This window comes from Entelurus aequoreus, linkage group LG17 (genome assembly GCF_033978785.1).
Source record: "Entelurus aequoreus isolate RoL-2023_Sb linkage group LG17, RoL_Eaeq_v1.1, whole genome shotgun sequence".
NCBI classification, from domain to species: domain Eukaryota; kingdom Metazoa; phylum Chordata; class Actinopteri; order Syngnathiformes; family Syngnathidae; genus Entelurus; species Entelurus aequoreus.
In genome coordinates, this window is record NC_084747.1 from 28,739,902 (window position 1) to 28,884,080 (window position 144,179).

Below are 144,179 nucleotides of genomic sequence, written 5' to 3' on the forward strand. Positions count from 1 at the left end.
AACAAGAGAAGTATCCTACACTTCTCTTTTGTAAAGTAAATCTGAACAGCCGATATGGGCATCTACATCAACTATTTGATTTGCCTGAGAAGCTGGAGAGGACAAAAAAAAATTTTTTTACATTTTTTTTATTTGTGGCGGATTTAATTAATTCTTTCATGGCGGGCCGCCACAAATAAATGAATGTGTGGGAAACACTGCGTTATTTTGAAACACTAACATTTTGTTGGAATAGCACAACTCTGTGCATGTTGCCTTTTATACATTTCAGCCATTGTTACTGTTTTGTAAGTCTGCGTACATTAAGACAACTGGCTTTTGACAATATTCTGATTTTTCCTGTACTGCTATGTGTACTGTGAAACAAGCAATGTATACAGCTTAAAGGGGAAATGCACTTTTTGGGGTAATTATTTCCTATAATTCACAATCCTTATGAGAGACAACAGCACATATGTATTTTAGTAAGTAACCATCGAAAATGCGGCAACAATACTCTATTGACATTTTGTGACCAAAATATTCACCAAGAATTAGCAGACATTCGAGAGATTTGGTTCAACCGCCACCCGCCCGAATCTATTTAAAATCTAATTTTTTCGTCATGCATCCGCCCGACCCGCGGATTATCCGCGGACTCCGCGGTTGTGTCCGCAAACCGCGCATCTCTACCGTGTAGTTACATGTACATGGTTTAATAGTATTGTTGATCTTCTGTCTATCCTTCCAGTCAGGGATTTATTTATTTTGTTTCTATCTGCATTTGAGCCAGATGCTATCACGTTAGCTCCGTAGCTAAAGAGCTTCGCCGATGTATAGTCGTGGAGATAAAAGTCACTGTGAATGCCCATTTCGCGTTCTCGACTCTCATTTTCAAGAGGATATAGTATCCGAGGTGGTTTAAAATACAAATCCGTGATCCACAATAGAAAAAGGAGAGAGTGTGGAATCCAATGAGCCAGCTTGTACCTAAGTTACGGTCAGAGCGAAAAAAGATATGTTTTGCACTGCATTCTAGTCCGTCACTCTAACGTTCCTCATCCACGAATCTTTCATCCTCGCTCAAATTAATGGGGTAATCGTCGCTTTCTCGGTCCGAATCGCTCTAGCTGCGTTGAAAACAATAGGAAAATATGAGGAAGCGAACAACCTGTGACGTCACGCTACTTCCGGTAGGGGCAAGGCTTTTTTTAATCAGAGACCAAAAGTTGCAAACTTTATCGTCGTTGTTCTATACTAAATCCTTTCAGCAAAAATATGGCAATATCGCGAAATGATGAAGTATGACACATAGAATGGATCTGCTATCCCCGTTTAAATAAAAAAAATTCATTTCAGTAGGCCTTTAGTGGGCCTGTTGTGTTTGAGCGGGTTTGTACTGAAAATGTAATTTTGCTGTACTTTTTAAAAGGGAAGTGCACTTCTTTTTGGAATTTAGCCTATCGTTCACAATCATTATGAGGGACCACAAGACAAGATGTATTTTTTTTCAATGCATTCCAACTTGTAAATAAAAGTCTGCTTACAATGGAGTCAATAGGAAGTCCTCTATTCCCGTAAAGCCCTCTAAATAACCGCCCAAAATGCGCCAAAGATACTCTAATTGCATTTTGTGATCTAAATTTTAATTAAAAAGTATTAGAGATATTGTTATTATAAGCACTAACGCAAACAAACTATTTTAGCGGTGTATTATCACATACGCCAAAAGCTGGTGAGCTGCTTTCTCGCCTCGGAGGTCATTGAAGTTTATTCTAGACCATAAATAATGCCTCTCACCTTGATAGTAGAAGGATGAGGGCATAATCCGACAAGTGGGTAAACTTTGGCATCCAATTTAGACACGGAATTGGCGACAAAGACATAAAAAGATGCTTGGTTCCAATCCCTTTTTTCTCTGTAAGGATTATGAGTCATTTTTCACCTAAACGGTAATATATCAACATCCTATAAACCTAGAGTCTAGTGAGTGCAGACATTGTACAGTAAGTTTTATGATGTTTGTTGTCTTTCATGAAGTCGGCAGTGAGTAGTAGTAGACTAAGGAAAAAGCCAATGTAATGGTATGCTTAAAATGATCAATATACACAAATATTAAATGTTATGAATGTACTTGTTACTACATATCATACAATATATACTTACAGCGTGTATATAAAACCTTGATGGAAGAGTTCAAATGTTTTTTTTTAAGCATTTTATAGACAGAATAGAGCGACTCCCGCAGGCTCCATTGGAAGCGGATTTTGATCGCATTTATTTACTAGTTAGAATGCATTAAAAAAAAGAAAAATATAAGTGTTCTTGTCTTACATAAGGATTGTGAATTATTGGCAAAATTCCAAAAACAGTGCAGTTCCCCTTCAATTGGAAAGACAATAAAGTTTCATTCCATTCCAAGAACATGCATACACCCTATGCCATTGCATATTACACACTGCACATGCGTACACCAGGGGAAAGACATGAATTAAAAGACAAGCTAAAAAAAAAAATCACCATAATAAAAACAGTATAAAAAGTAACAATTAATGCACACCTTCATCTGCGCATGCGTATAAATCGAGGGAATGCGGAAATGTAAATGCGAAAATGAAGGACTCAAATGTCGGTTAGTTACACAAAAAAATGCAACACTTTTGTATTTTTGTTTGTTTGCGGTTAACATACATGTTAAATACAAACATAACATAATACATAAGTGTATGTTTATGTATATACTATATACAAATGTACAATTAGGTCAAGCGGGGTGAACGTGGCTTGATTTTATTTGGCCCCGAAAAACCCCCATCAACAATGGATAGAACTTAAGACATCATGTAATGAGAAAAAGAGTAAATGTCAATAATAATAATGAACAAAAACACAATGTTTTGTATTCAAACATATGAATATGTATAACGTTTATTTTGACTTTTTATGAGACTATTTCCTGACAAATTACACAGTGACCTGCCAGCATCTGCGGAACCCCATCACCGCCAGTAAATTGCTATGGAAGTAGAATTGTCTCACATCAACTTATATATATCAATATGATATTAATACATATGCATATATTAATAAATATACAAATACAAATACAAATGTGATATACAAATAAATAAATAATTTGTATAAATAAACACGTATTTGTAAATATATTTTTGAGATTTGAAAATATATACAAAAAAAATGTATAAATATAAAAATGTGACATACAAATAAATCAATAATTTGTATAAATAAACGTGTATTTGTAAATATATTTTTGAGATTTGAATATAAATATGCTTGATTTTGTATTTGTATTTGTATTGAATTTGCATATGTGGATCGCTTTTTTGCTTTTATGTCGATGAGACATTCCTCCCACAAACCAGATGCACAAATAAATGTGACCTACACACTCCCCTGAACAACAACATGTTTGGATGATACCACAAATGTGGGTATCAATTCGATACAAAGTAGTTACAGGATCATACATTGTTCATATACAAAGTCCTCATGTGTCCAGGGACGTATTTCCTGAGTTTATAAACATAATATACATTTTTTTTAAAAACGAAAGAAGATGTTGTGATGCCAAAAAATATCAACGTAATTAGAGATGTCCGATAATGGCTTTTTTGCCGATATCCGATATTCCGATATTGTCCAACTCTTAATTACCGATTCCGATATCAACCGATACCGATATATACAGTCGTGGAATTAACACATTATTATGCCTAATTTTGTTGTGATGCCCCGCTGGATGCATTAAACAATGTAACTTTACCATGAATTGATTAACGTGGTAAACAAGTTGAAAAACGTATTCGGGAGTTACCATTTAGTGGTCAATTGTACGGAATATGTACTGTACTGTGCAATCTACGAATACAAGTTTCAATCAATCAATCAAAAACAAGGTTTTCCAAAATAAGACAACAAATTCAATTCCAGTTATGGAAAAAAGTACCAAGTACCACTGTGGGTTCACAGTGTGGCGCATATTTGTAACAGTGTTAAAGTTGTTTATACGGCCACCCTCAGTGTGACCAGTATGGCTGTTGATCAAGGATGCCTTGCATTCACTTATGTGTGTGTAAAAGCCGCTTATATTATGTGACTGGGCCGGCGCGCTGTTGGTATGGAGGAAAAGCGGACGTGACGACAGGTTGTAGAGGACGCTAAAGGCAGTGCCTTTAAGGCACGCCCCCAATATTGTTGTCCGGGTGGAAATCGGGAGAAATTCGGGAGAATGGTTGCCCCAGGAGATTTTCGGGAGGGGCACTGAAATTCGTGAGTCTCTTGGGAAAATCGGGAGGGTTGGCGAGTATGCCCTACGTCCGTGTTTTACCGTACAGCTGCGTTTTAAAAAGTCATTAATTTTACTTTTTGAAACCGATAACGATAATTTCCGATATTACATTTTAAAGCATTTATCATCTCTAAACGTAATCATAGTATCAACTAGATACGCTACTGTATTTGATATCATTACAGTGGCTGGACCATTAGTATTAGTATTCATCCTTCATTAGTATCGCAGTACTATACTAATACCGGTATACCGTACAACCCTAGTGTGCAGTGAGTTGCACAAGTTCTCATTCATTAAAACTTCATTCATCAACAAAAAACAACTTCTACTGGACAGACACAAGGCGTCAAAAAAAAAAGAAAAAAAAAAGCATCTCCCGCTTCATGTTTATTCCCCTCCGTCGCCACACACTGGGAACGCAATCCCTCTTTCACAGCCGGCAATCATCAATCTCACCCTGTCTCCAGCGTGCAAACCTCCCATCAATGAGCAGCCCCCGTTTACAGCACTGTCCCCCTTTTGTGACGCTCGGCCATTAGGGGGCCGGGACAGAAGGAGGGAGAAAGCAAGCAGTAAAACAGTTTCCTCCCCGTTAATCACATTCGGGCCCCCACACAGGCCACTGGGGGCTGACCCCTGCCAGGCAATGACATAAACAGTGACAAACAAACACCCGGAGGATCGCCAGGGTTGTACATCCACAAGAAGGGACCGACGTGAGATAGTACCAATCAGAGTGTGCGCATTTCATGCCAGGTTTAGCTACTTTTGGGGGGGGGCAAACACAGGCTGCGGTGCTAGGGTTGATGGAACAATTCTCCCTTCTTTCGCACTGAGGAGGTTGAGTGAGAAGCAGGTGTAAGTGCTGAATGGGTACGCGAGCTGCTCCCTCCCTTCTTCCTCAGACGGGATTAAATAAACTGTGCCGAGGCTCCACTGACGAGGCAACAAAGGAGATTTGTGAGAGAAGATGACATCATGTCAAAACAATGAGACATAAGGTGGACACATCCAATAACTCAACTGGTGTACATCAAACGGCCTTGATATACAGTCGTGGTCAGAAGTTTACATACACTTGTAAAGGACATAATGTCATGGCTGTCTTGAGTTTCCAATAATTTCTACAACGCTTATTTTTTTGTGATAGAGTGATTGGAGCACATACTTGTTGGTCACAAAAAACATTCATGAAGTTTGGTGCTTATATGAATTTATTATGGGTCTACTGAAAATATGACCAAATCAGGTTTGTTACTGAATGTAAAAGTCTGCTACCAATGGAGTCAATGGTTGTCTCTCTATTCCACCGATAAAGTAGAGATCGACCGATTATTGGTGCCGATATTTGGCATTTTGGCATATGCAGTCATGGTCAAAAGTTTGCATACACTTGTAAAGAACATAATGTCATAGCTGGTTGTCATTTCTACAACTCTCATTTTTTTGTGACAGTGATTGGAGCACATACTTGTTGGTAACAAAAAAAACATTCATGAAGTTTGGTTCTTTTATGAATTTATTATGGGTCTACTGAAAATGTGACCAAATCTGCTGGATCAAAAGTACACATACAGCAATGTTAATATTTTCTTACATGTCCCTTGGCAAGTTTCACTGCAATACGGCGCTTTTGGTAGCCATCCACAAGCTTCTGGTTGAAATGTTAACCACTCCTCTTGACAAAATTGGTGCAGTTCAGCTAAATTTGTTGGTTTTCTGACATGGACTTGTTTCTTCAGTATTGTCCACACGCTTAAGTCAGGACTTTGGGAAGGCCATTCTAAAACCTTAATTCTAGCCTGATTTAGCCATTCCTTTACCACTTTTGACGTGTGTTTGGGGTCATTGTCCTGTTGGAACACCCAACTGCGCCCAAGACCCAACCTCCGGGCTGATAATTTTAGGTTGTCCTCAAGAATTTGGACGTAAACCTTCTTTTTCATTGTCCCAGCACCAGTTCCATTGGCAGAAAAACAGGCCCAGAGCATAATACTACCACCACCATGATTGACGGTAGGATGGTGTTCCTGGGATTAAAGGCCTCACCTTTCCTCCTCCAAATATATTGCTGGGTATTGTGGCCAAACAGCTCAATTTTTGTTTCATCTGACCACAGAACTTTCCTCCAGAAGGTCTTATCTTTGTCCATGTGATGTCAGATGAAACAAAAATTGAGCTGTTTGGCCACAAAACCCAGCAATATGTTTGTAGGAGAAAAGGTGAGGCCTTTAATCCCAGGAACACCATACTTACCGTCAAGCATGGTGGTGGTAGTATTATGCTCTGGGCCTGCTTTGCTGCCAATGGAACTGGTGCTTTACAAAGAGTAAATGGGGCAATAAAAAAGGAGGATTAGCTCCAAATTCTTCAGGACAACCTAAAATAATCAGCCCAGAGGTTGGGTCTTGGGGGCAGTTTGGTGTTCCAACAGGACAATGACCTCAAACACACGTCAAAAGTGGTAAAGGAAAGGCTAAATCAGGCTACAATTAAGGTTTTAGAATGGCCTTCCCAAAGTCCTGACTTAAATGTGTGGACAATGCTGAAGAAACAAGTCCATGTCAGAAAACCAACACATTTAGCTGAACTGCACCAATTTTGTCAAGAGGAGTGGTCAAAAATTCAACCAGAAGCTTGCCAGAAGCTTGTGGATGGCTACCGAAAGCGCCTTATTGCAGCGAAACTTGCCAAGGGACATGTGACCAAATATTAACATTGCTGTATGTATACTTTTGACCCAGCAGATTTGGTCACATTTTCAGTAGACCCATAATAAATTCATAAAAGAACCAAACTTCATGAATGTTTTTTGTGACCAACAAGTATGTGCTCCAATCACTCTATCACAAAAAAATAAGAGTTGTAGAAATTATTGGAAACTCAAGACAGCCATGACATTATGTTCTTTACAAGTGTAAGTAAACTTTTGACCGCGACTGTAGGTGTAAAACGCAGAATGCACATCAATGCGACTATTCACTCGGCTTGGGCCGATATTATTTTATTATTATTTATCGAATTAACCGGACGATAAATTAAAATGTAGTGGATACATTTTCCAGCCTTGATTATCGCCATATTTATGCAATTTTACGGATTACAAGAGCGGTCACTGTTTTGCACACAAACGGTCGTAATGGTAACCGCTTTAAAACTCCTGACGGTTAGTATTACCGTATTAAATCAAAATGATGGGAAAACTGTGATTGATAACCACACTTTCATCAAATTATGGAAACCAACTAGCGTTAGCACGCTAGCTAGATTAAATGCTAACATGTAAACAAGAGACATGAACGTATTTTACCGTTAAGAAACGTCATCCCCCAATCTAAATTTATACAAACACATTAATGTCTAAAGAACTGAGCTATAGTATTCAAATTAAACATAAAGGCCGTGCTGTTTTTTGCACATATTTATCAATATAAACTCCACAGTGTCCAGTTGAAACAGACGGATACTAGAGATGTGTCTTTCACAAACAAATCGAGGTTTTAGAACGACTGATAAGAACGGATTTGCAGTTGTTAACCGTTCCTACTGCTTTACCAACTGCTCAACCAACTGGACTGGAAAATGTATCAAAGAAAGTCATATATTTATATAAATATATTTTTATAATTTATGTTTATACTTTTCTATTTATTTTATATATTTATCTTATTTTGATTCACTTTTCTGTAATTACCCATTTTTATTATGTCCTAAATTTATTCTAGTTTTGTTTATACTTTTTATATCCATAAATACATTTTATTCTTACTTATTATTTGTGCATTTGACCCCTTTTGCTCCAATGCTCTTGTACTACAATCTTTTTAGGTGAGGGAAAATTCAAAATAGTGATATCACAGTAAAAGCACGAGAATATGGCACCACCAAAAACAGTGCCTACAATAAAATAAACAACATTATACAACACAGGCGTCTTCCAAGGCCTGTAATTGGAATGCGTACTCATTAATTTCAGAATACAGTAATTCCCAACAATAGTGTAATATTTGTATAAACTTCAATAATTGATCCACATCTTATTATATACAGTAACTGCTACTATTTATTGTTTACTTGATAAAAAGGACTATAATAACGAGACAGCTTTTCGAATGGCTCTTTCAAAGGAACGGCTCGTTCCCTTCCAAGAGCCATAAATCCCATCTCTAACGGACATGGACTCCATTCAACAGGAAGTGAACTCTCGTGACGTCACAATAGTTCGGAGAATGAACAGTGAAATAGTGAAATAACTGATCACGCAATTTACTTTTCTTTTTTTTTAAAACCTAAAGTGTTTACAAATTCAAATAGAAGAAGATAAACATATTTAAACATGCAAACATAATATGGCTCTTATGAATTTGATGTTTCCTCTGCCAAGAATGTATAGTATATTGTGTGGCCATTTATTTGAGTTATTATAAAATAAACATGATTAACAGATTTAAGCGCATGTATAATTACTTTTTGAGCACTTTAAACAATACCACAATAATAATGGGAACCGGGATAGTTTTGGCCACAATAACTTTTTTTAAAATTTTTGTTATTGTTTATTGATTGTTTTGGTTGTGTATATTTGAGTGTGCCCCACCCCGTCCTTAACAGAGACATAACCTATTGTATTGCTTTTGGTTGTGATTTTTATTCAAGACAGAGTATATATATATATATATATTATTTCATTATTTGTTTATTTTATTTGACTTGGTATTTAAAAGTTGACATTTCGATTACAATGTTAAAAGATACAATAAATACAAGTTGATTGCATTTGAAAGGGGACTGTATACTTGTATTATTACTGCGTGAATGCTCCAAAGAATTCACACATATGGCTTTCTACACCAAAATTCATCTATTATTATTATTCTTCTCCAGATTTTGGTGCGCTCTACCTTCCACATTTTTCATTTGATTCAAACCGTTCCAACTTCAAACTGTTCAGCCTGATCTGGAATCACAGGCTTTCTCTTGAAAATTTCCAAAAGTTTTCAGATTTCCCAGAATTCCAGGTTTTCCGGGACATTTTTCCCATTCAAAATTAATTGGTCATTTTTCAAACTTCCACCTTTTATACATTTTTCAACTGATTCAAACCATTCCACCTTCAACACATTCCACCATTCTGGAAATTCACACTACCCATATTCCAAGTTCAAAAGAATTCCAGGATTTTCCAGAATTCCTGGTTTTCCAGAGCCCTATTTCCACCCTTTTTTTCTGGCGACTACTCCTCCCACATTTTTCAACCCATTTCAACCGTTCCACCGTCAAAACATTCCAATTAATTAGGACAAAAAACGAAGTCGTTTTTTGAACTGGAAAATTTCCCGGTTTTCCCGAAATTCCATGAATTCCGTAATACCATTTCTCAATTCAACATGTTACTACTTCAACATTTCTCGACTGATTTGAAAAATTCCAAAACCAACCATTTCAACTCATTCCGACCATTCAAGTTTTTTGCCATTTTCCCAAAAAATTCCCGCTTTTCCCGAAATTCTTAAATTTTTGGAAACTCTCATTGAAATCAATGGGACATTTTTTAAAGTTCCACAACGCCCACATTTTTTCATCTGATTCAAACTGTTCCAACTTCAAAATATTCAGCCTGTTCAAAATTGTGTGCTGTACTTCAACAATTCTAAAAAAAATACAGGATTTCAGTTCAACTTCAGCATTGGAGCATTCACACGCAATTCCTTCAAAAATTGCCTTGTCTAGTTATGTATTATCATTACATCAGTGGTTAAAAAAATAATGGCAATAATTTGTAGGTCAATATAATTGCCTTACTATTCACTTCACAAGTGTGCCAAGATTACTTATAGGAGCACTATAAATTGGTCAAGAGGGGACTTCTTTTTTTTTTAGAGTGTCCCCCTCCGAGCTCTTTCCCCTTGTGTGGGGGATCCTTGTTTGATTTCCGTGGGCGAGAGAATGGCCACACAAAGAATAGCAATCACACTGGAGATCCTGCATGTAACCATGGAAGCTTTTGTCTCTGTCGTCAATGGGCTAGCCGGCCATTCATTGAATCAATATTTAGTTTTTATTAGAGAGGAGGGCACCAGGGCGAGAAATAAAATTAGCACCGTGCCACTTTTAATCGTTTTTCTTATAATGTTAAACAATGTGTCTGCTTGAGCCGGTGTTTTTCAACCACTGTGCCGCGGCACACTAGTGTGCCGTGAGATACAGTCTGGTGTGGCATGGGAGATTATGTAAATTCACTTAATTGGGTTAAAAATATTTTTTGCAAACCAGTAATTATAATCCGCAAATGTGCCGTTGTCGAGTGTCTGTGCTGTCTATAGCTCAGCAGAGTAACTGTGTAATACTCTTCCATATCAGTAGGTGGCAGCAGGTAGCTAATTGCTTTGTAGATGTTTGTCGTGATCCCAATATGCAGACGACAGCGGGAGGCAGCGTGAAGGTAAAGAGGTATCAAACGCTTAAACCAAAAACAAACAGAAGGCGAGTGCCGCTAAGAAAAGGCATTGAAGCTTAGGGATGGCTATGCAAAACGAAACTAAAACTGAACTGGCTGCAAAGTAAACAAAAACAGAATGCTGGACAACAGCAAAGACTTACAGCGTGTGGCGCAGGCGGCGTCCACAAAGTACATCCGTATATGACATGACAATCAATAATGTCCCCACAAAGAAGGATAGCTTCCGAACAACTTAAATAGTCTTGATTGCGAAAACAAAGCAGGTGCGGGGAATAGCGCTCAAGAAACACATGAAATTGTTACAGGAAAATAACAACAAAACAGGAAAAGCCACCAAAAATAGGAGTGCAAGACAAGAACTAAAACACTATGCACAGGAAAACACCAAAAAACTCCAAATAAGTCCGGGCGTGATGTGACAGGTGGTGACAGTACACCTACTTTGAGACAAGAGCTATAGTGATGCATGCTTGGTTATGGTTTGAATTCCTATCCAACAATTGCGAGAAATACTTTTTATTGTCAATTTCGGCTACTGAGTTTAAATTTTCAATGATTTCTGCTGGTTGTGTGCCTCCGGATTTTTTCAAGGAAAAAAATGTGCCTTGGCTCAGAAAAGGGTCAAAACACTGGTCTAGAGCTCGGCAGAGTAACCGTGTAATACTCTTCTATATCAGTAGGTGGCAGCAGGTAGCTAATTGCTTTGTAGATGTCGGGAACAAGGTTTGTCGTGATCACAATATGCGGGAGGCAGCGTGTAGGTAAAAAGGTATCTAACAATTAAACCAAAAACAAATAAAAGGCGAGTGCCGCTAAGAAAAGGCATTGAAGCTTAGGGATGGCTATGCAAAACGAAACTAAAACTGAACTGGCTGCAGAGTAAACAAAAACAGAATGCTGGACGACAGCAAAGACTTACAGCGTGTGGAGCAGACGGCGTCCACAAAGTACATCTGTACATGACATGACAATCATCAATGTCCCCGCAAAGAAGGATAGCGACAACTTAAATAGTATTGATTGCGAAAACAAAGCAGGTGCGGGGAATATCCAACACTTGCGAGAACAACTTTTTATTGTCAATATCGACTACTGAGTTTCATTTTTTTATGTTTTCTGCTGGTGGTGTGCCTCAGGATTTTTTCAATTAAAAAAATGTGCCTTGTCTCAATACAAATACTGACTTACGTGACTTGTGTGAGCCTATGGCTTTATACTTTGTTACATATTTATACATCAGACTGACCATACGTCCTCTTTTCCCCGGACATGTCCTCTTTTGCAGGGCTGTCCGGGCAGGGATTCTTAAATGCCTCAAATGTCCAGTATTTTGAGTTAGGGTTGCGTGTATATTCAATGTACGTCCAGGGTTAAGAAGGGGTTGAAAACAAAACAAATTGTGAAGGTGTGCGCACGCAGCAACATTCTTGAGGGAGGGGCAGAGACAGAGAGCGAGAGAGCGAGACAGTCCAGAGACAGACAGGACACAAGAGAGAAGCCGAAACGTAAATGCAACTTCACGGATGATTTGCAGGAAAAGCATCTGTGATTTTGTCCTGGCCGTGACACATGGAAAGCAGAATGCACTGTGTGCAAAGCAGGAACGTATATATCTGTGGCAAATAAAGGGGCCAACGATCTACAAGCCCACATCGACACTACAAAGCACAAAACAGCTGTGCAGGGCGAGAGTTCGTCTGCTGTTTTTTGTTTAAATTTAATTAACTTGTTTTGAGGCATTATTTATGTTTAGATTATATACAAGAGGTAATTTTGAATATTTCTACCTCTGCACTTTTTTCCAAAACTGTGAATGTTACAGAATATAAGTGTGACTTATTTTGTTATACTGTCAACCAGTGTTGGCTTTAACACACTTTTTGTGTCTTTTTAACGCATTGAAATCAGAAAGGACGCAGATTTTTTTGGATTTTTTTTTAACATTTGCGGCCAACAGCTAATGTTTTAAATAAACAAAAACATAACAAAAGTGAAATAAAAAAGCTTAAAGGTGAAATGTAATTTAGAAACAGTTGCAATGTTGACTAATAAAACAATGCTGTTTTTTTTCCTTTCAAATGGTCATTGCTCAAAATATAATATTGAATCAAAATCAATGTTATTATGAATTATTGACCTATCAAAGGCTCCGATTACGTTACATCAAATATTCCACTTTGAAAAATATTTTTGGTGGAAGATTTTGCATATTTAGTGTGTTTGCCATAAAAAACATAGTTTTGTTTGACACAAAAGGGCGGAAAACAAACACAAAAAAAACAACATAAAAAAACATTTTGAAATGAGGGATAGATCTGAAGTTGATGTAGACTCCAGTGATTTAAGCGTTAAATATAAAATGTATGTATGCCCTGGCACACCATTATCATCATTTCATGACCGAAGCAAAACACTTTTTACACTTTTATACTGAAATAAATACACCTACAACTTATTAAATAAAAACATAGAAAAAACTACCAGCATTGGTAGATGAAAGAATAAAGTGAATGAATGTTTATAACTGAATACATTTACATATGTATACACATTTGTTTTCTTTTGTATTATTTTTTTTTAATGAATTAAGTAACGTTTATGACAATTTTTTTCCAAAACACAATATAGAATGTGAGATATAACAGGACAATGCATACATTTGTCATTTGTTTTTTAAAACGCTTACAAAAAAGTAGGACCTCAAAAATTAACTGTGGCACCCCATTTTTATGACTTGATGGGGTCCCTGGGACCCCATTTTGAAAATTCCTAGCGCCAACACTGCTGTCAACAGAGGAGGAAAAAATGCTTTATTTAAATAGATATATTATTTATAAAGCAAGTTCGAGTATCATTGGCAAATTTTCACCTAGTCCCGGCCTTGGCACGCATATAAGTGTCCTCTTTTTGGAATTTTAGAATATGGTCAGCCTAATACAGGGGTGTCCAAACTTTTTCCACCGAGGGCCGCACACGGAAAAATTAAAGCATGTGGGGGCCATTTTGATATTTTTCATTTTCAAACCATAACAAAATATATGGATTTTTTATTTATTTTACCTTTAGGGGTCCCGGGGACCATAAAGGGTCTCAGTCATTAAAATGTTAAAAATAAGCCAGATTATTATTTTTTTTTAATTATTTAACGCTTACAGTAAATCTCTATATCAACTTCAAGTTGATATAAAGTAATACAAATTAAAAAAAATGTTTTATGGCTTTCTGTCAAAAACAACTTGGTTTTTTTTATAGTAAAACTGATATATGCAGTATTTGGTAAATAGAGCCCTAAAATATCAATAATGCAGGACAACATTGATTTTAATTATTTCATATTTTTGAGTAATCACAGTGAAAAGATAAATAAAAAAATCACTAAATATATTTGGGATCCAAAAGGTGCCCCACTCATTAAGTGATACATTTTTATTAGGTTTTTCTTTTACTTTCAACACTTAAGTTACAAGATCAACTTCAGATATATCTGTCGATTTTATGCTGGAACAATTATTTTGTTTGTTTTGTGCGCTTTTGTGAAAGAAAACGATGTTTTTATATGGCTACACAATATATGCAATGTTTACCGCATAAAACATTTTAAAGTGAAATATTTGAAGTAATTGGAGCCCTGAAAATAATTCATTATAACATGGACTTTTTGTCATTATTTTTTTTTGAGCAATGGCAAAAAAAGAAAAATAAAGACAAAAGAAAAAAAACAGCCTGCATGGCATGTCAACATTACAACTTTTTCTCATTAGATTTCACCTCATTCCACTTTTTTTAATGTTCTTTTTTTATTTTTACAATAGTATTTCCAGAATGTGTGGCGGGCCGGTAAACAATTAGCTGCGGGCCTCAAATGGCCCCCGGGCCACACTTTCGACACCCCTGGCCTAATATATATTGCATTCTACTTTAGTTACTTTATTGAGTTTAAACCCCCTGGCGCTGTTTTGTACTGTTTCTGTACTTGTTTTGATTATCATTATTTCTTGATTATATGTAAATGTTGCATATTGTAAACAAAGGTTTATAAAATTAGAAAGAAAAAAAAAACATGGAAGCGTTTGTCTCTGTCGTCAATGGGCTAGCCGGCCATTCATTGAATCAATATTTAGTTTTTTAGTCGAGAGGAGGTCATTGTGAAATAAAATGAGCACCGTGCCACTTTTAATCGTTTTCCTTATAATGTTAAACAATGTGTCTGCTTGAGCTGTCTGGCTTAATTGACTCCTTTGTATTAATCACCCACACATGCAACGCCACCTGGCTGGTGAGGTGCTATTACAATAAAAAAAATATATATATATTATTCCAACAACTTTTTCGTCTACTATAACGGAATAAAGCGTGGTGATACTTTACCTGACAACCTTCCCTGATGAGTCCCAAATCCAATAGAAAAAAAAATTATAGTGATATCCTTCGGTTTGAGGATAGCATGGATGATGCTCCGTCTCCCCGCGGATGGTGTTTAAAAGTCGGCTATCCCTTCAGACGAGGTAGTGGTGGGATCCAACTAACGGGACTCTAGCTGGTCCGGGGAAAAGTAACGGGTCCCTCCAGGCTGCTCCTCGCTCTCCTTGTGTTTGCCGGCCATGTGAGTCACTGTACCCGCCCCACAAGCACGCTGACCCGGTATGAAGATTAGCTAGTTGCTGCGCGGTGGCTGGAGCTAATGAGACAGTTTGTTAATCCCCAGTGTGTCCGTTTGGGAAAATGGGGGTTTTCTTGGGCGGCCAATGGCGCCACCGTGCGGGCCGAATGGATCCAGCAGCCTCTCTTTTTTTTCAGCACATTACCTTTTTTGGAAGAATCATTTTACGGCCAACAAGTTTTTTTTTATTTTTAGGTTTTTTTTATTGAACAACAAACATACATTTATAATTCACACAAAATTCAAGGCACTTTCAACATCAGGGAAAGAAAACAAAAGCAAATAATTCAATATAATAAATAGCAAATATGACAAAAAAAAAAGTCAAAAATGGCTACCTAAATCACTTTAAATGTTTTTAAGAAGGATATCAATTTAAGGGCTTTTGTACTCTTAATCATTCTCCAATATTTGATTAAGCCAATTAGAACATGTAGGCCAGTGGTGTCCAAAGTGTGGCCCGGGGGCCATTTGCAGGTCATTTTTTAACAGCCCCACGGCACATTTTAAAAATACGATTGAACATTTTTTAAAACATGATAAGTGGTATAAAAGAGCAAACAGGTGAAATGTAACAAGAAAATGTCGAAATGTTTACTCGAATAACGCAAAGCTGCCATGCAGGCTGTTTCTTTAAAAAATAATAATGAATAAAAATCAATTTCATTATGAATTATTGACCTATTCAAGGCTCCAATTACGTCACATCTGAGATATTTTTGGGGAAGATGTTGCATATTTTGTGTTTGCCATATAAAAAAACAGCTGTTTTTTTATAAAGAAGGGCCTAAAACGAACAAACGAAAAACATAAACAATAAAACGTATAATTGACGGATAGATCTGAAGTTGATCTCGAGATTATTGTGTTAAAAGTAAACAGTAAAAAAAAGAAATTTGAATTTATTTTTTAACACTATAATTATTTGGATTCCCAATAATTTTAGTGTGATTTGTTTTTAAGTGTCATTGCTCAAAGAATAATAATGAATTAAAATCAATGTTATGAGTTATTGACCTTTTTAAGGCTCCAATTATATAATCTCTAATATTCTACTTAAACATTTTATTGTGTGAAAATATTGCATATTTTGTATTTTTTCCATTAAAAAAACAGGGTTTTCTTTGACAAGAGCATACAACTTAAATCTTTAAAACCGTTATATTGACAGATAGACCTAATGTTGATCTAGATTTAAAACTTGAATAATAATAAAAATACTGAATAATGACACATTTAAAAAAAATGTTTGACCACAACCCTTTGGGGTCCCCGGGATCAAGCCTGACTGGAGGCCTAAATGTATATTTTTCATACATATATTGTATTGGTTTTTAAAATAAAAAATATCAAAATGGCCCCCGCTTGCTTTGATTTTACAGAATGCGGCCCTCAGTGGAAAAAGTTTGGACACCCCTGATGTAGGCCTTACTTTCATAAATCGACATTTATGTAGAAAATCTTTTGACAGGAGCATAATAATGTTGACAAACATTTCTTTGTTACAGTCGTTTACAAAAATACCAAATTTGATCTCTTCTATAGAGCAGTGTTTTCCAACCTTTTTTGAGCCATGACACATTTTTTTTAATAAAAGAAAATACGGAGGCACACCACCAGCAGAAAACGTTAAAAAATGAAACTCCGCCAGGTTGTTGTGCTTTATTTTGAGTTTGTTGTTTTCCTGTGTGTAGTGTTTTAGTTCCTGTCTTGCGCTGTTATTTTGGTAGCTTTCCCTGTTTTGTTGGTGTTTTCCTGTAGCAGTTTCACGCCTTCCTTTGAGCGCTATTGCCTGACTTGCTTTCTATTGACAAACAAGACTATTGCTTTGCTTCTTTGTGGAGACATTGTTGATTGTCATGTACGGATGTACTTTGTGGATGCAGTCTCTGCTCCACACGCTGTAAGTCTTTGCTGTCGTCCAGCATTCTGTTTGTTTCATTTGTAGCCAGTTCAGTTTTACTTACGTTTAGCATAGCCATCCCTATGCTTCATTGCCTTTTCGTTTTGTTCATTTTTGTTTTAAGCATCACATACCTTTTTACCTGCACGCCGTCTCCCGTTGTGCTCTGCATATTGGGATCACGACAAACCATCCTCGACGCGTTCTGACTTCTACAAAGCTGCTGCCACCTACTGATATGAAGTTTTACATGGTTACCCTGCCAAGCTCTATACAGTACAGACACTAGACAACGGCACATTGGCAGATTATAATTATTGATTTGCAAATTTTTTTTTACCAATTAGGTGAAGTTGCATTATCTCCCATGGCACACCAGACAATATCTACTATTGTGCCGCAGCACAGTGGTTGAAAAACACTGCTACATAGAATGGGGACATCTCCACCCCCTTGTTTCTCAGCCAATCTCAACTCCTCCCAAAACACATGTACACTCTCACATTCCACAGATGATTGACACCCTCTGCAGCTCCACAGATATAACCGCCATCAACCTCCATGTTAAATTTAAGTTTAAAAAAATATTTTGAAGGTTATATTCCATTAATAATTTAAAATTGTATTTGTTTAATTTTGGGAAAAATTGCATATGTGATATATCTTGTCCTTATTTTCCTTAGCTCAACTTTTGTAAACTTCTTCAGGATATATTGTCTATGAACTGTGCCCGGAAAATATTATTTCACTAAAACTGCCCTCATATACTTGTTGGAACATTTTTCATCACGGAAATGAACATCTTCAATATTAAGGTTTCTGTCACGTAAAGGTGGTGACGAACCCCAAGATGCAGAGACGGCAGGCTTGGTGCAGGAAAACATAATTTAATGTCCAAAATAAAGGTAAAACACAAACCAGGAACTAGGAGACAGGAAACAGGATACCAGGAACAGGAACCAGCAAACAGGAAACAGCAAACAGTCCACAGCATACAGCTTACAGATAGTAGCTACAACGACAATACTCCAGCACTTACTGGAGGGAAAGGCAGGTCTAAATAGCAGCCGGCTGATTGACACCAGGTGTGGCCAGGTGCCAATCAGCCGCAGCTGAGGGGAAACAGCGCTCAGGGAGACAAGCAGGAAACTGAACCAAAATAAGAGCACTGACAGGAAATAAAACGAACAGAGGAAAAACTAAAACATAACCAAACTGTCAGTGACAAACCTGACAGTTTCTCAGACAAGGGGTAGTATTTGAATATAAACATATTGAGTCACCGTAGATTTTAAGGATAGAGGTATTGCTTTGGTGATCTTTTTAAACAGATTTTTTGAACAACAACATTGATACTTTTCATACATGTTTTCATACGTAAACAAACTGCTGATGATAGTTTTTTGAACTGGAAAAATTCCCGGTTTTCCCGAAATTCTGTAAAACCATTTCTCAATTCAACATGTTACTACTTCAACATTTCTCTACCGATTTGGAAAAAGGTCAGTACCAACTCATTCAAGTTTTTTACCATTTTCAAAAAAAAATCCCGCTTTTCCAGAAATTCCAAATTTTTTCTGAAATTCCTATTGAAATGAATGTAACGTTTTTCTAAATTCCACCATTCCCACATTTTTCATCTGATTCAAACCGTTCCAACTCCAAAATATTCAGCCTGTTCAGGAATCGTGTGCTCTACTTCAACAATTCTAAATAAAAAATCCCGGATTTCCCATAATTCCTTTTTTTTTTGGTGCATTTTCCCCATTCAAAATGAATTGGCCATTTTTCAAACTTCCACAATTCCCACATTCAAACCATTCCACCTTTAACACATTCCACCATTCTGGAAATTCAAGCTACCCTTTTTTTTTTATTTAAAAAAATTCCAGATTTTCCAGAAACTCCCTAATACCATTTACTACTTCAACATTTCTTGCCCGATCCAAACAATTCCAACAACCAATTCAGCTCATTCAGGACATTCATGCTCTTAATCATTTTCAAAAAAAAATCCCCAAATTTCCAGGAAGTTCCAATTGTAATGAATGGGACATTTTTCCAGGTTGCACAATTCCCACATTTTTCAACCTATTCAAAGCATTCCAATATCAAGACATTCCACTCATCCAGGACATTCAAACTAACACTTATCCCAAGTTCCAAACCAAATTTTGGTTCTCCTGGAAATTCAAACTCTTCAACATTCAAACAAACCATTCCAACATTCAAACCGTTTCAGCGTTTCAAACGATTTCAACATTTAAGCGATTTCTACATTCCCCCTACAATGTAGGGGGAATGTAGAAATCGCTGAACTGAAATGCTAATGGAATGTAGGCCCTACAATCCATTAGCATTTCAGTTCAGCGTCAGCTCTTCAACATTCAAACCATTCCAACATTCAAACTATTCTTACATTCATACTACATTCTGTCAGCATTTCACTCCAACTTCAGTTGACAATGAAAACAAATTATTTCCCGAGCATAAACCGACCTCACGTTTTAATGTTCATCTCCCGCTTCTTCTTACGTTTTGACGAGAGCGACATCTCGCGAGATTCTGTACTTACGCGTCCAACGTCATGACGTCATCGCTATGTTGACGTGGCGTGAGCGGTGGTTAGCCCAAGGCTCGTAGCCAGCTAGCCAGCTAGCTAGCTAGGATGTGTCGAGGCGATGCTACACGACGGCGGAAAGGTGAGACCGAGGATTATCGTCGCCCGACGCAGCCATGGGCGTCATTGAGGGTAACTAGCTGATCGGTACACACCTTCGCAGGTAAGACGACTTGTTGTTGTACTCGTCGAAACATGTCACGGTAAAATACGCCGATAGAACACAAGCAGGTCAGCAGCGGTTCCAGACAGTAGACCTAGCGAGTTAGCATTAGCATCATTTGTGCTGATGTTGACGAGTTTGACAATTTATTTCAATACTGAACTGTCGTTGAAGGTATTTTACTTATTTTAGGTCATTTTACTTATCGCTGCGATACAACGCGTAAAACGAGAACAAGAAGTGAACATGTACATCCATTTTCCTACCGCTTGTCCCTTTGTCCTAGTAATAATTGCTATGAACTAGAAAAGGGGTATGATTGCGTCTTCTTACTCTTTTTCGGACCTCTGAGGAGAATTGAAAACATCAATCAAAGTTTATTTATATAGCCCTAAATCTGATCTCTCTCTCCCTCTCTATGTCCACTACTTGCTGTACATATCCTACCAAGTCAGTCCTACACTGTTCCAATGTCAATTTCTCTGATGATGCAATTGTTGATGACTGAAGTGTTGATATCAACCAAACCTAAACCCTCTCCACATCCCACACCCCGGATTGTAAATAATTCAATGTATATACTCTGATGATTATCTTGTGTGATGACTGTATTATGATGATAGTATATATCTGTATCATGAATCAATTTAAGTTGACCCCGACTTAAACAAGTTGAAAAACGTATTCGGGTGTTACCATTTAGTGGTCAATTGTACGGAATATGTACTGCACTGTGCAATCTACTAATAAAAGTTTCAATCAATCAATCATGAGTGTCTCAAAGGGCTGCACAAGCCACAACGACATCCTCGGCTCAGATCCCACATCAGGGCAAGAAAAAACTCAACCCAATGGGCTACAATGAGAAACCACATCTGTCAAGTATGTGGTGTATTATATTGCAATTGTTGACATGTGCGAAATAAGCCTAAAAGCAACCAACCAGGTGCATATTTGATGTTGTAAATACGCACGAGCATTGAGTAGCTTTTGCAAGTTTACATTCCTGGGCATGCCCTTTTACTTGATTAGTTTACCACCTTTTAATGACAGTGGTGCAACGTTTCTTTGTCTGAAGACAATTCAGATTATTAAAGTGATGCAACTGATTCACACTTGAAGTGCCTATCATATTTTAAGTACCGTATTTTTCGGATTATAAGTCATATAATCAGGCAGGAGACTACGGTCCATCCAGACCCACACCTCCCGCCACCTAAACAGTTTTTTCCCCTCGGCCGTCAGGCACATGAACAATAACTCCTAACAGTAGCTCCTTCGAATTCCTTCTAAGTATATAACAAGATCTTAGACTTAGACAAACTTTATTGATCCACAAGGGAAATTGTTCAACACAGTAGCTCAGTTACAATGATTGAAAGTGTAAGGATGGAAAGGACAATGCAGGTATAAATAGACTAAAATAGCTATAAAAAAAAATCTAACATATATATAAATATATACATATGTGTACAGAATAATTTATATACAGATATATTATATTATGTCTATAACATATATACAATATAAACCACTGACCATGTACAATATTACAGTATATACTGTATCTGATAGCTCAGTTACAGCTCTTATTACCAAATCTGTTTTATATGTGTTTTATGTTGCACGATTGCACCAAGAAAAATTTCTAGTTTGTGAACCCGTTCTCAAAAAATGGCAATAAAACTATTCTGATTTTCTGATAGTTTTTTTCATAGTGTGTGACTTAAACTCTGGAGCGACTTATGTGTGAAATTATTAACACATTACCGTAAAATATCAAATAATATTATTTATCTCATTCACGTAAGAGACTAGGCGTATATCAGCAATCGTCACACACACACGTCAACCAATAAAAATTTGGCGGGGGCGGGTCATGGCAGAAGTGCATTGTGGAAAAAAAAAGATGCTACCTGCTACTACTTCCGTACCTACGAAAATTGATCATTTCAACATTGGCGGTAACTTATAAAAACTGAGAAGGGCTGAACAAAAATGGCACCGAAAAGGAAATCATATACTGCAGGTTACAAGCTGGAAGTAGTGAAATACGCTGCAGAAAATGGCAATCGTCATATAACGTACACTTATTCAGCCTGTTCACTATTCTTTATTTATTTTAAATTGCCTTTCAAATGTCTATTCTTGGTGTTGGATTTTATCAAATAAATTTCCCCAAAAAGTGCGACTTATACTCTAGTGCGATTTATGTTTTTTTCCTTCTTTATTGTGCATTTTTGGCCGGTGCGATTTATACTCCAGAGCGATTTATAATCCAAAAAATACGGTAGTAATTTGAAGGCTGGTTATGCCCAGACGTCTCAATCGAGTTATGACGAATACGTGAACCTCCAAAGTCCACATGGCCTCACTGGATTGATAAGCACATGTTTACGTCATCAAAGTGCACATTGACATTTTAGGTTCATGTCCCTCATGAATCAATCAATCAATCAAAGTTTATTTATTTAGCCCTAAATCACAAGTGTCTCAAAGGGCTGCACAAGCCACAACGACATCCTTGGCTCAGATCCCACATCAGGGTAAGAAAAAAATTCAACCCAATGGGATATAATGAGAAACTTTGGAGGGGACCACAGATGTGGGGACCCCCCCTTGGGCGACCGGTGCAATGGACGTCGAGTGGATCTGGTTAATAATGTGAGAGTCCAGTCCATAGTGGATCTAACATAATAGTGAGGGGCCAGCAGGGGATCATCTTGAGTGGAGACAAGTCAGCAGCGCAGATAGACGTCCCCAACAGATGCACAGTTTATCCCGCCTTTGAACAGCTGGCGCAATCAGTGGTCACCTAATAATAACCTCTCCACGCAGAAGAGGGGGGCAGAGCAAAAAAGAGACGGCAGATCAACTGGTCTAAAAGGGGGGTCTATTTAAAGGCTAGTGTATACAAATTAGTTTTAAGATGGGACTTAAATGCTTCTACTGAGGTAGCATCTCTAACTGTTACCGGGAGGGCATTCCAGAGTACTGGAGCCCAAACAGAGAAAACGTTCTGGAGCCCAAACAGAGAAAACGTTGTATAGCCCGCAGACTTTTTTGGGCTCTGGGAATCACTAATAAGCCGGAATTCTTAGAACGCAGATTTCTTGCCGGGACATATGGTACAATACAATCAGCAAAATAAGATGGAGCTAGACCGCTTAGTATTTTATACGTAAGTAGTAAATCCTTAAAGTCGCATCTTAAGTGCACAGGAAGCCAGTGCAGGTGAGCCAGTATAGGCGTAATATGATCAAACTTTCTTGTTCTTGTCAAAAGTCTAGCTGCCGCATTTTGTACCAACTGTAATCTTTTAATGCTAGACAAGTGAACATATGTGTTAGTAATAATTGCTATAAACTAAAAAAGGGGTAGGATTGCGTCTTCCTACTCTTTTTTTGGACATGTAAGGAGAAATGAAAATATGTGGTGTATTATATTGCAATTGTTGACATGTGCGAAATAAACCTAAAAGCAACCAACCAGGTGTATATTTGATGTTGTAAATACGCACGAGCATCGAGTAGCTTTTGCAATTCTACATTCCTGGGCATGCCCTTTTAATTGATTTGTTTACAACCCTTTAATGACTCTGGCGCAACGTTTCTTTGTCTGAAGACAATTCAGATTATTAAAGTGATGCAACTAATTCACACTTCAGGTGCCTGGCATATTTTAAGTAGTACTTTGAAGGTTGGTTATGCCCATACATCTCAATCTAGTTCTGCAGAATCCTTGAACCTCCAAGGTCCACATGGCCTCACTGGATTGATAAGCACATGTGTTATGTCATCAGAGTGGACATTGACATTTTAGGTTCATGTCCCTCATGAAACCGTCTTGGTGTCATAGAAAATGTGCTCGTGCAATTGTGCAAAGCAATTTTGACATGATTATTATTTAGTGACAAACTAATGCCTCATGATCAGTGTTGGCGTTAACACACTTTGTGTCTGTTTACGCATTGAAATCAGAAAGGACGCACAATTCCTGAAGCCCGCGCTTATTTTTAATTTTTATTTTATTTTATCGATTATCGCTTTCCCCCTGTGTTTTGTTTTGTTTATATTTGCCAGGTCAAATTTCCATCCCCGTTTATTGCGTTTTTATTGGTTGTCTTCAAAGTAATTAACTTTCCGGTACAATTTGTTAAATTTTGATTCGCCGAAAATACTGCCTCAGTTTGCACTCGGACAACTTTACCGCGAGGGGCTGTCAAAAGAAAGACTTCATGGTAAACACTAAGGTGAGTGTGAAGTCAACCTTTTTAATTGCATCCTGTGCCATGTCTCCAGTAAATGACTTGTTTTAGTCTTTGTGAGTCCATGAAACTTCACTTTTATCTCCCGCTGAAGCGACATCGTTCGAGGATGGAGACAGTCTAGCTGTTAGCTTCAAGCTAACCAGCACCCGGCCAGACTCCTTCACCCCAAAAACATACTTTGTAGGTCAACAAACGGGGCAAATATGTGCCTTTTGAAGTGTTAATGTGCGAGGAGTGTTCAAATGGAGTCTTTTGGAGAAGTGGCTGACAAGTTAGCAAGTGTCGCTCGCATCGCTGACATCATCACCGTCATTGTTTACTGAAGCAGAGATGCTGACTGTGCGTTATGATAAACGCACGTGCGTCGCCAAGCTCTGCTTTTTATCGTTAGACTTATCAGATTACATTTTTTATTATCTATAGCAGGGGGGTCAAAAGTGTTTTAAAGGCCCACGGCACATTCTGAAAATACTATTAACATAAAGAAAAACACAACAAAAGTGCGATTAAAAAAAAGCTTACATGTGAAATGTAATTTAGAAAAAGTTGCAATGTTGACTAATAAAACAAAGCGGTTTTTTTTTTCTTTAAAATTGTCATTGCTCAAAACATAATATTGAATCAACATCAATGTTATGAAATATTGACCTACCCAAGGCTCCGATTACTTCACATCAAATATTCCACTTTGAAAAATATTTTTTGTGGCAGATTTTGCACATTTTGTGTGTTTGCCATAAAAAAAACGTTTTCTTTGACAAAAAAGGGCAGAAAACAAACAAACAAAAAAACATAATTTATAAAAAAACAACAACTTAGAATTGACGGATAGATCTGAAGTTGATGTAGACTCTAGAGTTTTAAGCGCTAAATAAATAATGTATGTACGTATGCCTTGGCACACCATTATCATATTTCATGACCGAAGCGAAACATTTTTTTGCACTTTTATACTGAAATAAATACACCTACAACTTATTAAATACAAATATAGAAAAAAATACCGTCAGCGGTAAAGTTTAGATCCATGAAGGAAAGAAGAAAGTGAATGAATGTTTATAACTGAATACATTTACATATGCATACATTTTTTTAATCTTTTGTATTATTTTTTTTAATGAATTAAGTAACGTGTATGACAACCTTTTTCCAAAACACAATATAATGTGAGATATAACAGGATAATGCATACATTTATCATTTGTTTTCTAAACGATTACATTAAAAGTAGGACCTCATTTTTATGACTAGAGGGCGCCATCAGTGTGATGATGTAGCACTAAACCAGGGGTCGGCAACCCGCGGCTCCGGAGCCGCATGCGGCTCCTTGACCACTCTGATGCGGCTCAGCTACATGCATGCCGACCCCCTCGATTTTCCCAGGAGACTTATGGATGTCAGTGTCTCTCATAGACTACTCCCAGGGAATAATAATCCTATTAACACTCTAATTACTATATAAAGGGCGTGCCCTAATTGCACTGCAGTAATTGTCCTCTAGAGCATTTACTTACAGCATGCCAGGCCAGCTACATGTTGTATGTTGTTATTACTTGCTCACACAGGAGACAGCAAAGCATAGTTACTCATCAGCCACACAGCTTACACTGACGGTAGCCGTATCAAACAACTTCAACATTGTTACGTTACAAATATGCGCCACACTGTGAACCCACACCAAAAAAGAATGAAAAACACATTTCTGGAGAACATCCCACTGTAACACAACATAAACACAACACAACCATTACCCAGAATCCCATGCAGTCCTAACTCTTCCGGTCTACATTATACACCCCGCTACCACCAAATCCCCCCACACATCAACCCCCCCCCCCTCTTCGTGGTTGGTTGAGCGGAAGAGTTAGGGCTGCATGGGATTCTGGGTATTGGTACCGTCAGTGTAAGATGTGTGGCTGCTGAGTTAGTAGCCTTGCTGTCTCTTACGTGAGCAAGCTAAAGCTGCATTCCACTTGTGGCCGAGCAGGTACACTGATTGGGCAGACTGTAGAGGGCGCCAAATGCAGTGTCATCACGCTCTGATATTCGGGAGTCTCCCGGGAAAAATGAGAGGGTTGGCAAGTGTGACGCAAGCGACATTCATCCAAAACTCGCGGGCTGCACTAACATCCAATTCCCACATTAAAGTGTGTGCCGGTGCGTGTGTCTGAGACCCCTGGTTAACATAGCACAAAGCATGTAAGCTTTGTATGCGGTGTTTTTCATTTTAAATTTTAAAAACATTTTTGTGGCTCCCATTACTTTCTTTAATGTGTGAAACTTGCCAAAATGGCTCTTTGAGTGGTAAAGGTTGCCGACCCCTGCACTAAACTGACAAAAAAGGAGTGGCTACCAAATGTAAAACATATTCATCGACTTTTTTCAAGCTGAACAATCATTGATGGGCATTTCCGCAAGGCTGCACTCTAAAACAGTGGTGTCAAACTCACTTTAGCTCAGGAGTCGCGTGGAGGAACATCTATTCCCACGTGGGTCGTACGGGTAAAATCATGGCATAAAAACTTAAAAGTACAACTACGACAACTTCGGTTTGTTTTCTTTGTTTTACTTCGGCCCAAAATGGAACAGGCACATTCTGAAAATGTACATCTCTTAATAAAACACTAAGTTCGTTGAACATTCTGATGAACAATTTAGTGCCGTTTCAACAACACAATGAATTTAGATTTAATCTCAGTGTATCTACAAAGCAATTAAGCTTTAAATCACAACCCATCTAGGATTGAACATGAAAAGAAAAAAAAGCATAAATAAAAACTATTTTATGCATCAACTATCTCATTTGTCATTTCCACATACCGTATTTTTCGGACTGTAAGTCACAGTTTTTTCATAGTTTGGCCGGGGGTGCGACTTATACTCAGGAGTGACTTATGTGTGAAATCATTAACACATTACCGTAAAATATCAAATAATATTATTTAGCTCATTCACATAAGAGACTAGACGTACAAGATTTCATCTGATTTAGCGATTAGGAGTGACAGATTGTTTGGTAAACGTATACCATGTTCTATATGTTATAGTTATTTGAATGACTCTTACCATATGTTACGTTAACATACCAGGCACGTTCTCAGTTGGTTATTTATGCGTCATATAACGTACACTTATTCAGCCTGTTGTTCACTATTCTTTATTTATTTTAAATTGCCTTTCAAATGTCTATTCTTGGTGTTGGGTTTTGTCAAATACATTTCCCCCAAAAATGCGACTTATACTCCAGTGCGACTTATATGTTTTTTTCCTTATTTATTATGCATTTTCGGCCGATTAGATTTATACTCCGGAGCGATTTATAGACCGAAAAATACGGTATTAATCCTGTGCTAACTCAACAAACCATACAAACTGAGGTTGAAACTATTCAAGAGGGTAAAGTTACTCCCTGCCTTTTAGGCATCACTGTGTATTGATAGAAAAATAAAAGGTGTGCAATGTGTGAACAATTTCAACAAACCAAAAATAAAAACGTACGACAGTATTGCAGTAAATCACACACTGTTCACTTTCTTCAAATATGCACAGAAGACACAAATTTTCATAGAACTATATCAATGTGCAGTGTCTCTTGCAGCATTTGAAGTGGGGTTACCAATTGTTTATTTTACTCCTCTTTGTTTTATATCGGGTAGAAGGGTAAGAGCTCCAGCCCCGCTTTACTGTGTACCTCTTGCTTGGTATACTTGCTCGCTACGGTATAAACCATTGCTTGCCTAACAGAATTGCTATTGCGACATCCAGTGGACACATTTAGAACAGCAGTTTAATTTAAAAATGCAGCTCAATTCTAAACACAAATTCATCTCGCAGGCTGGATTGAACCTGTCCAGGCCTGCTGGCCGCATGTTTGACATCCCTGCTCTAATACAAGTATTTCAATTTTACTGTTAACTAACCTGGCAGCCCAGTCGCCAAAAATTTACCGTAAAATCCTCAACGGTACCATTTTTTTCATTTACAGTAATGCACTGTAAAAACGGGGAATGTTGATTTTACGGTAAAAAAATGTAGCATTTCAGTTGCCAGAATTCTGCAGTGGTACTGTTTTTCAGTTTATAGTAATGTACTTTATGAAAATGCCCATAGACTTTACGGTAATAACTGGCAACTCAGTCACCAGAATTTCAACGTAAAATCACTGGTACAGTTTTTCAATTTGGTGTAAAAACCACTGTAGATTTAATGGTAAAATTCTGGTGACTGAGCTGCCAGTTTTTTTAATCATAAAATCTATATATCTAGTTACGTTTGATTTCAAGAACCCCTGCTCTACTGTAAAGTTGCGACTTTCTGACGCTCTTTATAGAAGGATAATCTTGGTCGCCATGCTTCGCTCACGTCCTATAATGAAGACCTAAACGCTTCGAAATTCAACATCTCTCGTATGTCTAATCGGTGTGGGTAAAGTTTGAAAGCGATGGAATGAAATACCTAAGAGGAGCTGGTTAGAGAACACCTGGAAATGGTGAAAATCTGCAGAAAATGACCTTTTTGAATGTTTTGAGGTTAAAATGTAACTTAAAGATGCAGTGTTGAATGTTAACTGAATTAGGCTTATATTTATATATGGCAGTATGGGGCCAAATTATTCACTGCTTGCGTTGTTGCATGGTTAAAATTGCTTTAATTTTCACTTTGGCCCTTGGAGGCACCCCTGCTAATGTTTTCCTGCCTCAATACAGAGGATGACTGGTCGGGGCCAGCACTACGGCTTCCAAGGGGCCACCATTGTTCAAGCCTCCAATGGTGGTCATGCCTACCTGTTTGGGACCAATAGTTCGGAGAACGAACAGTCGGAGGAGGATGGGGAAAGCTGTGACCTGCGGCCACGTAGCAGAGACCGGAACAAAAGGAGCGCGTCCAGGGAGAGGGTGGACGACATCGTCTACCTAAGCAGAGATGTCCAGGAGGGCGACACCCTAAACAGCATCGCCTTGCAGTACCATTGCTCGGTAAGTGTTCAAGACCTGTGTGACAGGGACTAGCAGAAAGGTGAGAGATTCTGAGGTCGCACAGTCGTTGTGTTGGAAGCAATTGTCACCAGCAAACAAGTGTTGGATCCCACTCGACGCCAACACATGCAATTATCTGATTACGTGCACACTAACACGACTCAGTCTTGTGTGAAAGGTGGGGCCACAGCTAGGGATGCTACCAAATCCTGCCGGTACTACCGGGCGCCTATTCACAGGGCTGCAGAAAAAATTTATTCACATCAGAATCGCCATTCTTATATAGCTTTTCTCACATGTACCCTGTTTTGAAAAAGTTTCATTGTAACTATTACACCAAATGATACAGTGCTAGAGTCAGTTTGAATCGATTATGAACCAAATCGTCACCTCAGGAATCGGAATCTGATCGAATCGTTAGGTGCCCAAAATACAACGGTGCCACCTTGCTCTTTGCCACTTGGCGATCACTCCAGCAGCACTGAGAGCGAACACAGTCAAAATTACTTCTGGGTTATGTTGCCATCTTCAATGCCAACAAAGCAATTAATTAAAAAAAACACTCCAACGTAAGTAAAGAAAGGCTTTACTTTTCCCAAAAATGTGCTAGCTTGATGCTAATAGACATTGGCTTTGCTATTGACATGATTAGCATTAGCAATTGTAACACCTCCAAATGTGTTATTAAAAACTACAACTAAGATACATGTTACAATTAGGGCTGCAATAACTAATCGATTAAATCGATTGTTAAAATAGTTGCCGATTAATTTAGTCATCGATTCGTTGGATCTATGCTATGCGCATGCGCAGAGTTTAAAAAAAAAAATTTGTTATACATTTTTTATTTTTTAAATAAACCTTTATTTATAAACTGCAACATTTACAAACAGCTGAGAAACAATAATCAAAATAAGTATGGTGCCAGTATGCTGTTTTTTTTCAATCAAATACTGGATAGGATAGAAATGTAGTTTGTCTCTTTTATCCGATTATTAATCGAAGCAATAATCGACAGATTAATCGATTATCAAATTAATCGTTAGTTGCAGCCCTAGTTACAATCAAATAGCTGGTGCGTAATAAGTACAATACTTACAGTATTAACACTTAAGGGCGCAACAAAAACACCATAAGGTATACACTACTGCTATCTAAGGTCTTGGACTTGTAACTGTAATTTTAACTTATTGTCACACTTGCTTCGCTCTGCTCTGGTTGGACTTTCTCTTCTTAAAAGCTGCCACTGTCCTCTTAATATGTTTGTACATTTTGTAGAGGGCTGTCCGCGGGTATAGCTGCAATATATATATTTAAAATCATGTCCACATCAGACGGCATGCGTTTTGTTTATATCCGGTTTCGGTAGCACGGTTTTCGATGATCAATATCTTTTTTTCAGTGGTCAAGTTTTCGGTACATCACTTGTCAATAGTGCGCAATTAATTGGCTATATATATATATCAATTAAAGGCCTACTGAAACCCACTACTACCGACCACGCAGTCTGATAGTTTATATATCAATGATGAAATCTTAACATTATAACACATGCCAATACGGCCGGGTTAACTTATAAAGTGACATTTTAAATTTGCCGCTAAACTTCCGGTTCGAAACGCCTCTGAGGATGCCGTATGCGCGTGACGTAACCCGGGGAACACGGATATGCCTTCCACATTGAAGCCAATACGAAAAAGCTCTGTTTTCATTTCATAATTCCACAGTATTCTGGACATCTGTGTTCGTGAATCTGTTGCAATCATGTTCATTGCATTATGGAGAAGGAAGCTGAGCAAGCAAAGAAGAAAGTTGTCGGTGCGAAATGGACGTATTTTTCGAACGTAGTCAGCAACAACAGTACACAGCCGGCGCTTCTTTGTTTACGTTCCCGGAAGATGCAGTCAATATGGAAGAACTCGGATAACAGAGACTCTAACCAGGAGGACTTTTGACTTCGATACACAGACGCCTGTAGAGAACTGGGACAACACAGACTCTTACCAGGATTACTTTGATTTGGATGACAAAGACGCAGACGTGCTACTGTGAGTATGCTGCTTTGGCTTCTAAACATTTGATCGCTTGACCGTATGTGCGCAACTTTTTTTTGCGTATGTACGTAACTTTTTTTTAAATATATAAGCTTTATGAACCTTGGGTTAGGTGAACGGTCTTTTGGGCTGAGTGATTGTGTGTGTTGATCAGGTGTTTGAATTGTATTGGCGTGTTCTATGGAGCTAGGAGCTAGCATAGGAGCTAGCATAGGAGCTAGCGTAACAAACACGCAGGTGTTTTTATGCAGGATTAATTTGTGGCATATTAAATATAAGCCTGGTTGTGTTGTGGCTAATAGAGTATATATATGTCTTGTGTTTATTTACTGTTGTAGTCATTCCCAGCTGAATATCAGGTACCGTGAGTATGCAGCCTTGGCTGCTAAACATTTGATAGCTTGACCGTATGTGCGCGTCACGTACGTAACTTTTTAAAAATATATAAGCTTTATGAACCTTGGGTTAGGTGAACGGTCTTTTGGGCTGAGTGATTGTGTGTGTTGATCAGGTGTTTGAATTGTATTGGCGTGTTCTATGGAGCTAGGAGCTAGCAGAGGAGCTAGGAGCTAGCATAACAAACACGCAGGTGTTTTTATGCAGGATTAATTTGTGGCATATTAAATATAAGCCTGGTTGTGTTGTGGCTAATAGAGTATATATATGTCTTGTGTTTATTTACTGTTGTAGTCATTTCCAGCTGAATATCAGGTCACCCCCGGCTCTCACAGCATCTTCCCTATCTGAATAGCTTCAACTCCCCACTAGTCCTTCACTTGCACTTTACTCATCCACAAATCTTTCATCCTCGCTCAAATTAATGGGGAAATTGTCGCTTTCTCGGTCCGAATCTCTCTCACTTCATGCGGCCATCATTGTAAACAATAGGGAACTTTGCGTATATGTTCAACTGACTACGTCACGCTACTTCCGGTAGGGGCAAGCCTTTTTTTTATCAGATACCAAAAGTTGCAATCTTTATCGTCGTTGTTCTATACTAAATCCTTTCAGCAAAAATATGGCAATATCGCGAAATGATCAAGTATGACACATAGAATAGATCTGCTATCCCCGTTTAAATAAAAAAAATTCATTTCATAATCCCACCTACAACTTTCTTCTTTGCAGTCTTCATTGTTTATTAAACAAATTGCAAAAGATTCACCAACACAGATGTCCAGAATACTGTGGAATTATGAGATGAAAACAGAGCTATTTTGTATTGTAGGGGTACCGATACGTCCGTTTCACTGGTTACGTCACGCGCATACGTCATCCAAAGACGTTTTCAACCGGAAGATTAGCAGGAAATTTAAAATTGCACATTATAAGTTAACCCGGCCGTATTGGAATGTTAAGATTTCATCATTGATATATAAACTATCAGACTGCGTGGTCGGTAGTAGTGGGTTTCAGTAGGCCTTTAACTGGAATCCAGTGTGCTGTGGGGCCCTATTGTAGTGAATCACACCTGAGCCATCATAAATTAATCAAATCTTTATTGGACACGAAAGTACACAATGTGACAAAGAACATTTTACATCAATCAATCTAGGGATCTAGATATCTGGTCAGGACACTCCTCACTCTTTTTCCTTCAACTTCATTGTCCATTTTTTTTTGGTGACTTTATATACTCTGGACCTAGACGTTGAGTCCGCGACATACATGGCGGACAATAACTGATACAGTCTGCTTTGCCAGTCCAAAAACATTCGCCATTTTCCGTAGTCTTCCCTCGACGGCCAGGTAATACAAAGCACACGCTACCTTTTTTTAATCACATCCACGAGAGCCTGCATTTTCGTTGTCTCTCCTTCGACAAATGGACAAAGTTTTTCGGTAAGTAGAATCATAGCTGACCCGAACATTCGAAAGTTCTCTTGCCGTCTGAGAAGTGTTGTATCCCAAATAGCTGCAATCGCTTTCTCTTAAGGTATTCATGTGTGATTTCCACAAGCGTCTGTACATGTCTGGATGACTGGCCTCCATATTTCCAGTGGTTAGCTCAGAGTTACGAAATCGCTTTATTATGAAGCTGGCTGTGGCGCTCGGCCTTTCTGGCGTCACTTCCTCTCCGGCAATGTTCCCTCTAATTTTCCATGTGTGTGAGCAAATGCACAAACTCCCTGAGCATTCAGTGGAGCCCATGTGAGCGACATCAGACGTGCACACTGTGGCCACACCAGCGTCCCACCTGTCCCAAACCTGACATCATAACAATTTAAACGTTTTATTAAAATAATTTTCTGATAAGTGATTTTGCCCTCTTACAATGACAATAACAAAAAAACATGTTTTTCATGACCTATGTGCTAGTATTGTATGTCTGGCTGCGGTTCCTGCCTTTAAAAGAAATGTTACCCCTTTCAGAGATTACATTTAGTTCCTGTAACTTTCTGTCTGTTAAATACATCTTTTTATTAGCATTTATGAAATCTAGTGACAATATTTCATGAATAATATCTTTAGATCAACATTCTTAATAAATGGCAGTAAAATAAGCACACATCTGATTGAGGAGTCAGAGTGTTACAACCTGGCATTTACACATTGTGTGGCGTTGGGGTTGTCCGACTTTTTTTGTGGACATAAACGCAGCACTGGCTAAGTGCCATGAGTGCGTGTGTTGGTGCAGGTGAGCGAGCGAGCTGCTTCTGTTGAAACGACTGATGACAAAGATGGTTTAAGCCTGGTTTATATGGCAGAAAATTACCAGTTTTTAATAGATAAAAGTTTTTTTTACTCATGTTTTTGGTGTGGTTACAAACAGTTTTGCTCAATAAAGTGATTGATGGAATTCGTCTCGACAGATAATTGAATTGTGTTGACAAAGATTGTTTTATTCATTGGGGCCACTCTTGTTGTCACCTGTCACTCACAGAGTTGCATTGCAAAATCATACAGAATAAATTGTAAAGTGTTTATTTTGTTTAAAGTTCAGATGGGATTTTTGATTTTCTGCGCGGCATATATTTTCTGTGCGCTGAGGACGCGTGAGCGGTGCGCAATTGCGCAGGCGCGCACCTTAGAGGGAACGTTGCTCTCCGGACTCAGTTTGTAAACAATCAGCGAGTCCATCCAAAGCTAAGAGCCGGAGATTCAAGAAATACACGGCGCACTTAGCCGTGTAAAAATTTGTCAGAGGAGGGGGACCTTAAACGCTGGTTTAGTGTGGCTGAAACGGGGCTTAGGCTAAATAATTATTTGTTTAAGGGGTTTAACGACTTAGTGTAGACATAGCCTAAGACCGAAGTCAAATATTTTGAGGCACATTTGAGAAAGGATTGTCCTACTGCATGTCTTTCTACAACTTGTGTGTTTCTTAGGTGGCGGATCTGAAGCGTGCCAACAACCTGGTGACGGAGCAAGACTTCTTCGCCCTGAGATCTGTGAAAATCCCCGTCAGACGCTTCAGCATGCTGACTGAAACCCACAAACCAGGACCTCCCAAACCGGCCTCCCTTTCCCAAACCTCGGCCGTCACCGCCCTCCCCATGGAGTCGTCCACGGACTCCTCCTCTTCCACGGACAGCGTGGAAGGCTTCCTCCAGGAGAAGGACAAGGACATCGAGCAGCTGGTCAATTCCGCCGGCCCGTCGACGAGCAGCCTGAACGAGGTGGTGTCCTCCCTGACGCACCAGCAGATTCAGCCCTCGCTGGGCAAATTGGAGTACAAAGCGGCGCAGAAAAAGGACCCGTATTACGGCGCGGACTGGGGCATGAGGTGGTGGACGGCCGTGGTCATCATGCTGGTGGTCGGCATCGTCACGCCCGTCTTTTACCTGCTGTACTACGAGGTCTTCATGAAGATCGAGGTAAGCCATCACGCCGTGCCCACGGGGGCTCTCGGGGACACGCCTCCCGGACATCCGCACGGTCCAATGGGAGACGGCCATGCTGGAGCTGATCGCTCACATGCCGGACACGTAGCTCATGTCGCTCTGCAAGGCCTCGGCGTGAACAATGAACATGAGAAGACATAACTAACATGGACTCCTAATATAACACTTTTAATGATATGATCAATGCAATCTTGACGGGGAAAGAATTTTATATATTTCTATTAATTTAACCTTTGTCATCCATGCTGCTGCTGCCTTTTGAAGCCACATGCAATTTCCCAAATATAAATATAGACAAATCATTTTCAGGACTCATTGAAAAGTTTATTGTGCATTTTGGATTTGAAGCAGGGGTGTCCAAACTTTCTCCATTGAGGGCCACATTCAGAAAAAATTTAAGTTGCACGGTGGAATATTGTACAATAAAGGGGAACTGCACTTTTTTTGGAACTTTGCCTATCGTTCACCATCATTATGAGAGACAGGAACACACTTTTTGGGGGGGATTTTAAAGATGATTAAAAACAAATCTTTCAGAAGTTGCGGTTAATGGGAGTCACCGTTGTTGCCTTCAAAACCCTCCAGCAACGTTTTGTATAAACACTGCAAGTCTATCTCTATAATGTAGTACCAAACACCTTCATAATATGTACAATATTTACCGTATTTGGTCATTTTAATCACTGCCGGAACTAATTCTTCAGCGCATTTATTTCTGTTTCCATAGCAACGCACATCTGACTTCCAGTGTGTTCCTACTTACGGATACAAAACGCTTGTGTCTTCTAATCATGGCAGGTACGGTAACTAAGACGACTATTTCTGGACAAATGAGGATTCAGAACCTTATCTTTTTGAACCTGAATATACTGAGGAACTACTGCTTCTAGAAGTGAGCACGAAGGAAGAGTGAGATGTTGGAGCAGACGGAAGCCGAGAGAGTTAGGTGAAAGTAAATCAAAGCTGAAAAATGTGGAACTTGAAGACAAGCTATTTCGACATAAATGAAGTGCTTACCCATAATTAATCGGAAAAAAAACCCATCCCGGGCCAGCTGGTCCAGACGAACAACTGTCCACACTTTATATTGATAATGATACATGCAGCACGTCATGCGTATTATTACAACTATAGTACTGTGTACAAACAAAACATGAAATAATACTTAATACTGTGATATGATTGTTCATGTTTTTCACTCAGTACAGATTGGCGTCCTATGACATTGTGTTATGTATTACAAACTCAAACAAGTTTCGTGCTGACGTAGAAACTAGCTTATTTCTTGCCGTAGCTAGCTTTTACAGCTAATACCGTAGCCCGCCGATGTGTTACTACGCTAGAAAACTTACAATAACAATGTTGCTACAGTTTGGTTATTATACAGGTTACAGAACGTGAATGAAGTATTGACGGTTTTTGAACGCATTTTTAAAGTGACTTAGAGGTAGAATTGATTGCTCCAATTAGCTGCATTGCTAGCCACCTGGAACGAGCTGATTTGTATATGTTAGAAAGCGAAAAAAAACACAACCATTTGTCTTCTTGTCTCTCATGATTGTGAATGATAAGCAAAAATTTAAAAAAGTGCAGTTCCCCTTAAAAGCAAATTAGTGTACATCAATAGATGCTAAGCTATCTGAAAACAAACATTTAGCATTGTTATAAAGAACACTAGTGTAATATAACTAGAGCTGTCAAGAATATAAACTCATGTGATTCATTTCAAACATTGCATTAATCATGGATATATGCAGATTAATCACCTTTTTTTTGTTTCTTTACCTTCTAATCTACTTTAACAATATAATTGCATTTGTGTCCAAATACTGTAGTCTTTTTTTGAAACTTCAGTCAACTTAAATGATGCAGGTGAGTAATACTACTTGCAATACTTGGGATTAATCCTTAATGTTTGACAGCACTACTTACAACTACCCATTCCCGTCACACACAAAAAATACCCGAATGAGATAAAAAGTTAAAATGAGTCAAATATGAGATGAAAAGTCAATTACGAGATTAACATTCAAAATTTATGAGATAAAGACTTTGTATTTTAATATAAATAAAAAGGTCATAAGTTTGAAATAACGACTCATTACTTCGAATTCTCATTATTTAAACTTTTTAAAATCAAAATTAACTTTTGACTCATAATTTCGACTTTTTCACTCAAAATTATAGCCCATCCTATATTTTCAACTTTCATTTTTTAACATAATTACAACTTTTTATTTCATATTTTTGACTCATAATTTCTACTATCTCAATTACAACTTACTATTGGGGTATATATATATATATATATATATATATATATATATATATATATATATATATATATATATATATAGATAGATAGATAGATAGTCATGTATCTGTCAAGGGCCAATAAAAAAAACAGCTGTGGGACAAAATTAGCCCCCAGGCCGCACTTTGGACACCCCTGGTTTTAAGCTTATTACACGGTGACATCATTGAGAAATAATATATTTCAGGACCATTGTGCCATCGTACACTTGTTAGTATTGAAGTTGGACATTAGTGACATTTGAAATAAAGCGATAAAGCTCGGTGAAGAATTGCACAGCATTCCTCAGACGTACGTGTGTGTGTGTGTGTGTGTGTGTGTGTGTGTGTGTGTGTGTGTGTGTGTGTGTGTGTGTGTGTGTGTGTGTGTGTGTGTGTGTGTGTGTGTGTGTGTGTGTGTGTGTGTGTGTGTGTAAGCCCTTGTACTTCAAATGTTGACATTATGTGCCTTTCAACCTGTGGAAATATTCTTACAGGCTGGACAATAAATAAGTCTATTTTCAAATATTGCCCGTGTGCATACAGTTTGGCATTTCTTATTTACACAACTCTTTTTAAAGCAGGGCTTCTTAACCTTTTTGGACCTCGGGGCACACTAATTGTATCTAACCTTTATCCAACCTCGTCCAACGATATGAAAGCATGTGTTGATCAGAAAGATTATCATCAAGGCTTAGGTCAGACTGATTACAAAAATAAGTACTAGTCAAATATACTGCGAAAGAATGAAAACTGATGAAACAAATGTACAATTAGCAGTGCTAAAGTAAACCAATTTAACAATAATGTACATTTCTGGAAAAAACTTTTGAAAATACAACTTCACCACTTTAGTCATCATTTTTGTGCCTCTGACTTCAGCTAGTTTGTCATTACTGCCACAAGTGGTGGAAAAGTGTATTACAGCTGCGAGAAACATTTAGTGGCGGCCCTTGCCCTATGGTTAAGAACCACTGCTTTAAAGCAAGCTCTTTTCAAGTATAAAAAGTCCTTTTTAAAGCAGTCTAACAATGTCTACTGACTTGTCAGTAGGTTGCCTCTCCATCCATGTTGTCGTCACTGGCCGCTGCAAAGTCTTCTCCGTTGTCAAAGTAGTTTTCGATGTAATCGTTGTCCTACAAAGTCCACACGGCTGAAATGTGAGACTGGTCGGGATGATGAAATATGACGGGGATGAGCTCAAACCTCTTCAATGTCCTCTTCCTCATATTCCTCGCCTTCAATGTCTTCCTCCTCCTCTTCGTTTCCCGTCTTCTTTGGTTTCTCTTCATCAGACTTGTCCCCGTCGTCTTTCTTCTCCAGCTCCTGTTGTATCGGAGAGAAGATTAAAGAGCAGACAAACTACATCAACACAAATGTAAGTACTCACATTTAATTTAGTCAACACTTCTTCTGCATCTTTGCTGGATATCTTCACTGCTTTCTTCTTTTTCTGCTCTGTTGGATGGAGATTGTTAGTACAATTATTATTCCTACACAGTACCGACATTATTCATACCCAGTACAATTATTATTCCTACACAGTACCGACATTATTCCTACCCAGTACAATTATTATTCTTACCCAGTACCGACATTATTCCTACCCAGTACAATTATTATTCTTACCCAGTACCGACATTATTCCTACCCAGTACAATTATTATTCCTACACAGTACCGACATTATTCATACCCAGTACAATTATTATTCCTACACAGTACCGACATTATTCATACCCAGTACAATTATTATTCCTACACAGTACAATTATTATTCCTACACAGTACCGACATTATTCATACCCAGTACAATTATTATTCCTACACAGTACCGACATTATTCCTACCCAGTACAATTATTATTCCTACACAGTACCGACATTATTCCTACCCAGTACAATTATTATTCCTACACAGTACCGACATTATTCATACCCAGTACAATTATTATTCCTACACAGTACCGACATTATTCCTACCCAGTACAATTATTATTCCTACACAGTACCGACATTATTCATACCCAGTACAATTATTATTCCTACACAGTACCGACATTATTCATACCCAGTACAATTATTATTCCTACACAGTACCGACATTATTCATACCCAGTACAATTGTTATTCCTACACAGTACCGACATTATTCATACCCAGTACAATTATTATTCCTACACAGTACCGACATTATTCCTACCCAGTACAATTATTATTCCTACACAGTACCGACATTATTCATACCCAGTACAATTATTCTTACTCAGTACGGACATTATTCATACCCAGTACAATTATTCTTACCCAGTACCGACATTATTCATACACAGTACAATTATTACTCTTACTCAGTACCGACATTATTCATACCCAGTACAATTATTCTTACTCAGTACCGACATTATTCATACCCAGTACAATTATTATTCTTACTCAGTACCGACATTATTCATACCCAGTACAATTATTATTCTTACGCAGTACCAATATTATTCATACCCAGTACAATTATTATTCTTACCCAGTACAATTATTATTCATACCCAGTACAATTATTATTCCTACCCAGTACCGACATTATTCCTACCCAGTACAATTATTCTTACTCAGTACCGACATTATTCCTACCCAGTGCTGACATTATTCCTACCCAGTACTGACATTATTCATACCCTGTACAATTATTATTCCTACCCAGTACCGACATTATTCCTACCCAGTACAATTATTATTCATACCCAGTACAATTATTATTCTTACCCAGTACCGACATTATTCATACCCTGTACAATTATTATTCCTACCCAGTACAATTATTATTCATACCCAGTACAATTATTATTCTTACTCAGTACCAATATTATTCATACCCAGTACAATTATTATTCTTACCCGGTGCCGACATTATTCCTACCCAGTACAATTATTATTCTTACCCAGTACCGACATTATTCATACCCAGTACAATTATTACTCTTACCCAGTACCGACATTATTCATACCCAGTACAATTATTATTCTTACCCAGTACCGACATTATTCATACCCAGTACAATTATTATTCTTACCCAGTACCGACATTATTCCTACCCAGTACAATTATTATTCCTACACAGTACCGACATTATTCCTACCCAGTACAATTATTATTCTTACCCAGTACCGACATTATTCATACCCAGTACAATTATTCTTACTCAGTACCGACATTATTCATACCCAGTACAATTATTCTTACTCAGTACCGACATTATTCATACCCAGTACAATTATTCTTACTCCGTACCGACATTCATACCCAGTACAATTATTCTTACCCAGTACCGACATTATTCATACCCAGTACAATTATTCTTACTCAGTACCGACATTATTCATACCCAGTACAATTATTATTCCTACACAGTACCGACATTATTCATACCCAGTACAATTATTACTCTTACCCAGTACCGACATTATTCATACCCAGTACAATTATTATTCTTTCCCAGTACCGACATTATTCATACCCAGTACAATTATTCTTACTCAGTACCGACATTATTCCTACCCAGTACAATTATTATTCTTACGCAGTACCAATATTATTCATACCCAGTACAATTATTATTCTTACCCAGTACCGACATTATTCATACCCAGTACAATTATTATTCCTACCCAGTACCGACATTATTCCTACCCAGTACAATTATTCTTACTCAGTACCGACATTATTCATACCCAGTGCTGACATTATTCCTACCCAGTACAATTATTATTCCTACTCAGTACGATTATTATTCTTACTCAGTGCCGACATTATTCCTACCCAGTACAATTATTATTCGTACTCAGTACAATTATTATTCTTACTCAGTGCCGACATTATTCCTACCCAGTACAATTATTATTCCCACCCAGTGTTGACATTATTCCTACCCGGTACAATTATTATTCTTACTCCGTACCGACATTATTCATACCCAGTACAATTATTATTCCTACTCAGTACCGACAATATTCCTACTCAGTACAGACATTATTCCTACCCAGTACAATTATTATTCCTACTCAGTACCGACAATATTCCTACTCAGTACCGACAATATTCCTACTCAGTACAGACATTATTCCTACCCAGTACAATTATTCTTACTCAGTACCGACATTATTCATACCCAGTACAATTATTATTCTTACCCAGTACCGACATTATTCCTACCCAGTACAATTATTATTCCTACTCAGTACCGACATTATTCATACCCAGTACAATTATTATTCCTACTCAGTACCGACATTATTCCTACCCAGTACAATTATTATTCCTACTCAGTACCGACATTATTCATACCCAGTACAATTATTACTCCTACTCAGTACCGACATTATTCCTACCCAGTACAATTATTATTCTTACCCAGTACCGACATTATTCATACCCAGTACAATTATTATTCCTACTCAGTACCGACATTATTCCTACCCAGTACAAATATTCTTACTCAGTACCGACATTATTCATACCCAGTACAATTATTCATACCCAGTACCGACATTATTCATACCCAGTACAATTATTCCTACATAGTACCGACATTATTCATACACAGTACAATTATTACTCTTACTCAGTACCGACATTATTCATACCCAGTACAATTATTCTTACTCAGTACCGACATTATTCATACCCAGTACAATTATTATTCTTACGCAGTACCAATATTATTCATACCCAGTACAATTATTATTCTTACCCAGTACCGACATTATTCATACCCAGTACAATTATTCTTACTCAGTACCGACATTATTCATACCCAGTGCTGACATTATTCCTACCCAGTACAATTATTATTCGTACTCAGTACAATTATTATTCTTACTCAGTGCCGACATTATTCCTACCCAGTACAATTATTATTCCCACCCAGTGTTGACATTATTCCTACCCGGTACAATTATTATTCTTACTCCGTACCGACATTATTCATACCCAGTACAATTATTATTCCTACTCAGTACCGACAATATTCCTACTCAGTACAGACATTATTCCTACCCAGTACAATTATTATTCCTACTCAGTACCGACATTATTCCTACCCAGTACAATTATTATTCCTACTCAGTACCGACATTATTCATACCCAGTACAATTATTATTCCTACTCAGTACCGACATTATTCCTACCCAGTACAATTATTATTCTTACCCAGTACCGACATTATTCATACCCAGTACAATTATTATTCCTACTCAGTACCGACATTATTCCTACCCAGTACAAATATTCTTACTCAGTACCGACATTATTCATACCCAGTACAATTATTCATACCCAGTACCGACATTATTCATACCCAGTACAATTATTCCTACATAGTACCGACATTATTCATACACAGTACAATTATTACTCTTACTCAGTACCGACATTATTCATACCCAGTACAATTATTCTTACTCAGTACCGACATTATTCATACCCAGTACAATTATTATTCTTACGCAGTACCAATATTATTCATACCCAGTACAATTATTATTCTTACCCAGTACCGACATTATTCATACCCAGTACAATTATTATTCCTACCCAGTACCGACATTATTCCTACCCAGTACAATTATTCTTACTCAGTACCGACATTATTCCTACCCAGTGCTGACATTATTCCTACCCAGTACTGACATTATTCATACCCTGTACAATTATTATTCCTACCCAGTACCGACATTATTCCTACCCAGTACAATTATTATTCATACCCAGTACAATTATTATTCTTACCCAGTACCGACATTATTCATACCCTGTACAATTATTATTCCTACCCAGTACAATTATTATTCATACCCAGTACAATTATTATTCTTACTCAGTACCAATATTATTCATACCCAGTACAATTATTATTCTTACCCGGTGCCGACATTATTCCTACCCAGTACAATTATTATTCTTACCCAGTACCGACATTATTCATACCCAGTACAATTATTACTCTTACCCAGTACCGACATTATTCATACCCAGTACAATTATTATTCTTACCCAGTACCGACATTATTCATACCCAGTACAATTATTATTCTTACCCAGTACCGACATTATTCCTACCCAGTACAATTATTATTCCTACACAGTACCGACATTATTCCTACCCAGTACAATTATTCTTACTCAGTACCGACATTATTCATACCCAGTACAATTATTCTTACTCAGTACCGACATTATTCATACCCAGTACAATTATTCTTACTCCGTACCGACATTCATACCCAGTACAATTATTCTTACCCAGTACCGACATTATTCATACCCAGTACAATTATTCTTACTCAGTACCGACATTATTCATACCCAGTACAATTATTATTCCTACACAGTACCGACATTATTCATACTCAGTACAATTATTACTCTTACCCAGTACCGACATTATTCATACCCAGTACAATTATTATTCTTTCCCAGTACCGACATTATTCATACCCAGTACAATTATTCTTACTCAGTACCGACATTATTCATACCCAGTACAATTATTATTCTTACGCAGTACCAATATTATTCATACCCAGTACAATTATTATTCTTACCCAGTACCGACATTATTCATACCCAGTACAATTATTATTCCTACCCAGTACCGACATTATTCCTACCCAGTACAATTATTCTTACTCAGTACCGACATTATTCATACCCAGTGCTGACATTATTCCTACCCAGTACAATTATTATTCCTACTCAGTACGATTATTATTCTTACTCAGTGCCGACATTATTCCTACCCAGTACAATTATTATTCGTACTCAGTACAATTATTATTCTTACTCAGTGCCGACATTATTCCTACCCAGTACAATTATTATTCCCACCCAGTGTTGACATTATTCCTACCCGGTACAATTATTATTCTTACTCCGTACCGACATTATTCATACCCAGTACAATTATTATTCCTACTCAGTACCGACAATATTCCTACTCAGTACAGACATTATTCCTACCCAGTACAATTATTATTCCTACTCAGTACCGACAATATTCCTACTCAGTACCGACAATATTCCTACTCAGTACCGACAATATTCCTACTCAGTACAGACATTATTCCTACCCAGTACAATTATTCTTACTCAGTACCGACATTATTCATACCCAGTACAATTATTATTCTTACCCAGTACCGACATTATTCATACCCAGTACAATTATTATTCCTACTCAGTACCGACATTATTCTTACTCAGTACCGACATTATTCATACCCAGTACAATTATCATTCTTACCCAGTACCGACATTATTCATACCCAGTACAATTATTATTCTTACCCAATATCGACATTATTCATACCCAGTACAATTATTATTCCTACTCAGTACCCACATTATTCCTACCCAGTACAATTATTCTTACTCAGTACCGACATTATTCCTACCCAGTACAATTATTATTCATACCCAGTAAAACTATTATTCCTACCCAGTACAATTATTATTCATACCCAGTAAAACTATTATTCCTACTCAGTACCGACATTATTCCTACCCAGTACAATTATTATTCATACCCAGTAAAACTATTATTCCTACTCAGTACCGACATTATTCCTACCCAGTACAATTATTATTCCTACTCAGTACCAACATTATTCATACCCAGTACAATTATTATTCCTACTCAGTACCGACATTATTCCTACCCAGTACAATTATTATTCCTACTCAGTACCGACATTATTCATACCCAGTACAATTATTATTCCTACTCAGTACCGACATTATTCCTACCCAGTACAATTATTATTCTTACCCAGTACCGACATTATTCATACCCAGTACAATTATTATTCCTACTCAGTACCGACATTATTCCTACCCAGTACAAATATTCTTACTCAGTACCGACATTATTCATACCCAGTACAATTATTCATACCCAGTACCGACATTATTCATACCCAGTACAATTATTCCTACATAGTACCGACATTATTCATACACAGTACAATTATTACTCTTACTCAGTACCGACATTATTCATACCCAGTACAATTATTCTTACTCAGTACCGACATTATTCATACCCAGTACAATTATTATTCTTACGCAGTACCAATATTATTCATACCCAGTACAATTATTATTCTTACCCAGTACCGACATTATTCATACCCAGTACAATTATTATTCCTACCCAGTACCGACATTATTCCTACCCAGTACAATTATTCTTACTCAGTACCGACATTATTCCTACCCAGTGCTGACATTATTCCTACCCAGTACTGACATTATTCATACCCTGTACAATTATTATTCCTACCCAGTACCGACATTATTCCTACCCAGTACAATTATTATTCATACCCAGTACAATTATTATTCTTACCCAGTACCGACATTATTCATACCCTGTACAATTATTATTCCTACCCAGTACAATTATTATTCATACCCAGTACAATTATTATTCTTACTCAGTACCAATATTATTCATACCCAGTACAATTATTATTCTTACCCGGTGCCGACATTATTCCTACCCAGTACAATTATTATTCTTACCCAGTACCGACATTATTCATACCCAGTACAATTATTACTCTTACCCAGTACCGACATTATTCATACCCAGTACAATTATTATTCTTACCCAGTACCGACATTATTCATACCCAGTACAATTATTATTCTTACCCAGTACCGACATTATTCCTACCCAGTACAATTATTATTCCTACACAGTACCGACATTATTCCTACCCAGTACAATTATTATTCTTACCCAGTACCGACATTATTCATACCCAGTACAATTATTCTTACTCAGTACCGACATTATTCATACCCAGTACAATTATTCTTACTCAGTACCGACATTATTCATACCCAGTACAATTATTCTTACTCTGTACCGACATTCATACCCAGTACAATTATTCTTACCCAGTACCGACATTATTCATACCCAGTACAATTATTCTTACTCAGTACCGACATTATTCATACCCAGTACAATTATTATTCCTACACAGTACCGACATTATTCATACTCAGTACAATTATTACTCTTACCCAGTACCGACATTATTCATACCCAGTACAATTATTATTCTTTCCCAGTACCGACATTATTCATACCCAGTACAATTATTCTTACTCAGTACCGACATTATTCCTACCCAGTACAATTATTATTCTTACGCAGTACCAATATTATTCATACCCAGTACAATTATTATTCTTACCCAGTACCGACATTATTCATACCCAGTACAATTATTATTCCTACCCAGTACCGACATTATTCCTACCCAGTACAATTATTCTTACTCAGTACCGACATTATTCATACCCAGTGCTGACATTATTCCTACCCAGTACAATTATTATTCCTACTCAGTACGATTATTATTCTTACTCAGTGCCGACATTATTCCTACCCAGTACAATTATTATTCGTACTCAGTACAATTATTATTCTTACTCAGTGCCGACATTATTCCTACCCAGTACAATTATTATTCCCACCCAGTGTTGACATTATTCCTACCCGGTACAATTATTATTCTTACTCCGTACCGACATTATTCATACCCAGTACAATTATTATTCCTACTCAGTACCGACAATATTCCTACTCAGTACAGACATTATTCCTACCCAGTACAATTATTATTCCTACTCAGTACCGACAATATTCCTACTCAGTACCGACAATATTCCTACTCAGTACCGACAATATTCCTACTCAGTACAGACATTATTCCTACCCAGTACAATTATTCTTACTCAGTACCGACATTATTCATACCCAGTACAATTATTATTCTTACCCAGTACCGACATTATTCATACCCAGTACAATTATTATTCCTACTCAGTACCGACATTATTCTTACTCAGTACCGACATTATTCATACCCAGTACAATTATCATTCTTACCCAGTACCGACATTATTCATACCCAGTACAATTATTATTCTTACCCAATATCGACATTATTCATACCCAGTACAATTATTATTCCTACTCAGTACCCACATTATTCCTACCCAGTACAATTATTCTTACTCAGTACCGACATTATTCCTACCCAGTACAATTATTATTCATACCCAGTAAAACTATTATTCCTACCCAGTACAATTATTATTCATACCCAGTAAAACTATTATTCCTACTCAGTACCGACATTATTCCTACCCAGTACAATTATTATTCATACCCAGTAAAACTATTATTCCTACTCAGTACCGACATTATTCCTACCCAGTACAATTATTATTCCTACTCAGTACCAACATTATTCATACCCAGTACAATTATTATTCCTACTCAGTACCGACATTATTCCTACCCAGTACAATTATTATTCCTACTCAGTACCGACATTATTCATACCCAGTACAATTATTATTCCTACTCAGTACCGACATTATTCCTACCCAGTACAATTATTATTCTTACCCAGTACCGACATTATTCATACCCAGTACAATTATTATTCCTACTCAGTACCGACATTATTCCTACCCAGTACAAATATTCTTACTCAGTACCGACATTATTCATACCCAGTACAATTATTCATACCCAGTACCGACATTATTCATACCCAGTACAATTATTCCTACATAGTACCGACATTATTCATACACAGTACAATTATTACTCTTACTCAGTACCGACATTATTCATACCCAGTACAATTATTCTTACTCAGTACCGACATTATTCATACCCAGTACAATTATTATTCTTACGCAGTACCAATATTATTCATACCCAGTACAATTATTATTCTTACCCAGTACCGACATTATTCATACCCAGTACAATTATTATTCCTACCCAGTACCGACATTATTCCTACCCAGTACAATTATTCTTACTCAGTACCGACATTATTCCTACCCAGTGCTGACATTATTCCTACCCAGTACTGACATTATTCATACCCTGTACAATTATTATTCCTACCCAGTACCGACATTATTCCTACCCAGTACAATTATTATTCATACCCAGTACAATTATTATTCTTACCCAGTACCGACATTATTCATACCCTGTACAATTATTATTCCTACCCAGTACAATTATTATTCATACCCAGTACAATTATTATTCTTACTCAGTACCAATATTATTCATACCCAGTACAATTATTATTCTTACCCGGTGCCGACATTATTCCTACCCAGTACAATTATTATTCTTACCCAGTACCGACATTATTCATACCCAGTACAATTATTACTCTTACCCAGTACCGACATTATTCATACCCAGTACAATTATTATTCTTACCCAGTACCGACATTATTCATACCCAGTACAATTATTATTCTTACCCAGTACCGACATTATTCCTACCCAGTACAATTATTATTCCTACACAGTACCGACATTATTCCTACCCAGTACAATTATTATTCTTACCCAGTACCGACATTATTCATACCCAGTACAATTATTCTTACTCAGTACCGACATTATTCATACCCAGTACAATTATTCTTACTCAGTACCGACATTATTCATACCCAGTACAATTATTCTTACTCCGTACCGACATTCATACCCAGTACAATTATTCTTACCCAGTACCGACATTATTCATACCCAGTACAATTATTCTTACTCAGTACCGACATTATTCATACCCAGTACAATTATTATTCCTACACAGTACCGACATTATTCATACCCAGTACAATTATTACTCTTACCCAGTACCGACATTATTCATACCCAGTACAATTATTATTCTTTCCCAGTACCGACATTATTCATACCCAGTACAATTATTCTTACTCAGTACCGACATTATTCCTACCCAGTACAATTATTATTCTTACGCAGTACCAATATTATTCATACCCAGTACAATTATTATTCTTACCCAGTACCGACATTATTCATACCCAGTACAATTATTATTCCTACCCAGTACCGACATTATTCCTACCCAGTACAATTATTCTTACTCAGTACCGACATTATTCATACCCAGTGCTGACATTATTCCTACCCAGTACAATTATTATTCCTACTCAGTACGATTATTATTCTTACTCAGTGCCGACATTATTCCTACCCAGTACAATTATTATTCGTACTCAGTACAATTATTATTCTTACTCAGTGCCGACATTATTCCTACCCAGTACAATTATTATTCCCACCCAGTGTTGACATTATTCCTACCCGGTACAATTATTATTCTTACTCCGTACCGACATTATTCATACCCAGTACAATTATTATTCCTACTCAGTACCGACAATATTCCTACTCAGTACAGACATTATTCCTACCCAGTACAATTATTATTCCTACTCAGTACCGACAATATTCCTACTCAGTACCGACAATATTCCTACTCAGTACAGACATTATTCCTACCCAGTACAATTATTCTTACTCAGTACCGACATTATTCATACCCAGTACAATTATTATTCTTACCCAGTACCGACATTATTCATACCCAGTACAATTATTATTCCTACTCAGTACCGACATTATTCTTACTCAGTACCGACATTATTCATACCCAGTACAATTATCATTCTTACCCAGTACCGACATTATTCATACCCAGTACAATTATTATTCTTACCCAATATCGACATTATTCATACCCAGTACAATTATTATTCCTACTCAGTACCCACATTATTCCTACCCAGTACAATTATTCTTACTCAGTACCGACATTATTCCTACCCAGTACAATTATTATTCATACCCAGTAAAACTATTATTCCTACCCAGTACAATTATTATTCATACCCAGTAAAACTATTATTCCTACTCAGTACCGACATTATTCCTACCCAGTACAATTATTATTCATACCCAGTAAAACTATTATTCCTACTCAGTACAGACATTATTCCTACCCAGTACAATTATTATTCCTACTCAGTACCGACATTATTCATACCCAGTACAATTATTATTCCTACTCAGTACCGACATTATTCCTACCCAGTACAATTATTATTCCTACTCAGTACCGACATTATTCATACCCAGTACAATTATTATTCCTACTCAGTACCGACATTATTCCTACCCAGTACAATTATTATTCTTACCCAGTACCGACATTATTCATACCCAGTACAATTATTATTCCTACTCAGTACCGACATTATTCCTACCCAGTACAAATATTCTTACTCAGTACCGACATTATTCATACCCAGTACAATTATTCATACCCAGTACCGACATTATTCATACCCAGTACAATTATTCCTACATAGTACCGACATTATTCATACACAGTACAATTATTACTCTTACTCAGTACCGACATTATTCATACCCAGTACAATTATTCTTACTCAGTACCGACATTATTCATACCCAGTACAATTATTATTCTTACGCAGTACCAATATTATTCATACCCAGTACAATTATTATTCTTACCCAGTACCGACATTATTCATACCCAGTACAATTATTATTCCTACCCAGTACCGACATTATTCCTACCCAGTACAATTATTCTTACTCAGTACCGACATTATTCCTACCCAGTGCTGACATTATTCCTACCCAGTACTGACATTATTCATACCCTGTACAATTATTATTCCTACCCAGTACCGACATTATTCCTACCCAGTACAATTATTATTCATACCCAGTACAATTATTATTCTTACCCAGTACCGACATTATTCATACCCTGTACAATTATTATTCCTACCCAGTACAATTATTATTCATACCCAGTACAATTATTATTCTTACTCAGTACCAATATTATTCATACCCAGTACAATTATTATTCTTACCCGGTGCCGACATTATTCCTACCCAGTACAATTATTATTCTTACCCAGTACCGACATTATTCATACCCAGTACAATTATTACTCTTACCCAGTACCGACATTATTCATACCTAGTACAATTATTATTCTTACCCAGTACCGACATTATTCATACCCAGTACAATTATTATTCTTACCCAGTACCGACATTATTCCTACCCAGTACAATTATTATTCCTACACAGTACCGACATTATTCCTACCCAGTACAATTATTATTCTTACCCAGTACCGACATTATTCATACCCAGTACAATTATTCTTACTCAGTACCGACATTATTCATACCCAGTACAATTATTCTTACTCAGTACCGACATTATTCATACCCAGTACAATTATTCTTACTCCGTACCGACATTCATACCCAGTACAATTATTCTTACCCAGTACCGACATTATTCATACCCAGTACAATTATTCTTACTCAGTACCGACATTATTCATACCCGGTACAATTATTATTCCTACACAGTACCGACATTATTCATACCCAGTACAATTATTACTCTTACCCAGTACCGACATTATTCATACCCAGTACAATTATTATTCTTTCCCAGTACCGACATTATTCATACCCAGTACAATTATTCTTACTCAGTACCGACATTATTCCTACCCAGTACAATTATTATTCTTACGCAGTACCAATATTATTCATACCCAGTACAATTATTCTTCTTACCCAGTACCGACATTATTCATACCCAGTACAATTATTATTCCTACCCAGTACCGACATTATTCCTACCCAGTACAATTATTCTTACTCAGTACCGACATTATTCATACCCAGTGCTGACATTATTCCTACCCAGTACAATTATTATTCCTACTCAGTACGATTATTATTCTTACTCAGTGCCGACATTATTCCTACCCAGTACAATTATTATTCGTACTCAGTACAATTATTATTCTTACTCAGTGCCGACATTATTCCTACCCAGTACAATTATTATTCCCACCCAGTGTTGACATTATTCCTACCCGGTACAATTATTATTCTTACTCCGTACCGACATTATTCATACCCAGTACAATTATTATTCCTACTCAGTACCGACAATATTCCTACTCAGTACAGACATTATTCCTACCCAGTACAATTATTATTCCTACTCAGTACCGACAATATTCCTACTCAGTACCGACAATATTCCTACTCAGTACCGACAATATTCCTACTCAGTACAGACATTATTCCTACCCAGTACAATTATTCTTACTCAGTACCGACATTATTCATACCCAGTACAATTATTATTCTTACCCAGTACCGACATTATTCATACCCAGTACAATTATTATTCCTACTCAGTACCGACATTATTCTTACTCAGTACCGACATTATTCATACCCAGTACAATTATCATTCTTACCCAGTACCGACATTATTCATACCCAGTACAATTATTATTCTTACCCAATATCGACATTATTCATACCCAGTACAATTATTATTCCTACTCAGTACCCACATTATTCCTACCCAGTACAATTATTCTTACTCAGTACCGACATTATTCCTACCCAGTACAATTATTATTCATACCCAGTAAAACTATTATTCCTACTCAGTACCGACATTATTCCTACCCAGTACAATTATTATTCATACCCAGTAAAACTATTATTCCTACTCAGTACCGACATTATTCCTACCCAGTACAATTATTATTCCTACTCAGTACCAACATTATTCATACCCAGTACAATTATTATTCCTACTCAGTACCGACATTATTCCTACCCAGTACAATTATTATTCCTACTCAGTACCGACATTATTCATACCCAGTACAATTATTATTCCTACTCAGTACCGACATTATTCCTACCCAGTACAATTATTATTCTTACCCAGTACCGACATTATTCATACCCAGTACAATTATTATTCCTACTCAGTACCGACATTATTCCTACCCAGTACAAATATTCTTACTCAGTACCGACATTATTCATACCCAGTACAATTATTCATACCCAGTACCGACATTATTCATACCCAGTACAATTATTCCTACATAGTACCGACATTATTCATACACAGTACAATTATTACTCTTACTCAGTACCGACATTATTCATACCCAGTACAATTATTCTTACTCAGTACCGACATTATTCATACCCAGTACAATTATTATTCTTACGCAGTACCAATATTATTCATACCCAGTACAATTATTATTCTTACCCAGTACCGACATTATTCATACCCAGTACAATTATTATTCCTACCCAGTACCGACATTATTCCTACCCAGTACAATTATTCTTACTCAGTACCGACATTATTCCTACCCAGTGCTGACATTATTCCTACCCAGTACTGACATTATTCATACCCTGTACAATTATTATTCCTACCCAGTACCGACATTATTCCTACCCAGTACAATTATTATTCATACCCAGTACAATTATTATTCTTACCCAGTACCGACATTATTCATACCCTGTACAATTATTATTCCTACCCAGTACAATTATTATTCATACCCAGTACAATTATTATTCTTACTCAGTACCAATATTATTCATACCCAGTACAATTATTATTCTTACCCGGTGCCGACATTATTCCTACCCAGTACAATTATTATTCTTACCCAGTACCGACATTATTCATACCCAGTACAATTATTACTCTTACCCAGTACCGACATTATTCATACCCAGTACAATTATTATTCTTACCCAGTACCGACATTATTCATACCCAGTACAATTATTATTCTTACCCAGTACCGACATTATTCCTACCCAGTACAATTATTATTCCTACACAGTACCGACATTATTCCTACCCAGTACAATTATTATTCTTACCCAGTACCGACATTATTCATACCCAGTACAATTATTCTTACTCAGTACCGACATTATTCATACCCAGTACAATTATTCTTACTCAGTACCGACATTATTCATACCCAGTACAATTATTCTTACTCCGTACCGACATTCATACCCAGTACAATTATTCTTACCCAGTACCGACATTATTCATACCCAGTACAATTATTCTTACTCAGTACCGACATTATTCATACCCAGTACAATTATTATTCCTACACAGTACCGACATTATTCATACCCAGTACAATTATTACTCTTACCCAGTACCGACATTATTCATACCCAGTACAATTATTATTCTTTCCCAGTACCGACATTATTCATACCCAGTACAATTATTCTTACTCAGTACCGACATTATTCCTACCCAGTACAATTATTATTCTTACGCAGTACCAATATTATTCATACCCAGTACAATTATTATTCTTACCCAGTACCGACATTATTCATACCCAGTACAATTATTATTCCTACCCAGTACCGACATTATTCCTACCCAGTACAATTATTCTTACTCAGTACCGACATTATTCATACCCAGTGCTGACATTATTCCTACCCAGTACAATTATTATTCCTACTCAGTACGATTATTATTCTTACTCAGTGCCGACATTATTCCTACCCAGTACAATTATTATTCGTACTCAGTACAATTATTATTCTTACTCAGTGCCGACATTATTCCTACCCAGTACAATTATTATTCCCACCCAGTGTTGACATTATTCCTACCCGGTACAATTATTATTCTTACTCCGTACCGACATTATTCATACCCAGTACAATTATTATTCCTACTCAGTACCGACAATATTCCTACTCAGTACAGACATTATTCCTACCCAGTACAATTATTATTCCTACTCAGTACCGACAATATTCCTACTCAGTACCGACAATATTCCTACTCAGTACAGACATTATTCCTACCCAGTACAATTATTCTTACTCAGTACCGACATTATTCATACCCAGTACAATTATTATTCTTACCCAGTACCGACATTATTCATACCCAGTACAATTATTATTCCTACTCAGTACCGACATTATTCTTACTCAGTACCGACATTATTCATACCCAGTACAATTATCATTCTTACCCAGTACCGACATTATTCATACCCAGTACAATTATTATTCTTACCCAATATCGACATTATTCATACCCAGTACAATTATTATTCCTACTCAGTACCCACATTATTCCTACCCAGTACAATTATTCTTACTCAGTACCGACATTATTCCTACCCAGTACAATTATTATTCATACCCAGTAAAACTATTATTCCTACCCAGTACAATTATTATTCATACCCAGTAAAACTATTATTCCTACTCAGTACCGACATTATTCCTACCCAGTACAATTATTATTCATACCCAGTAAAACTATTATTCCTACTCAGTACAGACATTATTCCTACCCAGTACAATTATTATTCCTACTCAGTACCGACATTATTCATACCCAGTACAATTATTATTCCTACTCAGTACCGACATTATTCCTACCCAGTACAATTATTATTCCTACTCAGTACCGACATTATTCATACCCAGTACAATTATTATTCCTACTCAGTACCGACATTATTCCTACCCAGTACAATTATTATTCTTACCCAGTACCGACATTATTCATACCCAGTACAATTATTATTCCTACTCAGTACCGACATTATTCCTACCCAGTACAAATATTCTTACTCAGTACCGACATTATTCATACCCAGTACAATTATTCATACCCAGTACCGACATTATTCATACCCAGTACAATTATTCCTACATAGTACCGACATTATTCATACACAGTACAATTATTACTCTTACTCAGTACCGACATTATTCATACCCAGTACAATTATTCTTACTCAGTACCGACATTATTCATACCCAGTACAATTATTATTCTTACGCAGTACCAATATTATTCATACCCAGTACAATTATTATTCTTACCCAGTACCGACATTATTCATACCCAGTACAATTATTATTCCTACCCAGTACCGACATTATTCCTACCCAGTACAATTATTCTTACTCAGTACCGACATTATTCCTACCCAGTGCTGACATTATTCCTACCCAGTACTGACATTATTCATACCCTGTACAATTATTATTCCTACCCAGTACCGACATTATTCCTACCCAGTACAATTATTATTCATACCCAGTACAATTATTATTCTTACCCAGTACCGACATTATTCATACCCTGTACAATTATTATTCCTACCCAGTACAATTATTATTCATACCCAGTACAATTATTATTCTTACTCAGTACCAATATTATTCATACCCAGTACAATTATTATTCTTACCCGGTGCCGACATTATTCCTACCCAGTACAATTATTATTCTTACCCAGTACCGACATTATTCATACCCAGTACAATTATTACTCTTACCCAGTACCGACATTATTCATACCTAGTACAATTATTATTCTTACCCAGTACCGACATTATTCATACCCAGTACAATTATTATTCTTACCCAGTACCGACATTATTCCTACCCAGTACAATTATTATTCCTACACAGTACCGACATTATTCCTACCCAGTACAATTATTATTCTTACCCAGTACCGACATTATTCATACCCAGTACAATTATTCTTACTCAGTACCGACATTATTCATACCCAGTACAATTATTCTTACTCAGTACCGACATTATTCATACCCAGTACAATTATTCTTACTCCGTACCGACATTCATACCCAGTACAATTATTCTTACCCAGTACCGACATTATTCATACCCAGTACAATTATTCTTACTCAGTACCGACATTATTCATACCCGGTACAATTATTATTCCTACACAGTACCGACATTATTCATACCCAGTACAATTATTACTCTTACCCAGTACCGACATTATTCATACCCAGTACAATTATTATTCTTTCCCAGTACCGACATTATTCATACCCAGTACAATTATTCTTACTCAGTACCGACATTATTCCTACCCAGTACAATTATTATTCTTACGCAGTACCAATATTATTCATACCCAGTACAATTATTCTTCTTACCCAGTACCGACATTATTCATACCCAGTACAATTATTATTCCTACCCAGTACCGACATTATTCCTACCCAGTACAATTATTCTTACTCAGTACCGACATTATTCATACCCAGTGCTGACATTATTCCTACCCAGTACAATTATTATTCCTACTCAGTACAATTATTATTCTTACTCAGTGCCGACATTATTCCTACCCAGTACAATTATTATTCGTACTCAGTACAATTATTATTCTTACTCCGTACCGACATTATTCATACCCAGTAAATAAATGATAAATGGGTTATACTTGTATAGCGCTTTTCTACCTTCAAGGTACTCAAAGCGCTTTGACACTATTTCCACATTTACCCATTCACACACACATTCACACACTGATGGCGGGAGCTGCCATGCAAGGCGCTAACCAGCAGCCATCAGAGGCAAAGGGTTAAGTGTCTTGCCCAAGGACACAACGGACGTGACTAGGAAGGTAGAAGGTGGGAATTGAACCCCAGTAACCAGCAACACTCCGATTGCTGGCACAGCCACTCTACCAACTTCGCCACGCCGTCCCAGTACAATTATTATTCCTACTCAGTACCGACATTATTCCTACCCAGTACAATTATTATTCCTACTCAGTACCGACATTATTCCTACCCAGTACAATTATTATTCCTACTCAGTACCGACAATATTCCTACTCAGTACAGACATTATTCCTACCCAGTACAATTATTATTCCTACTCAGTACCGACAATATTCCTACTCAGTACCGACAATATTCCTACTCAGTACCGACAATATTCCTACTCAGTACAGACATTATTCCTACCCAGTACAATTATTCTTACTCAGTACCGACATTATTCATACCCAGTACAATTATTATTCTTACCCAGTACCGACATTATTCATACCCAGTACAATTATTATTCCTACTCAGTACCGACATTATTCTTACTCAGTACCGACATTATTCATACCCAGTACAATTATCATTCTTACCCAGTACCGACATTATTCATACCCAGTACAATTATTATTCTTACCCAGTATCGACATTATTCATACCCAGTACAATTATTATTCCTACTCAGTACCCACATTATTCCTACCCAGTACAATTATTCTTACTCAGTACCGACATTATTCCTACCCAGTACAATTATTATTCATACCCAGTAAAACTATTATTCCTACCCAGTACAATTATTATTCATACCCAGTAAAACTATTATTCCTACTCAGTACCGACATTATTCCTACCCAGTACAATTATTATTCCTACTCAGTACCGACATTATTCATACCCAGTACAATTATTATTCCTACTCAGTACCGACATTATTCCTACCCAGTACAATTATTATTCCTACTCAGTACCGACATTATTCATACCCAGTACAATTATTATTCCTACTCAGTACCGACATTATTCCTACCCAGTACAATTATTATTCTTACCCAGTACCGACATTATTCATACCCAGTACAATTATTATTCCTACTCAGTACCGACATTATTCCTACCCAGTACAAATATTCTTACTCAGTACCGACATTATTCATACCCAGTACAATTATTATTCCTACTCAGTACCAACATTATTCCTACACGGTGCAATTATTATTCCTACTCAGTACCAACATTATTCCTACCCAGTACAATTATTATTATCATTCAGTACCGACATATTTCATATCCAGTACAATTATTATTCCTACCTGGTACCGACATTATTCCTACCCAGTAAAATGATCATTCTTACTCAGTACCGACATTATTCATACCCAGTATTGATATTATTCAAACCCAGTACAATTATTAAACAAGGCAGAGGTTTTATTTAACAAGTATATTCAACATTTTGGCCACTGTGACATTACACACAGTTTGAACAGTAACACTGTGTTTAAATATTTCATTACGTGATTCTTTGGTGTACCACAAGATGGAGCTCATATTCCACTTTGGGAATCGCTGCTCTAAAGCAAGGGTTTCCAAAATCTTAAAGCTCCATTTTGACATTTTTCTTTTTTAAAACTACAATATATCTATTTGTTTTTTTTAACTTTCAGAGCTACCTTCAAGTTTCGTTCCGTGCACCGACAAATAAGTCATGTTAATCCTTGGATCAACTTCAAATCTGTCGATATGAAGTACTTTAAAAAAAAAAAAAAGTTTTATACTCAATGGCAAAAACAAAAAATATGCAACATTTACCTCCCCAAAAATTCAAAGTGGAATATTTGATTTGAAGTAATTGCAAACTTGAATAAGTCAATAATTTATAAGACTGCTTTTGATTCGTTATTATTTCAAGCAATGACATTTAAAAAAGGAAAACAATTTCAGGGGTCCCAAAGGGTCCCCACTCATAGACATGTTAAAAATAAGTCACTTTTATCAATTAACGTGCCAGTTACCAGCTGAAGTTTAGCGCGACAGTTGCCAGCTAGCGATTAGAGCGACAATTGTCAGCTCACGGTTAATGCGGCAGTTGTCAGCCAACGATTAGAGCAACAATTGTCAGCTAGCGATTAACGCACTAGTTGTCCGTTGGCGATTAATGCGGTTAGTTGCCAGCTAGGGATTAGAGAGACAATTTTTGGCTTGCGGTTAATGCGCCAGTTGTCAGTTATCAATTAACGTGCCAGTTGCCAGCTGGAGTTTAGCGTGCCAGTTGCCAGCTAGCGATTAGAGCGACAATTGTCAGCTAGCGATTCACGTGACAATTGTCAGCTAGCGATTAACGCACTATTTGTCAGTTGGAGATTAATGCTGTTAGTTGCCAACTAGCGATTAGAGAGACAATTGTCAGCTCGCGGTTAATGCGCCAGTTGTCAGTTATCAATTACGTGCCAGTTACCAGCTAGCGGTTAGAGTGACAATTGCCAGCTAGCGATTAGAGCGACAATTGTCAGCTAGCGATTAGAGCGAAAATTGTCAGCTAGCGATTAACGCTCTAGTTGTCCGTTGGCGATTAATGCTGTTAGTTGCCAGCTAGCGATTAGAGAGACAATTGTCGGCTTGCGGTTAATGCGCCAGTTGTCAGTTATCAATTAACGTGCCAGTTACCAGCTGGAGTTTAGCGTGCCAGTTGCCAGCTAGCGATTAACGCACTAGTTGTCAGTTGGAGATTAATGTGGTTAGTTGCCAGCTAGCGATTAGAGAGACAATTGTCAGCTAGCGATTAACGCACTAGTTGTCAGTTGGATATTAATGCTGTTAGTTGCCAGCTAGCGATTAGAGCGACAATTGTCAGCTAGCGATTCGCGTGACAATTGTCAGCTAGCGATTAACGCACTAGTTGTCAGTTGGAGATCAATGTGGTTAGTTGCCAGCTAGCGATTAGAGAGACAATTGTCAGTTATCAATTAACGTGCCAGTTACCAGCTGGAGTTTAGCGTGCCAGTTGCCAGCTAGCAATTAGAGCGACAATTGTCAGCTAGCGATTAACTCACTAGTTGCCAGTTGGATATTAATGCTGTTAGTTGCCAGCTAGCGATTAGAGAGACAATTGTCAGCTCGTGGTTAATGCGGCAGTTGTCAATTAACGTGCCAGTTACCAGCTGGAGTTAAGCGTGCCAGCTGCCAGCTAGCGATTAGACTGACAATTGCCAGCTAGCGATTAGAGTGACAATTGTCAGCTCGCGGTTAATGCGCCAGTTGTCAGTTATCAATTAACGTGCCAGTTACCAGCTGAAGTTTAGCGCGACAGTTGCCAGCTAGCGATTAGAGTGACAATTGTCAGCTCGCGGTTAATGCGGCAGTTGTCAGCTAGCGATTAGAGCGACAATTGTCAGCTAGCGATTAACGCACTAGTTGTCCGTTGGCGATTAATGCGGTTAGTTGCCAGCTAGCGATTAGAGAGACAATTGTCGGCTTACGGTTAATGCGCCAGTTGTCAGTTATCAATTAACGTGCCAGTTGCCAGCTGGAGTTTAGCGTGCCAGTTGCCAGCTAGCGATTCGCGTAACAATTGTCAGCTAGCGATTAACGCACTAGTTGTCAGTTGGAGATTAATGTGGTTAGTTGCCAGCTAGCAATTAGAGAGACATTGGTCAGTTATCAATTAACGTGCCAGTTACCAGCTGGAGATTAGCATGCCAGTTGCCAGCTAGCGATTAGAGCGACAATTGTCAACTAGCAATTCACGTGACAATTGTCAGCTAGGGATTAACGCACTAGTTGTCAGTTGGATATTAATGCTGTTAGTTGCCAGCTAGCGATTAGAGCGACAATTGTCAACTAGCGATTCGCGTGACAATTGTCAGCTCGCGATTAATGCGGCAGTTGTCAGCTAGCAATTAGAGCGACAATTGTCAGCTAGCGATTAACGCACTAGTTGTCCGTTGGCGATTAATGCTGTTAGTTGCCAGCTAGCGATTAGAGGGACAATTGTCGGCTTGCGGTTAATGCGCCAGTTGTCAGTTATCAATTAACGTGCCAGTTACCAGCTGGAGTTTAGCGTGCCAGTTGCCAGCTAGCGATTCGCGTGACAATTGTCAGCTAGCGATTAACGCACCAGTTGTCAGTTGGAGATTAATGTGGTTAGTTGCCAGCTAGCGATTAGAGAGACAATTGTCAGCTAGCGATTCGCGTGACAATTGTCAGCTAGCGATTAACGCACTAGTTGTCAGTTGGATATTAATGCTGTTAGTTGCCAGCTAGCGATTAGAGCGACAATTGTCAGCTAGCGATTCGCGTGACAATTGTCAGCTAGCGATTAACGCACTAGTTGTCAGTTGGATATTAATGCTGTTAGTTGCCAGCTAGCGATTAGAGCGACAATTGTCAGCTAGCGATTCGCGTGACAATTGTCAGCTAGCGATTAACGCACTAGTTGTCAGTTGGAGATCAATGTGGTTAGTTGCCAGCTAGCGATTAGAGAGACAATTGTCAGTTATCAATTAACGTGCCAGTTACCGGCTGGAGTTTAGCGTGCCAGTTGCCAGCTAGCAATTAGAGCGACAATTGTCAGCTAGCGATTAACTCACTAGTTGTCAGTTGGATATTAATGCTGTTAGTTGCCAGCTAGCGATTAGAGAGACAATTGTCAGCTCGCGGTTAATGCGGCAGTTGTCAATTAACGTGCCAGTTACCAGCTGGAGTTAAGCGTGCCAGCTGCCAGCTAGCGATTAGACTGACAATTGCCAGCTAGCGATTAGAGTGACAATTGTCAGCTATCAACGCACTAGTTGTCAGTTGGAGGTTAATGCTGTTAGTTGCCAGCTAGCGATTAGAGAGACAACTGTCAGCTCGCGGTTAATGCGGCAGTTGTCAGTTATCAATTAACGTGCCAGTTACCAGCTGGAGTTTAGCGTGCCAGTTGCCAGCTAGCGATTAGAGTGACAATTGCCAGCTAGCAATTAGAGCGACAATTGCCAGCTAGCGATTAGAGCGACAATTGTCAGCTATCAACGCACTAGTTGTCAGTTGGAGATTAATGCTGTTAGTTGCCAGCTAGCGATTAGAGAGACAATTGTCAGCTATCAACGCACTAGTTGTCAGTTGGAGATTAATGCTGTTAGTTGCCAACTAGCGATTAGAGCGACAATTGTCAGCTCTTGGTTAATGCGCCAGTTGTCAGTTATCAATTAACGTGCCAGTTACCAGCTGGAGTTTAGCGTGCCAGTTGCCAGCTAGCGATTAGAGCGACAATTGCCAGCTAGTGATTAGAGTGACAATTGCCAGCTAGCGATTAGAGCGACAATTGCCAGCTAGCAATTAACGCACTAGTTGTCAGTTGGAGATTAATGCTGTTAGTTGCCAGCTAGCGATTAGAGAGAGAATTGTCAGCTCGCGGTTAATGCGCTAGTTGTCAGCTAGTGATTAGCGTGACAATTGCCAGTTGGAGATTAATGCGTTGGTCATCTGCTAGCGATTAGCGACACTACTGTATAATTGGAGTATGTTAGTATTGCACAATAGCAAGGTACCTTTAGGACCAGTTGAATTTAAAACAATGGTATAAAATAAAGATAATTAGGGGGTCCCTGTGCCACCTGTCCAGTAGTCTGGGGGTCTCTGACCAGGAAAAGGTTGAAGACCACAATGGTGTGTTCTTAACATCCAGTAAAATCCTCCTTCAACCAAAGAAAAAACCCCAAACCTTAGGAATGTGATTTGAAATACCTGTTTTCACTTTGGCTTTTTTCTTTTGTGGCATCAATTCTTTGGGGAGGAGATTCCAATCTTCAAATATAAAACATTAATATTTTCAATGTGCTTCACAGCACAAACATCTTGTTGTGTTTCAATGACCTGGTGTCCAGTCCTCATCGTCCTCTTGCGTCTCCTTCAAGTACCTCTCCGTGTACTTCTGCACATCTGCAAACACCACACCACTTTACCATCTTTACACACACCTGTCATGGCCCTCACCATATTCACACTTTACCACACCTGTCATGGCCCTCACCATATTCACACTTTACCACACCTGTCATGGCCCTCACCATATTCACACTTTACCACACCTGTCATGGCCCTCACCATATTCACACTTTACCACACCTGTCATGGCCCTCACCATATTCACACTTTACCACACCTGTCATGGCCCTCACCATATTCACACTTTACCACACCTGTCATGGCCCTCATCATATTCACACTTTACACACACCTGTCATGGCCCTCACCATATTCACACTTTACCACACCTGTCATGGCCCTCACCATATTCACACTTTACCACACCTGTCATGGCCCTCACCATATTCACACTTTACACACACCTGTCATGGCCCTCACCATATTCACACTTTACACACACCTGTCATGGCCCTCACCATATTCACACTTTACCACACCTGTCATGGCCCTCACCATATTCACACTTTACACACACCTGTCATGGCCCTCACCATATTCACACTTTACCACACCTGTCATGGCCCTCACCATATTCACACTTTACCACACCTGTCATGGCCCTCACCATATTCACACTTTACCACACCTGGCATGGCCCTCACCATATTCACACTTTACCACACCTGGCATGGCCCTCACCATATTCACACTTTACACACACCTGTCATGGCCCTCACCATATTCACACTTTACCATGTTTACACACACCTGTCATGGCCCTCATCATATTCACACTTTACACACACCTGTCATGGCCCTCACCATATTCACACTTTACCACACCTGTCATGGCCCTCACCATATTCACACTTTACACACACCTGTCATGGCCCTCACCATATTCACACTTTACCACACCTGTCATGGCCCTCACCATATTCACACTTTACACACACCTGTCATGGCCCTCACCATATTCACACACCTGTCATGGCCCTCACCATATTCACACTTTACCACACCTGTCATGGCCCTCACCATATTCACACTTTACACACACCTGTCATGGCCCTCACCATATTCACACTTTACCACACCTGTCATGGCCCTCACCATATTCACACTTTACCACACCTGTCATGGCCCTCACCATATTCACACTTTACCACACCTGGCATGGCCCTCACCATATTCACACTTTACCACACCTGGCATGGCCCTCACCATATTCACACTTTACACACACCTGTCATGGCCCTCACCATATTCACACTTTACCATGTTTACACACACCTGTCATGGCCCTCATCATATTCACACTTTACACACACCTGTCATGGCCCTCACCATATTCACACTTTACCACACCTGTCATGGCCCTCACCATATTCACACTACACACACACCTGTCATGGCCCTCATCATATTCACACTTTACACACACCTGTCATGGCCCTCACCATATTCACACTTTACCATGTTTACACACACCTGTCATGGCCCTCACCATATTCACACTTTACCACACCTGTCATGGCCCTCACCATATTCACACTTTACCACACCTGTCATGGCCCTCACCATATTCACACTTTACCACACCTGTCATGGCCCTCACCATATTCACACTTTACCACACCTGTCATGGCCCTCACCATATTCACACTTTACAACACCTGTCATGGCCCTCACCATATTCACACTTTACCACACCTGTCATGGCCCTCATCATATTCACACTTTACACACACCTGTCATGGCCCTCACCATATTCACACTTTACCATGTTTACACACACACCTGTCATGGCCCTCATCATATTCACACTTTACACACACCTGTCATGGCCCTCACCATATTCACACTTTACCACACCTGTCATGGCCCTCACCATATTCACACTTTACCACACCTGTCATGGCCCTCACCATATTCACACTTTACCACACCTGTCATGGCCCTCACCATATTCACACTTTACCATGTTTACACACACACCTGTCATGGCCCTCATCATATTCACACTTTACACACACCTGTCATGGCCCTCACCATATTCACACTTTACCACACCTGTCATGGCCCTCACCATATTCACACTTTACCACACCTGTCATGGCCCTCACCATATTCACACTTTACCACACCTGTCATGGCCCTCACCATATTCACACTTTACCACACCTGACATGGCCCTCACCATATTCACACTTTACAACACCTGTCATGGCCCTCACCATATTCACACTTTACCACACCTGTCATGGCCCTCATCATATTCACACTTTACACACACCTGTCATGGCCCTCACCATATTCACACTTTACCATCTTTACACACACCTGTCATGGCCCTCACCATATTCACACTTTACCATCTTTACACACACCTGTCATGGCCCTCACCATTTTCACACACCTGTCATGGCCCTCACCATATTCACACTTTACCATTTTTACACACACCTGTCATGGCCCTCATCATATTCACACTTTACCACACCTGTCATGGCCCTCACCATATTCACACTTTACCATGTTTACACACACCTGTCATGGCCCTCATCATATTCACACTTTACATACACCTGTCATGGCCCTCACCATATTCACACTTTACCATGTTTACACACACCTGTCATGGCCCTCATCATATTCACACTTTACCACACCTGTCATGGCCCTCACCATATTCACACTTTACCATGTTTACACACACCTGTCATGGCCCTCACCATATTCCCACTTTACCATGTTTACACACACCTGTCATGGCCCTCACCATATTCACACTTTACACACACCTGTCATGGCCCTCACCATATTCACACTTTACACACACCTGTCATGGCCCTCACCATATTCACACTTTACCATGTTTACACACACCTGTCATGGCCCTCACCATATTCCCACTTTACCATGTTTACACACACCTGTCATGGCCCTCACCATATTCACACTTTACACACACCTGTCATGGCCCTCACCATATTCACACTTTACACACACCTGTCATGGCCCTCACCATATTCACACTTTACCATGTTTACACACACCTGTCATGGCCCTCACCATATTCACACTTTACCATGTTTACACACACCTGTCATGGCCCTCATCATATTCACACTTTACACACACCTGTCATGGCCCTCACCATATTCACACTTTACCATGTTTACACACACCTGTCATGGCCCTCATCATATTCACACTTTACCACACCTGTCATGGCCCTCAACATATTCACACTTTACCACACCTGTCATGGCCCTCACCATATTCACACTTTACACACACCTGTCATGGCCCTCACCATATTCACACTTTACACACACCTGTCATGGCCCTCACCATATTCACACTTTACCACACCTGTAATGGCCCTCACCATATTCACACTTTACCATCTTTACACACACCTGTCATGGCCCTCATCATATTCACACTTTACCACACCTGTCATGGTCCTCACCATATTCACACTTTACCACACCTGTCATGGCCCTCACCATATTCACACTTTACCACACCTGTCATGGCCCTCATCATATTCACACTTTACACACACCTGTCATGGCCCTCACCATATTCACACTTTACCATGTTTACACACACCTGTCATGGCCCTCACCATATTCACACTTTACCATCTTTACACACACCTGTCATGGCCCTCAACATATTGACACTTTACCATCTTTACACACACCTGTCATGGCCCTCACCATATTCACACTTTACCATCTTTACACACACCTGTCATGGCCCTCACCATATTCACACTTTACCACACCTGTCATGGCCCTCACCATATTCACACTTTACCACACCTGTCATGGCCCTCACCATATTCACACTTTACAACACCTGTCATGGCCCTCACCATATTCACACTTTACCACACCTGTCATGGCCCTCACCATATTCACACTTTACACACACCTGTCATGGCCCTCACCATATTCACACTTTACCATGTTTACACACACCTGTCATGGCCCTCAACATATTGACACTTTACCATCTTTACACACACCTGTCATGGCCCTCACCATATTCACACTTTACCATCTTTACACACACCTGTCATGGCCCTCACCATATTGACACTTTACCATCTTTACACACACCTGTCATGGCCCTCACCATATTCACACTTTACCATCTTTACACACACCTGTCATATTGACACTTTACCATCTTTACACACACCTGTCATGGCCCTCACCATATTCACACTTTACCATCTTTACACACACCTGTCATGGCCCTCAACATATTGACACTATACCATCTTTACACACACCTGTCATGGCCCTCACCATATTCACACTTTACCACACCTGTCATGGCCCTCACCATATTCACACTTTACCACACCTGTCATGGCCCTCACCATATTCACACTTTACCACACCTGTCATGGCCCTCACCATATTCACACTTTACCACACCTGTCATGGCCCTCACCATATTCACACTTTACACACACCTGTCATGGCCCTCACCATATTCACACTTTACCATGTTTACACACACCTGTCATGGCCCTCACCATATTCACACTTTACCATCTTCACACACACCTGTCATATTCACACTTTACCATGTTTCCACACACCTGTCATGGCCCTCACCATATTCACACTTTACCATGTTTCCACACACCTGTCATGGCCCTCACCATATTCACACTTTACCATGTTTCCACACACCTGTCATGGCCCTCACCATATTCACACTTTACCACACCTGTCATGGCCCTCACCATATTCACACTTTACACACACCTGTCATGGCCCTCACCATATTCACACTTTACCATGTTTACACACACCTGTCATGGCCCTCACCATATTCACACTTTACCATCTTCACACACACCTGTCATATTCACACTTTACCATGTTTCCACACACCTGTCATGGCCCTCAACATATTGACACTATACCATCTTTACACACACCTGTCATGGCCCTCACCATATTCACACTTTACCACACCTGTCATGGCCCTCATCATATTCACACTTTACCACACCTGTCATGGCCCTCACCATATTCACACTTTACACACACCTGTCATGGCCCTCACCATATTCACACTTTACCATGTTTACACACACCTGTCATGGCCCTCACCATATTCACACTTTACCATGTTTACACACACCTGTCATGGCCCTCATCATATTCACACTTTACACACACCTGTCATGGCCCTCACCATATTCACACTTTACCATGTTTACACACACCTGTCATGGCCCTCATCATATTCACACTTTACCACACCTGTCATGGCCCTCAACATATTCACACTTTACCACACCTGTCATGGCCCTCACCATATTCACACTTTACACACACCTGTCATGGCCCTCACCATATTCACACTTTACACACACCTGTCATGGCCCTCACCATATTCACACTTTACCACACCTGTAATGGCCCTCACCATATTCACACTTTACCATCTTTACACACACCTGTCATGGCCCTCATCATATTCACACTTTACCACACCTGTCATGGTCCTCACCATATTCACACTTTACCACACCTGTCATGGCCCTCACCATATTCACACTTTACCACACCTGTCATGGCCCTCATCATATTCACACTTTACACACACCTGTCATGGCCCTCACCATATTCACACTTTACCATGTTTACACACACCTGTCATGGCCCTCACCATATTCACACTTTACCATCTTTACACACACCTGTCATGGCCCTCAACATATTGACACTTTACCATCTTTACACACACCTGTCATGGCCCTCACCATATTCACACTTTACCATCTTTACACACACCTGTCATGGCCCTCACCATATTCACACTTTACCACACCTGTCATGGCCCTCACCATATTCACACTTTACCACACCTGTCATGGCCCTCACCATATTCACACTTTACAACACCTGTCATGGCCCTCACCATATTCACACTTTACCACACCTGTCATGGCCCTCACCATATTCACACTTTACACACACCTGTCATGGCCCTCACCATATTCACACTTTACCATGTTTACACACACCTGTCATGGCCCTCAACATATTGACACTTTACCATCTTTACACACACCTGTCATGGCCCTCACCATATTGACACTTTACCATCTTTACACACACCTGTCATGGCCCTCACCATATTCACACTTTACCATCTTTACACACACCTGTCATGGCCCTCACCATATTGACACTTTACCATCTTTACACACACCTGTCATGGCCCTCACCATATTCACACTTTACCATCTTTACACACACCTGTCATATTGACACTTTACCATCTTTACACACACCTGTCATGGCCCTCACCATATTCACACTTTACCATCTTTACACACACCTGTCATGGCCCTCAACATATTGACACTATACCATCTTTACACACACCTGTCATGGCCCTCACCATATTCACACTTTACCACACCTGTCATGGCCCTCACCATATTCACACTTTACCACACCTGTCATGGCCCTCACCATATTCACACTTTACCACACCTGTCATGGCCCTCACCATATTCACACTTTACCACACCTGTCATGGCCCTCACCATATTCACACTTTACACACACCTGTCATGGCCCTCACCATATTCACACTTTACCATGTTTACACACACCTGTCATGGCCCTCACCATATTCACACTTTACCATCTTCACACACACCTGTCATATTCACACTTTACCATGTTTCCACACACCTGTCATGGCCCTCACCATATTCACACTTTACCATGTTTCCACACACCTGTCATGGCCCTCACCATATTCACACTTTACCATGTTTCCACACACCTGTCATGGCCCTCACCATATTCACACTTTACCACACCTGTCATGGCCCTCACCATATTCACACTTTACACACACCTGTCATGGCCCTCACCATATTCACACTTTACCATGTTTACACACACCTGTCATGGCCCTCACCATATTCACACTTTACCATCTTCACACACACCTGTCATATTCACACTTTACCATGTTTCCACACACCTGTCATGGCCCTCAACATATTGACACTATACCATCTTTACACACACCTGTCATGGCCCTCACCATATTCACACTTTACCACACCTGTCATGGCCCTCACCATATTTACACTTTACCACACCTGTCATGGCCCTCACCATATTCACACTTTACCACACCTGTCATGGCCCTCACCATATTCACACTTTACACACACCTGTCATGGCCCTCACCATATTCACACTTTACCATGTTTACACACACCTGTCATGGCCCTCACCATATTCACACTTTACCATCTTCACACACACCTGTCATATTCACACTTTACCATGTTTCCACACACCTGTCATGGCCCTCAACATATTGACACTATACCATCTTTACACACACCTGTCATGGCCCTCACCATATTCACACTTTACCACACCTGTCATGGCCCTCACCATATTCACACTTTACCACACCTGTCATGGCCCTCACCATATTCACACTTTACCACACCTGTCATGGCCCTCACCATATTCACACTTTACCACACCTGTCATGGCCCTCACCATATTCACACTTTACCACACCTGTCATGGCCCTCACCATATTCACACTTTACACACACCTGTCATGGCCCTCACCATATTCACACTTTACCATGTTTACACACACCTGTCATGGCCCTCACCATATTCACACTTTACCATCTTCACACACACCTGTCATATTCACACTTTACCATGTTTCCACACACCTGTCATGGCCCTCACCATATTCACACTTTACCATGTTTCCACACACCTGTCATGGCCCTCACCATATTCACACTTTACCATGTTTCCACACACCTGTCATGGCCCTCACCATATTCACACTTTACCACACCTGTCATGGCCCTCACCATATTCACACTTTACACACACCTGTCATGGCCCTCACCATATTCACACTTTACCATGTTTACACACACCTGTCATGGCCCTCACCATATTCACACTTTACCATCTTCACACACACCTGTCATATTCACACTTTACCATGTTTCCACACACCTGTCATGGCCCTCAACATATTGACACTATACCATCTTTACACACACCTGTCATGGCCCTCACCATATTCACACTTTACCACACCTGTCATGGCCCTCACCATATTCACACTTTACCACACCTGTCATGGCCCTCACCATATTCACACTTTACCACACCTGTCATGGCCCTCACCATATTCACACTTTACACACACCTGTCATGGCCCTCACCATATTCACACTTTACCATGTTTACACACACCTGTCATGGCCCTCACCATATTCACACTTTACCATCTTCACACACACCTGTCATATTCACACTTTACCATGTTTCCACACACCTGTCATGGCCCTCACCATATTGACACTTTACCATGTTTCCACACACCTGTCATGGCCCTCACCATATTGACACTTTACCATGTTTCCACACACCTGTCATGGCCCTCACCATATTGACACTTTACCATGTTTCCACACACCTGTCATGGCCCTCACCATATTGACACTTTACCATGTTTCCACACACCTGTCATGGCCCTCTATATCTTGACCAGCCTCGTTAACTCTCCGCTCGAGAGCACCGAGTCAGCGCTTAAAAAACTGCTACAGTATTATGACATTATTATTTTATTATTATGACATTATAGTATGATATGACATTATGATATGACATTATGACATGACAATATTATAATATGACATGATATTACAGCCCTTTGAGACACTTGTGATTTAGAGCTATATAAATAAACATTGATTGATTGCTTGATTGATTATTATGACATTATCATATGACATATGTTATGACATTATCATATATTATGACATATATGACATTTTTATGATATTATGACATGGTAATATGACATAATGACATTATTATAATATGACATTATATTTTGACATTATGATCTTATGACATATGACTTATGACCGTAATATGTTGTTAAAAAAAAAAATAAAAAAATTCTGGTGACTGATTTGAGTTTTTTTACTGTAAAATCTACAACAATCTATTACTGTAAATGTAAAAACTGTACCACAGTTGCCAGAATTAAAAAAAATAAACAGTGGTACCGTTTTTCCATTAGCCGTAATATATTTTTAAAAAAAAACACTGGTCATTTTACAGTAAAATTCTGGTGACTGACTTGACAGTTTTTTTTTTACCGCAAAATATACAGATACTGTAAATGGAAAAACCGTAAGTTTTTTTCCACGGTAAAAAACTGGCAGCTCAGTTGCCGGAATAAAAAAAAAACGTAATGCTACCGTTTTTGCATTTACCGTAATATGTTGTAAAAAAAATTAAAAACACTATATTTTGCAGTAACATTCTGGTGACTGAGTTGAGGTTTTTTTTTACCGTAAAATATACGACAGTCTATTACTGTAAATGGAAAAACTGTACCACAGTTGCCAGAATTAAAAAAAACAAAACACTGGTACCGTTTTTCCATTTACTGTAATATGTTGTAAAAAACAAAAACCACAAAAAAAACACTTGATTTTACAGTAAAATTCTTTTGACAGTTTTTTTTTTTTAACGCAAAATCTACGGTTACTGTAAATGGAAAGACAGTAAGTTTTTTTTCCATGGTAAAAAACTGGCAGCTCAGTTGCCAGAATTAAAAAAACCCTCAATGCTACCGTTTTTCCATTTATAGTAATAAGTTTGTCAAAAACCACCGTAACTTTTACAGTAAGATTCTGGCGAATAAGCTGCCATGTTCATTACTATTAAAAAACAACAACAGTGGTACTGTTTTTCCATTTACCATAATATGTTCTTAAAAAACTGTTTATTTTACCATAACATTCTGGTGACTGAGTTAAGTTTTTTTACTGTAAAATATATGACGGTCTATTACTGTAAATGTAAAAACGGTCCCTCAGTTGCCAGAATTAAACAAACAAACAGAAGGTACCGTTTTTCTATTTACCGTAATATGTCGTAAAAAAAACCCACGTTCATATTACAGTAAAATTCTGGTGACTGAGTTGACAGTTTTTTTAACCGCAAAATCTACGGTTACTGTAAATGAAAAAACGGTACCACAGTTGCCAGAATTGAAAAAACAAACAGTGGTACTGTTTTTCCATTTACCGTAATATGTAGTAAAAAAAAAACACTGGTCATTTTACAGTAATATTCTGGTGACTGAGTTGACAGTTTTTTTTTTACCGCAAAATCTACGGTTACTGTAAATTGAGAAACGGTATCAGTTTTTTTTCCCACGGTAAAAAACTGGCAGCTCAGTTGCCAGAATTGAAAAAAAACTCAATGGTATCGTTTTTCCATTTCCAGTAATAAGTTCGTCAAAACCACCATAACTTTTACAGTAAGATTCTGGCGACTAAGCTGACAGTTTTATTACTGTAAAAAAAACAGTGGTACCGTTTTTCCATTTACCGTAATATGTTGTTAAAAAAAAACAGTTTATTTTACAGTAACATTCTGGTGATTGAGTTGACAGTTTTTTTTCACTGTAAACAAACGGTGGTATTGTTTTTCCATTTACCGTAATGTTATTACAAAAAAAACAGTCAATTTTACAGTACAATTCTGGGGACTGAGTTGACAGTTTAATGTAAAATGTACAAGGTTTTATTTTTATTTTTACAATGTGCGTAAAAGTTTGCTAAATATATATTAATCAAATGCATAGGCAAATTCATGAATTATTCGCTGTTACAGTAGGGCTGCAACTAACGATTATTCTGATAGTCGATTAGTCAACGACTATCTTATCGATTAGTCTGATAATAAAGTGTATGTTGGCTATTTAATAGATAGTATTCAGTGTTTCCCATAAACTGCCAAGATACCTGTGGCGGTGGGGGCGTGGCTATGACATCATCGAGTAATTTGCATAATTTACTACAATGATTTGATTTTCTCTAAAAAGGCTCAAAAAATGTATACTTACTAAATAATAACAGTTTTGTTTTAAACGTCCATCCATCCATTTTACAATATAATTACAACACTTTATGTACATATTTATATACAGATTTGAAAAATAAGTTATTCACTGAAATATATTTATTAATTGTGGTTCTTACAAAAAATCTATCTTATAAAATATAAAAGCTAAAATGTCTCAAAGCTCTGCCCCTTTAATTAGTGCATACTAAATAATGTAACTTTAGCCTACTACTACAACCATATTATTTACCAGCAACATAAAGTGAAACAGAGGCAGAGGTGTCCTGCCACAGTCAGTAACAAATCAACAGAAAACAGTAGTGGTGGTAGATAGACACAGAGCTTCATCAAACATCTGATCCACTGAACAAAGAGCTCCAAAAATCTTGAACTTTAGACTGCCATCAGTTTTACTCCCTACACTTAACCATGTGTTTCCTACTGCCTGCAGACTTTGCACCCTTTGTTATATACACATGTTGTGTTTCTAATATAAATACATTTAATAAAGTCAAATACAAATAAGGCAACAAGAAAAGTATCCTACACTTCTCTTTTGTAAAGTAAATCTGAACAGCCGATATGGGCATCTACATCTACTATATGATTTGCCTGAGAAGCTGGAGAGGACAAAAAAAAATAAACATTTTTTTTCCATCCATCCATTTTCTACCGCTTATTCCCTTCGGGGTTGCGGGGGGCGCTGGAGCCTATCTCAGCTGCATCCGTTTTTTTAAATTTTTTTAATTTTTTAAAAAAAAAATTAAAATTTTATTTGTGGCAGATGTAATTCTTTCGTGGCGGGCCGCCACAAATAAATGAATGTGTGGGAAACACTGGTATTTTTAATCTTATGATACCTCCGCATTGGTGCCTGTGTGTGTGTGTGTGGACTTAAAGCAGCAAATTGCTGCTGCTTTAAAAAGTACTTGAATTGATGTAAACAAAGTTTATCTGGCTGACTTTGGCTAAAATGATAGTGAAAGTTATAGTTCGCACAACTCTCACCGAGGTTGAAGTCACATCCTCCCTCCAAACGTCATCACGACATCATGTCTCCGCTTTAAATGCAGGCGTGTCACAGATGCGCTACCATGAAAACAAGGTCCGCTTTGCAGAATGAGCAAGGTAGTCATGTTTTGAACAAGAATAAGAAGAAATATCCTCACTTTGCATGTTTGCATGCGAGTGGAATTTGTCCACTATTGTGGACAAATTGATTATTGTCGGCGACAAACTTTATTGTGGACAATGTCAACTAAGCGTAGTCACCTGCGACGTGGCCCTCAATGAAAATGACTTCGACACCAATGCCCGGGTCTAAATCCGATGCATAAAAACTGACTTGGACTCTGCCGGCAGAACATGAACGCCAGTGCGCGTCACTCACCGAGTCCTCAACGCGAGTCCAGTTGGACGTGAGAAATGTGCGCTCCTCACCTGCCTTTTTGGCGTGAAACTTGATGTTGTGTGGCATCCGCCGCATGGCTGCTCTCATCTCCTGTTTGAGAGCCAGCATGTAGTCCTCCACCTCCCCCGCCTTCAGTGGCACAGGCTTGAAGTCCAGCACCTGCGAGGGGCGGGGAAGAAGGACTAGGTCAGACTTGTTTTCATAACAGTAAATGTAGTGCCTATTAGGGTTGTACGGTATACCACTAGTAATATAGTACCGCTATACTAATTAATTATATTCTGTACTATACCGCCTCTAAAAAGTACCCCCCTTTTTTTTTTCTTTAACAGGCATGTCGTCACGTTGTGTCATTGCTGCTTTACGAGCAGAGGAGCATGTTCGGCAGCGCACAATCACAGAGTACTTACAAGCAGACAGTGTGTAGACAGAAAAGGGAGAAGGGACGCATTTTGGCTTAAAAACTGACGATAAAGGTGAAGTTATAACACTGAAACGCCCTCAGGAAGAGGTGCTTTAAGACATGGCAAGCTAACTTAGCAGTCAGCAGTGTTTTAGCTACTTCTAAATCACTAATCCTGGTCTCCATGGCGACAAATAAAGTAAGTTTCTTACAAGTATCATCCCTGCAGGACGAGGAACAGCTAAACATGCTTCACTACACACCGTAGCTCACCGGCATCAAAATGTAAACAAATGCCATGGGTGGATCTACACCTAACATCCACTGTGATTATATCAAGTACAAGAGAGTATCTAGTCGATACTACTATGATTACATCGATATTTTTTTAAATCACAAAATCTTCTTTCATTATTTTTGAATGTATATTATGTTTATAAACTCAGGAAACATGTCCCTGGACACATGAGGACTTAAATTATGACCAATGTATGATCCTGTAACTACTTGGTATCGAATCAATACCCAAATTTGTGGTATCATCCAAAACTAATGTAAAGTATCCAAAAGTAAACGGAAGAATAAGTGATGATTAAATTTTAACAGGAGTGTAGATAGAACCTGTTTACCTCTAAAGGCTTAGTGGCCACATGTGTGACAGCACCTTTCAGCTCTTATTTCCAAAATTGTGTACACTACTGAATTGGGGTCTTATGGCCACTTATGTGGACACTTATACTGCCATCTGGTGGTGTCAGAAGAGTATAACATACAATGGAATTTGGGAAAAAAAGTGTAAAAATAAGACTTAGCATGAAGTACACATTTGTGTACTTATGGACTAAGCACATCATATAAAAAGATGATTTTTAGTTTTTATTCTAAATTAGGGTCCAATAAGCCCAAATAGCAAGGAGAAATAGCATGTAAACAAACAGCTTGGGCCTTAAGAGGTTAAGAGAAAGTAAGCAGATATTAACAGTAAATAAACAAGTAGATTAATAATTCATTTTCTACTGTTTGTCCTTCACAATGTTGACAAAATAATAGAATGATAAATGACACAATATGTTACTGCATATGTCAGCAGACTAATTAGGAGCTTTTGTGTGTTTACTTACTACTAAAATACAAGTTGTCTAGTATGTTCACTATTTTATTTAAGGACAAACTTGCAATAAGAAACACGTTTAATGTACCCCAAGATTTTTGGTTAAAATAAAGCCAATAATGCCATTTTTTGTGGTCCCCTTTATTTAGAAAAGTATCGAAACACATGTTGGTACCGGTACCAAAATATTGGTATTGGGACAAATGTACATGATTATTTATTATTATCGTATTTTTCGGACTATAAGTCGCAGTTTTTTTCATAGTTTGGCCGGGGGTGCGACTTATACTCAGGAGCGATTTATGTGTGAAATTATTAACCCATTACCGTAAAATATCAAAAAATATTTAGCTCATTCACGTAAGAGACTAGACGTGTAAGATTTCATCGGATTTAGCGATTAGGAGTGACAGATTGTTTAGTAAACGTATAGCATGTTCTATGTGTTATAGTTATTTGAATGACTCTTACCATAATATGTTACGTTAACATACCAGGCACATTCTCAGTTGGTTATTTATGCCTCATATAACGTACACTTATTCAGCCTGTTGTTCACTATTCTTTATTTATTTTAAATTGTCTTTCAAATGCCTATTCTTGGTGTTGGGTTTTATCAAATAAATTTCCCCAAAAAATGCGACTTATACTCCAGTGCGACTTATGTTTTTTTCCTTCTTTATTATGCATTTTCGGCCGGTGCGACTTATACTCCAGAGCGACTTATAGTCCGAAAAATACGGTAGTTAAGTTAAAAGTTAAAGTACCAATGATTGTCACAGTTGTTATTGAGGCATAATTTTCTTGGAAATCATAAGTCAAGGTGCAGATACTTTTGTTAGGAGTGTCCCGATCCGATATTGATGTCGGCCATCTGTCCGACACCAGCAAAATCACAAGTATCATAAAAAATGTACTCCAATACAAGCAGTCCAACATTACATTTACATGTGGTACAGCCAGTTAACGTCTAAAACGTCCTCCAATAAACACACACGGTTAGTCTTTTCTTCCATTTTAGTCAAGGCTTACAAAAAAGGTAAACATGCCAGGCTAAAGGCTACTGCTAGGAGCAAGCAGCTACACAACAGCTAAGCACACAAGCTAGTCAAACATAGTAAGACTTAGACTAACTTTATTGATCCACAAGGGAAATTGTTCCACACAGTAGCTCAGTTACAAAGGATGGAAAGGGTAATGATGGAAAGGATAATGCAGGTGTTAAGTAGACAAAACATGTACGATAGTAGCAATATAAAATCTACCATATGTAATATCTACAGTATATAATATATACTGATATATTATATTATTAATACAATACAATATATAAATCCCAGTTACCATGTACAATATTACAGTACATGTAACAGCTGCAGCAAAAAAAAAAAAAGGGCAGCATAATCTAGAGTAGATCCAGCAAAAGGTAGCCAACAATTATTTATTCCATCCTTAATTGAACAATATTGCATTTAAAATCACCAAATGTGTCAATATAAACAAGTATCAATAATTATAGTTGCATATTACTTACACGTACAAGGTCTCCAAGGCAGTATTAGAATGTGTCCAGTAACAAACGTGTCCGCATCATTCAACTTGCTGCGTCATGAATTACTGTGGTCACCACTCTACGTCATGAACTTATTCAAAATAAGGTACTATTCATCTCATTAAGTGACTTGACTACTAATAAAAATAAACTGTTGTATTGGGAATGACTGGATGTCAATTCTGTACAAATTAGGAACTGGAAGAGAACATGTGTGTGTTAGTAATTGCCATGAAGTAGAAAAGGGGATAGTGTTAAATACTACTCCTTTTGAAAATATGTGATGTATCATATTGAAACTGTGTACCAAAACAAACGTTGGTTTAAAGTCAGCATAAGTCCGTCATAATGTTAATAATAAATAGGTTAGTGTTTTTCATACCTACCATAGTTCCTGGAGTCAGCTTGATCAAACCTTTTTTAAACATTCCACTCTACAAAATAATATATTACTAAGTAAGTACTAGGAATGGTGCTGATATAGGTATTGGCCAACAACTGTATCGTATTGGAAGTGAAAGTTGTATCGAGACACCCCTAAGTTAAGTATTTATTTTTTGATAAAACATGTTTGGAATATCTTGTTGCATGATCAGATCACTATAAAGTTTATATAGATATTTTTCTGGCAAAATTGAAAGCATACATTTTGCAATGTAGAAGTACTTTAGTTCTATGCTTTCAGGGGCCACTTGCAATTATGTGGCCCTTGAGTTTGACACCTGTGGATTACGTAAAGCAAGAAAATACTGTATCGATGCGGCTGTTCTCAAGACCCTTTTTTGAAAACTCTCAAATGTATCTTTGAATCGTTACCTTAGTTGCAATTAGTCGACCGCAACAAAAACTACTAAAGAGTTTGATGGCTGCTTGCTTGACTCATCACTCAGGGTTTGACTCAGAATCGATTCAAACAGATTCTCAAAATATATTTGGTGTGAAAATTAGGGCTGGTCGATGAAACGATATACGTTTGTATCGCAATCGATAAAAAATGTGTTAGATAAAACGTTCGATCATTTTGTCGGAAGAAATCGTAAGTATGGAAGCAAGGTTGGTTGCATGAACAAAGGCACTCGCTCTCTGGTAACCGAGCAACGCAGGACGTGATCACTGATCAGTGGGAGGAACACGCCAACAGCCAATCAGGTAACAGTATCAACTATCAGGTTTGGTTGTGCCTTCTTGTTTAGTCACCAATGAATCTTTGCATGGAGTAAGAAAATCCAATTATAATGAGTCAAATTGTGGATAAAAAAGGAAAAGTCACCTTGACAGTATAGCAGTTTTTGGGATTTTTTTTATTTTTTTTATTTTTTAAAAAGGGACTCTAATCAAACCAATGTGGTCTGTAAATGATGCAAATTGCTTGTCCCCAACAAGACAGCTAACACCACACCTCCTTGGCTGTGCTCACCCTTTAGAGCACAGCTGTAACTTCTTGACACTAAACCTGCAGAAAATAGTTCTCAGGTTGCTTACTTTTTCACACTTTGCACTATTTTCTGAGACTTGTATTAGTTTTCAGACACATACAAGTGACAGCAGTTGTCAAGAATACAAATGTAAAGTCAAATTAAAAAATAGATACAATAATAATAATAATAACAATAATAAATAGAATAAAAAGAAACCACAGACAGATAGTCACATAAAACCACACACTCCAGCCTTCCTGAATGGCCTTATAGAGATATAGTAACCAACAAGCACACAAAAGGCTCATCAACCACCAACATTTCAATTGTGCTTCAATCAGGGTTAATATGGATCAGTTTCTCCTACATATCTCAAAGGCACCACACAGTTCTTAAATTATTAAGCATTTCTTACATATTCCTTATTTAGGCATCTTCATTTTAAGAGCTTATTGTTAAGTGTTCAATGGGATTTTACTATTTCGTTGACATTGAGTGTTTTTCATGCTTGTGTTGACATTTCCTTTCTGCCTTGATATATGAGGGGATTTATAATTGAGGAAGGAAACACTTGAAATAAAAACCTTCACATTAAATATAAATTAAATTCTGGAAAATGAATCGATTTACAAACCCCGTTTCCATGAGTTGGGAAATTGTGTTAGATGTAAATATAAACGGAATACAATGATTTGCAAATCATTTTCAACCCATATTCAGTTGAATATGCTACAAAGACAACATATTTGATGTTCAAACTGATAAACATTTTTTTTTGCAAATAATCATTAATTTTAGAATTTGATGCCAGCAACACGTGACAAAGAAGTTGGGAAAGGTGGCAATAAATACTGATAAAGTTGAGGAATGCTCATCAAACACTTATTTGGAACATCCCACAGGTGTGTAGGCAAATTGGGAACAGGTGGGTGCCATGATTGGGTATAAAAGTAGATTCCATGAAATGCTCAGTCATTCACAAACAAGGATGGGGCGAGGGTCACCACTTTGTCAACAAATGCGTGAGCAAATTGTTGAACAGTTTAAGAAAAACCTTTCTCAACCAGCTATTGCAAGGAATTTAGGGATTTCACCATCTACGGTCCGTAATATCATCAAAGGGTTCAGAGAATCTGGAGAAATCACTGCACGTAAGCAGCTAAGCCCGTGACCTTCGATCCTTCAGGCTGTACTGCATCAACAAGCGACATCAGTGTGTAAAGGATATCACCACATGGGCTCAGGAACACTTCAGAAACCCACTGTCAGTAACTACAGTTGGTCGCTACATCTGTAAGTGCAAGTTAAAACTCTCCTATGCAAGGCGAAAACCGTTTATCAACAACACCCAGAAACGCAGTCGGCTTCGCTGGGCCTGAGCTCATCTAAGATGGACTGATACAAAGTGGAAAAGTGTTCTGTGGTCTGACGAGTCCACATTTCAAATTGTTTTTGGAAACTGTGGACGTCGTGTCCTCCGGACCAAAGAGGAAAAGAACCATCCGGATTGTTCTAGGCGCAAAGTTGAAAAGCCAGCATCTGTGATGGTATGGGGGTGTATTAGTGCCCAAGACATGGGCAACTTACACATCTGTGAAGGCGCCATTAATGCTGAAAGGTACATACAGGTTTTGGAGCAACATATGTTGCCATCCAAGCAACGTTACCATGGACGCCCCTGCTTATTTCAGCAAGACAATGCCAAGCCACGTGTTACATCAACGTGGCTTCATAGTAAAAGAGTGCGGGTACTAGACTGGCCTGCCTGTAGTCCAGACCTGTCTCCCATTGAAAATGTGTGGCGCAATATGAAGCCTAAAATACCACAACGGAGACCCCCGGACTGTTGAACAACTTAAGCTGTACATCAAGCAAGAATGGGAAAGAATTCCACCTGAGAAGCTTCAAAAATGTGTCTCCTCAGTTCCCAAACGTTTACTGAATGTTGTTAAAAGGAAAGGCCATGTAACACAGTGGTGAACATGCCCTTTCCCAACTACTTTGGCACGTGTTGCAGCCATGAAATTCTAAGTTAATTATTACTTGCAAAAAAAAAAAAAAAGTTTATGAGTTTGAACATCAAATATCTTGTCTTTGTAGTGCATTCAATTGAATATGGGTTGAAAATGATTTGCAAATCATTGTATTCCGTTTATATTTACATCTAACACAATTTCCCAACTCATATGGAAACAGGGTTTGTAGATTCACTTGCTAACACAATAAAGGTGTTCTATTGTTTGGTTTCTTTTACAATATTTTCTATTGTATTTTTTCTACAATTGTGTAACCTGCAACTCACCTTTGTCGCTAAATTCAAGACTAAATAAAGTTGTGTTTTACTCTTTCACAGTTTTTTGGAGTGTTAAATAATTTAATCAAATTTAGTTTTTTTTACGTCAAAGCAAAATTATAATTTAGAATTCAAACCCACTTTTTCCTTAAAAAGTCGCACAAAAACAATGCGTGACATTCAATAAGACATTAATACCGTATTTTTCCAGACTATAAGCCGCTACTTTTTTGCCCCAAGCTTTGAACCTTGCGACTTAAAAAACGGTGCCACTAATTTATAGATTTTCCTTTGCTGACGGCCATAATGTTTTGTATTCAACAAATAGTTTTCATAGACACTGAAAAGGTGTGTTATTGCTTGCGCTATGGTGCCATCTTTTGGACAAGTTCGCTCACTGCAGGTTGAAAATGTACTTCCGGTTTAATCCTTTGAACCGGAAGTGCAACCATCCATAGCGTTTCTACTCGAGAGGATTCTTCATTCGTCACTCCAAGCAACGTTTATAAGATTTACAATATAACTAAAACAATTCTTACTAAACCATGTGTGATGTCTGTAGGAGTGTTTTTATGCATATTTGTACATGCCATCGTAATGTAATCAAGATAGTGTCCTTAGCATTAGCTAATATGCTAACACGTTTACGAGTGTCTGTCAGTATTATTAATTTATGGCATTTTTTTTGTGTTATTTCAGTTTTACAAATTTCGCAGTAAATTCACCAAAACGTCACCGTGGAGTTATTGAGTCTGTTTAGCTGATTGGAGAGCTAGCTTCCGCAGCTAGTGGGTCCATGACCATGACTTCTGTTTTGTTTGCTCAGCCGTTTTACTGCCGTTTGGAAACCATTAGAAAAGGTATGTAAATAAACATTTTAGAAAATATTTTGTACCGTGCGGCTAATGTATGTAAGAATATGTATTTTTTCCTAAAAAATGTGGGTGTGGCTTGAGTACTATAGTCTAGAAAACACTGTACTTTATTCACCCTTACAGTTAAGAGTTTTTTAGTTAACATCATAGCAAGTGGTTAACTTCTTTTTACACTTGTATGGGGACAATTTGACCAGGGACCATATTTAGTTAGCAATGTTAATACATATTTTGATCACAAATAGTCACTTAAAATGTGATGTAACTGTGTGTGTCTTACTGGAAAGAGTGGACTGGGCCCCACCCTGGCTTCAGGCATGCTGCCCCTGCCGATGCCCAGGGCGTCAATGTTAAAGGTGAAGGCCGCCACTCCACGTCCTTTACCTGCCATGATTGCTGCAAACCTCCTCTGCACCTTCAACACACACACACATTGCATGACGTCACTCTTGTCACACATGTTCATATATTGCAACATACAGTAGTGTAGACAGTACAGTATAAATGGAAGGCACATGTTCATACTCACTAATGGGAACGTTACCTACTAATACCAGTTATTCCACCTGTTTGGAAACGTGTCAAATCATCACAACCGCAGTTAAAGCGCATTAAAAGCACAGACATTCGCTAGCAGCACCGGCAGCGTGGACATATTTGAGTAGTCAGCAGCATGCATGCCGACACTGATTCAACTCCCTCCCTCTTTATGTGACGTCACGAAAGGCGTGGTTTATTTTCCAGCCAATAGCCGCCGCACTTGTGCGGGTTCGTCTTCCGCGCGTTCGCCCAATAGCAGTGCTCGCCACCGACAAGGGCGTGTCCAGTTATGGCGTTTATATTATTAGTTTATTATTTCTTCGGTCAGTGGTCAACAAAATAAACAAACAGTTGTACATTCATAAATTGAAAATGTTGCAGAAGTTGAACACTTATTGCGCCTAACCCTATAAACAATGTCAGATACAAGGTATATCATATGACGGGACAAATGTGTGCTTTGTTTTAAAGATTTGGATTTACACTGTATGAAAACATTTTTGAAAAGGAATTTTACCTTTGCAACCTCATTATACTATTGGCTAAGTTTTATATTCATAAATATAAGTTTCTCAATACTTAACCTGTTTTTTTGTGCCTTTAAAAAATATTTAGAACTCCACTATAAAACACTCTCTACCTCTAACAACCAAAAAGCCGTGAAAACGATGATGCTGTGTTCCAAATTTAAGTTATTTACTGAAATTGAGTGAGCCTATGACTTTGCACTTTGTTTATATACAAACCCCGTTTCCATATGAGTTGGGAAATTGTGTTAGATGTAAATATAAACGGAATACAATGATTTGCAAATCATTTTCAACCCATATTCAGTTGAATATGCTACAAAGACAACATATTTGATGTTCAAACTGATAAACTTTTTTTTTTTTTTTGCAAATAATCATTAACTTTAGAATTTGATGCCAGCAACACGTGACAAAGAAGTTGGGAAAGGTGGCAATAAATACTGATAAAGTTGAGGAATGCTCATCAAACACTTATTTGGAACATCCCACAGGTGAACAGGTAAATTGGGAACAGGTGGGTGCCATGATTGGGTATAAAAGTAGATTCCATGAAATGCTCAGTCATTCACAAACAAGGATGGGGCGAGGATCACCACTCTGTCAACAAATGCGTGAGCAAATTGTTGAACAGTTTAAGAAAAACCTTTCTCAACCAGCTATTGCAAGGAATTTAGGGATTTCACCATCTACGGTCCGTAATATCATCAAAGGGTTCAAAGAGTCTGGAGAAATCACTGCACGTAAGCAGCTAAGCCCGTGACCTTCGATCCCTCAGGCTGTACTGCATCAACAAGTGACATCAGTGTGTAAAGGATATCACCACATGGGCTCAGGAACACTTCAGAAACCCACTGTCAGTAACTACAGTTGGTCGCTACATCTGTAAGTGCAAGTTAAAACTCTCCTATGCAAGGCGAAAACCGTTTATCAACAACACCCAGAAACGCAGTTGGCTTCGCTGGGCCGGAGCTCATCTAAGATGGACTGATACAAAGTGGAAAAGTGTTCTGTGGTCTGACGAGTCCACATTTCAAATTGTTTTTGGAAACTGTGGACGTCGTGTCCTCCGGACCAAAGAGGAAAAGAACCATCCGGATTGTTCTAGGCGCAAAGTTGAAAAGCCAGCATCTGTGATGGTATGGGGGTGTATTAGTGCCCAAGACATGGGTAACTTACACATCTTACACGCCATTAATGCTGAAAGGTACATACAGGTTTTGGAGCAACATATGTTGCCATCCAAGCAACGTTACCATGGACGCCCCTGCTTATTTCAGCAACGCAATGCCAAGCCACGTGTTACATCAACGTGGCTTCATAGTAAAAGAGTGCGGGTACTAGACTGGCCTGCCTGTAGTCCAGACCTGTCTCCCATTGAAAATGTGTGGCGCATTATGAAGCCTAAAATACCACAACGGAGACCCCCGGACTGTTGAACAACTTAAGCTGTACATCAAGCAAGAATGGGAAAGAATTCCACCTGAGAAACTTAAAAAATATGTCTCCTCAGTTCCCAAACGTTTACTGAGTGTTGTTAAAAGGAAAGGCCATGTAATACAGTGGTGAACATGCCCTTTCCCAACTACTTTGGCACGTGTTGCAGCCATGAAATTCTAAGTTCATTATTATTTGCAAAAAAAAAAAAAAGTTTATGATTTTGAACATCAAATATCTTGTCTTTGTAGTGCATTCAACTGAATATGGGTTGAAAAGGATTTGCAAATCATTGTATTCCGTTTATATTTACATCTAACACAATTTCCCAACTCATATGGAAACGGGGTTTGTATATATATATATATATATATATATATATATATATATATATATATATATATATATATATATATATATATATATATATATATATATATATATATATCAGTGGCGTGCGGTGAGGTTGATGTCTGGTGAGGCACGACTGCATCATCACAGTCAAATTTAAAAACATATAAACCTGCAGTGCAGGTGTACCTAATGTTGTGTCCCTGCGGTCGTTCGCGGCTCCTGCAGCGCGAGCATTGTTGTTTTTGCACTTTTTGGCTTCTTGTTAAGTAACTTTTTTTGGGTGGATTCGGTCTTGCACGTGGAGGGTTTGGGTGTGGGCTTTGGTTGGTGTGGCCGCGGCGCTCCCGTCGGGCGGTGCATTCTGCGGCGGAGGTGCTTGGCACCAGGAGGCGGGGTTATGAGACGAGCCTCACACAGTGCGTCTCCGCAGCAGATTTATGATCGCTCAGCACTAAAAATACGTTACACACATACAGTTGTTGACAAAATACACTGTACATTATATACCTCAGCTAACTAAACTATGGAAATGTATAATATAATTCAAATAGCAATACAGTCTCACTGCACAGCAGGCCAGCAGTTAGCCGAGTCGCAATCCATGGTGAGGCACAAGTGCCTCATCTGGCTGCTGATCACCGCACCGTCTCTTCTCAGTATTTGAATAATATTAAAATAATCTAAAACTGGTGAAGTTAAATGGAAAATAACTTTAGTATAATCACTGGATACATATAACAATTTAATTAATTTTTTTTTCTTTTTCTTTTTTTTTTCTTTCCATGATGGCAGGTGAGGCCCCGCCTCCCCTGCCTCTAGTGACTGCACGCCACTGATATATATATATATATATATATATATATATATATATATATATATATATATATATATCAGTGGCGTGCGGTGAGGTTCATGTCAGGTGAGGCACTGACTTCATCACAGTCAAATTTACAAACTTATGAACCCTAAAGAGTATCTTATTCACCATTTGATTGGCAGCAGTTAACGGGTTATGTTTAAAAGCTCATACCAGCATTCTTCCCTGCTTGGCACTAAACATCAAGGGTTGGAATTGGGGGTTAAATCACCAAAAATTATTCCCAGGCACGGCGCCGCTGCTGCCCACTGCTCCCCTCACCTCACAGGGGGTAAACAAGGGGATGGGTCAAATGCAGAGGACAAATTTCACCACACCTAGTGTGTGTGTGACAATCATTGGTACTTTAACTTAACTTTAACTTTACACTTACAAACTGTAGCACACAAAAAAGCACATTTAATAAAAAAAACGTTATTATGGTCTTACCTTTACTTATAAGTGCGGGAGCAGTGGTGTTCGTGTTGGAAGAGTTGTGAATGAATGAAATATGAAATCCGTGCTGCAGTCTGCAGGTGTACCTAATGTTTTGTCCCTGTTCACGGCTCCTCCGGCGCGCCGCACGAGCATTGTTGTTTTTGCACTTTTTGGCTTCTTGTTAAGTGACTTTTTTTTGGGTGGATTCGGTCTTGCATGTGGAGGGCTTGGGTGTGGGCTTTGGTTGGTGTGGCCGCAGCGCTCCCGTCGGGCGGTGCATTCTGCGGCGGAGGTGCTTGGCACCAGGAGGCGGGGTTATGAGACGAGCCTCTCACAGTGCGTCTTCGCAGCAGTATTATGATCGCTCAGCACTAAAAATACGTTACACACATACAGTTGTTGACAAAATACACTGGACATTATATACCTCTGCTAACTAAACTATGGAAATGTATAATATAATTCATATAGCAATACGGTCTCACTGCACAGCAGGCCAGCAGTTAGCCGAGTCATTGCGCACAATCCATGTTGAGGCACAACGCAGTGACGCTGCTGATCACCGCACCGTCTCTTCTCAGTATTTGAACGGCAAATGTGAAAATAAAAATAAAAATAATCTAAAACTGGTGAAGTTAAATGGAAAATAACTTTAGTATAATCACTGGATACATATAACAATTTAATTATTTTTTTTTTCTTTCCATGATGGCAGGTGAGGCCGTGCCTCCCCTGCCTCTAGTGACTGCACGCCACTGATATATATATATATATATATATATATATATATATATATATATATATATATATATATATATATATATATATATATATATATATATATATATATATATATGTATGTGTGGGAAAAAATCACAAGACTATTTCATCTCTACAGGCCTGTTTCATGAGGGGTTTCCTCAATCCTCAGGAGATTTCCTCCTGAGGATTGAGGAAAACCCTCATGAAACAGGCCTGTAGAGATGAAATAGTCTTGTGATTTTTTCCCACACATACATATTACGCTCTACCACGGTATCGAGCACTATTTTTGGATAATCTAATTAAGACATATATATATATATATATATATATATATATATATATATATATATATATATATATATATATATATATATATATATATATATATATATATATATATATAGTATTCTATTTAAGTTACTTTGAATTTACAACCCCCTGGCGCTGCTTTGTACTGTTTTTGTATTTACTTTGTTTATTATTTTCAACTGTTTGTAAATGTTGAAATTTATAAAGTTTTATTTAAAAAAAAAAAAAAAGTGTTCTTCATGAGAATCCTTTATAAAGCTTCCAAAACATTTTGATAATCTTTGCTGACATACTTGGAAAATTGCATTTTAAATTAAAAAAAAAAAACCGGTTAAAAAAAAAAACAAGGTATATGACGGCACGAAAGGCGTGGTTTATTTTCAGCCAATAGCTGCCGTACTTGTGCGGGCTCGTCTTCCGCGCGTTCGCCCAATAGCAGCGCTCGCCACCGACAAGGGCGTGTCCAGTTATGGCGTCAGCGTCCACGGCGTTAACGTCGATGACAACACAGCATCAAGCATCAAGCTAGCAGGCGGTGTTTCCTCACCTCGCATCGCGTCTTCGTCTACCCGCACATGAACGGCCATGTCCGCGGCCGACTGGTACGCTCACAAGTCGCTCGGGGACGGCCTCTTCTGGATCCAGGAGCGGTTCTACCAGTCGCAGAACCGCGCCAACATATGGCTGCTGCGCGGCTCCCACCAGGACGTGGTGATCGACACGGGACTCGGCTTGAGGAGCCTGCCGGACTACATCGACGCCATGGGCTTGCTGGGCAAAGACCCGCAGAGGAAGAACCCGCTGCTGGCCGTCGCCACCCACGCCCACTTCGACCACGCGGGGGGCCTGCATCAGTTCCAACAGGTGGGCGTCCACAGCGCGGAGGTGGAGGCTCTGGCGAACGGGGACAACTACGAGACGGTCACCTGGCTGAGTGACCGGGAGATCGCCGAGGCTCCCAGCCCGGGATGGAGGGCCCGCCACTACCGAGTGAAGGCGGTGCAGCCCACGCACATCCTGCAGGAAGGTAGGACACGCAGCTCGTAAAAGAGATGTACTCACCCATCCATTCATCTTCCCTACCTCTTTTGAGCTGGAGCCTATCCCAGCTGGACTGGTTGTCAGTATATACAAGCTACATTTTTCTATACCACTAGCACTCACTGCTGTCAAGTGTCAGCTGGAGCCTATCCCAGTACAGGGTGATCGGCGATGAAATCCTCCCATCGTTCCAAAATCTACACTAATCATTAGTGTTCCGTATGAGCTGGAACCTATCCAAGTTGACTTTGTGCTAGAAGCGGGGCACGCCCCACACTTGGTTGCCAGGCAAGCACAGACGCAGATCCATCAATTGTCACGCCAGACTGTCCTAGTTATCGAGGCGGCGAGCTGGAGCCTATCCCAGCTGGAATTGGGCTAAAGGCTTAAGGCAGTGTACACCTTGAACTGGTCGCCCACCAACCACAGGGCACATATAGACAGGCTACTATTTTTTATATCAAGTCTCTGCATTGGCGTTACAGGTGAGCTGGAGCCTATCCCAGCTGACATTGGGCTAAATGCATTGTACACCTTGGACTGGTCGCCCGCCAACCACAGGGCACATATAGACGGGCTACTATTTTTTTTTATATCAAGTCTCTGCATTAGCGTTAAAGGTGAGCTGGAGCCTATCCCAGCTGACATTGGGCTAAATGCAGTGTACACTTTAAACTGGTCGCCCGCCAACCACAGGGCACATATAGACAGGCTACTATTTTTTATATCAAGTCTCTGCATTAGCGTTACAGGTGAGCTGGAGCCTATCCCAGCTGACATTGGGCTAAATGCATTGTACACCTTGGAGTGGTCGCCCGCCAACCACAGGGCACATATAGACAGGCCACTATTTTTTATATCAAGTCTCTGCATTAGCGTTACAGGTGAGCTGGAGCCTATCCCAGCTGACATTGGGCTAAATGCAGTGTACACTTTAAACTGGTCGCCCGCCAACCACAGGGCACATATAGACAGGCTACTATTTTTTATATCAAGTCTCTGCATTAGCGTTACAGGTGAGCTGGAGCCTATCCCAGCTGACATTGGGCTAAATGCATTGTACACCTTGGACTGGTCGCCCGCCAACCACAGGGCACATATAGACAGGCTACTATTTTTTATATCAAGTCTCTGCATTAGCGTTACAGGTGAGCTGGAGCCTATCCCAGCTGACATTGGGCTAAATGCATTGTACACCTTGGACTGGTCGCCCGCCAACCACAGGGCACATATAGACAGGCCACTATTTTTTATATCAAGTCTCTGCATTAGCGTTACAGGTGAGCTGGAGCCTATCCCAGCTGACATTGGGCTAAATGCAGTGTACACTTTAAACTGGTCGCCCGCCAACCACAGGGCACATATAGACAGGCTACTATTTTTTATATCAAGTCTCTGCATTAGCGTTACAGGTGAGCTGGAGCCTATCCCAGCTGACATTGGGCTAAATGCATTGTACACCTTGGACTGGTCGCCCGCCAACCACAGGGCACATATAGACAGGCTACTATTTTTTATATCAAGTCTCTGCATTAGCGTTACAGGTGAGCTGGAGTTTATCTCAGCTGACATTGGTCTAAAGATAGTGTACACCTTGGACTGGTCGCCCGCCAACCACAGGGCACATAGAGACAGGCCACAATTTTTAATATGTCAAGTCTCTGCATTAGTGTTACAGGTGAGCTGGAGCCTATCCCAGCTGACATTGGGCTAAAGGCAGTGTTACACCTTGGACTGGTCGCCCGCCAACCACAGGGCACATATAGACAGGCCACTATTTTGTATATAAATTTTCTGCATTAGCGTTACAGGTGAGCTGGAGCCTATCCCAGATGACATTGGGCTAAAGGCAGTGTTACACCTTGGACTGGTCGCCCGCCAACCACAGGGCACATATAGACAGGCCACTATTTTGTATATAAATTCTCTGCATTAGCGTTACAGGTGAGCTGGAGCCTATCCCAGATGACATTGGGCTAAAGGCAGTGTACACCTTGGACTGGTCGCCCGCCAACCAAAGGGCACATATAGACAGGCTAATATTTTATTATATCAAGTCTCTGCATTAGCGTTACAGGTGAGCTGGAGCCTATCCCAGCTGACATTGGGCTAAAGGCAGTGTACACCTTGGACTGGCCACCCGCCAACCACAGGGCACATATAGACAGGCTACTATTTTTTATATCAAGTCTCTGCATTAGTGTTACAGGTGAGCTGGAGCCTATCCCAGCTGACATTGGGCTAAATGCAGTGTACACCTTGGACTGGTCGCCCGCCAACCACAGGGCACATATAGACAGACAACTATTTTATTTTAATATCAAGTCTCTGCATTAGCGGTACAAGTGAGCTGGAGCCTATCCCAGCTGACATTGGGCTAAATGCAAGTGTACACCTTGGACTGGTCGCCCGCCAACCACAGGGCACACATAGACAAGCTACTATTTTTTATATCAAGTCTCTGAATTAGCGTTACAGGTGAGCTGGAGCCTATCCCAGCTGACATTGGGCTAAAGGCAGTGTACACCTTTGATTGGTCGCCCGCCAACCACAGGGCACATATAGACAGGCCACTATTTTATTTTATGTCAAGTCTCTGCATTAGCGTTACAGGTGAGCTGGAGCCTATCCCAGCTGAGTTGGCGTGGAGTACACCCTGGATTGGTCGCCAGCCAACCAATGACTCAGATCCATTCACCTGTCCGTTTTCTATACAGCTTGTACTTATTGTTGTCACAGGTGAGCTGGAGTCTACCCCAGCTGACTTAAAGCTGGAGGCGAGGTACATTTTGGACTGTTCACAGCCAATCCATCCTTTTATAAACTGATGGTCCTCATTATTGTCACAGATAAGCTGGAGTCTACCCCAGCTGACTTAGGCAAGGGGCTGGGTTTTGCCTGAACTAGACCGCCATCCATATTCTACACGTCTTGTCCTCATAGGCTGGAGTCTATCCCAGCGGACTCGCATACAGACACACACATAAATAAAGAAGATCCGGGGACGTGTAAAGAATGTGTACAGGTGACAAAGCCCACAAAAGTGAGGTTGTCCATGATGATGTCACTTTGCTTCGTCACGGTGCTGCAGTGCAGGTGCGCCATACCATCAGTCATTCCTACCTGACTGACGTCATCATCATCATCATCTTGGCCAATCACGTGTCTCCTGTGTAGGTGACGTCATCAACCTGGGGGACCGGCAGCTGACGGTGCTTCACATGCCGGGTCACTCCAGGGGCAGCATCTGCCTCCACGACGGCGACAACAAGCTGCTGTTCAGCGGTGACGTGGTGTACGACGGCGCCATGATCGACTGGCTGCCGTACAGCCACGTCAGCGACTACGTCAGCAGCTGCGAGCGTCTGGTGGGCCTGGTGGACAGCGAGCAGGTAGAGCTTTTAACAACTCGCTATTGCTCAAACCGCACAATTGGGGTCCTCCCGCGGGGCAAATAAGTATTTTCTGCAAGTAAAAACACGATTCGCAATGAAAATAAATAAATAAATGAAATTTTTTTCTGAAAGTAAAAAAACGATTGGCATGTGGGAACAATTTTTCAAGTAAAAAATTATTCAGACGTAAAAAAAAACAAAAACATTTGCAAGTAAAAAAAAATTCTTAAGTAAAAAAAAAACCTATTATATGCAAGTAAAAAAAACGTTTTATATGCAATTTACAAAAAACACGATTCACAAATAAACATTTTTTTTCTGGGAGTAAAAAAACAGTTTGCCAATTTTTTTTAACTATTTGCTGCGGGTAAAAACAAAATTTGGAAACAAAATAACTATTTTCTGCAAGAAAAAAACTTTTTTATTTGCAAATTAAAAAAACAAAACCACTTTTTTCAATTAATACCCTAATTCGCAAGTAAAAAAAACAACAATTTATTTAAATTTAAAAAACAACTTGCAAATTAAAAAAAAAAATTCTGCAAGTAAAGAAACTATTTGCATGTGGAAAAAAAAATGTATTCAAAAGTGGGAAAAAAAAAACTTTTTCAAGTAAAAAAAAGTTATTCGGATGTAAAAAAAATATTTTGCAAGTAAAAAATAATTTGTAAGTAAAAAACAAAACAATTTCATGCAAGTAAAAAAAAATATTCGGAAGTAGAAAGAAAAACAATTATATGCAAGTAACAAAACACGATTCACAAGTAAAAAATTTTTTTCTGCAAGTAAAAAAAGTATTTGCAAATTTTAAAAACTATTTGCTGCGGGTAAAAAACACGATTTGCAAACAAAATAAGTATTTTCTGCAAGAAAAAAATATTTGCAAATTAAAACATTTTTTTCAATTAAAAACCTAATTCATAAGTAAAAACATTTTTTTTTTACTTCAATTAAAAAAACAATTTGCAAATAAAAAAACAATTTTCTGCAAATGAAGAAACTATTGGCAAATAAAAATAAAATTCTGCAAGTAAAAACACGATTCGCATGTGGAAAAATATTTTCCAGGAAAAAAAATATATTCAAAAGTGAAAATAAAAAATACTCGAGTAAAAAAAATGATTCAAATGTAAAAAAAAAAAAAAAAAAATTGTAAAAAAATAAACATTTGCAAATTAAAAAAAACATTTTTTGCAGGTTAAAACACCCATCCATCTTCTTCCGCTTATCCGAGGTCGGGTCGCGGGGGTAGCAGCCTAAGCAGGGAAGCCCAGACTTCCCTCTCCCCAGCCACTTCGTCCAGATCCTCCCGGGGGATCCCGAGGCGTTCCCAGGCCAGCCGGGAGAGATAGTCTTCCCAACGTGTCCTGGGTCTCCCCCGTGGCCTCCTACCGGTCGGACGTGTCCGAAACACCTCCCCAAGGAGGCGTTTGGGTGTCATCCTGACCTGATGCCCGAACCACCTCATCTGGCTCCTCTCGATGTGGAGGAGCAGCGGCTTTACTTTGAGCTCCTCCCGGATGGCAGAGCTTCTCACCCTATCTCTAAGGGAGAGCCCCGCCACCCGGCGGAGAAAACTCATTTTGGCTGCTTGTACCCGTGATCTTGTCCTTTCGGTCATAACCCAAAGCTCATAACCATAGGTGAGGATGGCAACGTAGATCGACCGGTAAATTGAGAGCTTTGCCTTCTTGCTCAGCTCCTTCTTCACCACAACGGATCGATACAGCGTCCGCATTACTGAAGATGCCGCACCGATCCGCCTGTCGATCTCACGATCCACTCTTCCCTCACTCGTGAACAAGACTCCGACGTACTTGAACTCCTCCACTTGGCCCAGGGTCTCCTCCCCAACCCGGAGATGGCACTCCACCCTTTTCCGGGCGAGAACCATGGACTCGGACTTGGAGGTGCTGATTCCCATCCCCGTCGCTTCACACTCGGCTGCGAACAGATCCAGTGAGAGCTGAAGATCCTGGCCAGATGAAGCCATCAGGACCACATCATCTGCAAAAAGCAGAGACCTAATCCAGCAGCCACCAAATCGGATCCCCTCAACGCCCTGACTGCGCCTAGAAATTCTGTCCATAAAAGTTATGAACAGAATCAGTGACAAAGGGCAGCCTTGGCGGAGTCCAACCCTCACTGGAAACGGGTCCGACTTACTGCCGGCAATGTGGACCAAGCTCTGACACTGATCATATAGGGAGTGGACTGCCACATTCAGACAGTCCGATACCCCATACTCTCTGAGCACTCCCCACAGGACTTCCCGAGGGACACGGTCGAATGCCTTCTCCAAGTCCACAAAGCATTTCTAGACTGGTTGGGAAAACTCCCATGCACCCTCAAGGACTCTGCCGAGAGTATAGAGTCGGTCCACAGTTCCACGACCAGGACGAAAACCACACTGTTCCTCCTGAATCCGAGGTTCGACTATCCGGCGTAGCCTCCTCTCCAGTACACTTGAATAGACTTTACCGGGAAGGCTGAGGAGTGTGATCCCACGATAGTTGGAACACACCCTCCGGTTCCCCTTTTTAAAGAGAGGAACCACCACCCCGGTCTGCCAATCCAGAGGTACCGCCCCGGATGTCCACGCGATGTTGCAGAGTCTTGTCAACCAAGACAGCCCCACAGCATCCAGAGCCTTAAGGAACTCCGGGCGGATCTCATCCACCTCCGGGGCCTTGCCACCGAGGAGGTTTTTAACTACCTCAGCAACCTCAGCCCCAGCAATAGGAGAGCCCACCACAGATTCCCCAGGCACTGCTTCCTCATAGGAAGACGTGTTGGTGGGATTGAGAAGGTCTTCGAAGTATTCCCTCGTGTAAAAACACGATTTGCAAATAAAAAAAACATTTCTGCAAGAAAAAAATATATATATTTGAATGAAGTAAAACTTGATTTGGAAGTAAACAAAACTATTTTGTGAAAGTAAAAAAAACAAGTCGCAAATATTAATAACATCTTATGCAAATAAAAAAACAATTCACAAGTTAAAAAATATATTATATAAATCACAAAATTATGAATCGATTTAGAATCGCAATGAATCGTGATCCCGATGTGAATCTTATTTTTTGTGCACCCCTGTGTTACACTATTTTGCATGTGTTTCTTATGCTTCACTGACAATGTTTTTGTCTTATTAATTATTTTATCGTATCTAATTTTTATATCTGTTTTAATGGCTGTTTTAAATATTGGTTTGTACTGTCGCACTTTAAGATTTATTTGAATAAAAAGTGCGTAACAAACAAAAGCTATAGTTATTTAAGATTTCTGGGAGGCACTGTGGCACCCTACTCTATTCAGCGGTCCTTGAACGCGCCGTAAAAACACCATTTATCGATCACTCTGTTCTAAGAGAGCAGCTTGTAGGTTCAACGTGCACAAATAAATAACTAATGTGTTTATAAAAGTTCAGCATGTGTTTCTTAATGGGGAAAAACGTTAATGTTAGCATTTAAGCTAGCGCCAGTCAGTCTGAGAGTTTATTTAAAGTGCAGTTATCAATCACAGTTTTTCCATCATTTTACATTAAAGCTGTAATACTAATCGCCGGGAGTTTTATGATTTATATGCTTTATCGTTACATCCCTAATGGTGTTGTCCCGATACCAATACTTTGGTACCGGTACCAAAATGTATTTCGATACTTTTCGGTACTTTTCTAATTAAAGGGTACCACAAAAATGGCATTATATTGGCTTTATTTTAGCAAAAAATCTTAGGGTACATTAAACATATGTTTCTTATGGGGACGGGGTGGCGAAGTGGGTAGAGTGGCCGTGCCAGCAATCGGAGGGTTGCTGGTTACTGGGGTTCAATCCCCAACTTCTACCATCCTAGTCATGTCCGTTGTGTCCTTGGGCAAGACACTTCACCCTTGCTCCTGATGGCTGCTGGTAGCGCCTTGCATGGCAGCTCCCTCCATCAGTGTGTGAATGTGGAAATAGTGTCAAAGCGCTTTGAGTACCTTGAAGGTAGAAAAGCGCTATACAAGTATGTCAAGAAGCATCTCAGTAATAAATAAAGCAAAGCAGGTTCTGGATCACAAATCACTCCACATTCTTTACTGTTCATTAGTTTTACCATATTTAACCTACTGTGTGGAAGTCTGGGGGAATAATTATAAAAGCTCATTAAATTCAATAACTATACTTCAGAAAAGAGCTGTACGGATCATCAACAAGGTTGGATATCTGGACCATACTCACTCACTATTCTTACAGTCAAAAATATTGAAATTTAATGATATTATTTTGTATCAAACTGCACAAATAATGTATAAAGCCAAAATAAATAAACTCCCAGGAAGCATTCAAAAATTGTTCAGCACACGAGAGGGCGGTTATAATTTAAGGGGGAATTTAAATTTCAAAATGCTTAGTTATAGAACGACCATTAAAAGTTTTTGTATTTCAATTTGTGGAGTGAAATTATGGAATGGTTTGAAGGATGAGTTAAAGCAATGTCCAAACATAAACCAGTTTAAAAAGAAGTATAAGTACATGGTATTCCAGAGGTACAGAGATGAAGAAGGGCTTTGATATTGGGTTGTTTGTGTTACAGAAGAGTGTGGGGCTGCCCATTGAGGCAGTGGTGTTGTTGTGGTGGCATCATACCATTTTCATGATCACTAGTGGTAACGATGTGGCTATGTATGTGTGTAGTGTGCATATGTATGTATATATCTATGATGTATGTACAGTATATACAAGTTCTTTGAGTTTGTACATTGAGTGAACAGGTAGTTCTAGCTCAGAGTAATTTATGATTTAAAGAAAAGGGGTGGGATTAAATAAGTGTAAACTTCTTCTCACTCCTTTTCAAATATGTAAAAAAAAAAGAAGGGAAAAAAAAAAGAAAAGAAAAAGAAAGTCCAATGCTCATTTGTTTTTGTTTTTTATTCTCCATTGTTTTTCATTTTGTTATAATGGCTGTTAAGGCTATAGCACTGTATTGGATCAGGCTTGCTCTTGTTTTTATGCATATTTGAAATAAAAATATATCAATCAATCAATCAAAACCCATTTATCATTTATTTATAGCAATTTTGTCCTTAAATAAAATAGTGAACATACTAGACAACTTGTCTTTTAGTAGTAAGTAAACTAACAAAGGCTCCTAATTAGTCTGCTGACATATGCAGTAACATATTGTGTCATTTTCCAGTCTATTATTTTGTCAACATTATTAAGGACAAGCTGTAAAATTTTATTATTAATCCACTTTTTCATTTACTGTTAACATCTGCTTACTTTCTCTTTTAACATGTTCTATGTACACTTCTGTTAAAATGTAATAATCATGTATTCTTCTGTTGTTTGGATACTTTACATTAGTTTTGGATGATACCAAGTAATTAGAAGAATCATACATTGGTCATATTTAAAGTCCTGGTGTGTCCAGGGACGTATTTCTTGAGTTTATAAACATAATATAATTTTTTTTAAAAACTAAAAAAGATTTTGTTATGCTAAAAAATGTTGACGTAATCGTAGTAGTATTGACTCGATACGCTCCTGTACTTGGTATCATTACAGTGTCAGGTGTAGATCCACCAATGGCGTTTGTTTACCGTATTTTCCGCACCATAAGCCGCACCTAAAAACCACAATTTTTCTCAAAAGCTGACAGTGCGGCTAATAACCCGGTGCGCCTTATATAATGATTAATATTAATATTTATTTTCATAAAGTTTAGGTCTCGCAACTACGGTAAACAGCCGCCATCTTTTTTCCTCATAGAAGAGGAAGCGCTTCTTCTTCTACGGTAAGCAACCGCTCCATAGAAGAGGAAGCGCTTCTTCTTCTACTGTAAGCAACCACCAAGGTGAGCACCCGCCCCCGTAGAAGAAGAAGCGCGCGGATACTACGTTTCATTTTGTTTGTGTGTTTCTGTAAAGACCACAAAATGTCTCCTACTAAGAGACACGCGTACAAGGTTCCACTGACTTTTGATATTCATGTGAACCGCACTGTGGATACAACGGGAACACGTACGGTGAATATTCGCACCACAGGCAATGAGAAGTCGTCCTTCACCGTGAGCTAGCTAGCTTGCCATGCTAACGGCCAGAAACTTTCACCCACGGTGATATTCAAAAGGAAGACCTTGCCAAAAGAGAACTTTCCAGCCGGCGTCATCATAAAAGCTAACTCGAAGGGATGGATGGATGAAGAAAAGATGAGCGAAGACACCGGGTGACTTTTTTCACGCAGCTACGTCCCTGTTGATCTACGACTGCATGCGCGTCCACTTCACAGATGGTGCCAAAAAACAAGTGAAGCACACCGAAGAAGAATAATTCGATGGATTTGTGGATGAGTAATAACTTCAGAAAGTGAGCTTTGAATGTTTATTTTGTGTGTTGTGTGACACTAACGTATGAGCAACGTTGAGTTATTGATGTTGCTATTGCTCTGCACTATTTTGAGTGTTACTATTTTTGTGATTGCACATTTGCACATTACATTTTGGGAGTGAACAGAATTGTTAGAACGCTGGTTTGTAATATATTATTAAAGTTTGACTGACCTATCTGACTGTTTTGTTGACATTCCCTTTAGCGTAGCGTAGGTGCGGCTAATAGCACGGGGCGGCTAATAGGTAAACAAAGTTTTGAAATATGCCGTTCATTGAACGTGCGGCTAATAACACGGGGCGCCTTATGGTGCGGAAAATACGGTACATTGTGACTAGGGCTGCAACAACTAATCGATTAAATCGAATAAAATCGATTATAAAAATAGTTGCAGATTAATTTAGTCATCGATTTGTTGGATCTATGCTATGCGCATGCGCAGAGGCAATTTTTTATTCGTTTATTTTTTTAAATTTTATTTATAAACTGCAACATGTACAAACAGCTGAGAAACAATAATCTAAATAAGTATGGTGCCAGTATGCTGTTTTAAAAAAAATAAAATACCGTAAAGGATAGAAATGTAGTTTGTCTCTTTTATCCGATTATTAATCGATTAATTGAAGTAATAATCGACAGATTAATCGATTATCAAATTAATCGTTAGTTGCAGCCCTAATTGTGACGCTGGTGAGCTACGGTGTGTAGTGAAGCATGTTTAGCTATTCCTCGTCCTGCAGGGATGATATTTGTAAGAAACTTACTTTATTTGTCGCCATGGAGACGAGGATTAGTGATTTAGAAGTAGCTAAAGCACTGCAGACTGCGGTTGGACTATAGCCGCTAGCTAGCTAGCTAGCCATGTCTTAAAGCACCTCTTCCTGAGGGCGTTTCAGTTTTATAACTTCACCTTTATCTTTAGTTTTTAGGCCAAAATGCGTCCGTTTTCCCTTTTCTGTTTACACACTGTGTCTGCATGTAAGTACTCAGTGATTGTGCGCTGCCAAACATGCTCCTCTGCTTGTAAAACCAGCAATGTCACGACGACGGAGGGGGTGGAGGGTGGGATACCGGTACTTTTTAGAGGCGGTATTGTACCGAATATGATTCATTAGTATCGCGGTACTATACTAGTACCGTACAACCCTAATTCCTACTCGAAGCATGAATGTATTTACGTGCACAGTTGACTAAGGATGTGTTTAATCATGTCTGTGGACCAGGTGGACCAGGTGCTGCCAGGACATTACCACACGTTCGGTGCCAAGCGCCTTCACCGCATCGCCACCCAGTACATCGACAAAGCGGGAACCTGCCCGGCCAAGTTGTCCACGTGGGCGTGGAGCACTGTGGCCGGGGTGGCGCTCAGGGCGTCTTACCCACGGAGCGTCTGCTGAGTGATTTTGACAAGAAGAACTACAGTATATATCTGTAAGTTACACGAGGAATCTTATTACAATATTGCCAAATGTTCACCATAAAATAATAATAATCAACATTATATGAAGCCGACTATATAAAGCACTGATCAATGTGATTCTATTATTATATGTTTTTTGTTTTGTTTGTATTGAAAGCACAAGATACAACACAGCACTGATGTATTGAAGCAAAGTAGTACTGTATGTTTCTGCATACTGCACGTGCACCACTGCAGGACTCTACTACCTCTCATGTTTGCAACCATGCTTGTACTACTACCACTTTCAACACTGACAATAAAGCCTGCATCCTGCCTGCTGCAAGACGTCCTTTACTCACCTTTCATCTTCACATCATACGCCCTCTCCCGTGGGGTTTGTTGCCAGGCGACAACATAGAGAATACTTTTAGCAACAATCATGTGCAACGCCCTTTTTGTAGCTTTAAGTGTTTGTATTAGGGCTGGTCGTTGCCAAGTACTTCACGACACGCATCTAATGGGCCGGACCATGGCGTAATCACACAAAAAAAGCTTGGGCTTTTGTAAATATTTGATTGTTTCATTTAAATACGGCGTCATAAAGTTCAATTTTGCAGTCAAAGTTTAACAACTAGGTTGTTTGAATCAAATTATGAATGTGCAACAGAACCTACACCCCTTTGCAAAAATGCAAAATGATCAATTTCTTCTGGTAGCAGCATACCGAGCAGTGTGCAGAAAATGTAATAAATATGTTAACATTTAAATATGTTAATTATATTATTTGAATAGGTTTACTATTTATTTATAATATTTAAATATGTTATTTTTAAAAGCCTTCACTGTTCACTTGGTGACATTACATAATCTAAATTGATTTATATAGATATAGATAAATATATTTAAATAGATACATTAATTATATTAATTAATACAAAAATTTAATAAATAACTTATATTTAAATGTGTATTTATATTATTTAAATACATGAAACAATTTGAAAACACCTTCACTGCTCATTCAATGAACATTTATATTAAAATTTAAATATATTAATGTATAATATTTTAATATATTTATATCAGTTAAATATATATATATATATATATATACATATATTTAAAGCCTTTGTTAACTTGAAAACATTACATTAAAACTTAAATATATTAATGAATGTATTAATTATATTTAAATATATTTATTCATATTTAATTATATATATTAAAGCCTTCATTGTTCACTTGGAGACATTGCATTAACATTTAATTATATTAATGAATTATATTTAACTATATTTATAATATATATATTTATATTTATATTTATAATATATATATATTTATTAAAGCCTTCATTGTTCACTTGGACACATTACATTTACATTTTTTTAATATATTAATTAATTAATTATATTGGTTTAATATGTTAAACAATTTTTTAAAAAAAACTTCACTGTTTACTCAACACAGATGTCATGTCGTCAAAGCTCACTTTTATGAATTTGCACACAGCTGCAACATTTAGTAACCAGGATAATGTGATAAACAAAATGTAAAAATATAATACATATATCTGTGGCAGGATTTGACAAAGTTATGTTCAAGTTTCACTTTTGCACCTCACAGCACACAACTGCGGTGCATTCAAGGAACCACGATTAAAGTCTGAAACAGAGGCGTCACTAATTTTGCACTAACTATAATAAATATGTATTATCACGATAATTATAATCCACTCATGATAATCCTATTTAAATCAGACAACCACTTGTAAAAAAAAAAAAAAATCCATAACAAATCGTGGAGACATTACAAGCTGCGTGCAAAAGGTTTTTACATGTGTGTTAAAAAGCTAGTTTCTACCAAATTAAGTCAATAATAATTCAAACTAGATGAGGATATTCCTGAAGGAATTGCATGTGAATGCTCCAATGCTGAAGTTGAACTGAAATCCTGGAATTCTTTTTAGAATTGTTGAAGTAGAGCACACAATTCCTGAACAGGCTGAGTATTTTGAAGTTGGAAGGGTTTGAATCAGGTGAAAAATGTGAGAGTTGTAGAACTTTGAAGAATGTCCCATTGATTTCAACGGGAATTTCCAAAAACTTTGAGAATTTCGAGAAAAGCGGTAATTTTTTGGAAAATGGTAAACAACTTCAATGGTCTGAATGAGTTGAAATGGTTGGTGTTGGAATTTTTCAAATCGGTCGAATAATGTTGAAGCAGTAACATGTTGAATTGAGAAATGGCATTACGGAATTCCTGGAATTTTGGGATTTTTTTCAGTTAAAAAAACAACGTTTTTTGTCCTAAATAAGTGGAATGTTTTGAGGGAGTAGTCGCCAGAAAAAAGGGTGTAAATTGGGCTTTGGGAAAGCGGGAATTCTGGAAAATCCTGGAATTTTTTTGAACTTGGAAAAATTATAGTTTGAATTTCCAGGATGCTGGAATGTGTTGAAGGTGGAATGGTTTGAATCGGTTGAAAATTGTGGAAATGGTAGAAGTTTGAAAAATGGCCAATTCATTTTGAATGGGGATATTGTCCTAAAAACCTGGAATTCTGGGAAATATGGGAATTTTTTGAATTTGTCAAAGGAAAGTCCGCGATTCCCGAATAGGCTGAACAGTTTGAAGTTGGACAGTTTGAATGGCGTGGAACGCGCCAAAATCTGGAGAAGAAGAAGTTAAATAAATAGATTAATTTTGCTGTAGAAAACCAGGTGTGTGAATGTTTGGAGCATTCACACAATAAAGCAAGACAAACGGAACCAATAGTAAATACATTCCTCCCTTTTTGTGCAAGTGTGCCTCCTTTGTAAGAAAAATGGTCAATTAAATGTTACTTTAGGAACAAATAAAAGCATCTTACCTGTGTTGGAGAAAATGCAAACCTAGCACGCAGTGTCCATTGTCATGTCGGCTAACAGTTAGCATAGTTATAAAGTCACAAAAGTCATTCATTTTAGGCGTAAACTGTCATTAAATGTTGAATTGGCTTGGCAAGTGACGACGTATGTAATATAACCTGTGGCCTTGAAGAGGCACTGTTGGATAAAAAATAAACCTAGCTGCCGGTCTGATAAAATAACACAAAAACAAATGTCCCAAATAGCTATAATGCTAACATCAAACACTAGCATGCTAACGAAAGTAAACAAAGTTATGTCTACCGTAGACATCTTATAAGTAGACGCAGCATTGGCTGCTGTGACGCGAGAAATTCGGCCGCCATCTTGAAGTGGTGATGAGGAGCCGGCGAGCAGCCTAAATATTAATATATGTTAGTAATATATATGTTTGCTAAAAAATCACAAAGAAATCTTCTGGGGGAGGATGACCCCCCTGCTATTTAGAACAAACAAAAACGGCGGCTCACCTTCTTAAAGCAATAAATCATTTATTATTATTATTATTAATTTGAGATTCCCACAATACTCAAGTCTTTTTGGAAGGTTTACATGCAGATCACAAAGCCCGTCAGTTCAGTGCTACGACGATGTCGATGACGTCATAGCGCATGACAGTTCCACAGTATCAGTCGATATTTATGCACGTAATCATGTCGACAAAGAAAGAAATGAAAACAAAGTACAGTAACAGGAACAATGAACATCCAGGATGCAAACTGTTTTACTTTCCACAGGCGACAACTGAATCTTATAGAGAGTTGCACCAAAAGGAAATAAAAAATATTTGTCTTATCATTGATTAACAGATATATGTTTCACATTTTACTGGACACAGGAAGAATTAAGTATGGCTTTTTTATCAATTGACCTTAAAAAAAAATTGATGCAAAGTGAACACAATCCTGTTAAAATACCCATTTTTTTAAAATAATGAATAAAAAGAAGTAATAAACAAAGGGACCACTGATAGTATAATATAGTATTCTACTTTAGGTTGTTCTTTCCTTACAGCCAAATTATTCCATATGTATTATTTTGTGTCTGATTGTGTCCAAATAAAGTTGTTTATATTTGGTTCAATTTAAGAGGTTATACACTATGCAATGTAATTATTACGTATATTTAGGATTTTATGAGGGGTGTGTTCAACTTTCTATACTACAAAGAAGTATTAGGGCCACAAAAAAGTCTACATAATAATCACATTTTATCACAATAAAGTGGGAATGATACATTTTATAAGCTACAATTTGAATATTGACAGAAAAAACAATGAAGTATATGTATATGACTTTATTATAATAGTTTATTATTAAACAAAAACATTTCTTAAAATGTAAAACTTTATAATACTGTAACTTTACCCTATACTATTCCAATTCTCGTTTAATTACAATGTATTTGCTAATAATAATTGTTATAATATGCTGTATGTTGGGTATGTGAACCTTACAAGAACTCACAATTAGATCCCGATTCCTGGTATTGACTCAATTGAAATCTCGATTCAAAACGGTTCTCGCAATATATTATCAGTTTAAAGGCTTGACAAATAAAAATAAAACTGGTCACAAGTTGCAAAAGCTCGTGACTGCTAACAGTAGTGCGGAGATAGCTATATATATATATATATATACACTACCGTTCAAAAGTTTGGGGTCACCCAAACAATTTTGTGGAATAGCCTTCATTTCTAAGAACAAGAATAGACTGTCGAGTTTCAGATGAAAGTTCTCTTTTTCTGGCCATTTTGAGCGTTTAAATGACCCCATAAATGTGATGCTCCAGAAACTCAATCTGCTCAAAGGAAGGTCAGTTTTGTAGCTTCTGTAACGAGCTAAACTGTTTTCAGATGTGTGAACATGATTGCACAAGGGTTTTCTAATCATCAATTAGCCTTCTGAGCCAATGAGCAAACACATTGTACCATTAGAACACTGGAGTGATAGTTTCCGGAAATGGGCCTCTATACACCTATGTAGATATTGCACCAAAAAACAGACATTTGCAGCTAGAATAGTCATTTACCACATTAGCAATGTATAGAGTGTATTTCTTTAAAGTTAAGACTAGTTTAAAGTTATCTTCATTGAAAAGTACAGTGCTTTTCCTACAAAAATAAGGACATTTCAATGTGACCCCAAACTTTTGAACAGTAGTGTATATATATATATATATATATATATATATATATATATATATATATATATATATATATATATATATATATATATATATATATATATATATATATATATATACACACACACAGACACACACAGACATACAAACATATTTATACATCATATACAAACATATATATATATACACACACACACACACACCTACACATTTATATTATATAATACATATACACCTATATACATGCACACAAATATACATACATATATACATACATGTATTTATATACACACACACATATATATATACATATATGTATATATACACATATATACATATATGTATATATACACATATATACATATGTATATATATACACACATATATATACTGTATGTATATATATATATACATATATATATATATATATATAGATATACATATATATATACACATATACATACTGTATATATACACATACATATATATACACATATATATACATATCTATATATACTGTATACACATATGCATATATATATATATGCACACATATATATATATATATAATTACATATATATATGTGTAATTATATATATATGTATATATATATTTTTATATATATATATTTATATATATATATATATATATATATACTGTACATATATATTTTTATATATTTATATATTTTTTTTATATATATATATACATATATATTTTTATAAATATATACATATATATATACATATATATATACATATATATATACATGTATATATATATGTATATATATGGTAAATCGCTGAATTGGAATAAATAAGAATTGCAATTTGGATATGAATCGATTTTTTTGCGCATCCCTAAAACCCATATATATATTACTAATTTCTTCTCTTCATGGCCCTAATACTGCTTTTTTCCCTTTCCTTATAATGACATAATCTCAGGTCAGTAAAAGCGCCAACAAAACATGTGTGGGGAAAATAAGAAGATCATACTTATTATTATTAATATTATTATTATTAAATAGTTAGAGATCACAGTCTTGGCAAGAGATGGACACTTTTGACACACATTCTGACACATGCTGACGTGGGATGGTGGCAAACATACAGACATCTTTTTCAGAAAGTACACCATGTAGTCCCAGAAATACTGCAGGTGGATGATGAGGAGGGTGAAACATACAAAAAATAAAATTAAAAAAAGAGTTTCCAGTTGAAAGAAGTGAAGGTAGAAGAGTAACAGCAAGCAGCAAAGTGTCAAAGTGGGCGAGTACCTCCCAGTCGTGACATCATAATCACGATCGTAATCACAATCATAATCACAACCATAATAACAACCATAATCACAATGATAAAATCACGATCATAATCATGATTATAAAAATGATCAGTCATAATCATGATCACAATCATGATCATGACCATAATCATGATCATGGTCATATTCATGATATAATCATGATCATAATCATACTCATGATCATAACCATCATAATCACGATTGTAAAATCACGATCATAATCATGATTATAAAAACGGTCAGTCATTATCATGAATATGATCATAATTATGATCATATTCATGATATAATCATGACCATAATCATAGTCATGATCATAATCGTGATCAAAATCATAATCACGATTGTAAAATCACGATCATAATCATAAAAATGATCATAGTCGTAATCATGATCACAATCATAATCATGATCGCAATCAAAATAATGATCATGACCATAATCGTGATCATGATAATATTCATGATATAATCATGATCATAATCACAATCATAATCACGATTGTAAAATCACGATCATAATCATGATAAAAATGATCATAGTCATAATCATGATCACAATCATAATCAAGATTGTAAAATCACGATCATAATAATGATTATAAAAATGATCAGTCATAATCATGATCACAATCATAATCATGATCACAATCATAATAATGATCATGACCATAATCGTGATCATGATCAAAATCATGATCATATTCATGATATAATCATGATCATAGTCATGATCGTAATCACAACCATAATAATCACAATTATAAAATCATGATCATCATCATGATTATAAAAAACGATCAGTCATAATCATGATCACAATCATAATAATGATCATAACCATAATCCTGATCATATTAATGATCATGATCATAGTCATGATCATAATCGTAATCGTGATCATAATCACAATCATAATCGTTATCATAATCATAGTCATAATCATAGTGATTGTCACCAGTCTGGTCTTGTCCTATAAACACCCCAGGAGTCACATGATCATGGACGAGCCCACTCGGGAGGTCACACCTGACTTTGGAGCCAGTTGCGAGGGTCCAGTCTGGCCCTGAGGTTCCTAAGGCTGCGGCGGGCCGGCGAGGGCCGAGAGAAGGCGGCGCACTCCGAGGACTCGGGACTGTGTCCTCCCTCGCTGTTGCTGGAGCTGCTGCTGGACGTGGAGCTGGAGCAGGACAGCGTGGTCTGCGTGCTGCGCTGGGACAGCGGCGACCGCGAGGAGGCGGCGGTGGCGGCAGCGGGCTGGCAGGTGCAGTGGAAGGCCCCGCCCCCTGCATAGCCCCTCCCCCGCAGCGTACTCAGTTTGGCGTCTAGGGACAGCGTGCGAGGCCTCAGGCGGGAAGGCGAGGAGGGCGCCAGGAGGGAGAAGCTGGGCGGGAGCTCGGGCCAGCCGTGATGGCGGGAGCAGGGACTGGTGCTGCAGTGGCTGTCGCTGTCCGACGTCAGGCTGGCGTCCGAGGACAGGAGACCTCGCTGGGGGCTGGCGGGGCTGCGGGAGAGGCGGCGAGGGTCGAGCGGGCTGTGGCCGGCCAGCCGGGGGGTGCACGGGCGAGGGTGGGCGGCGCTCCTGCCGTGGTTCTCCTCAAACAGGGACATCCAGGTGGGGGACGCGCCCCACTGGCTGCGCAGCTCCAACTCCTGCATCCTCCGAGCAAACATGTCCGACACGCTGCTGCCCAACTCATCCGAAGACTCAATAACTGCACGACACAACACAGGAACACAACTAACTACTTCAGACAATAATTCACATCGTGGACAGTTGGCAAATTGGACAAAAAATAAAAAAATACATATTTTAAATATATTGTTTGTATGAAAATTCTAAAATCACATTGAATAATAATATGAATAAAAAAAATTAAAAAAAAACAATTAATTAAAAAATAAGAATTAATCAAGAAAATAAATTATACATTATATATAATTTTTAATATAATTAAATGTGAATAAAACAAAAATAAGAAAAAATAAGAATAAATTAAGAACATTTATAATACAAAAATATATACATAATTAAATATGAATAAAATAAAAACATTAAAATAATTCATTTAAAATTTAAAATAAATCAAGAAAATAAATTATACATTATATGTGTGTGTATATATATATATCTATATATGTTTTAATATAATTAAATATGAATAAAATAATAGAAAAATGAAGAAAATAATTAAGACAAAAAAAAGAATAAATCAAAGAAAATAAGTTATAAATTATATATATACATATAAATATATATATATACATATATATTTTAATATAATTAAATATGAATAAAATCAAGAAAACAAAAATAATAAAAAATAAGAATACATTAAGAAAATTAATAAATAAAAACGACCATGTATATATATTATATAATTAAATATGAACAAAATATATATATTCTTTAATTAAAATAAATCAAGAAATTAAATTATACATTATATGTGTGTGTGTGTGTGTGTGTGTGTTTGTTTATATATATATATATATGTATACACTACCGTTCAAAAGTTTGGGGTCACATTGAAATGTCCTTATTTTTGAAGGAAAAGCACTGTACTTTTCAATGAAGATAACTTTAAACTAGTCTTAACTTTAAAGAAATACACTCTATACATTGCTAATGTGGTAAATGACTATTCTAGCTGCAAATGTCTGGTTTTTGGTGCAATATCTACATAGGTGTATAGAGGCCCATTTCCAGCAACTATCACTCCAGTGTTCTAATGGTACAATGTGTTTGCTCATTGGCTCAGAAGGCTAATTGATGATTAGAAAACCCTTGTGCAATCATGTTCACACATCTGAAAACAGTTTAGCTCGTTACAGAAGCTACAAAACTGACCTTCCTTTGAGCAGATTGAGTTTCTGGAGCATCACATTTGTGGGGTCAATTAAACGCTCAAAATGGCCAGAAAAAGAGAACTTTCATCTGAAACTCGACAGTCTATTCTTGTTCTTTGAAATGAAGGCTATTCCACAAAATTGTTTGGGTGACCCCAAACTTTTGAACGGTAGTGTATGTGTATAAATATATATTTAAAAAATATATATATATAATTAAATATGAATAAAATAAATAAAATAAAAATAATTAACAATCAAGAATACATTAAGAAAAGTAATAATAAATAATAATAATTTAAAAAAATATATATATATGTATATATAAATATATATATATATATATAATATAATTAACTATAAATAAAATAAAAACATTAAAATATTTTTTTTTAAATTGAAAATAAATTATACATTATATGTGTGTGTATATATATTTATATGTTTTAATATAATTAAATATGAATAAAATAGAAAAATTAAGACAATAATACAAAAATAAGAATAAATCAACAAAATAAGTTATAAATTATATATATATATACATACATATATACATACATATATATATATGTTTTAATATAATTACATATGAATAAAATCAAGAAAACTAAAATAATAAAAAAATAATACATTAAGAAAATAATAAATAAAAATGAACATATATATATTTTATATAATTAAATATGAATAAAATAAAATAAAATTAAAAATAAAAATAAATCAAGAAAATAAATTATACATTATATGTGTGTGTGTTTGTTATATATATATATATATATATATATATATATATATATATATATATATATATATATATATATATATATATATATATATATATATATATATATATATATATATATATGTTTTAATATAATTAAATATGAATAAATAATAATTTATTAATAATAATAAAAACAAGAATAAATCAAGAAAATGTATTCTAAATGATATATGTGTATGAATATATATATATTTTAAATATAATTAATCAATAAAATAAAAATAATTAACAAATAAGAATACATTAAGAAAAGTAATAATAAATAAAAACAAATATATATACATATATATATGTAATATAATTAAATATGATTTTTTTTTTTAATTCATTAAAAATTAAAAAATCAAGAAAATAAATTATAGAGTAGATATATATATATATATATATATATAAAATTCTATATATATATGATTTAATGTAATTAAATATGAATTAAAAAAATCAAAACAATTAATAGAAAAATAAGAATAAATCAAGAAAATTCATTATAAATTCCATACATTATATATATATATATATATATATATATATATATATATATATATATATATATATATATATATATATATATATATATATATATATATATATATATATATATATATATATATATATATATATGTTTTTAATATAATTAAATATGAACAAAATAAAAAAATAAAAACATTGTATTAAAAAATAAGGATAAATTAAGAAAATTAATTAATTATTTAAATCAAAAAATAATTAATACACAAAATAATACATTAAGAAAATAAATAGTATACTGTATATTTGAAAATTAAGGTAGCTGTTTATTTTCCTGTTAATTGATGTGTTTGTTGTTAATAGGGACCTAATGGCTACATTCAGGCTGCTCTGGGCTCCTGTTACTTCACCTGTCGTTGTAATAGGAGGAGAGAAGAGCACGAATCTCAGCAGACACAGCATTGTCCTGCAGCAGGAGACCCTCACAGGAGGGAGCAGCAAGAGGGGCTGCCGGCGGCGTTAGGAAGGGAGGAGGGCAAAGACACAAAAGAGGTGCACGAGGTGCAAGTTTTTCAAGCGTTGAAGGACAGATGAGTGGAGTGTTGTTGGCAGGGTCAAATGGAAGGTGCACGAGACGTAACGGAGGAGTGAGAAGCACACGAGGAAGATTGGAAAGAGAAAAGAGAGAATGAGAATCGTCACGTCAAATCTATCAGTGCAGAAAAGAGAAGATAGTCAGTTTGTGAGATCACACTCTGATAGATGGAGCATCATGCACACTCACGTGCAACACACAAGAAAAACATTTCATCTCGTTTTCCTCCTGACCCCGAGAGAGGCAAGAGCGGCAGAAAATGGATGGATGAGTGAGTTGAAAAAAAAAGAAGAAAAGAAAAGGTAAACATTTTACCCATTTCGTGGTAAAGGGAGCCCTGCTTGGGTGTGACAGGGGCCGGTTTCCGCGGCGACGGCTGGTCAATTTTCATCAAGTCGTCACAGCACTGCTTCCACTGGCCTGCAGGGTCAAAGTGGAGACATTTTTTTATGAGACACCTTCTGGAGCAGAGTGGCGCCCCCTGTGGGTTGGCTCTGGAAGACATGCCAGTCCCCCCAGGAAGTCCATCCATCCATTTTCTACCGCTTGTCCCCCCCCTAGGAAGTCGCCATGGCCAATTCGTCTCTGAGCAGCGCTCAAACACGCTCGTCAACCGTCTAATCCAGTGGTTCTCAAACTTTTTTTTTTTTTTTTTACCAAGTACCACCTTAGAAAAAACTCTCCAAGTACCACCATAATGACCAACATTAAAAATACAGTAGCGTAGTAGGCCTAAGTATTCATTAAAAACAAGGAAGAGGTTTTATTTACCAAGTATATTTAATATGTTTATCCACTGTAACATTACACACAGTTTGAACAGCGGACCGGGCAACACTTGAAAATTTGTCCCACGGACCGGGGGGCGTATGGTATATATATATATTTTTTGTTTGTCATAAAAAAATACAATCATGTGTGCTTACGGACTGTATCCCTGCAGACTGTATTGGTCTATATTGATCCATAATGTAGGAACCAGAAATATCAATAACAGAAAGAAACAACCCTTTTGTGCGAATGAGTGTGAATGAGTGTAAATGGGGGAGGGAGGTTTTTGGGGTTGGTGCACTAATTGTAAGTGTATCTTGTGTTTTTTATGTTGATTTAATTTAATTTAATTTTTTTTTAATTTGTATTTTTTATTTATTTTATTTCTTGTGCGGCCCGGTACCAATCGATCCACGGACCGGTAACGGGCCGCCGCCCGGTGGTTGGGGACCACTGCTTTAGATGGAGCCTGCGTACCACTAGTGGTACACGTGGTGTAAACAAAACTTAAGTTGGTTTCTTGTGCAGGCCAAGCAGGAACAACGTGTAACAATAAATCAACTATTTATGGCTCAAAAGGACACAATTGTCATCCTCCCAGGTTGCTCAGACCTACAGCGCTCGGCCTTCTGGGTAATGTAGTGCATAAACATTTAGCAACATACAGTACCCGTGTCCTCACTTCCTAGTTTAAATGTACATATTTACGCATGTATTTAACATTTATTTATCCAGGGTAAGGCAGTTAAGAACATATTTTTGCGATGCAGGCCTAGCAAAGAGGCAGCATTTACATGTTAGAGATGTTGAAGTGTGATGATGGTCTCTCATCGCCTTTGATTTATCAACAAGAGGTAGCGCTCTGTACAGTTCAAATGTTCTTAATGTGTTGAAACATAAATTAATCTTCAAGATGGACAAAGCTAATTTTTTAACAGCCCGCTGGACAATTGTTAGCATTCTAAAATTAGCATGCTAGCTTTTTTGCACATTTTACAGTTATACACCTTAGCGCCAAATATTTTGGAACTTGACGAATGATATCTATTAGCTAATTTTGTTGGTATACACCTTAGTCATATTTTGGTACTTGCTGCATGCTAGCATTTTAAAGAAAATGTTCAGGTACATACCTCAGATTGATATATTTTGGTACTTGGCCCATGTTACAGTTAGAATTTTAGCATGCTAGCATTAGCAAGCTAGCTTTTTTAAAATGTAATTTTGCAGGTATAGTGTCATATGTTTTGGCATTTCACTCATGCGCTGCCCTGAGATCGGTAGGTTGGAGTTCAAATCCCAGCCGAGTCATACCAAAGACTATAAAAATGGGACCCATAACCTCCCTGCTTGGCACTCAGCAACAAAGGGTTGGAGTTAGGGGTTAAATCACCAAAATGATTCCCGGGCGCGGCGCCGCTGCTGCCCACTGCTCCCCAAGGGGATGGGACAAATGCAGAGGACAAATTTCACCACATCTAGTGTGTGTGTGTGACAATCATTGGTACTTTAATCTTTAATCTAACTGTAAGCATGCTATTGTTAGCATGCTGCCTCATTTTGCTCGTATCTTTTGTTACTTGACGCCATCCGGCCAGTGTGCTAACTGTTAGCATTTCATCTCGGCTTTGGATCTTCCGCATTCACACAAAATTTCTACTAAAATTGCATTTTTTAGTTCTTTGAAAAAAACGTTGTACTGTATATTGCACTGGTTTTGAAGGTGAAAACTCCCAAAATGCCCCCCGCATTCTTTGATTTGTCAGTCTCGGGCCCTCAGTGGAAAAAGTGTGGGCACCACTGGTATAAAGGAGAACGCATCTTTGTAGTAATCTTGAAAAAACTTTTTGAAGGTTTTGACAGTGTCTTCAAAAGTAACAAAAAAAGTAGTGGTAGAGTAAGCTTTCTTGCTCCTGCTCTACCATCTTTAATAGTAACAGTAATTCAGTACATTATGATTCATTTCCAAATATTAGCTTCGGCCTACTAACTGTTGCGAAGATAATTAGCCTGCAGACGGCGCTTCAAGTCGGTATAAAATCAAGCACTTAGGCATGGAGACTGTTTCTACAAACATTTGTGAAAGAATGGGCCGCTCTCAGTGATTTCCAGCGTGGAACTGTCATAGGATGCCACCTGTGCAACAAATCCAGTCGTGAAATTTCCTCGCTCCTAAATATTCCAAAGTCAACTGTCGGCTTTATCATAAGAAAATGGAAGAGTTTGGGAACAACAGCAACTCAGCCACCAAGTGGTAGGCCACGTAAACTGACAGAGAGGGGTCAGCGGATGCTGAAGCGCATAGTGCAAAGACTTTCTGCACAGTCAGTTGCTACAGAGCTCCAAACTTCATGTTACCTTCCAATCAGCCCACGTACAGTACGCAGAGAGCTTCATGGAATGGGTTTCCATGGCCGAGCAGCTGCATCTAAGCCATACATCACCAAGTCCAATGCAAAGCGTGGGATGCAGTGGTGTAAAGCACGTCACCACTGGACTCTAGAGCAGTGGAGACGCCTTCTCTGGAGTGATTAATCACACTTTTCCATCTGGCACTCTGATGGACGAGTCTGGGTTTGGAGGTTGCCAAGAGAACGGTACATTTTGGACTGCTTTGTGCCGAGTGTGAAATTTGGTGGAGGAGGAATTATGGTGTGGGGTTATTTTTAAGTAGTTGGGTTTGGCCCCTTAGTTCCAGTGAAAATAACTTTGAATGCTCCAGGATACCAAAACATTTTGGACAATTCCATGCTCCCAACCTTGTGGGAACAGTTTCCTTTTCCAACATGACTGTGCACCAGTGCACAAAGCAAGGTCCATAAAGACATGGATGACAGAGTCTGGTGTGGATGGACTTGACTGGCCTGCACAGAGTCCTGACCTGAACCCGATAGAACACCTTTTGGGAGGAATTAGAACGGAGCCTGAGAGCCAGGCCTTCTCCACCAACATCAGTGTGTGTCCTCACCAATGCCTTCCCAGAAGAGTTGAAGCTGTAATAGCTGCAAAAGGTGGACCCACATCATATTGAACCCTATGGGTTAGGAATGGGATGGCACTTCAAGTTCATATGCGAGTCAAGGCAGGTGGCCAAATACTTCTGGCAAAATAGTGTATTTTGCCTCATTTGTCCATGACTGAATTACATTTTTGTCTCGTTTCTATTCCTTGTCAATGAATTTCGTCATTGTTTTAGTCAACTTTGATCAAGAATCGTGCTATTTGAGTATCGGTCGTTGACGACGACAAAGACAAATGTTTTTAGTCAAGAAAAGTGATACAGGTGTTAGAGACTTACTCATGTCATAGAAGTGTTGCCAGAAGGCCTCCATCCACTTGTGGGTTTCCTCTCCATCGCCTGTGGTCAGTGTGTGCGTGACCTCTTCACCGCCATACTGGTTACTGATGCAAACGTTCTGAGCTTTGCCCTGAGCGTCCTTCTCCGTCACGCATATCCTAGTCTCCTGAAATAATAAAAAAACAACAACACAATAATCATCCACACAAAATACTAGTGTTGTCCCGATACCGATATTTAGGTACAGGTACCTAAATGTATTTCAGTAATTTTTGATACTTTATGTTAGAATAAATATGTTTAAGTTATCACACAACTCTTATGCTTAAAGGCCGTTGCTATAGTTATTAGCTATTGTGCTCAAGTTGTACTTTTCTATCTGTGCAAGGACAGAACTTGTTATCAGCCACGGCATATGAGGGGTTGCCTCGCCGCAGATATTTTGTTTGTCTTAGCCCACTAACAGCCAAGGACTTCAAGGACCTCAACGAAGATAAGACGACAGCACGCAGACGAAGTAGAGACAAGGCGAAATCATAAGCCCCCAGCACATTCCGTCACGTATTGTGCGTACTGGAAGCTGCTTTTCATGAAATGTGTGGCCACTCCTTTTAGATGCAGCCTCAGTGATCTAACCAGGGACCTCCCAAATAAATAGAGGAGAACGTGGGCTGGACTTTAGAGCGTAGGTTGGTTCTGTAACTGAAGAGTACAGCCCAAAAAATCTCTCCTCATTGAGATAAATTGAACTCTGTTTCTGCATGATTCCTTGCTTCTTGTCTGTTTAATAGATGTCATCAGTGTTTGAACCTGACACTTTTCTAAATAAAGGGGACCACAATGGCATTATTGGCTTTATTTTAACATAAAATGGTACACTAAACATATGTTTCTTATTGCAAGTTTGTCCTTAAATAAAATAGTGAACATACTAGACAACTTGTCTTTTAGTAGAAACAAAGGCTCCTAATTAGTCCGCTGACATATGCAGTAACATATTGTGTCATTTATCATTCTATTATTTTGTCAATATTATGAGGGACAAGCTGTAAACACTTTTTTAGAGGCTATCGAATATGATTCATTAATATCGCGGTAATATACTAATACCAGTATACCGTACAACCCTACAAAATACTATCATTAGCCCTATAACGCCTAACGTATCATAAGTGATACATAATTATTTGAGCCCTCTACATCACAGGTGTCAAACTCAAGGCCAGTTCTGGCCCTCCACATCATTCTATGCGGCCCGCGAAAAGCTGGAAAAAGTGGGTTTCAATAAAATACTTTTTATTTATTTATTTTTTAACTAAATGCGTTCATTTTTTAAATTTTGACAAAAAAAAGCATATTTTTAACTTTAATATTATCTGATCATGCCAAGTATATTATTATATACTGTATTGCAAAACTATTTTTGTGAGATAAAAACAAATAGTGAAATATCTGCTTGTCACCTTTATTTGTGATTTTAAAGCAAGTTGTACATAAAAAAAATCTAATAATCAAATGCATATGCATTTTGATTAATCATGATTAATCAGGTTATTACCCGCATGCATAATGTAAATTCATTTTAAAAAAGAGGCCCTCTGAAAGCAGCCATTACTGTGATGCGGCCTTCAATGAAAATGTGTTTGACACCCCTGCTCTACATCATCAGTGTAATTTAGCCTTTGTATCAGATCAGATGCATGCATTACCCGTATAATCCACATGAGGGCAGTAAGTGACTTATTAGAGGGCTGTGCAGTGACCCTGCAAGGTTGCCACAAAGAAGAAACGGGAGACACTTGATTTTTGAAGAGGAACTTTGGCACATTTGAAAGAGATAAGGTAAGAAAAATCAGTATGAACAGTTAATCTGTTGATGCAAGGTGACATTACTTTATTTTTCACAATATATGTTTTAGTAAAACTGTGTTAAAAATGTGTATGTAAAAGTTGAAACGGCAGGTATAAAAGGTAATGTAACTCTAAATCAATTGGCATTTTATTATATTTCATGCATTATAAATACAGAACTTAAAACCAGTGAAGTTAGCACATTGTGTAAATGGTAAATAAAAACAGAATACAATGATTTGCAAATCCTTTTCAATCTATATTCAATTGAATAGACTGCAAAGACAATATACTGAACGTTCCAACTGGTAACCTTCGTTATTTTTTGCAAATATTAGCTCATTTGGAATTTGATGCCTGCAACATGTTTAAAAAATGCTGGCACAAGTGGCAAAAAAGACAGAGAAAGTTGATCATTAGACACCTATTTGGAACATCCCACAGGTGAACAGGCTAATTTGGAACAGGTGGGTGCCATGATTGGGTATAAAAGCAGCTTCCATGAAATGCTCAGTCATTCACAAACAAAGATGGGGCGAGGGTCACCACTTTGTGAACAAATGCGTGAGCAAATTGTCCAACAGTTTAACATTTCTCAACGAGCTATTGCAAGGAATTTAGGGATTTCACCATCTACGGTCCGTAAAATAATTTAAAGGTTCAGAGAAATCTGGAGAAATCACTGCACGTAAGCAGCAAGGCTGAAAATCAACATTGAATGCCCGTGACCTTTGATCCCTTAGGGATCAGAAAGCGACATCAGTGTGTAAAGGATATCACCACATGGGCTCAGGAACACTTCAGAAAACCACTGTCAGTAACTACAGTTGGTCGCTACATCTGTAAGTGCAAGTTAAAACTCTACTATGCAAAGCGAAAGCCATTTATCAACAACACCCAGAAACGCAGCCGGCTTCGCTGGGCCCAAGCTCATCTCAGATGGACTGATGCAAAGTGTAAAAGTGTTCTGTGGTCTGACGAGTCCACATTTCAAATTGTTTTTGAAAACTGTGGACGCCGTGTCCTCCGGACCAAAGAGGAAAAGTACCATCCGGTTCCACACAAAGGTCAAGTGCGTCCATACAGTGCATATGGAAAGTATTCACAGGTAAAATATGTTTCGTGGTGTTTGTTGACATAATAAATTGCAGCTTTCTGGTTTTTATGAGAGTACAAAATAAATCACATACAAAAATGCAGTAGACTTTTTTGTTCAAAAGCACCAATAACAGTTTCAATTAATCAGAACTTTCTGCAAAAAATTTTAGAGGAGAGATTCACCATTCCTGGGTTCAAATGTGAAAGGTGCCGCCCTTCTGGAAATATGCAACAAAAACCCCTTATGTTTTCCAACACTAGGTGGCGGTGTTGCTTTCAGCATCTCCTACTGAGACTGCAGACAAGCTGACTAATGACTGACTTAACTGTCAGCTGTGGACAAAAAAAAGGCTGCATGAGTCACAACAGAAAGAATGACAATGCCCGCATGATTAGAATAAACCAAGTAATAAAATGACTAATGACCGTGCGTTTCCCACCTAGGCCTTCAGTTATGTCCGACGTCAATAATTACCTCTCAAAATACCATCATTGACGTCACCACATGACCATGGCTTGAAGAATACTACACAGAAACACACATGCACATAACTGTGCATTGACTCACCTCAATGTGTCACTCGTGTACACAATGGGCTATTTTTTGGTGCATTTAAAAATCGATAAACCCGCATTGGACGTGGTACTGTCAAAACTAAAATAATTGTAAAAAACATATTGGATGTGGAAAAAATATATTTGAACTCACAATTTGTAAAGCCGTTGGTGCCGCTCGTAGTTGATTAGGTAGGTTGATTCGAGTGGAAGTGACAGCTCAACTCGTTTCCGACCTCGTCTCACAAGGTCTAGTCTCTTCTTTAAATGCCCTTGCAAATATATATCTGCCACCTAATCAACGTTTTGTTCTGCTTTTTTGTTGGTTAAAAAAGTGAGTACCGCTGATTTCTCCGCTGGCCGGGTATGGCTCCGGTGCCACTTTCTGCTTTCGTAAATCACAACTTTTGATCGGATATTTGGGAGTGACAAGTGAGTATCGAATCACAGTCACGCTCAACATACGGCTACCTAGATGGGCTACTGTCAACAACTTGTGATCTGATCGGCTATCGCAACTAGGGATGATGTTTGATAAGAAATTATCGAGTTCGAGCCCATTATCGAATCCTCTTATCGAACCGATTCCTTATCGATTCTCTTATCGAATCCAGATAGGTTGTTGTATATGTTTTTATATTTTTATAAGAAAAAAAATAAATAAATAAATAAATAAATATTGACTGTTGTTACCCAAAGTATATTAAGTGGGATTTTTCTGAAAAACAAATATATACAGTAACACAAAAACAACCTGTCTCTGTGATCACTATAGGTGAATAGCCATGCCTTGAGGCGTTTTTTCCGGTCCATTATTTTTGCTGCTTGTGTGATGTCCCACAGGGCATTTCTTGTGGGACGGGATTCATTCTCAGGGATTCGAATAAAGAACCAACTCTTTTTCTTTACTATAGTGGCCTCGATAACGGGAACCGGTTCTCAAAAAGGGATTTGAGTCCATGGAATCGGTTCTTTTCTTATCAAACGGTTCTTTTCTTATCGAACAACCGGGAGAACCGGTTTCGAACATCATCCCTAATCGCAACTCTCTGGCACACCACTGACTAATGATGATGAGCTCAATAGGTCACATAAACGTGTTTTTGTTCTTTTTTTTACTCATCAACATCATCCCATAGGGGTGATGGAAGGATGGTCAGTGCCTGAGAGCTGCGGCCTACCACCATGACCCCGCACTCCCTTCCCTCTGTTGCTAGATATCTCGAGATGTACGTTGTAATATGTATATGTACTTTGCTATGGAGGTTTTTTCCCACTCCAGACTGGGCCCCCTTAGGAGCCCAGTCTAGATTGTATTTTTTTACTCATCGTTCCCCAGCGTTGACCTTTTTCCCCATCTTTTACGGGGCGCCTTGTGGCGACCCATCAGCGTTCCAGTTCTTTAACCCTGTACACCTTGGTGTCCAAACTTTTTCCACTGAGGGCCGCACACGGAAAAATTAAAGCATGTGGGGGCCATTTTGATATTTTTAATTTTCTAACCATAACAAAATATATGGATTTTTTATTTATTTTACCTTTAGGGGTCCCGGGGACCATAAAGGGTCTCAGTCATTAAAATGTTAAAAATAAGTCAGATTATTATTTTTTTTAATTATTTAACGCTTACAGTAAATCTCTACATCAACTTCAAGTTGATATAAAGTAATACAAATTAAAAAAAATGTTTTATAGCTTTTCTGTCAAAAACAACTTAGTTTTTTTTATAGTAAAACTGAAATATGCAGTATTTAGTAATTAGAGCCCTAAAAGATCAATAATGCAGGACACTATTGATTTTAATTCTTTCATATTTTTGAGTAATCACAGTGAAAAGATAAATAAAAAATCACTAAATATATTTGGGATCCAAAAGGTGCCCCACTCATAAAGTGATACATTTTTATTAGGTTTTTCTTTTACTTTCAACACTTAAGTTACGAGATCAACTTCAGATATATCTGTCGATTTTATGCTAGAACTATTATTTTGTTTGTTTTATGCGCTTTTGTCAAAGAAAACTTTGATGTTTTTATATGGCTACTACACAATATATGCAATATTTACCACATAAAACATTTTAAAGTGAAATATTTGAAGTAATTGGAGCCCTGAAAATAATTCATTATAACATGGATTTTTTTGTCATTATTTTTTTTTTTTTGAGTAATGGCAAAAAAAGAAAAACGAAGAAAGACAAAAGAAAAAAAAACAGCCTACATGGCAGCTTTTGTGTCAACATTGCAACTTTTTCTCGTTAGATTTCACCTCATTCCACTTTTTTTAATGTTCTTTTTTATTTTTTACAATAGTATTTCCAGAATGTGTGGCGGGCCGGTAAACAATTAGCTGCGGGCCGCAAATGGCCCCCGGGCCGCACTTTGGACACCCCTGCTGTACACTGTATGTTTGTCTAATCATGAACAGGTTTGTGCTGAAAAAAAGTTTTGTTGTACTTGTGCAATGACAATAAAGACCTATCTATCTATCATAATAATAATCATCATTCAAAAAGGTGTTGTTTTTTTGTTTGTTTTAAATAGGAACTTTTGTTTCCGACCTTGTTGATGGCGATAGTGAAGGCTGGGTCAACGTTGTCCTCCACGTCTTCTGGTCGTTGGTAGCAGCACAGGCTGCTTCCTTTCAGGACGCCGTGCACGTTAGTCCAGCTGTGGCGCTCACCTCCCAACTGCTGCCGGGGCATGGTAGGGAAAGAGGTCAGCCGAGCAACGCCAAGGAAAATGGCGGAGAAAAGACAAGAACCGGTGGCAAAAAGTTGTTCAAACAGACTGAAGAAACAAAAGGATGTGGGGGCTATTTTGGTAGTTGTCACCTCAAAACCAGTACAATAGATATATATATTTTTTTATAACTAGAAATGTAAATTTCAGTAGAAATACTGAAGAGCCAATGCCGAACTGAAATGCTAGCAGTTAGCACGCTCGCCAGATAGCGTCAAGTAACACTAAATATGAGCAAAATGAGCTAAAAAGCTAGCATGCTAACAATATGCTTCAGAGCTATTAATTTATTTATAAGAAAAATAAATAAATCAACATAACATTAAAGTAAAATATGAATAAAAAGGAGCAGAACGAAGTTAAAAATGTATAATATCTGCCCCTATTTTCACAAATACAACAATTGACTTTCAATGTTGGCAACTACAAAGCCATATTTTCATTTTACAACAGTTAAACCTATCAATTTGATTGATTGATTGATTGATTGAGACTTTTATTAGTAAATTGCACAGTACAGTACATATTCCGTACCATTGACCACTAAATGGTAACACCCGAATAAGTTTTTCAACATGTTTAAGTCGGGGTCCACGTTAGTCAATTCATGGTAATGAATAGAACAATAAAATGCTAGATTGGTAGGTCGTGAGTTCAAACCCTGGCCGAGTCATACCAAAGACTATACAAATGGGACCCATTACCTCCCTGCTTGACACTCAGCATCAAGGGTTGGAATTGGGGGGTAAATGGTAAATGGGTTATACTTGTATAGCGCTTTTCTACCTTTTTATGGAACACAAAGCGCTTTGACACTATTTCCACATTCACACACACATTCACACACTAATGGCGGGAGCTGCCATGCAAGGCGCTAACCACGACCTATCAGGAGCAAGGGTGAAGTGTCTTGCTCAAGGACACAACGAACGTGACTAGGATGGTAGAAGGTGGGGATTGAACCAGGAACCCTCAGGTTGCTGGCACAGCCACTCTCCCAAATGCGCCACGCCGTCCCATCACCAAAAATGATTCCCGGGCGTGGCCACCGCTGCTGCTCACTGCTCCTCTCACCTCCCAGGGGGCGATCAAGGGTGATGGGTCAAATGCAGAGAATAATTTCGCCACACCTAATGTGTGTGCGACAACCATGGGTACTTTAACTTTACAGTTAGCATGAGTGAAATACCGAAATATATGACACTATACCTGCTAAATTAGATTGTTGATAATGTTAGCAAGCTATTATTATTTTACTTTGAGGTGTGTACCTGAAAAAGTTAATATCAGAATGCTGACAATGGTGCTGCCGGGTCGTTAAAAACATAAGTAAGGGACGCACTTTGGACACCCCTGTCACTGAGGATTATTGGACGGAAAATCTTTAATAGGAAAATAAAAAGGGGCCTAAGATGGACCCTTGGGGTACCCCGACAGGACAAGCTTGAAATGAGGATTGCACTGAGGGTAAATAAGCTGATCACTCCCTTCTCTCCCTCGGTCTGCTCCTTACTTGTCAGCTTCTCCTTTGCCCATGTTTAATGCAAGTGGATGTCACTTTTTTAAATGTTTGTTATTATAACAATGTACTGTAAATTTCGGACAATAAGCCGTTTCTTTTTTCCTACGCTTTAAACCTTGCTGCTTATAAAACTGTGCGGCTAATACATGGATTTTTCTTCGCTGACCACCATGATGCAAACAGTTTTTTTTTTAAAAAACAAGCAAATAAACTGAATAGGTGTGTTACTGTTTGCGCGGTGGCGCCATCTTTTGATCGAATTATCTCAATGCAGGTCCTGTAGTGTTGCATTGCCCTTCTGTTTAGACTGAGCTTTGAACCGGAAGTACAAGTGCCATTCGGTCTTTTAGCCATCCATAGCGTTACTACCCGCATGGATCTTTCATTCATCACTCCAAGCAACGTTGGTAAGTTTTACAATATAACTAAAACAATTCTTACTTACTAAACAGTCCCATGTGTGACACATGTAGGAGTGTTTTCATGTAAATATGTACGTGCTATTGTAACATAATGACGCTAGAGTCGGTAGCATTCGCTAATATGCTAACACGTTTACGAGTGTCTGTGTTACTATTGTTAACTTACAATGGCATTCTTTTTGTATTGTTTCACTTTCACAAATTCCTCAGTAAATTCACCGAAACGTCACCGTGGAGTTATGGAGTCCGTTTAGCTGATTGGAGAGCTAGCTTCTGCTGCTAGTGGGTCCATGACCGTGTTACAGTCACAATTTGTAACATTTTAAATTATTATTATTATTATTATTTTTTTACATACCTTATGTGTAAATAACTTATCTCAAAACATATAGATATCTGTTGCAGCTAATATATGCAAAATATTTTTTTCTTTGAAAATCTAGTCGGTGTGGCCTATATACCGGTGCGCTCTATAGCCCAGAAAATATGGTAGTGGTTAAATTGAAGGGTTTTTGTGATTCCTGATCATTTGTGAGGGCACCAAAGGGAGCGCAGCGCATACAGCACAGTTCAGGATGTCGTTGTTGTTTTGTCTTGTTAATAAAAAGACAGTTGATCCATCACCTTCTTGTTATGTCAGTTTATACTATACTATATATACTATATAGAATGTTATATTGTGTTAAAATATGGACTTTTGTCCATTATTCATATTTACATTGTTTCTTATGGAAACATTTGTTTTACTATACCGGGGCTCAGTAACCCGAGGCTCTAGAGCCACAGGCGGCTCTTGAGCGGCGCCCTGGGGGCTTCATGGAGCTTTTTCAAAAATGTATGGAAATGGAAAAATAAATAAATTGTTGTAATATGGTTTCTGTAGGAGGACAAACTCGACACAAACCTTCCTAATTGTTAGAAAGCCCACAATTTAATATGTTTGTGTTTATGCTCCACTGATGAGACTATTTGACGAGCGCTGTTTTGTCCTACTAATTTCAGCGGCCCTTGAACTCACCGTTGTGTGGACTGTGACTCAACAGTTTGTTTGCATGTACAACTTTCTCCGACAATGCCGCAGAAAGACGTGTTTTGTGCTACTCTTTCTTTGTCCCATTTTGTCCACCAAACGTTTTATGCTGTGCATGAATGCACAAAGGTGAGCTCTGTTGATGTTATTGACTTGTTATGGAGTGCTAATCAGGCATATTTGGTCACTGCATGACTGCAAGCTAATCAATGCTAACATGCTATTTAGGCTAGCTGTATGTACATATTGCATCATAATGCCTCGTTTGTAGGTATATTTGAGCTCATTTAATTTCCTTTACTTACGGTATGTCCTCTGTGTATTTAATTTATATTTGCATCTCTCATATTATCTGTATGTAATATTGACTGCATTTCTGATAGTTGTTTGTGTGCCATGTTGTTCCAGACCACAGCAAACGTTAGCCAGCTTGCAAAGATTGTAATAAATCCATTAGAAGAAGACAGCCAGCCGTTTCCTTCAGCTTGGACACACACATCTATACCTTTGGCCAGTTTAAGCCAGTGATTTCCAGGAGTTATCTCACCCTCTGAGAAGTTTTACTAATGTTTTCCAATGTTGTAAAAATGTGGAGAATAAATATAAAATTTCAACATTTCTGTCAACGAAGATTTGCGTGAGCCTTCGACACATAGACATTTTGATAGTAGGCTATTATAACTAATATAGACACTTACATCATGTGTTGCCTTCATTATAACACTTATATAAGGCTTTTGAAGTCATGTTGATAGTAGGCTAATATAGCTAATATAGACACTTACATCATGTGTTGCCTTCATTATAACACTTATATAAAAGACTTTTAAAGTAATTTTGATAGTAGGCTAATATAGCTAATATAGACACTTACATCATGTGTTGTCTTCATTATAACACTTATATAAAAGACTTTTAAAGTAATTTTGATAGTAGGCTAATATAGCTAATATAGACACATGATGTGTTGCCTTCATTATAACACTTATAAGACTTTTAAAGTCATTTTGATAGTAGGCTAATATAGACACTTACATCATGTGTTGTCTTCATTATAACACTTATATAAAATACTTTTAAAGTCATTTTGATAGTAGGCTAATATAGCTAATATAAACACTTACATCATGTGTTGTCTTCATTATAACACTTATATAAGGCTTTTAAAGTAATTTTGATAGTAGGCTAATGTAGACACATCATGTGTTGTCTTCATTATAACACTTATATAAAAGACTTTTAAAGTCATTTTGATAGTAGGCTAATATAGCTAATATAGACACTTACATCATGTGTTGTCTTCATTATAACACTTATATAAAAGACTTTTAAAGTCATTTTGATAGTAGGCTAATATAGCTAATATAAAACTTACATCATGTGTTGTCTTCATTATAACACTTATATAAGGCTTTTAAAGTCATTTTGATAGTAGGCTAATGTAGCTAATATAAACACTTACATCATGTGTTGTCTTCATTATAACACTTATATGTATAAGACTTTTAAAGTCATTTTGATAGTAGGCTAGTATAGCTAATATAGACACATGTGTTGCCTTCATTATAACACTTATATAAGGCTTTTAAAGTCATTTTTATAGTAGGCTAATATAGCTAATATAAACACTTACACCATGTGTTGCCTTCATTATAACACTTGTATAAAATACTTTTAAAGTCATTTTGATAGTAGGCTAATACAGCTAATATAGTCACTTAAATCATGTGTTGCCTTCATTATAACACTTATATAAAATACTTTTAAAGTCATTTTGATAGTAGGCTAATATAACTAATATAGACACTTACATCATGTGTTGTCTTCATTATAACACTTATATAAGACTTTTAAAGTCATTTTGATAGTAGGCTAATATAGCTAATATAGACACTTACATCATGTGTTGTCTTCATTATAACACTTATATAAGGCTTTTAAAGTCATTTTGATAGTAGGCTATTATAACTAATATAGACACTTACATCATGTGTTGCCTTCATTATAACACTTATATAAGGCTTTTAAAGTCATTTTGATAGTAGGCTATTATAACTAATATAGACACTTACATCATGTGTTGCCTTCATTATAACACATATATAAGACTTTTAAAGTCATTTTGATAGTAGGCTAATATAATTAATATAGACACTTACATCATGTGTTGCCTTCATTATAACACTTATATAAGGCTTTTAAAGTCATTTTGATAGTAGGCTATTATAACTAATATAGACACTTACATCATGTGTTGCCTTCATTATAACACATATATAAGACTTTTAAAGTCATTTTGATAGTAGGCTAATATAGTTAATATAGACACTTACATCATGTGTTGCCTTCATTATAACACTTATATAAGGCTTTTAAAGTCATTTTTATAGTAGGCTAATATAGCTAATACCAACACTTACCGGTACATCGTGTGTTGTCTTCATCATAACACTTACATAAAATAATTTTAAAGTAATTTTGATAGTAGGCTAATATAGCTAATATAGACACTTACATCATGTGTTGTCTTCATTATAACACTTATATAAAATACTTTTAAAGTAATTTTAAAAGTAGGCTAATATAGCTAATATAGACATTTACATCATGTGTTGCCATCATTATAACACTTATACAAGTCTTGTAATTTTTTCGCGGCTCCAGACAGATTACTTTTTTCTATTTCTGGTCCAATATGGCTCTTTCAACATTTTTTGGTTGCCAACCCCTGTCCTATACAAACTTTTCTATTTACGAGCCTGTTGGAGAAACAAAGAAGCTGCTAAATGGAGGTTCCGGTGTATTGCATTATGGATTTTAGGCCAACTTACCGACACCTTCAAAGGTCCGCTCATCATCTGTTTGGTCATACAGTGAGGCTGGGCTGCCAGGCGGCAACACACACTTCCGTAGAGGGGCAGCCAGTATGAGCACTCCTCTGCGCACAAACACACACACACACACACACACACACACACACACACACACACACACACACACACACACACACACACACACACACACACACACACACACACACACACACACACACACACACACACACACACACACACACACACACAGTATTAATACAATGCCCCCCATTGGGACAAACACAAGGCTTGGAGGTGCGAAAGCTGCAATGAAAGTTTACAAGATGGCCAAAAAACAACAGCGGGCATTTGGTGTGTGAGGAAGGAGGTCCCTGTATTATTTCAAGCTGACCCTCCCTGGCACCAGCGAGACCCCCACAATGGCTTTCTGTCAGAGAATATGCGGGAGGAACGTGCAGCGAGTGCAGGGACACGATGTGAGTGCAGCGATGCGGTGACAAGAGCGAGACAAAAAAAAAAGGACAGATGGCTAATTTGGCAGAGAGGAAGGAAATCAAAAAAAAAAAAAAAATACAAAAAATAAAGAGGCTGCCACTCACCGTTGCCGGAGATGGTGAAGTCGTGTGTGCGGAAACTGTCTTGGACGTGTGACAGCGACAGGGTGGTATGAGCCAGCAGGTGGTACTTGGGGCCCCTAGGGGTGATGGACACGTGGTTAGAATACAAGTCTCTTTCATCAAACACTTTTTTGTCGCCAAACCCGCGGCTTTAGTGGCTCCCTGGACCTCTTTCAGAGATGTGTGGAAATGGAAAAAGATGAAGAAAATAAATAATTTTTTGTTTTAAAATATTTTCTGTAGGAGGACAAATGTTCCTAATTGTTAGAAACCCCACTGTTGATATTAAACATGCTTCACTGATGAGTATTTGGCAAGCACCGTTTTGTCCTACTAATTTCAGCGGTCCTTGAACTCCTCGTAGGTTGTTTACATGTACAACTTTCTCCGACGCTGCCACAGAAAGACGTGTTTTATGCCAGTCCTTCTTTGTCTCATTTTGTCCACCAAACGTTTTATGCTGTGCGTGAATGCACAAAAGGTGAGCTTTGTTGATTTGCTGGAGTGCTTATCAGGCATATTTGGTCAGTGCGTGACTGCAAGCTAACCGATGCTAACATGCTATTTAGGCTAGCTCAGTGGTTCTCAACCTTGTTGGAGGTACTGCACCCCACCAGTTTCATATGCGCATTCACCGAACCCTTCTTTAGTGAAAAATATATATATATTTTTTTTCAAATTCAAGACAAAGTGGTAACACTTTAGTATGGGGAACATATTCTAAGTAACAAAGACTTAATTTAGAGTTATTTGGACACTAGGGGAACATATTCTAAGTAACAAAGACTAAATTTAGAGTTATTTGGACAGTCACAGTTTGAGGTATGAAATATGAATCTGTTGTAATAATGACTTTCCATGTATAACATTTTTTTAAGTAAAAAAACCCAGAGCTCTAATATTTATACATTTATTTTCCATGGGTTTGCATTACTGGTCTTCATTTTAATGTATTCACCTTTTTATTTTCAATTTATTATAAACAATCAATTCATGTTTTTTACTCTTATTTTTTTGTCTTTAATTTGTATCCTTATTTGTAACATTTTATTACTTCCTTTTTTTTTTACACTGTACAATCTATATCTCAATCTATATCTATGCTTGTTCACATTTTGTATTTTTTATTTCACTTTTTTATTATTTTTTCCAACACCTTTCTTTCTATAAAGTCTGCTTCTTCCTTCCTCTTTTCAGGCATGTTCAAACCATAAAATATCACATTTTCAGTTTGAAGTATGAAATATGAATCTAAGTGTTTTAATACTGATTTTTCATATATAGACATTATTCAAAGTAAAAAAAACAAAGCTCTATTATTTATACATTTACTATTATATGGGTTTGCATTACTTGTCTTTATTTTAATGTATTTACCTTTTTATTTTCAATTTATTATAAAAAAATAAGTTTTATTACACTTATTTTTCAAACTTTTATTTGTATGCTTAGTTTGTACCTTTGTATTACTTGCTATGCTATACATTGTCCTTTTTAACTCATATGCTTATTGACATTTTGTATTTTTGATTTCATTTTTTTCAACAACTTTCTTTCTATAAACTCTGCTTCCTTCCCCTTTTCGGACATGCTGAATTGTGTAAAAGTAACAATGTGATGTTTGTAAATGTAACTTTATAAAAACCATAAAATATCACATTTTAAGTTAGAAGAATGAAATATGAATCTAAGTGTATTAATACTGATTTACATGTATTTTTTCAAATGAAAAAACAAAGCTGTAATATTTATAAATTGACTATTTATGGGTTTGCATTACTTGTCTTTATTTTAATGTATTCACCTATTCATTTTCTATTTATTATAGAACATTAATTCATGTTTTATTACACTTATTTTATTACACAATTGTTTTACTTTTATTTGTATCCTTATTTTTAACATTGTATTACTTGCTATGCTATACATTATCCTTTTAACTCATATGCTTATTCACATTTTGTATTTTTTATTTCATTTAAAAAAAAAAAATTTCAACACCTTTCTTTTTATAAACGCTACTTCTTCCTTCCTCTTTTCAGACATGCTGAATTGTGTAAAAGTAACAACGTGATGTTCGTAAATGTAACTTATTAATTACAGCAAAAACCATAAAATATCAAATTTTCAGTTTGAAGTATGAATCTAAGTGTTTTAATACTGATTGTCCATGCATATATATATATATATATATATATATATATATATATATATATATATATATATATATATATATATATATATATATATATATATATATATATATATATATATATTTTAAATGTATTAATTTTTTTAAGTAAAAAAACAAAGCTCTAATGTTTTTAAATGGACTATTTATGGGTAAATGGACTATTTATGGCAGGGGTGTCCAAACTTTTTCCACTGAGGGCCGCACACTGAATAATCAAAGCAAGCGGGGGCCATTTTGATATTTTTTTATTTTAAAAACCAATACATGTATAAAAAATATACATTTAGGCCTCCACTCAGGCTTGATCCCAGGGACCCGAAAGGGTTTTGTTAAAAAAATATAAAAAAATGTGTCATTATTCAGTATTATTATTTTTATTAATATTCAAGTTTTAAATCCATAGATCAACATTAGGTCTGTCTGTCAATATAACGTTTTTAAAGATTTAAGTCGTATGCTCTTTTTGTCAAAGAAAACCCTGTTTTTTTATGAAAAAAACACAAAATGTGCAATATTTTCACCCAATAACATTTTTAAGTGGAATATTTGAGATTATATAATAATTGGAGCCTTAAAAAGGTCAACAACTCATAACACCATTGATTTAAATTCATTATTATTTTTTGAGCGATGACACTTAAAAACAAATCACACAAAAATTATTGGGGAACCAAAAGGGTCCTACTCATTAAAGTGTTAAAAAATAAATTATACATTTTTTTTACTGTTTACTTTTAACACGATAATCTCGAGATCAACTTCAGATCTATCCGTCAATTATAAGTTGTATTTTTGTTTATGTTTTTTGTTTGTTCGTTTTAGGCCCTTCTTTAAAAAAAAAAGACAGCTCAATTTTTTATATGGCAAACAAAAAATATGCAACATTTTTCCCAAAAAATATCTCAAAGTGCAATATTTAATATGACGTAATTGGAGCCTTGGATAGGTCAATAATTCATAATAACATTGATTTTCATTCTTTTTTTTTTTTTTTAAAGAAAGAAACAGCCTGCATGGCAGCTTTGTGTTATTTGAGTAAACATTGCAACATTTTCTTGTTACATTTCACCTGTTTGGTCTTTCATACCACTTTTTATGTTTTTAATTTTTTTAATCGTATTTTAAAATGGGCCGTTAAAAAAATGACCTGCGGGCCGCAAATGGCCCCCGGGCTGCACTTTGGACATCCCTGATTTATGGGTTTGCATCACTTGTCTTTTTTTTTCCAGTATTTACATTTTTATTTTCAATTTATTATAAATAATGATTAATGTTTTATTACACTTATTGTTTTACTTTTATTTGTATCCTTATTTTTAACATTTTATTACTAGCTATGCTATACATCGTCTTTTTTTAACTCATATGTTTATTGACATTTTGTATTTTTTATAAAAAAAATGTTACTTTCTTCAACACCTTTCTTTCTATAAACTTCCTTCCCCTTTTCGGGCATGCTGAATTGTGTAAACGTCGTGCTAAACAGTCCAAACCGGTTCTATTCGTCCTCTCATCTGACCACGCAAACAACAATTACATGTGAAATATTGCACAAATGCGCAGACTTACGGCACAGAAGGAACGGGCAGCAGAAGAGGCGACGCCCCTCCATTGCTGACAGGACTGCAGGGTCCGGGCTCCATGGTCGCCCGCAGTTTCTTCCCGGCCGAGCGACCCAAAGAGGAGCTCAGCTTGCTGGCGAGCTTCCTGGGCGTGCTCCCCGCCGAGCAGTCGTCCTCCGAGCAGCAGCTGTACAGCTCCACGCGCAGCTCGAACCCTGGGCCGGCCTCACTGCTGCCAACAACATGTACATACCCTCAGCCGACACGTTGTGTTGCGCGCATGACAAAAACCATCGTGCGACTTACAATACTATTGTGTTGTCGAAGCAGATGTCCGTCAGCGTGCGGTCCACGATCACCATGTCCGTGTCGAAGATCTCCCCTCCCAACTGCAGGAGGCAAAACACTGCACAGCGATGAAGCTCTGGGAGGGAGGACACGGGGAACGCTTAAAAAACAGCAAACATACACTAAATTGCCAAAAGTATTTGGCCACCCAACCAAATGATCAGAATCAGGTGTCCTAATCACTTGGCCACAGGTGTATAAAATCAATCACTTAGGCATGGAGACTGTTTCTACAAACATTTGTGAAAGAATGGGCCGCTCTCAGTGATTTCCAGCATGGAACTGTCATAGGATGCCACCTGTGCAACAAATCCAGTCGTGAAATTTCCTCGCTCCTAAATATTCCAAAGTCAACTGTCGGCTTTATTATCAGAAAATGGAAGAGTTTGGGAACAACAGCAACTCAGCCACCAAGTGGGAGAGGCCACGAAAACTGACAGAGAGGGGTCAGCGGGTGTGAAATTTGGTGGAGGAGGAATTATGGTGTGGGGTTGTTTTTCAGAAGTTGGGCTTGGCACTTTAGTTCCTGTGAAAATAACTTTGAATGCTCCTGGATACCAAAACATTTTGGACAATTCCATGCTCCCAACCTTGTGGAAACAGTTTGGCGTGGGCCCCTTCCTCTTCCAACATGACTGTGCACCAGTGCACAAAGCAAGGTCCATAAAGACATGCATGACAGAGTCTGGTGTAGATTAACTTGACTGGCCTGCACAGAGTCCTGACCTGAACCAGATAGAACACCTTTGGGATCAATTAAAACGGAGACGGAGAGTATGTGACCCTCACCAATGCGCTTTTAGAAGAATGGTGGAAAATTCCTATAAACACATTCCGCAACCTTGTGGACAGCCTTCCCAGAAGAGTTGAAGCTGTAATAGCTGCAAAATGTGGACCCACATCATATTGAACCCTATGGGTTAGGAATGGGATGGCACTTCAAGTTCATATGTGAGTCAAGGCAGGTGGCCAAATACTTTTGGCAATATAGTGTATTTGGCGGTCACCTCAGGGGCCAAATCACATGGCTAAAACTGCATCACGCTACCAGTGTTCGATATGGAAAATACTGAATTTTCTCATTTTCCTTTATTTATACCAGGTAAAAAAAAAATAATTTCCCCATTCAAAATGAATTGGCCATTTTTCAAACTTCCACCATTTCCACCCAATTCAAACCATTCCACCTTCAACATATTCCACCATTCTTCCCCTTTTCCAAGTTCCAAAAAATTTCAGCATTTTCCTGAATTCCTGATTTTCCAAACCCCTATTTCCACCCTCTTTTCTGGCGACTACTCCTCCCACATTTTTCAACACATTTAAACCGTTCCAGCGTCAAAACATTCGACTTAATTAGGACAAAAAACTAAATTGTTTTTTGAACTGGAAAAATTCCCGGTTTTCCCGAAATTCCAGGAATACCATTTGTCAATTCAACATGTTACTACTTCAACATTTCTGCACCGATTTGAAAAATTCCAACACCAACCATTTCAACTCATTTAGACCATTCAAGTTTTTTTTTTTACCATTTTCAAAAAAATTCCCGCTTTTCCTGAAATTCCCAATTTTTTCAGAAATTCCCATTGAAATCAATGGGACATTCTCCAATGTTCCACAACTCCGACATTTTTCATCTGATTCAAACTGTTCCAACTTCAAAATATTCAGCTTGTTCAGGAATTGTGTGCTCTACTTCAACAATTCTAAAAAAAATTCCAGGATTTCAGTTCAACTTCAGCCTTGGAGCATTCACATGCAATTCCTCCAGGAATTGCCTCATCTAGTTATTATTATTAATTATCAATAGTGTTATTTCTATTGGTATTTGTATTGCTCCATTTGTAGTGTAATAATCTTCATTGTCATTGTATTATTAATATTTACTCCACTAACTGCTTCTCTGCTTTCACTTTTACTATCATATTTGTACATATCCAAATGGCTGATGCTTTTCTGTTGTTGTTGTTATTGTTGTGTTTGTTGTTGTTGTCTGTCTTATCCCCCTCTTGTCCCTGCAATTTCCCCCTGTCTTCCTTTTTTTTCTCTTTCTATCCCCTCACACATATATACACATATACACATGTGCGTACATATATACGTACATACACACACACACAAATATAAATACATTTAAATAAACATATATACAAATACACGTATACATACATACACACACACAACCACCCACACACACACGTATATATACATAAGCATATATATCTATATATTATATACAGCATATACACACATACATATATATATATATAAATATATATATATACACATACATATATGTGTATACGTGTTTATATACACATACATACATATCTATATATACATATAAATACAGTATATAAATATATACACATATAAATATATATGAAATACATATAAACAAATATACATATATGAATATAAATACAGTATATCAACATATACACACATAAACATACACAGATATAACTATACATATACATACATAAGTATATACATATATATATATACACACATATACAAACATACATATACATATACAGTATATTCATATATATATAAATATACACATATGCGTACATATAGACATTAGGGGTGTGGGAAAAAATCGATTCGAATTCAAATCGCGATTCTCACGATGTGCGGATCAGAATTGATTCTCATTTTTAAAAAATCGATTTTTAAAAAATTTTTTTTTTAAATTAATCAATCCAACAAAACAATACACAGCAATACCATAACAATGCAATCCAATTCCAAAAATTCAAACCCAACCCAGCAACACTCAGAACTGCAATAAACAGAGCAATTGAGAGGAGACACAAACACGACACAGAACAAACCAAAAGTAGTGAAACAAAAATGAATATTATCAACAACAGTATCAATATTAGTTACAATTTCAACATAGCAGTGATTAAAAATCCCTCATTGACATTATCATTAGACATTTATACAAATAAAAATAAATGAACAATAGTGTCACAGTGGCTTACACTTGCATCGCATCTCATAAGCTTGACAACACACTGTGTCCAATATTTTCACAAAGATCGAATAAGTCATATTTTTGGTTCATTTAATAGTTAAAACACATTTAAATTATTGCAATCAGTTGATAAAACATTGTCCTTTACAATTATAAAAGCTTTTTACAAAAATCTACTACTCTGCTTGCATGTCAGCAGACTGGGGTAGATCCTGCTGAAATCCTATGTATTGAATGAATAGAGAATCCTTTTGAATCGGGAAAAAAATCGTTTTTGAATCGAGAATCGTGTTGAATTGAAAAAAAAAAGAAAAGATTTTGAATCGAATCGTGACCCCAAGAATCGATATTGAATCGAATCGCGGCACACACAAAGATTCACAGCCCTAATAGACGTACATATATACGTACATATATACACACACACAAATATAAATACATTTAAATATACATATATACAAATACACATATACGTACACTACCGTTCAAAAGTTTGGGGTCACCCAAACAATTTTGTGGAATAGCCTTCATATCTAAGAACAAGAATAGACTGTCGAGTTTCAGATGAAAGTTCTCTTTTTCTGGCCATTTAGAGCGTTTAATTGACCCCACAAATGTGATGCTCCAGAAACTCAATCTGCTCAAAGGAAGGTCAGTTTTGTAGCTTCTGTAACGAGCTAAACTGTTTTCAGATGTGTGAACATGATTGCACAAGGGTTTTCTAATCATCAATTAGCCTTCTGAGCCAATGAGCAAACACATTGTACCATTAGAACACTGGAGTGATAGTTGCTGGAAATGGGCCTCTATACACCTATGTAGATATTGCACCAAAAACCAGACATTTGCAGCTAGAATAGTCATTTACCCCGTTAGCAATGTATAGAGTGTATTCCTTTAAAGTTAAGACTAGTTGAAAGTTATCTTCATTGAAAAGTACAGTGCTTTTCCTTCAAAAATAAGGACATTTCAATGTGACCCCAAACTTTTGAACGGTAGTGTACATATATACAAATACACATATACGTACATACACAACCACCCACTCACCCACACACACACATATATATGCATGTATACATGCATCATACAGCACCAATCATAGGGCGGCCCCTCACCTCCTTTGTTCTTGAAGTACTCCGTGTCTTTCCACATGAGGGGAATACGGAGATCTGTCATGACAACACATAAGGATTAGACCACAAACATGTTCATCGCTGGTCCTGACAATTTGATTTATCTGCTCTCAATTACTGACTCAAATACCCACTCTTGTGTGTGTGTGTGTGTGTGTGTGTGTGTGTGTGTGTGTGTGTGTGTGTCTAAATCCCATTAATCATCCGCTGGCGTAATAAACCGGCTGAAAGAAATTAAGCATGTCACCGTTATTGTCCTTCTCCCCCACGTGAGTTATGTCTCCGCCGTGCGTCTGTGGCACGAGCAGCTATCGCCACTCCAATAATCGTTAACAATCAGCTCGCCCTCATTGCTGAAGTGATGGGCGGCGGGCGCCAGTCAGCACGCTCGCCGCAGTCAATAACCAGAGTGAAGTATGCGCTAATGAAGAGTGGCTCTGGCAGGATTCAATTCCTCCACATCGGTCTGTCCTCTGCCTCGTACATGAACTAACATGTCCACACTCCCTATGTTGCACTAGTAGCTAGCAGTGGTGGCTGTTTACTCAAGTGCAGAGAGTAACAGGCACACTCACTGGGGATTGAATGCGGCTCATACTTAAGACTCTTGAACGCATCGTAATAATCCCCTCAATTCCCCCCAAAAATGGATTAACTCGCTGGAATATAAAGACAATATAACATACATCCATAAACGTGGATGCATATGCAAAAGTGCAATATATTTATCTGTACAGTAATCTATTTATTTATATCTGCACCTTATTGCTTTTTTATCCTGCACTACCAACCAGCTAATGCAACAAAATGTCGTTGTTATCTGTTCTGTAAAATTCAAATTTGAATGACAATAAAAAGGAAGTCTAAGTCTATTCTTGATTCCCATCAGTGTCAGCTGCACGAAGATCAAATGTTGCCAGACTTTGCCTGAGCCACACCTCTGTAGCTGACTCATGGACCAAAAAGTGCTTTTTTCCAACGCTTAGAACTCTGCGGCTATTAAAAGGTTCGGCTAATTCATGGATTTTTCTTCACTGACCACAATGAAAATAGTTAAAAACAAACAAGCAAATACACAGAAAAGGTTTGGTATTGTTTATGCGACAGCGCCATCTTTTGGAGGAGTTCGCTCACTGCAGGTCCCTCTTCCAGTCATCCATAGCGTTTCTACTCATATGGATTCTTCATTCATCACTTGAAGCAAGATGTGTAAGTTTTACAATATAACTAAAACAATTCTTACTTACTAAGCTGTTTTCATGCTTATTTGTACGTGCTATCGTAATGTAATCAACCGGGCGTCGTTGGCATTAGCTAATATGCTAACACGGCAGCGGGGTCCAAACAATCTTCATTGTAGCCGGCAAGACGTCACAAGTTGAATAAGAAGTCTGGCTTGCGATGACTAATTACTGTAAATTACCGACAATAAGCCGCTACTTTCTTCTTACACTTTGAACCCTGCGGCTTTACGGATTTTTCTCAGATAACAGCCATACTAAAAATAGCAAATACACCTGGAAAGTGCTTGATTGTTTGTGCTAAGGTGCCATCTTATGGACGAGTTTGCTCCCTGCAGTGTCCTTCCATTTACAGGTAGAGTGCTTTTTTTTCATGTATTTTTATTTATTTTTTTCAACTAGGGTGCTGAGTTCGTCTTCCAGCCATCCATAGCGGTTCTACTCATATGGATTCTTTATTCATCACTCCAAGCAACGCTAGTAATTTTTACAATATAACCAAAAACAATTATTAATCACTAAACCGTCCAATGTGTGATGTCTCTAGAAGTGTCTTCATGCATATTTGTACGGGCTATCATGATGTAATGACGCTAGCATCGTTAGCATGAGCTAATATGCTAACACGTTTACAAGTGTCTGTGTTAGTATTATTAACTTACAATGGCATTCTTTTTGTATTGTTTCAGTTTCACCAATTCCTCAGTAAATTCACCAAAATATCACATGGAGTTATTGAGTCTGTTTAGCTGATTGGAGAGCTAGCTTCTGCAGATAGTGACGGATTTGGTCTTTTCTGACCCATAAGTGTTGTTACAACGTTGGCTACTTGTGTTTAAAAATAACCTGCACGCAGTTTTTAGATGCCTTTGTTCACAGGGTTCTCAGTCTGGCCATGTAGTGACATCACCACGAGGTGGATGTTCTTCTTTGGACATTGAGTCAAGCTCTCAGGCTACGAGAAAACACACAAAAAAAGTGGACTAAAATATTATTTTCACCGAGTCTTGGCATGTGCATAACACGGGCGTGTAACTTGCAGTGACATTAGTGCAGCTGAAAACAGCTTTTATCTATCCTTTGGATACTGTGGCAGTGTACCCTTTGTAGTGACCGAGTGAATCTATATACTGTTTAATGTTTATTTTCCAACGGTGTCTGGAAAATAAATAGCTGTGACGACCTTAGAATACATATTTAGATAGTGTAAATAAATTGTGGTACTTTTGGAGAGGGCGGGGTGTGGTTTTATTCGCAAAATGTGAAGCAAAATTTACACCAAAGCAAATCTAATATTATGTAGACCTCAAGGAAGTGTTTTAAATGTCGATCACAGGTTTGATTTAAGTCACGTTGTCCCGGATACTTGCCTGATATGGCCACTCTCCCTTTGCACGGCAGTCTGGCGTCCATGGGGCCGGCGTCCGACGACCTCCGCGCGACCTTCTGCATGACCTGCGCCTCCTTCATCTTCTGCAGCTCGGACATGTAGGCCATGATGCGGGTGCTGCACGTCTGCAGGCTCTTGGCCGCCTCCAAGGCCTGGTCCCTCTGCGAGCAGGCGGCCAGCAGCTTGCAGGCCCCGTCGCGCATCCTGATCTCATGGTCGATTTTCTTCTGGATATCGCTGTCCTGTCGGGAGGAGGAAAGTAAAACGGTATAAAAATGTCTTTCAGACGATGGGGATCTCAGATCACACGCAATGAGGTGTTTTTTTTCATTTGACCTATAATTCACAAGCCTTATGTAAGACAATTTTTTTTTTTTAATGCATTCTAAATCGTAAATAAACACTAGCTAAAGTCAGCTAATAGGAGCTTCTCTATTCCACCCATAAAGCCCTCTAAAAACTGCCAACAATATTCCATTTACATGTCGTCGCCTGAATATTAAACAAGCATTAGCGATATTGTTATTATAAGCGCTGACGCAGACAAACTATTTTTTTTTTAGCCACACAGCGCTAACTAGCTTATGCTGCTGTATTGGCATATTGAGCTGCTGCATCACCTCTGAGTTGGTGAAAGTTAATTCCAGATTATAAATCACCTTGATAGTAGAAGGTTGTGGACATAAACCGAGAACTTGGTCAACTTTGACATCCAAGATGGCAAGAGAGACACGAAAAAATGCTCGTCTGCTGCATTTAAAAATTTTTTTTTTTACCTGCATGAGGATTATGATTAATTCTTCATTTAAACGGGAAGATATAAACATCCCATTAGTCGACATCCCAGTGAGAGCAGACATTGTACAGTAAGTGATGGTTTTAGTATGTTCATAGTTTGTATTTCTTGTTTAGCACTTTAGCAATACTGCTACATGATACTGAGTGTTTCACTAAAGCTGCATCTGTTTAGTAAGCATCTTCTAAAACTTGTAGATCATCCTCCTTATATTCAGGCTCAAAAATATAAGGTTTTGGAATATAATTTGTCCCAAAGTAGTCTTTGTTGTCTCTCATGATTAGTAGTGTTGTTGTAAATAGAAAAAGCGAACGTTGTGATGAGTCTGTGAAATTAATACACCGCTGTATGCTTAAAATACGTAATTATGACATGTTATTATGAATGGTACTACATTACATATACTGTATACTTACAGCATGTATAAAACGTTGGAAGTTGTTGGATGTTATTTCAAGCGCTTTGTAGGCGGAATAGAGCGACTACATTTGGCTCCATTGTTAGACAACTTTTTCTAGCGTTTATTTACGAGTTAGAAAGCATAAAAAAAGAAAAATGAGTTCTTGTCTTACATAAGGATTGTTAATGATAAGCAAAATTCTAACAAAAGGGCAGTTCCCCTCAAATTATACGCAAACCTTGCTCACTATTAATTTTATTTGCAGGTCAAATGTAGCACTTTTTTAATCAGACGACCATTATGAAACACTAACAGTGTGAGTGCCGTGTCAATAGTGTACAGCTAGTGAGTGTGCCACACACTCGCTGCTGCGTCAATCATATAGTGCAAGTCGGGCTGTATTAATGATCACTGTTTTAAATCAAAATGATGGAAAAACCATGATTGACAGCTGCACTTTGACAACATCACGGACTGACTGGCGCTAGCCTAAATGTTAACATGAAAACAAGAGCCATTAATGTATTTCCCCATCAAGAAACAACACAAAATAAACTTATATAAACCTATTAGCAACTAAGATATTTAATTGTGTACATTGAACATACAAGCTGTGCTGTCTTAAAACAGAGTGATTGTTCTTTATTCAGAGGAATACAGGTGTTTTTACGGTGCGTTCAAGTACCCCTGAACAGAGTAGGACTCTACAATGCCTGCCATAAACAATAAATAATAATCAATCAATCAATCAATGTTTATTTATATAGCCCTAAATCACTAATACTAGATTTTATTTGTTGCGCCTATATTTAAATCCGCACATCTCAGGTGAGAAAATAACTGAGATGTCTTGCACTTAACACTTTTAGGATGAACATACAAATATGGATACAATTATTTAGTACTTTTATTTTTGTTGTACTGCATATGTATATGTATATTCACTACCGCTTGTCCCTCTCAGATACATGTATACATGAATGTGTGTGTGTGTATGTATATATGTGTATTTATGTATGTATACACATGTGTATACAAGTGTGTGTATATGTATATATCAATGTTTACATATATATAGTGTGTGTGTGTGTGTATATATATACATATATATGTATACATTTATATATATACACATATATATATATGTATATATACACATATATATATATATAAATATATATATATATATATATATATATATATATATATATATATATACATATATATATATATATACATATATACATATATATATGTATATATACATATATATATACACACACACACATATACTGTATATACATATATATACATATATACACATATACATATATATAAATATATACACACACATTCATACGTACAGTATATATACATACATACATACATACATATATATAGGGTTGGGTATCGTTTGAATTCGAACGATTCTGATTCCGATTCCGATTCTTTGTTTCGATTCCGATTCCTGACGACTCTCGATTCCGATTCTTTTAAGAGGCAGGGTCAAAAAAAAGTTTAGGATATTTTAAATGAGCTAGCTAACCTACAGTCTTTCTGAATGAAATAGTCTGACATTCTCCATCAATTTTAATTCTATTAACTTTTTATGAACTTTACTATAAATTCCTCACAGGGCTGTTTTCAACTAGAAGATAAATATCAAATCTATGAACTTGAATATAAATATTATAAATTATGAATACATTTTCCCAGGGGTACACTTTCCTAAAGAGAGCTTTATTTTTAAAAACCTCACGAAAACACATTTACACACACAAGTGTATGATGCTGCAGGAAACCTCATGAAAACACATTTACACACACACAAGTGTATGATGCTGCAGGAAACCTCATGAAAACACATTTACACACACAAGTGTATGATGCTGCAGGAAACCTCATGAAAACACATTTACACACACAAGTGTATGATGCTGCAGGAAACCTCATGAAAACACCTTTACACATAAGTGTATGATGCTGCAGGAAACCTCATGAAAACACATTTACACACACAAGTGTATGATGCTGCAGGTACTTAAAAATGTTACCGTGCTCCCACTGATGGGCTAACCTGGTGCAGAAAAGCAAATAAACAATAAGAAACAACTTGCAAAATCCAGTCCAGATTAGCAGCAGGTACAGTATAAAATCAGAGACAGTTCTTGTTTAGGAAAATGACCATATCCGCCTTCTCAGGCAGGATGCGTGAGCGTTCTGGACAGATAGTGTCTCCTGCTGTGGAAAATACACGTTCGCTGGGTGTGGAAGAAGCTTGAACGCATAAATAGGGGAAAGCGAGATCTGACAGCAAAGGATAAGTCTTTTGTTGGTTCCACCACCATGCAGCAGGGTCGTCAGACATAAGTATCGGTGGAACGTCCTGGTACATCTGCAGCTCTCTCTCCACTCGTTTCTTGATGGACATGGAGCTCTGTTATTTCGCGGTTATTTCATTTTTTTTGTAAAGTAAAGCTACACTTTCGACCGCCGACGCCCGCTATCCATGCTTGAGCTTGACTGACTCGCTCGGCTATGCTAACACTTCCGGCGGTGGGCGCTTCTTTGTTGGTGTTCAGCGGCTTCTTCTTCCGGTTCGGCGGACATATTTTTTTCCGGTCGGCGGACTAAATTGGCGTGACAGCATCGAAAATAGGAATCGAAATTTAAACTTTTGAACGATTCCGGGAGAATTGGAAAGTTAGTCCCGGTTCCAATCGATACTCGATACCCAACCCTACATATATACATACATATATATATATATACACATACATACATGCATACTTATATATATATATACATATATATACACATATATACATATATATACACATACATATATATACACATATACATATACATATATATACACATATACATATATATACACATATACATATATACTGTATATATGTACACACACACATTCATACGTACAGTATATATACATACATATACATACATGCATACTAATATATACATACATACATATTTATGCATACATATATATAAATTTATATACATGCATACATATATATATATTTACATACATATATACATGCATACATATACATACACACATACATACATACACATATAATATACATACATAATATACAATATACATACATACTGTACATATACAATATACATACATACATACATATATAATATACAC

General features: G+C 37.8%; 5 protein-coding genes across 9 annotated transcripts in view; 2 read left to right on the forward strand and 3 right to left on the reverse strand.

The window, feature by feature from the left end:
- Nucleotides 1-15,341, reverse strand: part of adgrv1 (adhesion G protein-coupled receptor V1) — a 472,167-nt gene extending 456,826 nt beyond the window's left edge. Inside the window, exon 1 of the mRNA XM_062025438.1 lies at nt 15,123-15,341. The gene's annotated coding sequence lies outside the window, so the exon portion shown is untranslated. The remainder of the gene's footprint in view (nt 1-15,122) is intronic.
- A 4,588-nt stretch (nt 15,342-19,929) lies between these two features.
- On the forward strand, nt 19,930-38,027 carry lysmd3 (LysM, putative peptidoglycan-binding, domain containing 3). The gene is made up of 3 exons (XM_062025439.1): nt 19,930-20,100; nt 29,077-29,346; nt 34,730-38,027. The coding sequence occupies exons 2-3, from the start codon at nt 29,080-29,082 to the stop codon at nt 35,384-35,386; spliced, it is 924 nt and encodes a 307-aa protein (XP_061881423.1). The 5' UTR covers nt 19,930-20,100; nt 29,077-29,079; the 3' UTR covers nt 35,387-38,027.
- polr3g (polymerase (RNA) III (DNA directed) polypeptide G) lies at nt 35,454-84,408 on the reverse strand. Of its 2 annotated transcripts, none has more exons than XM_062025441.1 (8): nt 84,252-84,408; nt 83,988-84,122; nt 76,085-76,214; nt 63,609-63,674; nt 63,480-63,539; nt 38,928-38,995; nt 38,744-38,863; nt 35,454-38,673 (listed from the first exon to the last, which is right to left on the reverse strand). In XM_062025441.1, exons 2-8 carry the CDS (start codon nt 84,096-84,098, stop codon nt 38,584-38,586), a joined length of 645 nt encoding a protein of 214 aa, XP_061881425.1. In that variant the 5' UTR covers nt 84,099-84,122; nt 84,252-84,408; the 3' UTR covers nt 35,454-38,583. The 2 variants fall into 2 exon arrangements, with proteins under 2 accessions (XP_061881425.1, XP_061881424.1); XM_062025440.1 differs by having other exon boundaries at nt 35,455-38,673; nt 84,237-84,406.
- Nucleotides 84,409-89,367: 4,959 nt separating this feature from the next.
- mblac2 (metallo-beta-lactamase domain containing 2) lies at nt 89,368-101,503 on the forward strand. The gene is made up of 3 exons (XM_062024203.1): nt 89,368-89,960; nt 93,152-93,366; nt 100,966-101,503. Exons 1-3 carry the CDS (start codon nt 89,519-89,521, stop codon nt 101,137-101,139), a joined length of 831 nt encoding a protein of 276 aa, XP_061880187.1. The 5' UTR covers nt 89,368-89,518; the 3' UTR covers nt 101,140-101,503.
- A 6,332-nt stretch (nt 101,504-107,835) lies between these two features.
- The window catches only part of rtkna (rhotekin a), a 214,762-nt gene continuing 178,418 nt past the window's right edge, over nt 107,836-144,179 (reverse strand). For 2 of the 4 annotated variants that reach the window (XM_062025443.1, XM_062025444.1), the window contains exons 2-11: nt 139,780-140,041; nt 137,151-137,204; nt 133,002-133,119; nt 132,703-132,927; nt 128,922-129,016; nt 128,320-128,426; nt 122,334-122,465; nt 116,270-116,435; nt 112,516-112,620; nt 107,837-109,215 (exon numbers count right to left, since the gene is read on the reverse strand). In XM_062025443.1, coding sequence (XP_061881427.1) covers nt 108,524-109,215; nt 112,516-112,620; nt 116,270-116,435; nt 122,334-122,465; nt 128,320-128,426; nt 128,922-129,016; nt 132,703-132,927; nt 133,002-133,119; nt 137,151-137,204; nt 139,780-140,041 — 1,956 coding nt within the window. In that variant the 3' untranslated portion in view covers nt 107,837-108,523. Of the gene's footprint in view, nt 109,216-112,015; nt 112,113-112,515; nt 112,621-116,269; nt 116,436-122,333; nt 122,466-128,319; nt 128,427-128,921; nt 129,017-132,702; nt 132,928-133,001; nt 133,120-137,150; nt 137,205-139,779; nt 140,042-144,179 lie in introns of all 4 variants that reach the window. The other 2 variants (XM_062025445.1, XM_062025442.1) reach the window with 2 other exon arrangements.

What these genes read in the sequence shown, in the direction of transcription:
- lysmd3 (XM_062025439.1), top strand. Translation starts at nt 29,080, where the DNA reads ATGACTGGTCGGGGCCAGCACTACGGCTTCCAAGGGGCCACCATTGTT. An exon ending in CCTTGCAGTACCATTGCTCG is followed by an intron (nt 29,347 to 34,729) that starts GTAAGTGTTCAA and finishes TGTGTTTCTTAG; the next exon opens with GTGGCGGATCTGAAGCGTGC.
- polr3g (XM_062025441.1), bottom strand. Translation starts at nt 84,098, where the DNA reads ATGGCAGGTAAAGGACGTGGAGTGGCGGCCTTCACCTTTAACATTGAC. An exon ending in GTTTCACGCCAAAAAGGCAG is followed by an intron (nt 63,675 to 76,084) that starts GTGAGGAGCGCA and finishes TGGTGTTTGCAG; the next exon opens with ATGTGCAGAAGTACACGGAG. An exon ending in AAAAGCCAAAGTGAAAACAG is followed by an intron (nt 38,996 to 63,479) that starts GTATTTCAAATC and finishes TCCATCCAACAG; the next exon opens with AGCAGAAAAAGAAGAAAGCA.
- mblac2 (XM_062024203.1), top strand. Translation starts at nt 89,519, where the DNA reads ATGTCCGCGGCCGACTGGTACGCTCACAAGTCGCTCGGGGACGGCCTC. An exon ending in CACGCACATCCTGCAGGAAG is followed by an intron (nt 89,961 to 93,151) that starts GTAGGACACGCA and finishes TCTCCTGTGTAG; the next exon opens with GTGACGTCATCAACCTGGGG. An exon ending in GCCTGGTGGACAGCGAGCAG is followed by an intron (nt 93,367 to 100,965) that starts GTAGAGCTTTTA and finishes TCTGTGGACCAG; the next exon opens with GTGGACCAGGTGCTGCCAGG.